The sequence below is a fragment of the Embiotoca jacksoni genome, unplaced genomic scaffold, assembly GCF_022577435.1.
Source record: "Embiotoca jacksoni isolate LCO1_2020_lvr unplaced genomic scaffold, fEmbJac1.0.p SCAF_5, whole genome shotgun sequence".
Classification (NCBI taxonomy): Eukaryota; Metazoa; Chordata; class Actinopteri; family Embiotocidae; genus Embiotoca; species Embiotoca jacksoni.
Window position 1 is genome coordinate 22,066,574 of NW_027185403.1, and position 144,179 is coordinate 22,210,752.

The window sequence follows — 144,179 nt, forward strand, 5'->3', positions numbered from 1 at the left end:
TCCATCAAAGCAGCCGTTATGAAGTGGAATAAGCGCTTTTAAGTTTTCAGATGTGCCATTTTCCTAAATTCTTGTATTTCCAGGGGAGGAGGGAGAGTCATCGGGAAGTCATTTGGCTGCGACGAAGATTAAATAAGGAGGCTTCAAGAGCTTTTTATTGCTCTTTGATTCTCGATCACTGTTGATCTCTCACTCGTCGATCTTCTCACATCCTCTCTGTATTCTCAAACACACATCGTCACCTATATTCAGTGGCCAGATTGTCTTTCTTCTGCAAAATTCAACTCATAGTCTTTTAAATTGGACAATGTGCTGCATATTTTGATGATATTTGTATTTATCTTTTAAGTTTATTTCACTAACAAACTGTATCTTTCATTTTTATTACACAGAAACTGCTTAAAAAAAATTCAAAAACACAACACGCTGTTCCACCACAGAAAGACCATCGAAGGTACGAAAGTCTTTGGAATTTAATTTGTAATGACTTGAATATTGTTTTTCTTCCTTGCTGTGAGACAATAACATGAGTCATATGTTTTGTTTCGGGGGGTTTTCTATATGGTTGTAAACTGTCCAAAGACACTAAAACACCTCTAAACTTAAAGTGAGATTGAATGTTTAACCTGCTAGTTATTAAAGAAACATGTTTCTGCTTTAGAAACAACAGAAACAGGAGGATTATGGTGAATACATCGTTTAAAGAGTTTATGTCAGGAAACTCACAAGAAACAGCTCATGTTGAATTTCTGCTTATCTCACAGCAAAAATAAGCTCAGTTTGAACTCAATGTTGAGGAAGCTTTTACTCTGGAAAAGTAAATTAAAACTTTAAACAGACTATGAACAGATAATGAATCATCTATTCATATTGTCTAGTTTTAATTGTTTCTCTCTCAGAGTGTCTTTCACCCTTTCTGTGAGGTTTCAGCCGGCACCAGATCTACTATAGCTGAATATTGTCATTACTAAAGTTTTATCAAAAACTTTTAATTCATATATCGATCCAGTTAATTCTAACTGATAAATTATATAAATAGGAATTATTGCTAAATAAAGTTGGGAAGTTCGGACAAAAATCAGGTACTTGATAAATGAATCACACCAAATCATCTCCAGTGGTTTTCTAACATTTTCTTGGACTGTTACGAGAACAAGCTAACAAACTTTCTAAAGTGTCTTTAGATTCAGGAGTTAGTTGCACTTCCATCATTACAGCTAAATGAATAGATATAGTCATTGAAGTAATATTTGTGTTTTTGTGGTTTTGAGCTGTTGTTCCTGCAGAGCTCTGACTGGACAGAGAAGCATCTCCAGCTCTTTATTGGCAAGACTATTTCTATGAATATATACATCTTCTGCTTCCACACACACAGCGATAACTCTGACATTACAGGTGTTGAGGTCGGTTATGACATTATGTCCCTGATTTGTGAACAGACGTGTAATTCTGCAGCTTATCTGTTCTTTCCCAAAGAGCTTTTCTCCTTTTGATTCACTCCCTCTCAGCTGCACTTCTTCTTTCTCCGGCAATCTTCTTGTTTTGTCCACACAGCTCAACGTTGTGTTTCTCCATTTCTACACTCTAATAAATCTCTCTCAAGTGACAAGTCTTCGGTTCATAGTCACAGTTTTAAGCGTGCGCTGATAATAAGAACGATGATTAAATTCCCTTCGTACCTCTGCAATTAAACAGATCACAACAGCATAGAACAGAAACCTTTTTCTGCTTCAATTCACCACTGATGTTGATATAAATTATTAAACACTTCATTTTACAGCTGAAATCATCTCCTCACTTTGCATTATAATAAGAGTTGCAAAGGTTAATCTTAGCATTTTAACTTCAGTCAGACAACAACTGAGCTTTTAAACAGGCAGTGAGGATTTGGGCTGTTCAATCTGTGCAGTATGAGCCTTGATTGTCTTTCTAATGTACGTAAGATGCTCATTGAGTCGTTGTCTGTTGTATAATGATCCTCATCCACATGTCAGCTGTCTGAAAACATGCAGCAGGGTTAGTGTCTAAGTGCTGTAACACACAGCCTCACGGGGAGGCTGGGAAACCTGCTGGAGATCAGACAGTACATTTGGTGGGCGGTAATGAGCACAGGAAGGGAAACAAAAATCATCTTTACCGGCTGGACTGTACATTTCCTCCTTTGTGGAAGTGTAATCGGAAGATTCAGAAAGTTATAATAGCTTCACCTAGACTGCTAAAAAAAAAAAAAAAAAAAAAAAAAAAAAATAGCTGCAGTAATACCTCCAGAAAATAGAAAACATTAATGTAGTTCTCCACATTCAGTCTGAATAGTTTTCACCAGTATATTTTCACACTTTTTGTTCATATCATCATTTTCTTATTTTGATTGCATTATATTTTTATTAAGTACTGATTATCAACTCCATCCCTCCATAACATTTTTATTATTTGACAAATCATGACTCCTCCTCCTCATTCCTGCCTTGTAATGTAACTTCTCATTTAGTTTGAGTTTTTGACAAAACTTTGTCACAATTTTTGTTGACAAAATGAATACTGCACCTGAAAAATCATCCCCAAACAATAAGAGCAGTGAATCTGTCAGACCAACGTGAACAACTTTGGGCTCATTGGGAAAACTCTGAAATGCAGTAAGTCTCTTTGTCCTCATCAGTGAGTGAGACTTGGAAAAACTCAAATGGTCACTTTAGCTTTTGTCGAATCAAAACTGAAAATGAGAGTAAATAACAGCCTCATGATCCTAAATCTGTTTTAAAAAATATGTTCCCAATGTGATGCAACAGAACTACAGCACAACAATGCAACATTCATTCAGTCCAAGATATACGAGATGGCCTGTTCAGTCATGGCGCCACGCCCTGCAATCTTTGAAATGGCAGCTGGTTGCTGCCTGGTCTCGGCACAGGAACCTCCAGGGTGGTCAAGGTTTCAGGCTCCAGGGTTTCTCACGCAGTTAAAGCACAACACGAGTCTCACCAACAGAATAATATTCAAATGTAAATGTGTATGAGCAGCCAAGCTAGTCCACACAATTCAAACCTCCCTCTTTAAAAAGAGTCCCTGAACAGTTTCAGTGATCAAGGATGTGATCCCTCCTAATGGCTGAAATAAAAGAACTCAAATTCAACAAGTAGGATCTTATTCAGAATCGCTCACTGCAAACTGCAAAATATCTGATAATTACCCAAACTGTGCACAGACTGTCCGCCCACCTCCATCTCTTCTGTGTGTATGTGAACATGCTTCGACTCACACCTACACAGGCTACAAGTGTGTGTGACGGTGTGAATGCGACTGCATGTGTGTGTGTGTGCATGTTTGAGCAGGAAGAGAACATTTGTGCAGATGGTGTGTTGGTGTTTGGATGGAGTTTGCTGCTGCTGCTGCTGATCAGCATTAATAATCCATCAAACAGTCACTAACATATCTTTATGGGGAAAAACTGTAGTTAGAGGACCTGACTGATGGGATGATAGAAGTGTGTAACAACTGCGGGGAGAATCAGTACATATAACGTGATGTGAGTAGTTGTGAAGTTCTGAAGCATTTGCAGGAAATATTTACATCAATATCCAAAAGGATATTTTGGCAAAAGGACCACTTGGTAAAGTTCAGATTTAAAGTGGATCGAATGCTTTCCTCCAAGTCAGCCTCCCAAGTTGTCCCCTGTACCTGTGTGTATGAGAGAGCCCCTCCCCTCACTGCTCCCTCAATGGGCACAGATCACCATGGCGACCAGTCACTCACACCTGTTCTTTAAGCTGGAGCCTCTGACTGAACTCGTGCTGGTCAAACACACCTGAGACTGATTTATACCCATTAAACGTCTGTGCTCTGTTGTATTGCTGTCACACTGCTGCTGCCGTTTTGTTTCAATACTTCACACAATTCATGCTCTTAGCAGGTCAAATGAAACTCCGGCAGCTACGTTGGCACACTCAAACTTTCTGCAGGAATTTTCTAGTTATCTTTATTGTTAAGTGTTCACAGTTTAAGATCAAGTGGTTTCTACACTTCAACTAAAAATGCAAAAATATATTACCCATAAAAACAAATTACAGAAGAACTTAATTTTTTGTGAAAAATGAACGTGTTGTACAAACACAGTAAAACGTGGTCAAAAGAGGTGCAGTGCTTTGGACCTGTAATTAGTTTAGAAGCTACAAAATGTACCATAAACAAACAATAAGGTTAGCTAGAAGACAGTGTAGCATGATAAACAAAAATGAATAGTATAAAATAACATTAATATGAGGTTACTTACTTGAGAACATTGCAATGCCAGCCTCCAGCCGGCTGTCGGAGATCTAGGGAGACCTCTTCTTATCATCTTTCTTGGGCCCCTCCAACATTTGACGGTGGAGACTATTTAAGATTTTATTTAAGATGGTGGAGACTATTTATATAAATTTCCCCTTTGGCGTTCTAATTAGTTTGACAGCCCTGATGATCTGGCTTTTTCCTGATGTCTCAGAAGTCTGGTTAATGTGGTACCCCATGCTGCAACACTGAATGCTGATAACGCTCTTTAACGCACACAGGGACTTTTTGAAATTCAGATGGGTTCTCTAATTCATGCAGCATGTTGAGATTCATACCGTTTCTGTATTTTCCTTCGCGCTGACATGTGGAAGCTTAAAGCTTTGCCCCCCTCGGTTTGATGTGAGGAATATTCATACTGCAGAAAAAGCCAAGGGACCTTGACCAAGCTCAACATTTTATGTTAGATTTATGAATCTATGGATGAAGATTTTCATGTGTTAATATACTTTATATGTCGAGCAGATATTGCTGCAGTATGTAAATGAGTTATTTGAAGACATCTGCAGATACATCTGTTTGTAGTAGTTAAGAGCCTGATATACAGTCAAACACTGAAAACGCATCGTAGAAGAGAAGAAAACATGAAATGAAAGCAGAGTTAATACATTATTTAGCATTCAATGAGAGGAGGTCAGGACTGTTGTGAGCACGGTCATGTTTCGAGTAGAGAAACTTCAGAACCATCTTCTCGACCTCCTTCCCCCGGGAGTTTGTTTTCAATTAAAACCAGATATGAATCAACTTTCTTCAGCTTACGTGACTATACATACCGACACGAACACAGACGAGTTTTACCAATCATTCATCATTTCACTCTCCCTTATTCTTTCTGTGAAGGAAGTAACAGTGAAAGGGAGATACAAAACGGAGAAGTAAAAGTCAATAAAAATATAACAAGTAGAGGTCTTGAGACAAAAAAACATGAAGTGTTTATCCCACAGGCAGCAAACACAACCCAAGAATTTTAAAGACACCCAGGAAATGAAAAGGATCCAACACAAGAATGAGGTAGAAAGCTGCAGCACAGCATCATTACATGTAGAGAACCTGCAGGTTACTGAGACAGGATCCCTTTATATTCAGTAACGTTATCTGAAGGTTAATATTTCTTGGAGGAAATGGATTCATGAACTAAACTCACCTACAAATTACAATGAGTAACAATGAGTGGTAACTGAGGAAACACTACTAGTACTTATTAAAAAATGTTTACTTATTTAAAGTCATGTCTTTTAGTTTACTGTCAAAAAGTATAAATCATTTCCAGGATTCCTGATTGCGCTCCATCTCCATTGGTCTCCAGATATTCACTTACTAAATATCACTGTTCAAATGTTCTCCAACGATTCAGCATTGCTTCTCAAGCTCAACCCAGACTACTATGTTTTAACTGTTCAAAGATCTAAATATTAGGAAAAAAAAAACATTTCTGACAAAAACAGAGGTTTGTGTGGCCGTCTGGACATTATATTGACCTTTTCTTTATTGTGGACCGCCCGGTCTGACTCACTGGATCCAAAGTGTTGGTCGTCTAGTTCAGGCGACTTTCTCCTTCTTTCCTGCATTCTGTGTGTCACTTTTCAGAGTCTCTGTCCCAACAGGAAACAAAAGTGCAAAATGTGGACCATGCAATAAGCCGAGCCTGTTCGGTTCTCCCTAATCTTTTGCGGGAATTCAACTATTTTGCTGCCAAGGTTCACCTCCCCAACACAAGTTCCTCCACCGCTGCATGCTGGGCTGAGCGCCTCCCAAGACCATTGTGATGCAGCTTTTTCACAGCACACATTTTAAATTGTCCTTGTAGGGAAATACAGGTGTAATAATGGCTGCATCCCACTGAAGGGCAGTTCTGCTTTGTGCATGTTGTTTCACTGTTAGAATTACTGGGAAGCTTAATTGAACTAAGCTGTCATCAATACACCTGTGCTGAAGCATGTGAACCTAAACCAGAGTGATATGAAGGTGCTGCCAGACCATTCTTCACAGGTCTGGATCTATGAGGACGGACAGCCTTATCCAAACCTCAACCATAGCCAGGTCATGCCAGGACCACAATTTACACCCGTAACCTTCACCTTCATTTTTAAAAAAAAAAAAAGGTAGATCATTCAAAAGTTGAATTATCTAACTTTAACAGCTGTATAGGTAAACTTGACCTGAGCCCAGTATTAAGTAGGATGAGTCTCAACTAGAGGTGATGGGATGAACTCAAGGGGAATAAACACCTTTTATACAAACTTTAAGATACATAATAAGTTCTGCTTCCATCTATCAATGAGTCCAATGTAGCTAAAGTGGAGACCTTATCGACCCAGGTCACATGTGGCCGGGCAGCGAGAGAGACAGATAACCGGTACGCATGAGGTCAGTGACATTTCGCTGCAGAGGAGATGCAGCAGCATCAGTAGCACTTATTGACTGCCTTTGATGTATGAAACACCCAGGGAATTTGTTCTCCGGTTGTCCCCTGAGGAGGAAAGTCACTGACACGTTAGCAATGATTGCATCCTCCTAGATGACCCGCAAAGAGAGAAAGACCTGCGGCACATGGAGAGGGAGAGAAATTTATCACACACACACACACACACACACACACGCACACGCACACACACACACACACGCACACACACACACGCACACGCACACACACACACACGCACACGCACACACACACACACACACGCACACACACACACACACACACACACACACACACACGCACACACACACACGCGCACACACACACACACACACACACACACACACACACACACACACACACACAGCGAGGACTGCCACTACAGTCCATATATTACTTGTTATGTCTGCGGTCGGCTCCAGAGCTGCTCCTGAGGTCTGGAATCAATAGAAGGAGCAGTAATTATTAAAGGTCACTGTTGAATGATCAGCCCTGAATCAAGTACTTTTTTCTTATTGCTGTACTTTTTGACTTTTCTCCCAAAAAATGTGATCAGTGGTTGGATTTGAGGTGTTTATTAAGCACATTACAGAGATCTGTGTTTGAACCCCCCCCCCCCCCTCACACACACACACACACACACACACACACACACACACACACACACACACACACACAATCAAATGCATGTAAGAGATGCAATTAGACTTTGTGAGCAAATATGACCTTTCGAAGAAACATGTTTTGGCCTAATCAGCAACTACTGTTTGCTTTGTTAAGCCAATTAAAGTAGTAATCAATATGACCTTTATTGTATATATTACATTATTAAGTCCAAAACACTAAATGATCTAAATCAATTCATGAAACTATAAACCTATGAAGTATTTTCAGCATGGTAGGAGTTGCTCCTGGTTCATTTGCCTTTTTTCAGAGTAAAATCAAGTCCTTTCCTCTGGACCAAAACAAATCTGTGGAATTACTTTCAATGCCCGCAAAGTACAAAGTCCGTCTTAATCCACTGCCATCTATCAGCAGTATGTGAGAGTCTGGAGAAGGAATTCATGAAGACACTGTGAGATCAGAGGTGTTCAACCCAGAGGAGGAAAAATAGTAGTATTGGTGGTTTTAGGCAGTAGAAGTATTGCTTGGTGTGAATAGCTTCCCTCCATAGAGTCGTCTGCCGTTGTTCCATCCTGATGGCCGTAGACTTTGGGTTCATTTTAACCAATCGGCCTGCGCTGAAACCGTCCGACACTCTGCCACCGCTGCAACTTGTTCCTTGGAAGTTTGAATTAATATAAAGTGTCTTAAACCTTTGCAAAGAACAGAACATTATTCTGAAATGGGACATTACGCACAATAAGTAATTTCAGGAATATTCTGGAGGCATGATTTTTACTTGTGACAAATTGTACTGTCATAATGCTACTTATACTTATGTTAAAGAGTGCTTCATCTGTCACAGTCTTCTTCTCTCACTGTCCAAAAGCCTAAAGGTGGGAGACCCAGGGGGTTGTCATGGCTCTCCAAGTTGCTCAGCTACAATAATGTGACACTCGAGTTACATCCTAAGTGTATGGATCTAACTCCTGCTGTTATGCACGCTGTCCACATTAAGGAACAGTGATGTTAATCAGCAAAGTGATTCTGCCTCTTATTGTTAAGCGACCTGTCAATCCACAGGAGTGCGCCGTGCAATCGCACAAAACCTCGGTGTGAACATGAGGGCTCACCGAAGCTCAGCTCTGTGACTGGCAGAGCGTTCTGGCTCTGTTGTAGCTACAGGAGACAAACCACTGTCATGCCAGCTCTTCTCCCCGCCGGATTCAGCCTCTTCTGCTTCCTGTCATCACATGTACCGGGCTGCAAATTAGCAATATACTGCACCCACTGTCGTTTCCACGTTTCTGTTGTTAGTATTGTGAAATGAGATCCCGGATCATGAATACCACCGTAACCAGTACTGAGCACCAAGCTGCCGACTGCAGATGGAATTATTTCATGGTCACTACACTGTTGACAGAATAACCGAAAAAAATAGGTGAAAGACGTTGACCCTAATATGATGGAACTTGTCAGGATGCTCTGCTGTTTTTATTCCCAGCAAAGTCTCCAGAAAAAAATACATACATTCATCAAATTGCTCCCTGGTGGAGCACCTCCCAGCCACCCTGACGACCACTCACCTTTGTGTCAGTTGATTCACTTCCATGGCGCCCTGTTTCCGTCCAGTGTGGCTTGTTGAACTGCCCGATTCATTTTCTACTGTTTACCTCTTTAACTCAGTCTTCTCTATTTCTTCTATTCTGTCCAGTTGCATTTCATACTTTTTCTTTTGTAGTTTATTCTCCATCATTTGTTGTCCTTCAGCCCACTCTGTTGAACTTGATGGAATAAGGAAGCATAATGGAAGACAAGGTGGGATAAAGTCTTTGACTGGACTAATAATCCTTGTGCACAAGTTTACAGCAGACATGACCAAGTCTTCAGAGTTACTAGATCCTGTGTCTTTAATATCTTTAATATTAGTCTGCATATGCGGGATCAGGTTTCACTCCTTAAAAATCACATCTGCTGTTAATGGTTGCCAGAGAAACAGCCAATACGACAATTCAAAAAGTATTAAAAGCTGGTCATATTGTCTGTCAGACTTGGTCTCTGTAGCCGTGAGCACACTGCGTTCCCGACTGGATTCACAGTGTATGCAGGCTTGACTTCTCCTCGCTGGGTCAGCTCACTCACTCGAAAAGTCTGTTAACGGCATTCATTTTCCAAACACAACTTTTTTGCGAGTTTTTTCAGTACATGGAGCATGCATGAGCTTGGCTTTGGACAGCTCCATCTGTGCTCACTGCTGTTTGAGCTCAGAGATAGAGAAGACAAATAGCAACGTTCAGAGTTTCTTCCAACGCGCTGGTTTGGGATTCATGTGCATCACAGGTTTTTGAGCCAGCGGAGGCACTTTGCCGGCATGGGGGCGCAAAAAGCTTTTTGCTCACCTTTGGGCATTTATGGTTTTGTTGACTCTTTGTGAACTTTTTCATGCAGAAGACCCTCTTTAGTTCCAGACATTAGAGTCAAAGGTTACGACTTGAACGTCAGTCACCCACCTGCACACAGAAGTGAAAGAAACAAGCTTTTTTTTTTCTACCTAATAAAACAAATATCACCAGATTCTATTTAAAAAGTTCCACCATGACCTCAGAAATGATGAGATCTGTAAGAAGGAGCGTTCTCCTTCCTGCTGTCACATATTATCACGGATCCAAGTGGGAGAAAACTACATGAAGTATCTCAGCCATGCTTTTCCCCAGCAACATCCTCCAGATCCTCCAAGGCTTTGTTCAGACTGCAGGCAAATCTGATTTTTTTCTCAAATCAGATCTTGAGGACAGACTGTCTGCAATGTTTACAAGTGAACAGATCAGACTAGTATCCAGACAGATCCAGATATCACCAACTTATCTGCATGGGTTGCTGTGGTAACGACATACGTGCAGCTTCACTGGTGACACGACCTTCCAACACAAAAGCTGCAGTAGACAGTTTATTTTCAGCTTCTGTCCGTGAAGTGTTGATATTGTTGTCCCCTGATAGCTCTGCTAGCAGTAGCATCGATTCTGTCACTCTGTCTCTCTGGTAATGACATTGTCACCGCGTGTCGCGTCGTGAGTGACGCAAGAAATCCGGTCTGAGCCAGCGGAGCATCAGACTGAGACGCATCTGTAGAAAACCACCTCTGAATGTGGTTTGGATCTGGACTGCAACATTTTAAATGTGTTTTTTTGCTGTTCAGACTCTCAAAAATCAATCTGGATTTGACAGAAATCAGATTTGAGCTGGTAGTCTGAACACAGTTGAAGTGAATCCCAAAATGTTCTCAGACCACATGGGATATAAGACAATGTCCACCTCAACTGGCCTCTTTCAGTGCAATGGTGCTCACCTGGTATTACCACACCCTAATTCACCACATGAATATACGGGTCCTTTGAGGATTGTGTCCAGTCGTTAACTGTAATGGCTGTAGACCGCAGGTTCATTTTCAAAACCTTGGAGCAGCTTTAAAACGCTCGACACTGACCTCCATATACCTTATATAGTACAGAGAAACGTTACCTTCGCCGCCATTAAGGGACCTATTTAAATGTCATCGCACTTAGCCCCTTCCACTGGTTGCGGATTGGTCTGCCCTTCGAACAGAGTCTACATCGTAATCACAGTGAAGACTGAAGCTGAGAGCAGCAGTTGGGCTTCACAGGATCAGCAGTTTAACTTCTTTATTAATATTTCTCATGAGGTCAGACACCCTCTAAAGGAAAACTAGTGTGGAGAAATCCATCCAGCCTTCATTGACACACAAACTGAAAGCTAAAAGACATCTCTTATCTCAGTATTCATCCCCAGAAAGTCACTTAGACACAAATACCAACACACAAAAACACAGATGTGTTTTGTTTATGTAAGTCCAAGTGCTTTATCACTTAATTTTTTATTGTAAAGATGAATCAGGGGCACCCCCATTAACTTGGGTCTCACATTGCCACTTCACAAGTGGTTAATGAGGGAAGACACTCAACAAGAGCTCCCCAGCATCTCCTGGAGTGCAGTGGAAATGTGTTTGAAAGGCTTAATTCAAGGTGGATGACCCCGTTGGAGAGGAGTGACTTCCACTTTACTCCAGATGGTGTTGGCGTGCTGTGCTTTTCCACAACTTTTGGGAACAAAAGTTTGTAATTGAATTCCATCTGGATGGAGGTAACAGCTGGCTCAGAGAGCTCTGCCCCGGACAGAAGCACAAGCACAGGCTCACACTGCCGGCCAAGAACAGCAGCAGGAGACACGATGTGATGCTGTCAGCTGATTCACGGAAACCTGTTCAGCTCAGCTGTGGTCTGTTTATCTGTCGTACCCTTTACAAATACCTGCTCACACTTCTGCCCTTATTGTAAAAATCTTGGTCAGTGATATAATCTCAGCTATATGACGGTTATTTCAAGTTAAAATAATCACTTTTATTTTTTTATTGTTGTATTTTCAAACACTAGTAACTCAACTTGAACCAAAAACAATTGCTGCTTCCCATTTAGAATCAATGTATGCATGCATGTTTGTGGAAATAGTCATCATCTAAATAAAACCGATACAGCAGCTTTCTGCCAGTATACATGAGAGTCTGAGTTTGTGGTTAAGCCAAACTTTGAAGGAAAAATGATAAGGGGTCAAGTCTCTATTAAGATAGCTTAGTAAAAATGTAAATGCTAACACAAGTCTGAGCGTTGTGGCTGTGTTCAAGTTCATCCTCTTCTTTGTAGCCACCAGCAGCTTTTTTATTGTCTTTACACTCAACTAAATAAAATAAATATCTCCAAATTGAAAAGAAAGTGTGATTAGGAAAATGTTGTGGCGCTGTTATTCCCAGGTGGAGCAAATTATTGTGATTAAAAGTTTACCATTTTCCAGAGATGCAAAATAACCATACTTTTTTCACAACCACAGACTGTATATGAAAGTGGATGTAGTTTCCGGCTCCAAAATATGAGGCTGATACAGAGTGCCACTAAAGGTCGCCTCCAAAAAGCCTCCAGCTCCATAGACTCCCATTCAACTTCTCTCATTAAATTCAGAGTCAATAAAATTTGCTGTATGTCATTCTCTAAATTCACTCTTCCAGATTAGTTTTCTGGAGGTCCATCTGAAAAGTCAAATTTGGACAAAACTCAGTGGAAAGAGTTAAGTGAACCGAGAGCTTTTACTTGTTATGATTCAAGGCCAAGTATACTGAGAACAGGGAAACATGAGATGTCGGGCGGACAGCCTGGGAGCAGGACAACGGTGTCGGACCTCAGGGAGACGGCTGATGGAGGCAAAACCACACACACACTGGAACACAGAGCAGGATGGAAGGCAGGCAGAAGACTGAAGGCTGGGCACCGCCGTGGAGCGGGACAGGGAGCAGCGCCTGAGCATGGAGCCGGTCGGGTCAACCCAGCAGGAGACAGGAGGCGTGGCAGCGTCAACCAAGCAGCCTTATTGTGGAACAATAGTGTTCATTAACAGCCCACGTCGACATTTAGTATTTAGTATGCACGATATGGAAGCATCCTTCATTTTGTCACTTTTGTGATGTGTATATAGCCCGACTCCACCAGAATGTGGCTCGCAGCTTACGACGACTCACATTAACGTTCCTACAGACAGAGGGCGGGACTCTCCCAACTTTGTGTACGGATACCGATTGGTTAAAGCTGCTCCAATAGTTTAAAGAAAAGATTTCCTTTGGAGCGTACATATATTCACACAGTGAATTTGGGTCTGGCAACACCAGGCTAATGTGTACACACAACATGTTCTCACCTGTAGAATCAGTGTGAAGCGTGGCTCTGAAACATGCCAGTTAATGGTGCCTGAACTGTTGAGAGGCTTTTAAAAGGAAACCTACAAAACCAAAAGATGACAGGGGGAGTTTTTTCTCCAATAATAATAATAACAGCAAATAACAAATGTGAGACCAATGAACAGATTTTCACAAAAATATGTGTAATACATACAAAATGTTCAAATATATAATAAAAACAAACTCAGCTGAAGTAAATAAATACCATGAATTGAAAGTGAAGTGCAAACAAAAATCTAAACACTGTACTTTTCTGTCACTTTTCTGACTGTTTTTTTTGTAAAACCACGTCTTTTCTGGCCACTGGGCAAAAAAGTCATGTCCTATTTATCTGCGCTTAAATCTGAGTTAAAGATGAGCAGCTTGTGCTTCCGGCTCCCTCTTAAACTACTGTTGTTCTCTTGCTTAAATACAGAAGCAATTTGTTGTCGCAGACGATTTACATCAACATTTTCTCTTTTCTGCCTTTTTCTCTTTGTGTCTTTTGGATTTTTAAGCAACGTCATCCATTTTTAAAATACATGATGCAATACATACTCTCATCAGTGTTACTGTATATGTGGTTATGTATGCTTTACAGCTGGGAAGGGTTGATGTAAGGTAACAGACTGTTCTTCCAAAGGATGGCTGAATAAAGAACATGTATGTTTTTAAGCATTCAAACCAGTTAAACAATGAAACATGAACATTTCGTATCTACATTTTATTGTGTATCTGTCCCTTTTAATCTTTTTTCTCTTTTTCTCTTCTCTTTTTCCCTCTCATAGGCTAAAATATCTAGAAAATGAGACTATCTTACAAGAACAAGTCTTCATTTTTTTTTCCTTCTCTGGCTCTTAAGAAGCTTTGGTCTCCCAGCAAGCTGCTTTATCTGAATGTGTGCAGAAGCCTGTGATGTCAGAAGAGAAAACAGGAAGTTAATGATCACAATTCTGCTCTGTCTCATTATCTTCTGTGGAGAAAATCTTCTGGGGATCACTTTGTAATTTTCTAAAGTTGATGTCTCTTACATTAATCTTTCACTAGGAGAGGGGAAGTTAAAAGTAACTTCTTAAATTTAATCCCAATAATGTCCTACAAAATCCTTGTCTGAAAGCATTCATGGGACTGTAGAATAAAGGAGATTTGTGGGATATAAACCTAATCTTACACATGTGAGTGTAACTGCTCTCTTAATCATTATAAGGAAGTTTTAAGAGGGAGTTGTGCACACCATAGAGCCTTAGTCGGGAGAATTTAGACTTGAAGAGGCTGGTTTGATCTGTCCTCTTCTGGGTTTTGGGCCCAGCATGATTCACACTTCCAAGAAGGAAATACAGAAACTCACTAAAAGAATTAGCAACCCAGATTTTCATCCACTCAGGGTCCTTCCTGGTCTCTGATTTCATGCCAGCACAAAACTGTGGCGACGTTTGCCATTATCCTCAGGTGTTGGGCCATTATTTTACACCTGCACGAGGAGCCCAATGAAATCTGCAATACGAACTGAACTCCGCATGAATGCTGGACTCGAGAATGTTGTCACTCTGGATTTGTTGAGAGGAGTCTTCTCTGGGTTGTTTCGCTCAGCATCCTGTTTCACAAATCATTCTCAGTTCCCATTACAGATAAATGATGGAACTCTGGAGCACCAACTCACAGTCAAGTCCAGTTTTCCTTTGAACAATAAACACAAGTTCAACAGAACTGTGAGCAAATGTGACATGTTCGGATGCAGTGGAGCTGTTGGCTCTGGGGTTCATTATCCATAATGAGCCTCAGGTGTGTTTCACATTAGATGTGTCTAATCACAGCTGTTGAGTACAGAACACATTGTCATGGTTTAAGTTGCAAACTGCTTCTCTGCACACGAACGTGGAGTTTTCTTTAAAAAGGTGCACTGACGTAATTGTAGTTAACTTCTTACTTTGTGTTTTTATTCATGCACTCTTGTATCTTTGACTGTAAATTGGGATTTTACTTTACCGCTCCTAATATTTTCTATGTAAACACTGGCAGCGGTGAAGCGAGTGCATGGACGCACCCCAAGCAACACTTCACACCACTGTCCTATTTATTGCATCACTACACCTGAAAAAATATTTCCCCCCAGAGAATAAGCCTTTTAATTATCTGCGGCTCCCGTAGCAGCTCATCTTCTACTCTGGTCCTGTTGCAACTCCACTTCCTCAACTCTTCCTGTCGCAGTGTTCTGTTATTTTTTTGGACAATGAAAATAGTGTGCCGCACAAATTTACAGTTTTTCTATGTAAGCACCCTATTTCCAATTGGTTCATCTTTACAATAAAAAATGAAGTGTTAAAACACTTGGACTCACATAAACAAAACGCGTGTGCTTTTGTGCGTTGGTATTTGTGTCTCACTGACTTTCTGGGGATGTGGTGTCTTAAGTAAAGAGTAAATAAGTAAAAATATTCAAACTATAGCAGCACAGTTTATGGTCATATCACTGCATTAAATTTAAATTATTTTAACGACCTCTAAACTGTCCTTAAGTTGGACTTAAGTTGGTGTTAGGTTGGTATATCCAAGACAATATCCAATTCTCAGCTTGGTTTGAAACACCCAGCATGCTGCTAAATAAATATATCTGGTCTTTAACATAAAGCAGAGCATAACTCAGCCAATGATTGGTGGTTAGTTATCCAGAGGAGAAAGGCTTGGTTTGAACCTTTCTGTGCGTAGTTTGCATGTTCTCCGTGTGTCTGCGTAGGTTCTGCAGGTACTCCGGCTACCTCCCACTGTCCTAATACACGCATGTCAGCTTAGATGATGGATGGACGGATAAATATATATTGTAAAATAATAATGAAGTAAAAATTGTTCAGTAGTTCTATCCAACTGACAGGGTTCCCAAACAGGTGACCTGACGCTGCTTTTTGATTGGTTGTTTCACCATCGCCAGCTACTTTAATTGGTAGTCTATTGCTAATGTTTTCATTTTTTCACCTTATGGGACTGAACAGCGTCCAACACTGTCTCTCTGCTGTGAGCACCCTCCATTACCTTTGTGTCCGACTCCCACTGCTAAGCAGCTTGTTAGTGGACCGGTGCTGCAGGAGACCGGCTCCACTGGCACCACTGGGTTTTAGGTAGGTGCCTAAATGAAATATAATTTGGTTTTATCTTTATAAAAGCTAATATTGTTGATCATTAACCCACACCAACTCACTGATTGGTGGTACTTTATAGCTTTAACAGTATTTCACTAGCTCGGACCCCGCCTCGGCTGGGGGCGAACCTTCATTGATTGGGGGAGATTAAGCCGGGGTGAGAGTTTCGCGGTTTGGGGAAGGCTTAGTCGAGGATCCACTGCGGCTCCCGGGTCTTGCAGATCCCCGAAAGAAGCCATCCTCAGACTGTAAGGCCGCCTGCCCTTTGCGCAGATCGTTGAAGCTGTGGCGGGTGTAAAGTTGGTAGGCTTGGGAACGCCGGCGGCCCGTGACCTTGATGAGGTGGTCTGGGACTCCTCCGCTTGACGCGGTGGTGGCTGCCCCTATGCGAAAGGAGTAGCCGGAGAAGGAGTCAGGATTAATCCCCGAGGTGATTAGAACTGCTCTGAATTGTAAAAGGAACCAGGATCGATTGGCAACTTGGCCTGTTTCAGTGATGAACAGCGGTTCAGGGGAAGAAGTTTGCTGCGTTTTCCTGAGCTGTCTCTGAGGCGACAACCATCAGCAGTCTGGATATTTCTGACGGCAGTAAGTTAAACCACGTTACACAGTTAGGTAATGCAATACTTTACGAGATGATAAGATACGATACAATACGTTGTGATACGTTGCGCGTTATGATGCGTTACGATATGATACAATACTTTACGAGATGATAAGATGCAGTACGTTACGATACGTTACAATGCGATACTTTACGAGATGGTAAGATACGATACGTTACGATGCGATACTTTACAAGGTGGTAAGATACGATACATTATGATGCGTTACAATACTTTACAAGATGATAAGATATGATACGTTGCGATACGTTATGAGATGATAACATACAATACGTTACGTTGTGATACGATACGATTCGATACTTTATGAAATGATAAGATACGATGCGTTGCGATACGTTGCGATGTGATGCGATACGTTGTGATACGTTGCGATACTTTACAAGATGATGCGATACGTTGCGATACGTTGCGATATGTGCGATACGTTGCGAGACGTTGCGATGCTTTAAGAGATGATAAGATACGATACGTTGCGATACGTTGATGTGATGCGATACATTAATATACGTTGCGATACTTTACAAGATGATGAGATACGATGCGTTGCGATGCGTTGCTTTGCGATGCATTGCGATGCGTTGCGATGCGATACTTTACGAGATGATGAGATATAATACGTTACGATGTGATACGATACGTTACAATGCTTTACAAGATGATGGGATACGATACTTTAGGATACGATACGTTACGTACAATACCTTACAATATGTTGATGTGATACGTTACGATACGTTGCGATGCGATACTTTACGAGATGATGAGATATAATACGTTACGATGTGATACGATACGTTACAATGCTTTACAAGATGATGGGATACGATACGTTATGGTGCGTTACAATACTTTACAAGGTGATGAGATACGATACTTTAGGATACGATACGTTACGTACAATACCTTACAATATGTTGATGTGATACGTTACGATACGTTGCGATGCGATACTTTACGAGATGATAAGCTACAATACGTTATGCTATGATACGTTACGATACAATACGTGCCCGAAAAGAGAGCATGGGATGGTTGGAGGGTAGGGAAAGAAGAAGTAGGGACTGGCATCCTGGTGCCAGGAATCTGCATGGTAGGAGGGTAAACTATGGCCCTCGTTGTGCTGGGGAAGGTCGCTGGAGGTGCCTGAGGAAAGGGGGCAGAAGGGTTGTAAGTTGGCCGCCTGGTGGTGATGATGGGCGCTGTGGATGGATGAGAGAGGGGGAAAGAGGAAAGAAGACCTGGCAACCCGGTGCCGGGGTAGAGTGCGGAAAAAGGGGGTGTTGAACAACAGCAGTAGTACAGACTGATGAATCCAGCCAGAAGGTGGGATGGAGTGCTGTGGAAATTGAAGAGAGGAAAAGAGATTTGGCATCCCGGTGCCGCTGTGCAAAGGTGAGTTTGCCTGGGGAGGTGGAGGGGGATGGGAGGTGACGTGCTGCCGACCTGGCAACCCGGAACTTTGTGAGTGGGAGGGCGGGGCTTGGAGGTGCGTGGTGACGTCACTGTTGTTGACGTTACGCCGGTGAGTTTTGCGTGGAGGTACGTTTGTGTTTTGTGGCTTCCGGAAAGTTGTGAGGAGTTGGAACAGTCTCGCTTTGTTGTCGGAGCGGTGGTGAGGTATCCCCTTCTCTTTTAACGCTTTTAACAGACGTGCTACGGTCCAGTCGGAGATCTTGGCCGGTGCATCTTCGACGGGGGACCTGGCTGGACCGCGGGAGCGGTGGCGGCGGCTTTGAGCGCGGCGCGCTGGGCCGGAGTTGTCGGAGGCTCGTTCCCGAGCGCTGGGTCAGGAGCGAGCGGAGGAAGAGAGAGGAGACTTACGTTTCCGTTGACTACGTCTGGGGGTGGCAGGTCTCCCTCCGTCACCGGTGAATGAGTTATTGGAGGACGGAATCTTCGTACGGAAGGACCGAGCGGAGAGAGGGACTCTGGTGGATGCAGCCGGTCGGCTTGTTGGAGATCGGCGGGTCCGACTCCGATGTGCTGCCTGGGTGCTCCCGGTGGCGGCCGGCGGCGTCTCGTGGGTATCCCCGGGGCCTTGGAGAGGGCGGCTGTATGGGTGTCCTCTGGGGAGGCAAGACAATCGTCGTCGTCGGACGGGCTGAGGAACAGTAGATCCATGCTTGGGCCAAGGTAAGGTCGTATACTCTTTTCTCTGCGTAGTGTCTGGTTCCGGATGCAGGAAACGTGAACGGGCCGAGGTTTAGAGTGGGTGGACATTTATAGGAGTGTGGCCGGAAATGGGGGAGTGGTTGAGGCGTGGTCCTGCTCCTGAAATTCAGCTAAAACTTTATCTCCAATAAAGTGAACGGATCGGAGGTGCCTCTGTACAACCTGATGAAAAGAAAAGAGGAGGATGTGGGGACGCATTAATACGTTGTAGAAATAAAAGATTTCCAAAGTTTCTTTTTAGCAAACACTGACTTTGATCAATGAACCGATTAATGGCCGTGACCCGAAACCTTCGAGTGTGTTAATCCCATCTTTTATTTTTACCACTTTCATTTCTTTTATTTGAATACAGAGTAGGTGCTCCTCACAATCTCCCCTCACCTGCACCGTTTCCACCTGCCAATTCCCTCCTAATTTATAATATTCAGAAACCTGCAAAAGGTCAAAGTCAGTATGTCATGCATTCAGTGTGTCCATCCATCACATCAAACACATGGTGCCTGACCTTCATTTGCTCTACTGTTTCTATAATTCACCACACGTTTCCATGGCGCCGTGCCAGCGTTAACGGATGGAATTCCATACGATAGAAAAATGTTCCAACATTTCACCGAGCAGTCACAAAGAAATACCACATGGAGACAGATTTATTAGTGCTTACCTGGTTATAAAAATGTGGTTGTTGAGATTTGGCTTCAGGTGAAGAGTCGACGTGAACACACACCTTGTCACGAGTGTTTTTCCGGCAGGATTTTTTAAATATTTACATTTTATTTCTGAAAAACTGCAGCCAGTTTGTGACTTTATCTCCAGAAGTAACACAGAATCTAACAAGTAAGACATCATTTTATTAAAATTAGCCTTCTTACACTGAAACACTAAAATGATGTCATGTAATGTGTCACATGTTGGAAAGTGACGGCAGCTCAGAATCCGTGTTGCCTTTCCAGATAAAATCCTAAGAAAACACTCGTGCAGCTCCCTTCACACAACACGTCCATAATCTCTCAGTCAGTTGCTGTTTGCAGAGATAACAGTGATGAATGTGTGTTTGAGTGTCCTCTGAAATATGTCTCCAATTGTGTTAATATCAACTGAGAAGTGCTGAGGGCACCGCTGCGGTTACGACCTCTCTAACGCCCTGCTTTGTTTTATGGCCGATCCGCCATGACATAGCATTAATGGAGGGAGAGGAGGGAGGGTTGATGGTGGGGAAGTGGGGTACGGGGGGGTTTAATCACCATACTCCTGCAGAACTAATGGCTTTTCCATCAGCCTCAACAACATTGTGTTTGGTGATAATTAGCAAATATTGAAATGCTAATATATTAAATCAATATGAGATTCCATGGTACACTATACCTGCTACACATGAGCATTTACTAAAAGGTCGTAGAGCTAGATACCCAATTACAAGAGGGCATCTCATTCATTTAAATAAGAGCTGCTCAGTGGCACATACGCTCCAAAAAAAAGTCTCCAGTCCTCCTCCATGTCGTACCTGGATTTTCCAAATGCCAGCAGAGCGTGCTCATCAATGTTCCTCTGAGTAACGCCAGTAAAGCACATGCAGCACCGACAGTCCTGAGCTGGCTGACTTCCTGTTGGCGCCCCGCACACAGAAGTGGGATCAAATAACATGAGCATATGGCTCGTCTGGACATTCCAAATGTTATTGGACCAACTGGAGCAAATTCTGACAGGAAAGAGGAATTTCACAGACTCTCCCCTTCCAATGATTGTGTATGCGAAAAATAATTTTTGTGCATCATGTCATTAACACAGAAGTTGCAGTTTTGGCACCAAAATCAAGAAACCCAAGCACAGCCCCAGGGGGCCTGATCACAGTTTTCAAATGATGATATTTAAGTAAATAAACTACAAAACTATCACACATGCTAACCCGCTTTGTGGTTTGTGCTCTGCATTCTTTGTTTTTCAATCGTTGCAGTTAAATGTATAAATGTGGCCAATCTAAACTTATAACTTGGTTCCAGTTGTTTCATTTTGTAAACGTTTATTTTCTCAGTGGGGTTTGTGAGTGTTCACACTTATGAAACAGTCTATCACACTTACACAAGATAGAAGGCCAAATATTTTTCCCACATTAGCCGAAGGTTGGCAACAGTGCTGTTAGCAGATATGTTTCAAACACACAAACCAGTCAAAGAGGAAAACAGTCGATTCTCTCAGAACACTTTGTCACTCTAGAAAAACACTCAAAAAAAGGACAAAAGCAGCTATGACAGAGGATAAGTAGAGTGAAAGGACAAAGAGAAAGGACAGTGAGGACCCAGGAAGAAAGGCCAGAAGAAGAAAACGTCTCAGTGAATATAATGACAGGACAGCAAAGAGTCACGGATGCTGGATGGGGAGAAGAAGAATGGAGGGAGGGTAGTGACAGGGAGAAGAAGAGGTGAGAGGGTTTGGGTCAGACTGGGATTGGATGACAGTGATGCTGGCTGGAGGGAAGATGCATTGAGCACAGCGGTACTTCCCTGCAGTCGTTCCTGTTCACTGACTCAGTGGAAAACAGGATGAACGACGGGTCAGGACAAAGCAGGAGGGAAGGCGTGGGGGGGAACAGGAGGGGGGCAAACACTGGCTGGGATCGGACTGTAAGTGCATCAAAACTTCGTCCTCCAATTAAAGGTGGATCAGACTGTTCAGAATAGTCTCCTACTGCTGGACATCAACAATAACATGAGCCACCTTTGTAGAAGGGTCTTTTTGTTGTGTAACAGAAGCTGGTGTGAATGACGTGGTCACAGTCACCAGATCAAAACCCAGGTACACACCAGTGAGAGCTTTTTGGAGCGTTGTAATAAAACACCATCAGACTGTACAACAACAACCACACAACTCTATTACATGCTACGCTGTGCGAGATGTCTCCAATGAAAACACTGCGTCAGATTGACGATATCGATGTGAAGTTGTCAGACTGCGACGAACGCCTGGTCAGTTGGAGTTCGTCTGTTTTGAGTCACAAACACACAACAAACTTCACAACAACTTGTACTTTAAACTCACACACAACTTGTGCAATTCTATATTTATGACAATTATTTTTTTCAGAGGTTAACAATAGAAACTCCTATGACGAGGACAATATTTTCATCTCCCAATTTAATACCATCATGATATTCAGGTGCTGATTCAAAATGTATTGGGATATTTAAGTATCGCAATCTTACAGGTACTGTGATTTAATATTGACCTGAGGTCTGATGAATCAAAACTTGAGATTATTTTCGGAAATCATGGACGCTGCGTCCTCTGGGCTAAATAGGAGAGGGACCATCCAGCTTGTTAGCAGCACTCAGTTACAAAGCCAGCATCTGTGATGGTACAGGGATGCATTAGTGCACATGGCATAGGCAGCTTGAACATCTGGAAGGAAGCATCAATGCTGAATGATATATTCAGGTTTTGGAGCAACATATGCTGCCATCAAGACAACGTCTCTTTCAGGGAAGGTCTTGTTTATTTCAGCAGAACAACATCCAACCACATTCTGCACATATTCCAACAGCATGGTTCTCTAGTAGAAGAGTCCGCTGATAAACTGGCCTCCTGCAGTCCAGACCTGTCAATCATTGAAAACATCTGGAGCATCAGGACATGAACAATACAACAAAGGAGACCCTGAACTGTTGAGCAGCTGGAATCCTCTATCAGGCAAGAATGGGACCACATTTCACTTTCAAAACTCCAGAAACTGGTCCCCTCAGTTCCCAAACATTTACAGAGTATTGTTAAAAGAAGAGGTGATGCAGCTCAGTGGTGAACATGATCCTGTCCTAATTGTTTTGAGGCATGTTGCTTTGCATCAATTTAAAAATCAGCCTATATTTTTCATGAAACAATAAAATGTCTCCATTTCAACATTTGATATGTTGTCTTTGGTCTATTTGCAAAACAATATGGGTTTACAGAATTTGCAAATCATTGCATTTGGTTTTCATGTACATTTTACACAGTGGTCCAAGTTTTGGCGAAGCGGGCTTGTAAAATAATACACAATGATTTTTCATTGTATTGCAGCAAAAGTTGAGCTGGTTCAGCTTTCCTGCTGGACAACCCTAGTGTCCTCTTGTGTAAACACCTTTGAATTACAGGTGGACGGGCTCCAATCAAAAGCATGAAAAGGCTGTTTTCTATTTAATTTCTAGAGATTATACCCCAGTGGTGTATTCTTCTTCTTTGGTGTGTTATTAGTTTTCCATGGGGGGGGTGAGCACTTGAAATCTGATCAAACTGTGTTGCATTTTCAGATACACAACCATAATCACATTTCAAACCGCCTACAAACGTGGTTCAAATCTAATCTGGGACTCCACAAGGTGTGAAGCAACTCGTAATCTAATAACTGCACATAATGCGATAAGAGATGCAATAAAACTGCAATTTAATGTTTATGATGTAATAAAAAAAATTTAAGACATAATCAATACACAGGCTAGTGCCAGATGTACAAAAACTCTAATGAATGTAACACCTGTGTGTGTGTGTGTGTGTGTGTGTGTGTGTGTGTGTGTGTGTGTGTGTGTGTGTGTGTGTGTGTGTGTGTGTGTGTGTGTGTGTGCCTATAAGCATCATTAAAGCCAGTTAATGGCCACGTTTTGTTGACAGACAAAAGTGCTGCTCAGCCTGCTGGAAAGGACAGTCAGATCTGTCTCCATCACTCCATCTCTCTGATCTCCTTCTTGCTCTCTCGCACTTTTTCTTCCTCAGTCTCCTCATCTACATCTCAAAACTTGGTTGGCGTTAAACGGAGATTCAACTTTTCTTTTATTTCATTCTCTTTTCACCTTTATTCCCTCCCTCCCATCCTCCCCACCCCGCCACAACATTTTAACTTCCTGTTTCTTTCTTTTCATGAATATCGGTGTGTTGTTTATTCATGCCTTCAGTGGTAAAATCATATCCAAGGAGTCTTGTTCCAAAATATAGTGACATTTTTCAGGAAATGTTTTGTTTTTGTATGAAAAAAGAATTATGTAACAAAGGACATATTTTGCAGTGATGTAATTTTTCAGTGTCCTCAGTTCACCTCCCACCCTTTATAGATTTTCTTTCACTTTTTTTTTTCAGACTCACATAAACACAGACACACACACCACTCTTTCAGCTAAACTCCCAGAGACATGATAGATAGAAAAACAAATAGGTACGTTGAGCAAAATATGACTCGAAAGTACTTGTGCACTTCCCTGGACAACAAACAGGGAGGAATGAAAGAAACAGAACAAAACAACATTAAAGACAGTATTTCACAACAGACACACTCCCACGGGCTTCTTAACAGGAGCTTTCAGATGATGCGATAGGCTGTTGATTACAACTAAACACACAATCTTCAAATAAGTATATTAGACAGGATTTCATTTCTGTTCTGCTTTTACAACAAATACTGTATATTTATTCTAGAATTTTTTTTTTTTTAATTATTTTGTATGCATTCTCTGCCAGATATTGTTCAATTATTTTACAGAAAGCTACAAATGTGTGTGTGTGTGTGTGTGTGTGTGTGTGTGTGTGTGTGTGTGTGTGTGTGTGTGTGTGTGTGTGTGTGTGTTATGGATGTGTGTGTATGTGTTAATGCATGTGTGTGTGTGTGTGTGTGTGTGTGTGTGTGTGTGTGTGTGTGTGTGTGTGTGTGTGTGTGTGTGTGTGTGTGTGTGTGTGCGCGTGTGTGTGTTCAGAAAAAAAGATTGTGTTCCACTTCCCTTCAGACAACTTTGACAAAATGGCATCCCGCTCCACTGGGCTTCAGGTGTGGACTATTACACACATTTCTCTCACTCTCTGTTTCTTTCTGTCTTTACATCTGAATCTTTTTCTCCATCTGCCCTTCGCTCTGGATCGCTCTCCTTTCTTCTCTCATTCCTCTCTAAATTCATCTCCCTCTCCTCTGACTTTATTCGACCTCCTCTTTGCTCTGTCTCGGAGTTTGTCAGAAAAAGGTCCACCATTACTCTCTTTTCCCTCCCTAAACATCTCCCCATGCTACACCATCAGCCAGGATGTCAGGACGGGTGGAGGCGGGAGGAGAGAGGAGACGGTGAGCTAATGGGAGAGGAAGGGAGGCTCAGACATTTCAATGCAAACTAAACACATGAATCTACAGAGAGCGAGCAGCTTTCCAGATGATCTATGCTGAGTTTACAGGAACATGCTTGAAAGCTGTCTCCAACACGCTGACAAACACACACACACTCACATGTTATTTCTAGGGAGCGTGTTGTCCATCATACGGTAAATGACAAACATATTTCAGGACATCACCTCAGGGAGATGAGTAAACAGGATGATCCTGCAGTCACACAGGACATGTTTAGTCATGAAGATTTTACATGACATGTTATCACGAGAGCTAAACCAATCTGTTACACTTCTTAAAGGCCTTGCACTGGTACCATATTTTATGTCTTGTATGACATGAATATAAACAACATGTTTCTGTCCTGAATGGGCCGAGACACCTTGAGGTTTGGCTGGAAACTGCGATGTAAATATTTTCAAATGGAAGTTAACAGCACTACTTTTAGCTTTTATAGGTTTTTTTTAGCACCCACATGTAATGACGCAAGAGGGAAGTGCTTTTATTTTCATTCATTTGCCCCTTAGGAACAGCGAGTCAAAATTGGAGCACTTCTCCAGCCCAGACTGGTATGAAACTGTCGACTCAAATGAATATATTACGAAAATAAAGTGGAGTGGACTTAAAAATCTTTAAGGGGGAAGTTATCTTCGACCTTTACAGTCCATTTGGTGAGAATGATCTTCAACAAGAATGTTTCTTCACCTGAGTACCCGATCTACTATTCAGTTTTCAAACATCCAACTTCCTGTGACTTCCTGTTTATATAATTCATTGCTGTTGATTGGACAGCACAACACTTTTACATAACTAAAACAATAATGGTGTACCCTGATTTAATAAAGAAATGGTTTGAAACTCGCTACCGTTACTAAGAGCTTCGGTATGAATTTACAATCAAACTTAACAAAAGATTAATGAATAGTGGTGCAAAAACAATGCTGATTCCTTCCTTATGTAGAACATGGGGATCAAAATCCATAGTCCTCGTTCGTTGTTTAAACAATATATAAAAATTAAGCCAAAGCAAATATGTTTTAAATTTAAATCGAAGGGACTCCTTAAAAGTTAATCTTTTTCGTCCCGAGATACATTTTCCTTAAATTCACAACGTTCGTCGTGCATGTTGTAGTATGCTGTTAGCTTAGCTCCGCCTACCTGTTCCTCACAGTTGCATTAAGCTTCATTCAGCCCCTCTGAAGGGTGGACCAATCAATGATCAGTGGGGGGTACCAGTACTATGATGTTGAAGTAGTTCCAACAATGGCTGTTCCACTGGTTTCAGATTTAATACAAGGCTTACACCCATTTCAATGAGTGTTTTGTACAACAACAACAACAACAACCAATGCATTTTGGAAGATATCCTCTTAGTGTGAAGTTAACTGGACCTCTTTAAAGGGTCCAACTCAACTTTATAATGGATTTTAACTCAGAATGAGGTCTATAGAGGAGACTACTGTGGCCAGTAATACACATGTATGTACATACGGTCACGACAGTGTTGTCATAAGACTTAAGTCAAAACAATCTATAACTATTCTACAATCTATAACTATTCTTTAGGTACAGTTCTCTTAATGTCCATTTCTGTTACTGTAGTAAAACAACCCTGCAGGTAAACTGGAGAGATTCCCAACTTCTCCGTGTGCAGATGGAGTCAATTAATGTTTTCTCATCCGAGCTCAGAATCTTCAAGTTAAATTGTGTCTTTGTGATGATTTTGAACGTTTCCGTTGTCTATATCTTGTATTGACAGGTGTTTATGGACCAGTGTTGCAATCTGTAACAAGTGGTAGCTTCATCCCACCTGGGCTGAACCTAGGCAACATATCATTGTCCAAACATTGATTTCTTGGCTGCAAAACAATAGCGGATGAAAATAGAAAAAAAAAAGGCTTCAAAACAGCAAGATATTCATTGGTTTCTGTATTCCTGTCTTGGTTGTTCTGCCAAACACACATTTGTGGATGGCTCCACGCAGACAGGCAGCAGGGGGACACAGAATTTACAACAGCATTAGATTGTTGGTAAAAAGAGTAAAAAAACAAAAAGAGTACATTCCCAGTGTTGAAGAAAATGTGTCCCGACTCAAAGAGCTCTCCTCGCCGGGGCCAGAATGAGAACGTCTAAGTTTATTGGCCCCCATTAAGAGCAGACTTGACATGAGGTGAACTGCAGATAAAGGGAAAATTGTAACTCTTGATGGCTGGCTAAGTCTTGGTCAGCAAAATGTTTTGCCTGAGGGAGAAAAGGGGTGAGGGAGGTTATGGGGAGAAATTCTGCTTAGAATGAAGTTTCTACTGATGCTGATCATTCCTTTAAAAGTTGTGAAGTTATTGTTCTTGTAGGCTGGGCCGAGAGCTAATAAGAGCTGGAAGATGTAAGCGTGTCTCAAAGTGAATGTGTGGACAGCTGGGAGTACCAGGTACGTCGAGGGGAAGCAGCAGGATGCAAACCATGTTTTGTTGATGAAAAAAAATAGTTTTTTTGTCTTTAATATGATGATAAACAAGAGGAGAAATATTTGATGGGACCCAGACTGAATTTCATCTGGTTCCAGACCTCTGAATCACATCTTTTTCAGTCAACAGGTCTGATGTTTAGCTCATTATGCTCAACCAAGTTAAACACAGCTATGTACGTTCAAGGCACAGGTGGGTTTAAAAATGGGGATTTTATCTGCCAGAGACAGAGTGTACTCCAAACAAACATGGTGCCAGGTGAGGAAGAGACCGAAGCAGCCGTACCGGTTGGTGTAAGTGTACAAAGAGAAATAAGTCTTTTACTGGTTGTTTAGACAGAACATGAGGGGAATTTTAGAGGTTTGGCAAAGTGGAGTTTAGAAATCCTGTTCACATTAAAGCTGCATTGCACTTTCTTTTTACTTTTAGTACGTACTGCAGCTACCTTTAAAAAGTATGTACTGTTGCATGTAGTGTGTATACATTTGGGACATACATTATAGAAGTGTGCCTTGAACTTTGACCCTCTTGATCGTATCCATCATGATCCACATGACTTTTAAAGTAAAAAGAAAAAGGATACGATTTGAAACGAGTACGCTTCTTTTTATTGCCTCTCCTTCTTCCTTTTGTGGGCGGAGCATCAGCGCCACCAACTCTCTCACCAGCTCAGTCCATGTGATGTATCTTCCGCTGCAAAGGATTGTGGGTCAGAACAGCCAGAGTAGCATGCTGACCTGCAGACTGAAAAATACGACCGGATGTAGTCGGACATCCTGGTACTTTTAGCATCCTACGTTTAACATAGTAAGTACTGGGACATACAAAATATTTTTCTGGCATACTAAATAGTAAAGTAGTATGGACACTGGAACGCACAGTAAGGTTCACTCATCCACTCTGAAGGGCGGACCAATCAGCGACCAGTGGGAGTGCGGTGACATCGAAGTAGTTCCAACAGTGATGGTGGTGAAGGAGTTTCAATGCACAACATACAGTATATGGTGGACGTAGACTCAAGGCAGCTCCAATAGTTTTAATTCTGCAGTTAACGCTCATTAGGACACATCGATTGGAAACAATTGTAAATGGAGACTGCTGGATTCACAAAGTGAATTTGGGTCTCATGGTTTGTGGAAGAAGGACAGAAAATTATTTCTGTATCTTTTGGTCCGGTGGAAGTTCTGTCGTGTCGTCATGGCAGCAGTGAAGATGTGTTTTCATTGGTTGAGTTAGTTACTGTGTGGAGCATTTGAGTCTTGCAGAACCTCGAAAGCAGTTTCATCTTGTCTTTCAAGGCTCACCTTATTTTAGAGAAAAAAAAGCAATCAATCCATGACTTCAACAAAGGTGGAGCGTTTTCTGTTTTTGTGGTACCTCCATAACCATCACTGCAGCTGTATTTACACAACCTTAACATGTGAGGTGTTACATCTGCTTCAGCAACTCTCCATTGCTGTGTTCCAGATCACACACTTCCCTCAGTACACTAACAAATAGTGCTCTTACATGTTAGGACTCTTACTTGTGTAGTGCAGGAGTTTTGACTGTGTTCAATAGGACCTCAGCATGTGAAACATCACCCGCCAAAATATCAAGAGCTTCAATTATTTTACCCAGAAATTAACTTTCTTTTTTGTTGTTGTTGTTGTTGTTGTTTTTCTGTCTTGTCCAGAGTTTCACACTTGTTTTTGTGGACCGTTCTTAGTGCATCATCCTGCTACTTGTCATGTACTGCATGTTTCTGTAGTTGAAAGTGTCTAAAACAGAGAGTTAGTACACAAGTACAACATTTTGGAACACAGCACATGACTTTCCCTCCACTTCTGACTCGTCTGCTGTCACTTCCTCGGTGACCCTGTCCCTCCCCGTGTCTGTGATTACCTGAATGAAAGCAGGTGTGCTGGAGCCCAGAGCAGATCCACACCAGCTGCACCTCATCACCATCATCAACCTTCTACAAACACTGAGCGATGCCACGACCGCGCTGCCAGATTATCAGCGCTGCTCCGTGAGTCTGCATGTTCCAGACGCTCTGCAACTCAAGGTTTTTTTCCTCCTGTTTGCCTGCTGCCCCCAGCATGACTCTCGCCTCCCTTTCTCTCCCCGCTCTCTAACTGCAGCCTCTCTAACCACACCCAGAACCACCTCCTCCAGGAAACCCTCCAACAAATACCAAAATGTAAACATGGCTTCTTCAGTTTTTTTTGTGTGTTTTTTTTAAAGAAATAAATGAGTGTAACTGCTCCTGGTACATTTGTTCTCTGGTTTCAGCCTGTGGGAGGTTATATAAGGTATATTTAAGTCATCCTTGCTTTGCTAAACTCGTGGACACGGATTTAATGGGCCGAGCTGCTGGAGGTGAAACGCACACCGCTCGGTTTCGAGGGCTTCGCCTGTCTCCAGTCAGCGCCGCTCATTTAATCACTGGTTAATATTACATGAACTTGTGAAGATGTAGCGCTCACACCTTTGTTTCTCTGCCCTCCACTGTCATTAATACCTCCTCTTATTGAATTCCTTTGGAACTTTGCTGGAAAAATCCCTGTGCAAGACAATATTTTTATACGCATTAAAAACACTACAAAAGCAGAAAAGTTAAAGTAATTTGCAGCTCGTTTCTTTCTGGACTCATCTGCCAAGTAGATGAATCAATTGCACTCTGAATCCAACTTTGATCACTTCATTTTAGCTTAGATGTGCTTTTTTGTTCCACTTTATTTGTTGTGTGTTTGTACATTAAGTCATGAGCACACAATTTAAACCTCACATTTCCAAACAGCAAACAGATTTGGATAGTTTTTATAAGCTGTGGAGTGTGAAGGTTACAATCCTTAGGTTGCAAATGGAAAATAAATCAAACAAATTATCAGTGAAAAGTGTTTCTTTCAATACTGTGAAGATGTGATGCAGTTTAGAAGACATCTTTTTAAGACAAACTCTTCTTGTTTGGTCGATAAATGTGTCATCGATTTTTCATTGTTGTGACTAATCGATATTTTAAAGTGTTGGTGTTCAATCTCGATCATTGAGGCTCAGAGTAAATCCTCACCAGCTGCACAATTACTTCTAATTATGTGGATAGAATGAACTGAATCTGATGATGTAATAAACAACATATTGATGGAAGGTAATCTGCACTTTTGTCGTCAGAATTTGTCTTCAGTTCTTGTACCTGATCCAGAGCAGCCTTCAACCCTCTGCTTTCGTCAGAAACACACACACACACGCACACACACACACACACACACACACACACACACACACACACACACACACACACACACACACACTCCTCATGTGATGTATGCTATACCGAGAACATGTTGCAGCGTTGCGTAAACGCTCAACAGCAGAACTGTGAAGTTCTGAGAGCAACGATTGGAACTTCTACTTTTAAGAAGATCAACAGTCAAACATCTTCTTCTCTAACTCAGTCACTGCTTTTCCTCCCCTGAACTTCTGCCTCCCAAATAAACTCACCTGTCACCTTTTTTTTTTTAAGTCAAAGTATTTGACCCAACATGTAGCTCCTGACCCGACAATGTCCATCTGTTGGTGGAAAGAGACGGTGTTGTCTCTCACCTGAACAAAGTTATACATGTTATGTATAGAAATCTTGCTTCAGTTTGAATACATTTCCTTTGATTAAATCTGTACAAAGAAATTACTCTAAAAAACATGTCATCACTTCAGTGGAACTTTGTAGAATATTTATTTCACCATATCAGCTCAAACACTCCTAAAAAACATTTTGTTTTCCGTTCATATTAAAAGACTGAAACACACATTCACTAAAAATAAACCACAAACAAAAGATGAGAGATTATTTTCACACATATGCTTCATCACACACACTCTGGATGTGGGTTCATTATGTCTGTCTATAATTAGTAGTGGGCTGGAGAGGAAGCCATCATGCCTCTGTCTGTCATATTATCAGATGACTGAGCACCCGACAGTCACTATGATTTATCAGCCGGATATTACATTTCCATAATCCCACTCTGACTCTGTCTGTCTCTCTATCTTTGTGTCTTCACAGATGGGAGGTTGAACAGCTGGTCCTCTGGTGCAGTCACAACCACCTGGATCTGAACCCTCAAGGCTCAACACCGTGGAGGTGACAGTGGACTTCAGGAGGAGCCCCCCAACCTTGCCCCCCATCACCATCCTCAACAACACCGTGTCTGCTATGGAAACCTTCAGGTTTCTGGATCCACAACCTCCCAGAACCTGAAGTGGGAGTCCAACATCAACTCCATCATCAAGAAGGCCCAGCAACGGATGTCCTTCATGCGGAAGCTCAGGAAGCTCAACCTGCCTCAGGAGCTTCTGATCCGGTTCTATTCAGCCATATTCCAGTTTGTTCTCTGCACCTCCGTCACCGTCTGGTTCGGATCGGCCACCAAACAAGAACCGACGACAACGGACAGTCAGGACTGCAGAGAACATCATCGGTGCTGACCTGCCCTCCATTCAGGATTCATACACATCGATTCAGGAAATGGGCCGGTAGCATCTCTGCAGACCAGCCCACCCTGGACTCCCGCTGTTCCCTCTGGGAGGCGCTACAGAGCACTGAGCGCCAAAACAACCAGGAACAAGAACAGTTTCTGTCCACAGGATGTCACTCTGCTAAACACTTATTGTTTTTTTGTGCCTCCATATCTGACTCTTCATGACAGTGTGTGTGTGTCACTTTAATGCTGCAGTCAGATTAATGAAGTGTGCAGCTTGAAAGAGGCTAAATGAACACGTACACCTATCTACGGCGAAGCACTGCTGCACGGTGCTTTATTAGGCAACACGGCAACTTCAGACTTCACAACTATCTCACAATAACTGTCAGTTCAACAATGAAGGAAGAAAGAGACGGAGGACTCGTGAAGCTACATCCATGATGCTTTTTAGTAGCTGACTCTGAAGTTTCTGCTTATTTAGAAATATCTTCACAATCTGTTGGTGGAAATGTGGCTTCACCAGTGAGTCTTAAAATCCGGGCTACTACAATAAATGTTATAATGTTACAACATAATTAATAAGCCGATCCAAATTGGGACAGTTTCACAAAATGAATTAGCCAAACTTTACATATATTTACCAGCTCTCCAAACAACAGCAGATGTTGCTCATTGTTTCCACAAAACTGTATGACAGATATCCATCTGTACTTTGACATGACTTCACTTTGGACATTTTGATAAATTATTTTTGGCCCAGTTGATGTCAACAGAGACATCTTCATCATCATCTGTAAATAAGCAACATCAACACTCGTTTTGGAGGCCAATATTCAGTCTGTATCAACGATACAGGAGAACTGCTTTCCTTGACCCGGGATGGAGCGTGTTGATCCCTGCATACCTAGTTTACATATTGAGATCAGATCACACTGACGGCACAATCGACATAACAAGGACGCATTTTAACTCATGGATTGAATGTCAGCATCCAGATAATGTGTCCAGATAGACATCTGGTGTTGACGCCAGGTGTAAACGGGGCCTCCAGCTACATTCAGCAGATATGTGAAGTGTGAAGGAGCCACTGTCGCAGTAATACTGAGTTTTCCTAAGATTCAGAAATCCATTAAGCATCCAAGTTTAACAATCATCAGAAGCGGCAGTCATGAAACAGGAAATACAACATGAACAGCAGGTATTTCTACCCAAGCAATTATTTGGTACGCATGTAGCAAATACAATAATGAAAAATTGATAGAGAGAAAAGGCTCCATTTGAGCCCATTAGGCGACTTCTGTAGAACTGTAATTCATTTAACTGCAGGCGAAACGAGTCGGGCCTGTTGGATCGGGAGAGTTCGTGAGTTAGTGAGAGGGAGCTGCTTCCTCAGAGATGCAGAGGCTCATCGCTGCCTCGACACTCTGCAGCCCATAATCATCTCTGCAACCCTCAGGGCAGAGGCAACCTTTAGGCTCTGAGGTGGATGCTGCATGCTGATGTGTGTGTGTGTGTGTGTGTGTGTGTGTGTGTGTGTGTGTGTGTGTGTGTGTGTGTGTGTGTGTGTGTGTGTGTGTAGACAACCAACAGTGTGTATATGTGAGCTTTCTTGTGCTTCAGTGCTTCAGAGAGTTTACTTGGACGGAGAACATCTTCTTCGTGAGGAGGTTTCACATCTACCAGGAAACACTTCCGCGTTAAAAACTTGAATTTTACATAATTTGAGGATCAGACTGGAGAAGTCCTGTGAATCAGAATATTAAAACACATTTATTCGAAAACTATTTACCAAAAAGTATTTTTGTTTTTGTGGTGAAAATGTCTTGCTCCTTTTGAAGTGGTTAAACTTTTAGCTATTCGTGAACTATATTGATTTCAGAGTTGAAACTATCCCATGGACCAGAATACATTGCACTTGCCACATGATATATTGAAAAGGTTCTTTAGATGTCTTGTTTTGTTCAACCAACACTCCATAGCTCTAATTTATTACATTTATTGTAACCTAAAGGAAGAAAAAAATCTGTAAACTTGGCAAACTGAGATTTGAGAAGCTGAAACAAACATTTGGCAGTTCTCAGAGTCAAGCATCTATTTCATCTTGATGTCATCTTTGGACACAATTGTCTGTTTTACATCCCGCTCAGGAGAAGCTGGGGATCAAAGTGTCCTTGAACCAGACAGTGTAACCAGCGATGGGACAGGATAACCGATGGTTGGCTCCATGCCTTCCTTGTATGTGTGTGAATAAATGAAGAAGCAGCAACCTCATCCATGTTCTGTTGAGACTGACTGGTGCATTTAGTTATTATGGTGCAACCCCGGCAGTAGTTATCAAGTTATATCTTACAAAGGAGCACAGATGAGTTTAGCAGCACCACTGATGTGACCGAGACTAATGTTCCAGTGTGGACTTCAGCAGAGAGAAGACATCAAACTTTCTGTTAAATTTGGTAAACTGGCATCAGAGACCCTTCCAATGCTTCAGAAAGCCTTCAGCAGTGAAGCAGCGTGCTGGGCGAGGTAAAACATCCACCATCCCAGACCGAAGAAGGCTCGTCTGCTCGGGAGTAACCAGGCGGGTTTGGGGACATTTGCAGGTTTGGGGACATTTGCAGGTTTGTGCACTGTGAATTCATCCTGAGGATCAGACTGAACTCAAAGTTTTCACCAGACGTCTCAGGAGATCACAGGAGTGCTCGTTGTTGGCGAAGAGCTTGAACTGTGGCGTGATCACACGTCGCTTCTCCAACATGACAACGTGCCAGTTTCTCGCTCACAGTAACACTAATTATCAAGCTCAACCAGCCTCACTCTTCTGTTCCCAAAACATTTGATATCAAATTTGACCTTTGCTCTCTGCTATTTCACATTGGACCTGAAATTGGAGCAATAGATAAATAAAGCATGTGTAACAGGTGCTGATGTTGATCAAGTGACCGAACTTGGAAGGTTTTACTCAGGAAAGTTATTTCTTCCACCTCCCCCATGCACATTACTGTGCTGTGCTTCATTCATGCACAACATGATCAGTCTCTGAACATGTGTGTGTGTGTGTGTGTGTGTGTGTGTGTGTGTGTGCGCGTGTGTGTGTGTGCGTGTGTGTGTGTGTGTGTGCGTGTGTGTGCGTGCGTGTGCGTTTGTGTGTGTGTGTGTGTGCGTGTGTGTGTGTGTGTGCGTGTGTGTGTGTGCGTGTGTGTGTGTGCGTTTGTGTGTGCGTGTGTGTGTGTGCGTTTGTGTGTGTGTGTGTGTGCGTTTGTGTGTGCGAGACACCTTCGACCGTGTGTTACATGTGTGTTTGCAGTACCTCCTTTTCCGTTCCTGTACAGAACATCCTGACATCACTATTTCTTCCTGTGAGCTCCTGATCAGAGCTGTTTGGACCAGTACTCCTACGGCACAACCAAAGTGACTAATCTATAATTGTGGTATTGATTTCCCATCTCAGAGCTCATATATCGAACCGTTGTGAAAGCTTTAATTTGGCCAATTGCACTCTGTGATGACAAAATGACTCTCTCTCCTGTTGGATTCCACCATTACAGAAAGAGATGAATGGTGCAAGATTTCACCTCAGTCTCCAACTTAAAGGGTAATAACACTCCCATTTAATTACTTATATGCTACAGAGACCCAAATCAATAACTGTGAACCTGTAAAACTCTGAACCTAAAAAACCAAGAGACAAAAATCGAATGTGATGTCATCTAGAGAAGCCCACTGCTACGGCAAAACAATGTTGTGTTTTATCTCACCTGTTGATACTGATACTGTGGCGATATCCTGCTCAAATTTCAACAAAAGTGTTATAGATGTTTATGTCAGCACAAACGCAACATTCTGCCTTTATACATTCATTACAAACTAAACAAAAATCATCTCTTAGTTCTTTGGTTTGTAAACAACAGCATCTCAAAGTGCTGTTGAGATCCTGTGAAGAGCCCTGAGGAGGATGTGGAGGTGCAGCGTGAAGGAGAGCTGCTGTCTGCCAGGACGACCAACGTGATCACTTGCAGAGCTTTATGGTTCCTCACAGCTGTCAGCAGATTCAGCCATGTTTTGTCCTGGTTTTCTGAAGTTTATGCTTGATGTTTCCACATTAATAACGTAGTTTTGGGCTTTTATTGTACTTTTATTTCATAATAAATGGAGTAATTTGCCTGAGCGTCTGCTGTGCTTCCTGTGTGTGAAGGTGGCGGAGCTTCTCGGTGTGAAACACAGAGAGGACAGAGGAGGAGAAATAGTGCGTCTGTCAACTAAACTCGCACTCAGCTGGCGCGACGTAACTGCATGACGTCATGACGTCACAGGTTGGAAAAAAGTCTTCATCTCGATATACATTTCTTTACATTGTCTGAAATATGACACCGGTATTATCATGAGCGATATAGTGTCACATCCCTAACGGCCACCATTGCACTGTATGCTGTGTGTGTGTGTGTGTGTGTGTGTGTGTGTGTGTGTGTGTGTGTGTGTGTGTGTGTGTGTGTGTGTGTGTGTGTGTGTGTGTGTGTGTGTGTTGACCTCATGATGCACTAATGCAAAAAATGTTAAACAAAAATGTACATAGAAAATTCACACGTGCATGTATTTGCAAGTGCAGGTGGTTGTGTCTTATGTGAAATATTTGTCTGAAGTCACGAGTCTATGAAAGTACATTTTTAATTCAACGACCAAACATCAAGTTTGTACTGCTGTTCCACTGGAACACACACACACACACACACACACACACACACACACACACACACACACACACACACACACACACACACACACACACACACACTGTTCAGACTGTTTCTACTCTGCTTCTGGAAGATATCGGGGGGGAAAAAAATTAGTTGTCCAAAAAGGGCTGCAGCTCTGCTCATCATAGTTAATAGTCATCAGTATGGAAGCTGGAGGGTTAATTATGAATGTAGCTCCATGTGCCAGTGTGTATGTGTGTGTGTGTGTGTGTGTGTGTGTGTGTGTGTGTGTGTGTGTGTGTGTGTGTGTGTGTGTGTGTGTGAGACTTTGATGGAACCATACATCTGATAAGTTTACAACCAGGCCCCATTTTCAAAATGGAGAGGCAGGTTAAATATCATTAGAACCAGTGAGTCAGATTAGAGGGAAGCTTTCAGAGTAATGGACACACACACACACACACACACACACACACACACACACACACACACACACACACACAAGGCCTGCCAGGAAGGGAGCAATATGTTGTTTAACCCTGACTGGTGTGTTTGTGTGTGTTGGGTGTTGTTTAATGGAAGTCTAAAGGACGTATATGTTAGGATTTGGAGCCGGAGCGCCACTGAACTCTTCATCAATATGGAAGGAGAACAGACATATGCTCCACTACATGAGTATTAAGAGGAGACATCAAATAAAGTGTGTGTGTGTGTGTGTGTGTGTGTGTGTGTGTGTGTGTGTGTGTGTGTGTGTGTGTGTGTGTGTGTGTGTGTGTGGTAAGAAAGGGCAAAAGAAGGGTGAGAGAGGTTCCAACACGACAGAGACCGAACGAAGCCTCACGCAGCAGCACATGAATCCAGAACCATTCAGAGCTGTGATATGGATATACAAGCAGACACCAAACAGTCGTTACGACCATGGGACAAAATGTTAACGGGATTCATTGGAGCACCTGAAAAATCCAGTGAGGCCCTCCTTCTACGGCAGAATAGAAAAATAGAAATCTGCAGTCAAAATCTTGCAAGCCAGCATTTTTAACCTGATGGGAAAACATCTCTAATTCATGTCCTCCCTGAAAAAGGCATTTGATTCCTTTATTAAGTAAAACAATCTCTTATCAAATCACTTTCTTGCAGTTTTTTATTTTCAAAATGAATGAATGAAACATTCACACTGCTGGCAAGTTTGTCGTTTCTTTAGTAGCTCAACAGAATATTGATAGAAATGAAGCTCCAAATTTAGATAATACGTTCAACAACTTTAAGGCTGAACGTAAGAAACCCTTACTAAAGACCTTCACACACAGGACACATGATGAGGAAATGAACCCATCTAAACTATTTGTACTGCCACTGATGTGAACTTGTAACAGTTTTGATTTAGTAAAACAAAAGATTCATTTCAGCTTTTTCTTCAGAAAAATGATGGATTGAACATCCTCCAGTGATGAAGGTCTGCTCCTCCTCACATGTTGGTACAACAAGCAAACCTGCTGAGACGGTTGCCTGCTCACTCTCAACTCTACTACATCCATAAATGAACCACACAAACTGTCAGTGTCCCGACAGCCGGCTTGTTCAGCGCTGCTGCTCCATACGGGATCTTTAGAAAGATGTGTTGGGAGGTGTTTTTGTGGGCTTTGTTTGTGTCTCCAGCTAACTGGACCACATGACATCTGTTCCTCCTCCACACGATGTGATTGGTTGTTGCCTTTACTCCGAAAGCTCCACCTCCTGGTGAAGAACAGGAGGAGCCGTTCCGCTGCATAATACTCCCAATTTGTGTGAAAGTACTCGAGACAGAAATCACAGTTATTTTTAATAAATTGCACAAAATAAATGGCCGCTGGTGTCGAAACCCTTGAGGTGTATTTGACCCCATCACCAGGTCAGAGTGGGATTTCTTCAGCAAAAATAGACATTTTTATTTCCACCAGATCCAAACTGTCATTTAAATGATTTACATAAATGCCTCATAAAACTGAGTCAGTAAAAACACATTTGATGCAACAGAAATGGAGCTCAAATAATACATCCATTTGATTTGATTTGATTTGTTTGAAACCTTGTCCACGGCCTGGACCCGGTGCAGTGAGCTCCAGGGTGGAAAGAGTTAAAGGTCAAACTTCATTCCTTTAACTTCACACATTCTCTGTAATAAATCACATATTGGCCTGAAAGTCTGAAAACTTTGACACAAATGAACACAAACATGACAATTATAACTATTTTGCTTTGTGAGATTACATTTTCTGTGTCTTTACCCTGAAAACAACTGGTTGCATATTGGTGGAAGATGTTTTCCCGTCGACTCTTTATGTCTGGAGCTCTGAGCAGACGGTTACTGACACGTTAACAGCAGCACCTGACAACCCATCAGCCTGCAGCCTGTGATTTGAGCAATCATTTCCTAATCCTCTCCTTTTGTTTTCTCCTCTCCGTCTGTCTGTCAGTCCTCCTCAGTTTGTTTTACTCCTGCCTCTTTCCTCTCTCGTTGCTCCTTGACTGCTTTCCTCCTCATATTCATGCAAACCGCGTGCACACACGAACGCCGGCTAGCGCTCACACACACGCTCACGCCTCACTCTGTTTTCCGGCCGGCTCTCTCCTGACTGACAGAGTATTAGAGGGAAGAGTGTGATGAAAGGAGTGAGGAGGCGGAGAGGGTCACCTTGGGAGAGCCGGAGGGAAAAACAGAAGTATTTTACTCTTTTTGTTGCTGTGAGGTAACTCGACAAATACGTCACCCTGCTGTCTGAGCGTGCTGTTACTGCTCGTTCCTGATACTATTACCGCTATTAGCATTACCACTTAGGTTAACTGCTACTATTTCTACTGATAGTGGTGCTTCAAATAGTCATGAAGACAACAGAAGAACACAAGAATAAAGGGAGTAGCTGCTAACATGTTGTCAGGACTGTTCCTTAAAATGGTCATTGAAAAAGGGAAAATACTTTTTTCCTTCCTTTAATCTTTAAAGGCAGAAAAACAAAGCTACAATATATGAATTCCAGCCAAACTGAATATTACTCCGAAGGAAAAGAGGCAAAAAAGACTTTAGATTTTCTTTAAAAAAAAAGAGCGATTCCCATTTCAGCAAACAAGCTGCCAGTTACTATGCTCCGTGTTGGTGCTACTGGAACCATGTCTCAGTCCCTCAAGCATTTCAACCCATGGGATTACTGCACATTACAAATAGGAAGTGAGAAAAACAGTCATTTCAGTAATTACATATTTGCTACTGTTTTGCCACTTGGTGGTAAAAAGTTTGCTCACTGTCCATTTAAAACTTGAGTTTGATTGACAGACTGAACGGTTCATTATGACTTTATTTTTGCTGTATTTGCAAAAACACTAAAAAGCATTCCCACTCAATATGTGTAACCAATTCGCAGGAAAACAGTAAACAAAATCACAAAATGAACACCGTCATCGGTTTTGGAGTCCTCGAAATAGGGAACGTGCCGAGTTTGGTGAAGATTGGATGAAATGTGTACGATAGGAAGCTAAAAGTATGTTCAGCAGAAAATTCTAAATGGTGGAAAGAACGTCGTGGTTGAAGCGGGCGTGGCCTTTATCAATCTCTTCAGCATCATCATGGTACCTCATGGTACCTCATCTTACCACATGGTGGTAGTATGTGAGGTATCTTCAGGCATCTCTGAACTAAGTTTCACTTACTTAGCTTTTATAGTCCTCGGCCACCTTTCAAGAATATAAATATTCAAAAATTAATTTAAAAAAATATAAATTATATGTTAAAAATTCTGGATAGCAGGAAGCACCGCAGTCGCACCCATCATGAGGTGAAGCTGAAGAGTGACTGAGAGGTGAAGGAGTTCCTCAGGAGTTCCTCAGAAGTTCCTCAGGAGTTCCTCAGGAGTTCCTCAGAAGTTCCTCAGGAGTTCCTCAGGAGTTCTCATTGTTCTGTTGTCTGCCAACATGATGTTTAACCAGTGAGCCTGAAATGTTTTCTCATCCAAGATCACTCCAACCAATGGAAATTAAATTGGCATTAAAACCAAAAGGACAAAAACTCTCTAAAACAACATTAATCATCACTGTTCAGTTTAGTTCTACAGCCACACACATTAGCATGAAACAAACTGAATTTAAATGCAGTGAGGTTTTGAGGAGAAATGACTTTGATAACAGGTTGAAAACATGGAAAATGATCAATCTTATTCAATACTGTCCGTTTGATTTCTCCATCAGTGTGTTCAGTGTTGAGGAGCTGCTGCAGGTAGCTGATGACAGGCAGCAGGGGAACCCTTCTCTGAGGACTTGAACCAGCGTTTGGATCCACTGGTGGAGAATCAGCGTGTGAACAGTGTACATGGTGGTGGTGTTACGGTACGGGTGCTCGGAGCGACCAAAAAGGACCAAAAGAGACCCGATTTAATAATTTAACAAGTAGAAACATCATATTACATATCATATGAAATTCAATTCCAATTCTATATTCCCACTGAGGAGGTGGAGTAATATTTCTAGTGATGAGCAGGGTGTGTTGTCATGGTGATTTGTTTATGATGTACAATTGACAGATCTCTGGGTCTGAACTACTTGGATAATCCTCTTTAATATTTTAAATCACATTAAAAGAATTATAGGTTTGGCCCAACAATTGATGACTGACAGATGAAAATGCCTGTTGAAGAAAGAGCAGACAGAAAAAACGGATGCTTTTGTTTGTTAAAGAAAACAAATCCAACTTTTGAAACCTTCCTCGGCAGCCGAGCAGGTCCGGGCGGCTCCGCTGGACGTCGGGTTGTGGAGTTCACTGCTCAGAGCCTGTTGAACGCACCTGAAGACATCTGGGGCGACGTAGCACATCTCGTTTCCTGGCTGTGAAAGGCCAGGATTAGCTTTGTGCTGCAGAACGTGAAGGCTACAGAGGAGAGATGGAGGCCCACGAGGTGCGGACGTCTGGATTAAGTTGTTCTGCAGGTCCTCACGGGTCATTCTGTCGCCTTCTTATGGGTGAATGAATCACCTTCTGACAGGCAGCCGGGAAGGTAATAGAACCAAACAGTTCATACACTGAACCTGTGGAGATCACTGCTTAATGCACACACACACACACACACACACACACACACACACACACACACACACACACACACACACACACAGTAATCATCAATGCATTTTCCATATAAGAATCCGAATGATGGTCAACAGCTGGCCGCTTATTTTTTAAGTGATGCAAAGTGAAGATGGATCATAAACTGACCAAATGTTTAGGAAACAAAAGCATTTGATTTACTGCATGTGCTTCAAAGAAGTTTGATTTTGCTGTAGTTGCTGAGAGTAATGTTGCACTGCGAGATCGGATATGTTGGCGGTAAACGTTATTGAACATTTCACAGAAACATTTTTATACCTTCTAGATAGTTATGTAAAAAAATAACTTCTTATTAGGTTGATAAAATGTATTTATGATGTTGCAAATTTGCAAATAATAATAATTTCTTGGGGGCAGGGTTGAGAAATAATCACAACAAAATGAAAGTTGCATCCACCTTAATGGCAGCTGAATTCTTCCTGTACTGATGAGCTAACCACAGCCGTTCTAGCAGCTCTGCTCTAAATGAATCCGGCTGCCTGGTTTGTGCACGAAGACGATCAAGCAGGGCAGGAATTCAGACGCAGGAACAAAACATCAGGTACATTTTCAAATTAAAACAGGTGTGCAGACACCTGATTGTAATTGCATCAACGTCGACACCCCTCTGTTGTCTTTCAAGGAGGAGCAGCTACTGTATATGAGATATAGATACAGAATAATTATGAGGATTAATGTATTTATAACAAAACAGAGCAAACTCTGTTTGTCTGTAGGACTCAGCACAACAAAGCAGGAAATAACAACAATACATTTGAAAAGGGCTCGTCTATCCTAGAAACACCAAATATTAGCAAAAATGACCAAATCAACAAAACCAAGCAAACAAAAAACTCCTCATCTGGAAAGTTTCCAGTTTGGAGGACAGAACGAAACAACATCTTCGAAGTGTGACTGGTGACATCCAGGCTGAGGAACGTAACGCTGAGGTGTAAATAGACAACAAAGTGGAGATTAGCTTTTATCTGTGCGTGTGTGTGTGTGTGTGTGTGTGTGTGTGTGTGTGTGTGTGTGTGTGTGTGTGTGTGTGTGTGTGTGTGTGTGTGTGTGTGTGTGTGTGTGTGTGATCATTATGTCCTGTCTGTGTAGATCTGTGTGTTTGAGGGCCGAGCTGCCAACTCACTGAATTCATCACGATGATCTGGAACAACTATGCAGCCCAAAAATGAACGAGGTAGGTAAACTATTTTGATCTTGTATCCAGACTTCATCCAGTCACGCTGCTTCTGAGAGAATTAAATTCAAATGATCTTTCTCTGCTGGCAGATCAACTCACTCATTTCATTACTAAGTCGGTTTATCAAGGTAGAAGTGACATGAGATGAGATGAAAACCAGAATGTAGGCAAAGTAACTGCAAAACCTGGACAGAACACATTCAGGAAATACCCTTCAAAAACTGGACTTTAAGACAAAACCCTTCAGCAGTGGGACGACAACATAAATCACAAGGACAGACAAAATGTAGCTGCATGTATTTACATTTCTGTACGAGATCCCATCTGACATGTAACTTCTGTTCAGTAGTTATAAACAGCACCAGTCGGGGGTTTGGACACACCCTCACATTCAGCTGTTGACACACATGGAATTACACAAAAATATAAACACAACAGATGTTTTTGCATGTATATTTTTTTAATTAAAAAGCTAAGACTTCTTTTATGCACACAAAATGTTTATTTCTCTTAAATTTTGTTAACAAATTTGTTAAAATCCAATTTAAGAAACCATTTCATGTTGACCAAGATAATCTGACAGGTGTGCCTTCGACCCGTTATAATAACATGCCACTCTAAAATGTGAAGTTATGTCTTAAGTTTTATTCTTATTTATTTGCAGTAAAAGGCACCATCAGCCTGGTATGTGGAGTGTTGGTTAACTCCTCCGTCACAATGACAACGTGATGTCAGGATGTGAAGAAGGTTATGTTTCCTACGGCAACCATCTTAGCTTGTTGTGTTAGCATGCCAACACGTGTTAGTCATGCAGAATTACAGCTAAAGCTGAGAGAACCTCATTAGTTTGTACAATAAAAAAAACATCTCCACCCAATGTTAGTTCAATTATTTCAGTCTGGGCTGAACTGACTGTACTGTAGGCTGCATCTTCTGCTTTTCATCTGTTAACCAAACAACACATTAAATGGCAGGTACGGAGACACAAACATGTGAACACGCATCTTTTTAACTAAACACTCTGCAATAAGTTGTGACAATGACATCAGACCGGAGAGAGAAGAAGTCTTTCAAAGTCATCTCAGACTCACCCAGGGGTGCAGTGAAGTACCCCCTCCCCTATTACATAAAACTCCCAGCATGCAATGGCCATTTTGCCTGACGGTCTGTTTCACTATAGGCTAGGGGGGAATAATTAACACACATGTATACACACACACACACACACACACACACACACACACACACACACACACACACAAAAGGCTAATGATTGGGAAATTAAGTGTACGTCTGGATTCATTTTACAGAAGCAGAGAAATTATAATGACAGGCAAGTGCGGAAACAGGAAATAAGGAGAGACATGATGGATAGACACTCGGCTTTCATTTCTATCTTTCATTTCTTTAATCTGCTCTGCCCTCTGGGCACAAATACATTTTAACTTCTGAATACACTGAAAGTGCCACGAGTCGAGCAGGACGACAGTAATGCTACTGCATTCTGGGGAGTTTTTTTGAAGGTATTACAAGATCAAATTCAGTCATTACATTGCAGTTGCTTATTCCAGAAACGTAGATGTTTTAATATCCAGAGGTGGCTTTATGTCAGCTCTCTCTGTGTGCCTGCATGAAGCAGTCACCTGGTGTTATTTACATTTGAAGGGTGCCTGAACTGTACAGCAGAGGTCAGGACTGTGTGCAGTCTAAACTAAACTAGCTGCATTATCAGTAAATCCCTCCCAATGCTTGTTACACCACAGTGTCTTGTTTTCTGTACATATTAAATACAAGCTGTATGGGATGGAGGATCAGGGGCCTCGTGTAAAAGATTGCAAAGCATTGCGAAGATGGCTTCCTCAAAAAAAACTTGAAAAGTACTTTCGCACAGACATTTCCACTGGTCCTGCTCACCGTTCCTTCATACATCCCAATCAAAGAGAAACTGATCGCATGTTAACGAGCTGCTAAGCACGCCCTGACTCCTCCCACAAATAGCTATGCAAATGACTATGGCTCCACCTACTTTTGGAATCACAAAGGCAGAACCTGCCAGAAGTAAAATGTCACTGAGGGTGGGACCGAGGTGCTGGTCAGGGAGGTGGAGGTCAGACAAAATGTTTTATTATTTGGTGGTTTATCCGACTCAGACGTGTGAGTTGCTGAATTTATAACCCAGTCACATCAGTCTGTCAACATCCATGAACACAAAACAGGAGATGGGACTCACTGAGTTACACAATTTAAGGCCATTTATTGTCACAGATTGTAATGTGGTGCAAGGGACACATCGGCCTAACCAAGCTGACCGGAGTCGGTGTTATTGTGAATAAAAGACCAGAGGAGAAAGGTTTGTTGGGAGGACGGGGACACAGATCTCACACCTGGGACGGACATGCTGACGGGCTTCCTGTCAACAAACACAACATGGGATGTAACTCGCCACTTCAGAGGTTGGTTTGTCACCAGGTGACGTGATGAAGACCCTGACGCTGGTGAGGAGAACGAAGTGTACAACTGAATGAAACCACTGACTGCTTGCTGGGATTAAGGGTTTTGGGCAACAAGTGGAGCTGAACATCCCCAGCATGTGTCTTCACTAGTCAGATCAGCAGCAGATGGACTGAAGGATCCCAGATCGGAAGCTTACCGGCAGGATTGATTGCTGAGTGACTCAGATCCCATTGTGATCAGCCGTCGCCAGTGAAGCAATGATGTTGATGACAGCAACAGTTAACACGCTACGAATCCAGTGTGTCGAAGCCCTAATCCTTGTTGGTTTCTGTCGCTACAATTACCAGAACACCCTGAACGCCTCACATACAACTAACTGCGAGACATTATAATTTACATTACAATTTACAAATGTCTGTGGCTCGGTGACACTGATGAAATTTACTGCTGCGTAAATGGAGCAGCAGGTGTGGATGTAGCGCAGGTATCAAAACCCGGTACTGAATGACAGGATAGAAGATTTTATACTATATAGTACTGCTGTAAATTGGTCAGCGCCATAAAAGATCAAAGCTGTAATTACCGTAGATTGTATTTGATTAATCTCGACAAAAACCAAACTGTAAAAAACACTAAATGATACAAAAATATATTATTAATGAGCTCTTGAAGTGCTGTTAGGAGTTATTTTCAGAAAGCAGCAGTCTTCCTGTTAAACTACGCTGAGATAATTATTGTAGCTTCATATTTACCACGTCGGTGTGCCATCAGTCTTTTAACTCAGCATGAAAATGAACAATCAGAATGTGAAACTGTGGAGATGATATACAGATCCGTGTTGATAAAATAGGAATGTGTGAAAGATGTAAACAGTGTCCACACAAACACTCACATCCAGTGTGACCTACTGCTAGCTGTCGGCGGTGTTATTGGTGTTTCTCTCTCTCTGTTGTCAGGGCTCAAGGCGTTCATTTCCACTTAGGACATCCTGTCAGTTGAGCCTGTAAACGCCACGGTAGCCTTAAGAAATAAGAGCCTTAATGGTGGGATGCCAAGCTGAATGACCAGCAGGACAGATGATGCTGCGGTACAGTGGACTGTTACCATGTTTCACATCGCTGTTATAAAGCTGTTCAGTGGTTTCCAATAACTCAGACGTTTGAGGTGTTGAGGCGCTAATTCACCAGCTGCATTTGGTAATAAGCAGGACTGACATTTGGAGGTTGTTGGCTTTGCCTGCAAGCAAAGTCATTTTCAGTAAACTGAAGCTATGCTTGTATTAAACAAATCTAACATTTCCCTGCTGAACTCAACAAAGCTAGAAAAATGAATATAGCTTCTTACTTTATGGAAGTATAACAATACATATCATTGAAAGTCATACAAAGCAGAGTTTTCAACAATGGTTGAACTTATTCTTGTATGTTTTAACATAATATTTAATGTTAATAGGATAAAACAAAGAAGGAAAATATTCACCAACTCTTGTTTCTTGTTCTGTTGGAAAGCCAAGTGTAAACAGTTAAAATCTCTTTACTGCTTCCAGGAGTGAAAAGATCAGTACAACAGACATTATGATGAATCAACAAGGCCAATGTGTATTCAGTGCAAATGAAAGAAGAAAAATGGGAAATGTGCAAAATAAAATCCAACATAAACTACAACTAAAAGACAGTTGTTCCAATTTGCAACACAACATCTAATATGTCCTCGAGTCCATTTGATGTGGTAAAAAACTTTTCAGGAGGTACATCTGGCTAAAGTGGTTATTTAAAAAAATGACAGTTGTTTGGGTTTTTAAAGAAGCAAGTTGTTTGTAACACCTGTGACCCCGTAAAGAGGCTGGCCATCTGGACCCAGAGCAGCAAACCAAGGTTGGGCTGGTCCGTGTTCAGACTGCAGGGCTCAATTAGTCTCAGCTGCTGTTGTATTTTGGTGCATTGAGTCATTTCGCTTCAAAGATTTGGGTTCACCCATTATTTTGTAGATTAATTAATGATTGAGAAAGAAAATTCCAATCCAACTACTTGTGTTTTACTTTATAGCCTCGGAAAAATGTAATAGAGAAATGGATATATAATGATTATAAGCTCATGTCATGAACCATTTGTGTACGACAGATGATGAACTGAGAAACTGCATGAAGGGCAAATATCAGATGAATTAGTTTTTGAACTTTTAATTGTCCCAAACTGTAACTCGAGCCATGCCAGTAGAGCAAAACAGCAATTTGCACAATAGTCATGCTGCAATAAGCTTGATCACATGACTGTGATTAGTGATCATGACATTGGATTTGGTTGCTGCAGCCGGCTTTATGCAAGATACAGTATAAACAGGAGTAACGTCAATCTACCAGGACTATAAAGTGAAATCTGAAAAGGTTACAAGCAATTTGTGGCATAATCTGTTGGGTTGAGAGTGAAATGATGTAATGTTGGAAAAACAACACAAGCATTTGACGATTAAATTTAAGAAAACTAACTATGTTCTTTGTGTGGGCGAACAGAAAGTTTATTAGTTAAGTTTGTTGGTATATTTGATACAACTGTCTCAAAGTTTCAGTACTTTCTTTTACCCATTTAATAACATTGACTGTAAAATAACTAATAATATTTGCTCTCGGAGGTTTGAGTTATTCTGTTCTACCATGTATTAAAATATGTAAAAAAAAAAATGCATATATGAAGATATGTTTGTGGTTGGTACTCAGTTCATGTGAACATTAAATGCACATTGAGCCACTGAGAACATCTGATACCATTTCTGTGTTGTTTCCATATATTTGACTAAACTTGGCTTCAACTGAAATGTTTTCCACGATATTCTTTGTAAAACACTGAGTGTTGCTCTTTCCTCGGTTTTATTCGCCCATGTTACAGATGAAGACCTTCTTTTGATGCATCAGCATTACGTTTCATTATTTTGGCTTGTTTTCTTGTCAACACTTGAAGATTTACAACTCCTCAACTCTCCGTCTGGCCAGAATATGGATTCTCAATATTTCTCCAACTCTGTCACAAGTCCAATAGCTGGAAGGGAGAGAGAGAGAGAAGTGATGGGGGACGGCGGGGCATCACATTTGTTTTACGAGCAAGAGAACAGGCGAGAGATGAGGAGTGGCTCGGGAGGAAGAGAGACACCTTTAAAAAGAGAGAAGCAGAAGGGATGAGAGGAAATAGATGGTGTGTGTTGAACACAAATCAAAGGTTGTCTTGACACAGCACTTTGTTTGTAGGGCTCATAAAACTGCATCTACTCGCTTTGGCCAAATATTCCCCTGAAGGACACACACACATGCAGAAAAACGTCTGCTTCAGTCCGACTCCTTCACACCCGTCACCATAAATCCTGTCGCCCTGTTGGAGGTCAGGCTCAGGGTTTAATTGGCTGGAGTCGCCACATGCACACGCTGGCTCCAGACAGGTGGAATATGCTGATGCAGTGTAACACTGGCAAACGCTGATATTGTTAGCAGAGAAAAAGCAGATATAAATGCTTAGCATCAGCTTCCATGTCAAAATACTTTGATCAGAGTTTGTCCGATGATGCTTTTCCCTCCAAGGAGTCTTCCTGCCCTGAAGCTGTTTGTCAGTACAACTTAATGTCTGCGTCTCAGCTGCTGCAGGTTTCTGTCTCAGAGCTGCCTGTGTGTGTGTGTGTGTGTGTGTGTGTGTGTGTGTGTGTGTGTGTGTGTGTGTGTCCATGGTTTTCACTGCTGTTACTGTGTTTGTTGTAGTTAACATCATAATTGCTTAAATTTGTAATTATACTCTCTATTGAGTATTGTAAGTTCACCAAGGTGCATTAACATCCATGTATGGTTGTACATGCTGCTTTAAGGTGAATGCTAACATCCGTATGCTAACATACTCACAGAGACATTGTTGATGTTTTGCATGTATAATGTTTGCCATGTTCACCATCTGAGTTTAGCATCTTACTCTCTACTATCGAATGAAGCACACATTTTAAACTGATAACCAAAAATTGCAACTCTACTTCCTGGAATTCCTCTTGATCTGAACCCGTTTTCATGATCATCTATTAAATAGATGTCAAAACATATCACTGAAAATATAAAGTGGATTAATCCATCAGTAATCTGCCAGCACTGCTCACTCATGTGTTACTGGTAATTTGGGAATTACCCAAATGGGCTGTATGAGGTGACAACACCAACCCACGGTAGATGTTGTTGTAAGCTCCAAAAAAAAAATCTAGTGATGAGGTCTTTTATTGAGACATATGATTCTACTAAAAACTCTGTTGTTTCTGTTCAATTTAAAAGAAATATCTTTCATTTCATGTTTTCAGCACCAAATTTTATTCGGTTGCAGTTTTGTCCGTGTCATCTACATGGCTGTATGAGCCATTAACATCCAACCTTACATTTCCCCAGTTTCAGTCAAAGAGATTTGATGCTCCGTTCCCAGAATGCTTGTCCAGAATTTCATGGGTTTTGGCGCGTCAGGCCTGCGTGGCTACATTAATCTGATCAGGAGTTAGTTCAGGAGTTAGTTCCGGAGTTAGCTCATGAATTACTTTAGGAATTAGTTCGGTAGTTAGTTCATGATTTAGTTTGTGAGCTGGTTCTGGAGTTAGTTCATGGGTTAGTACATAAGTTAGTTAATGTATTAGCTCATGAGTTAGTTTAGGAGTTAGTTCAATCCTGAAGCAGTGGCTCAACTGACATGTAGATGACACAGACAAAACTGGAACCGAATAAAATTTGGTGCCGAAAACATGAAATGAAAAAGATTTATTTTACATTGAACAGAAACAACAGAGTTTTTAGTACAATCATCTGTCTCAATAAAATACCTCATCACTAGATTTTTTTTTTGGAGCTTACAGCGACATCTACCGTGGGTTGGTGTTGTCACCTATGGCCACAGGCCACCTGAGAAAAAGTAAGAACATTATGTGCTTCCGTAATCTGGGTGAACTCCCCCTTTAAAAGGATAATTTTGTGTTGCACGTCATAAAATCCTAACATCCACTTAAACCCTCGAATTGCTGCAGATCCACCTCACACGTTCTGCTAAATATAAGATGCACTTTTACTTCCAGAACCCAAAATAACTCCTCCTGCGTCACTGCTTGGATTTCCCAGCCTCACATTCAGCTTCTTGGTGGAAGATGGAAAATACTAAAATTTACATGTGGTGTACCTCCTTCCTGTCAGTCAGCCTGTTTCTCTTCTTCCTCATCTTCCTCTCGTCCCGTGTCATCACGATAATCTCTTTTATGATCTTCATCCACCAGGAGTTGAGACATCACTTCTGCTCTTCTGTTCTCTTCTCAGCACCTCGTCTGTCTTTGTCATCCTCTTGTTTTCCGTCATGACTTGTCTTCCCCTCTCTGCCCTGATCTATTGTTTACCTCCTGTTTTACTCTCCTCTTATTTCTCTCCCTCTCCTCTGCCTTTGTTTGTGGCCATCTAACTGTCTCTTCCCTCGGTCCTCTCCTTTACTCTTCTCCTCTACCTCTACTGACAGCTTTTATGAACACCCACTAAAAGCCTCTGTCACAGGCTGCTGTTAGCGCCACACTGTTCAGCCTAATTCACCTTCAATGGAAAGAGGCTTTTACTGGCTGCCATTTTAGTTGTGTGTGTGTGTGTGTGTGTGTGTGTGTGTGTGTGTGTGTGTGTGTGTGTGTGTGTGTGTGTGTGTGTGTGTGTGTGTGTGTGTGCAGTCCAGGGAAAACCTGGAAAAGTTATAAGATCAGTGATGTGAAAAATAAGTAGATCGTATTTAATTTGTTGATTTTTACATCATATTTGAACATGCTCGATCCTACCAGATGCACTGATATGGATAAAGGTGGAATACTTGAACAAAACCACAAACAAAATGAGCTTATTCAATCATTTTAATAAAATTATTTCATAAGTCTGCTCATGGGTTAAATTTGCTGGCAGCCAATCTTTGACACATTTCCAGTCCCCTAAAATCTGCACCACTTGTAGGTGATTGTCTTTATATTTGGAATATTTCATATGTGGAATTATTTGGAATACTTATTTCATAATTCATTTCACATATTTTGAATGATTGAAGAGTTTGGAAATATTTGAAAACTCTTGCCACAACAGTTTTTTAAAGGCCTTCAGATATTGCCTTGTCTGAATTCAAATAATGTAATTATATCGATTGTTTGAACAAAAAAAAATATAAAATTAGTTAAATTAATACTAAATTAGAATATATTTTTAGTTGAGTACTAATTAGAATAACTATGTATCCCACTTCATTGTATGTATAAAGACGTATGTCTTGTGTCTATAAATAAAACTTAAGATTTTGATTTTGTAGCATCAACTCAACTGGCTTTTATTCTATTTACATCTACACTTGGCTATCTTAAGTGAAACCATCCAAATGCAGCTTGGACTATTTTGAAGGTCTAATTGCATCTTTTGTAAACAATGTAAAGCACAAATACAACTGTGATTATATTATAAATGGGTTTTCTTACATTGAGGTCAAGAAACATTTAACAGCACGTTTACCACTTAAAACCTGTGGGCCAGTAAATTTTGTGCGTAACAGCCGGTCATTCAAACAACTGTAGTTTCCTCGGTCTTTATCATCCTCTGTGGAGTCTGAGTGCAAAGTGGCTTCCCGTTCATCCATTAGTCCGCTGACTCGTCTGCTCTGTTCAGTCCTCCTCAGAACTACTTTACAAAACGTACTGAATGAACGCAGCATTCTGGGAGAGCACGTCGTGGCTCGAGTCGAGCAGCTGAGCAAACATAGGAAACTCAAACACCTCGGAGAGCTTCAGCCTTGAGTCCACATCTTCAGTGGAGAACCGGGTTCTTGTACGGATTAGTGGGGAACAACTCAAACTAGTGTCACATTAGTGTGGTGGATTACTAAAACAACACGTTTACTCAACCTTTATCATAATTAGCATTTTAAAAGGTTCTTTAAGTGTAATCACACAACTTTTATTACTGAGAAGTACAAACACAATAGTGGATTGTTTCAAAGTCGTGGGCTGAAACTGAAATATTCTTTTTGGATAAGTGTGTGTGGCGGCTGAACGGAGGATGGATGAGATGGAAAGAATACCTGGCTGACTAACAATGGATAAACTTAGGCTTCAATAAACAAGGCTTCAATCCCCCGGCTTCCTGTGTGGACCATGTGTTGGATGGAGCTGGATGCTTGGGCTCCATTGTCCTGCTGCTTTAAGGAAGGAGGGTGTGTGTGTGTGTGTGTGTGTGTGTGTGTGTGTGTGTGTAAAAGCCCCTCAGGACCAAATGAGAGTGCCTGCCACTGGAAGGCAGCCATAACTAGCACACAGGACACACACACACACACACACACACACACACACACACACACACACACACACACACACACACACACACACACGCATGCATGCATACACACTCCTGTTTCTTCAGCTATGTTTTTATTTCCCTGCTCAAACACAAACTTACAATCCCTCGGTCCCCCTGCATGCGTGTGTGTGTGTGTGTGTTTTGGGGTTTAATTACTTGATTTTTATGGCATAATCACTTGGCCCTAATAAAGCCAAGAGAGTCCTCGGGGAGATTTGCACACACACACACACACACACACACACACACACACACACACACACACACACACACACACACACACACACCTCCTTTTCTCTCTGAAGCTTCACACACAAACACAAACAGCATCTTTAAATCCACCCAGTTTATAATTCATCATTCGACGCTTTGTAACTTCTAGCTTCTCGCTCGGTAAATAAATGTCTTATTTACAAATTACTGGAAAAATATTGCACCATTTTGCTTTGATTACATTTTTTGACTATCAATTTAAATTCTGTCACTGTTTGTTAGCTGTGCAGGATTCTATCATCTTGTATGATTGGTTGATTGCTTTTTTTTTTGCATGATATCACTTTGCCTTCCTTTGACCCTGGAAAGTGAATTAGTTTTCAGTGCTGTTCCTGCTTACTTATTGTGTGACCATGCTACATAATACAATCAGGTTTTATCCTGCACCTCCACCAGTTTATTGGACTGGTTTAGAGTCTGTGCAGCAGACACTGAGATATCCAGACTTTTAGGGTGTGTTCAACAAAATGAGGAGCAATTTTTTTTTTATCTGGATCAACTGCACATTAATTCAATGCAAAAACACAACTACAACAAATTTTGAAGTTGAAAATGTTTCAAAAAAGTCTGCTCTTATCGATCCTAAGGGTTTCTGAATATTCTTTACCAGGGGGGCAGAAAAGGTAGAGGGAAAAGAGTTCACCTGGAAGATGGTTGACCTCTAGACCACAGACTGTAAAAAAGTGTTTGTAGCTTCAGGTCTGTAAAATGGTTCTGATCCAGAAGTGTCTTCAGCTGCAATACCAGCGAGTGCCACTAGAGGTCGGCTCCAAAAAGCCTCCGGCTCCATAGACTCCCATTCAACTTCTCTCATCAAATCCAAAGTGAATAAAATGTGTCCATCAGTTATCTCGGTGTTGTTAGCTAAAGTCACTCCTTCTTATTAGTTTTCTGGAGGTCCATCTGAAAATAATCCCTCATTCATTAGAAAAGAAGATTCAAGAAGACCTGTTTTTGGGGTTGTGTCTGTTTGATTGACAGGCCTGCGGTGCAGTCAGGTTACAGCTATCGGTGGGCGGGACGTAGTATCGTCAGGTTTCCAATCAGAAATCAGTCAGTGGGCGAGTAAAGCAGGGAAGCATCAACAGCAACCCAGGAGACCTTTCAGTGGAAACACAACAGGTGGACTACTGGGGTCCGGGTCCGACAGCTGGGAACTAGGAACATCAGCGGAGGAGGTCCAGGTTTGACGGAGGGTGGCAGAAGACGAGGGGTGAAACAGTCGAAACAAAACAGGACATAACAGAAAGAAGTGGAGTTCATAATGAGTTCTGAGCTCAGTCTGAGCTGACATCCACACACACACACACACACACACACACACACACACACACACACACACACACACAGGCTTCCTCCAGGTACACACACACACACACACACACACACACACACACACACACACACACACACACACACAGGCTTCCTCCAGGTACACACACACAGGTTTAAATGTGTAATAATTAGAGAAGCTACAGAAACTCTGGATCCAAATACAACCTGACTTCTGTCAGATGCTCTCTGTCTGGTAAAAGTCAGCCCGAGACATCGTCCACTATTTACAGTTGTGTGGTCACACACATATAAAGGTTTCCTCTAAAGTATGTTTGAATATGTAGTATATTTGGAGTGCATTTTCAGTAGTTGAAAACATTTTGAACCTCAGTCTGGAAACACATTGTTTACAATAAACTTGATAGCGAGCTGATATTATTTTTCCCTGTGAGATGTGAGAAGATGGACTGTGGTTTTATTATCATTTTGTTTCCTTAATAGAGGAACTAACTTCAAAGTTTCATTCTACATTTTCTGTAGCGCTCTTTTGTCTTCCAGGACCGAGACTCCTGGGTTTATGACTCACGTCTGTCTGTGGCAACCAAACCCAATGCACTCAATTTCAAATTCACAGCCAGAAAAAGCTGACAGAACCTCTGTTTGTGAACTGAGATTACGTCTTATCTGAGAAGGAATAATTGTGTGGGATAGATGAGTGTGCCGTGTCACAGTGTGGGTTAGTGTGTGTGTGCATGTGTCAACACGCCAGAGTAGTTTTGAAGTTTCTTGGTTGAAATTTCCAAACTTCCAGAGCTTTTCCCCAGATGTCAGAAATTCAAAGAGAAGCTCTTTGAAACCTCTTTGAGAAAGAACCAAAGTCTTTAGAAATGTCTTCAGGGAATGATTGTGAACTGTGTGTGAGACACAGAGAGAGAGAGGGGGGAAATAAAATGAGAAGTCTCCCTTGATATTAAACACTCAGGCGAGTGGCATAGTTCAGAGCTACGATCAGGGATTCATTTGATAAAGATACCTGTTGAAAGCAGATCCAGAAGTGGGAATGTAGACTTCTGTATTTGTGTATTGGCCGTAGATCGGGACGCAAAAAGGATGGAAGAGCAGCACCGGGCACCAAGTAATCAGATGAAAGAAGAGTGACAGCATGCTGGCCATGTGAACACATGCTCTGATATGTCATCCACAACGTTTATACCATTAAAGATCACAAGAAACATGCATGTTCTGAGTGCTCTAAGTGGAAATAAGGTAATTAGCTGAACTCCCTTAACATGTTGGCATCTGTATCAGCTGGTGTCAGAAAAAAAGGAAGTGACAAAGTGAAACTTCTCAAGTTCGCAACATTTATTAATATAATCAAAGAGACAACTATTTTAAGTATTAGTGTAACAAGACTGGATCATATGTCTATGCAGCAACAGACCACCGACTGACAACCCATGATGCAGTAGGCAGGATCCGTGTTGCAGACAAGTAAATCAAATAATCAGGTATTGTCATAGTAGGAGTGACGCATCAGCTATTTTTTTTTTTTTTTTTTATTTACACCAATCAGGTCGCTCTGCATGTTGCCCTCTCAGTAACACCCCCTCCATCTCGGAGCATCATAGAGTTATGAGGTGTGTAGCGAATATGCCGGGAAAGCGATGTTTTTTTTCTCTGCATGTGTCACTTCACATCCTGGAACTGTATTTTGTTTTCTGCAGAATAAAAGCTATGTGCCACACAAGTGAAGTCTTTCTTCGTCTCTACACATGTTTTAGTTCCTATAAACTGAGAAGTGGATCATTTGGTAAAGTTATTAAAAACTGAAAAAGGGATCAGAAAATCCACAACAATAATTATAGCTTCGATCTCGACACTTTTAGAAGTTTAGCCAGACTGATTCATTAAAAAGTTTTGTTGAGTTTCCTCTCACTGACCAGAAATCATCTAGAGGTTCTGAGTTGATGCAGATGTGAACATCCAGGGTGACTGCATCAAGAGCCCTTTCCTGATCCTGACCTTTGACCTTTCCAGTAAAGAGAACAAAAACAAACTTCACATTTTTTGGTACATTATATTTTAATACTGAGAGATTGTTTGTCTCTGCCTAACTTTTAGGAGGGTCCAGATAAGAGTTTATGGAAATCACAGCATCAGTTTGAGAAGAAATTTAAATCTCCCAAAATTATCTTTTTCCACTGATGACAATAATATTTCTGCTTGTGTCCCCACTCTGCCCCCGCCTTCAGTCCGTGCCAAGAAAAACTGTTTTATTAATGTGATTCTCATTTCAGCTCAGTCCCAACGATGAACCCCGGCGCTGACAGAAGCTGTGAGGACAGGCCGTGACAGAGCAGAGATGGAATAAAGACTAAAGCACCCGACTGCTAAATGAACAAGGCAGGGTTGAAAATGAAACACACCGCCTCTCCTCTGTCTGCCATCGCTGATGTTTCTGTCCAGCTGTCAGGGGAGTTTTCAGCAAACTCGTTTAATGCCACAAAAGGTAAAATGCAAATAACGTAAACGTGTTTCCCTCAGCTGAAGCGAATAAAAAGGTTTCCGGACTGAAGGCTGGAGCTGCATCAATGAAGGTGATTGATTTCAATTATAATTTGTTATTCTTTATAAATGTCATCTCATGTTGGCCAATTGTCTTTGACTACTCTTACACACCAGTTCATGAAAGAACATGAGTTTGGCATTTGGGGAAGTTGTTATTGAGCCAATATTATTTGTAAGTGTTTCCATCACAGGTTTGACATAATTTAAAGATTCCCAAAGTTGTTTACGATCATCAAATATTAAACAGCCTTTACTATTTGCAGTGTGTAATTCAGTAAAGGGATTTGATGAGTAAACATCAAAAAGTTTGAAACAGCAAATATGTAAAATTAAAATCCCGTAATCCAATGTGTACCTCAAGAGGCGGTAGTGAATCATTGTAGAGTCCAATCTGCTCTTTGGTTAAATGTATGCCCTGCCGTTGGTGAGTAATTGGCTTTTTTTTTTTTTTTTTTATAACTGATGATTGTGAAGTTGGATTGTATGAATCCAGCAGTGGATCAACAAAAAAAAGGCATTCAGTGAAGTCATTCATATGGACTCCTCTTGTGTACACAGTAAATATGACCCCATTTGAACACAGCAGAAGTTGAGGTCTGGATTAGTGTGATGAGGTGCAGCTGGTGGCTCCGCCCCCGACTCCAACACACCTGCAGACAGTCACACTAACACATGTCCTAAAAAAGACTCGTGGTCACTCAGCTTCTGCAGTGATTTGTAGTATCTGCTCAGTGTTACATGGCAGATCTCATGTTCCTTCAAAGCTGATCTGACTGACTTTCTCTTCTTGGTGACTATCAGATGATTTGTATAGACATTGGCAGGCACTACTCTGTTAGTCTTTCTTTTCCACTGATATTCTGTAAAATGATTAAGATAGAGACAATAGTTGTGTGAAAGGGGACAATTGTAACACTTTATTTTTTTTAAATGTGTTACAACTCACCCCACCCGTCAGACATTGTTTAACTAGCTGTATTAACATAGTGGTTTAATATTAACAGGGGGAAAAGCATTACATTTTTCCATAGAAACTAGAATTCAAACTTATATGAGCCATGCGTGGAACTGCAATACTTAACACAAAATAATCTCGGTCACAAAACTTAGTTTATTGCCTTCAAATCTTTTTGTTTTCTCTTTAAAATCTCCATGTGCCTATTATTGCCTTGACAATCACCACGTGGGATCAGGAAGGCGGTGAGTAAACACTGACTTGATCAGTAACTCTTATCTAATACCTGATTGGAGGGAGTAGTGGTGCTGCAACTCTCCCCGTGTTCAATCATACCCGGCCTCCCTACCTCTAAATAGTTATTTTAAAGCCCTTTGACCTCATTGTAGTGTTGCTTTTTACAGTCTTTGTTCTTATGTTCAAGTAGCAGCGTGAGAGAGTGCACAAGACAACAACCCTTGTTTACTCGGGCAAAACCTCTCTTTTGTCGATTAACGTGCCTAGCACTAGGACCGTTAGCTTTAGATAACAGTGTGAGCAGAGATCTGGACTACAAAGCAGGTTCAACATAACTAGGATATCTTTCCATTATCCGGTTTCACTAAACCTAACAAACAAGTAGTCAAATGAAGCTGGGGAACAACTTGCTAAGTCAAGGCAGACCTTTCCAATCCAGCTATGAGCTTGTTCACATAAAAAGGGAGGTGTTTACAGCCTATGACCAATCACAAACAAGAGCTGTGACAGTCTCTTTCCATGAAGTGGGTTTGTATTTATTTTATTTATATAAATAATATAAGTCACAGTCTAGCTGCTTTCGCTCTCCCTTCTCCCTCTTTCATTTTCCTCTTCTTCAGCCTGAGGCCGACAATTAGAGGAAGTCTAGACTCGATGGACAAAAAAACTTCAAACAAGGTTGATGCTGTAGCTGTGTCACACGAGAACAAAAGACAACTCCCACAGTCACTGCTGGCCTCCACCTGCTTCTGATATCAGTTGTTCCCAACACACTTCCACACAATGTTTCACCATTTATTTATACAGTCGTGGAAAAACTATAGTAAAGTCAAATTTAGGCATAGTTCCCTTTTATTTCTTTGCTGTTACCTGTTTTCCTGAATGCAACTCAAACATTGTAAGGTTGGGTGCGTGTGTGTGTGTGTGTGTGTGTGTGTGTGTGTGTGTGTGTGTGTGTGTGTGTGGACAGAAACATTATTAAAGTGGAACCAGGATCTCACTTAAACCGTTTTTTATCTCTCAATACCTCTGTCTGTTCATTTGGAATCTGCAGCCTCCTTTAATCCACACACACACACACACACACACACACACACACACACTTGAGAGCCTGGCAGCATTGATTTGCTCTGTTGCTCTGGTCCTGTTTGCAATTCAGCACCTTGATTTGTGCTTGTGGGGACACCAAGTCAGAAGAGATGTTAATTTGATTTAGCCACTAGCTTTGGTTGCATCAGCCTTTTATTTCTTTCTTTTCTTTTTTCTGTTGAAACTTTTCAAAGCTGCAGGCTGAATTACACACACACACACACACACACACACACACACACACACACACAAGCCGATCAACGAAGAACGCTGCAGAGTGAACATTTCATCTTCCTCCTGGTTTCATACACAGACCCTGCAGTTTAGGGCACCATATCCTTCTGTGTAAACTCTTGTTCTTAACCTGTGACTCACTTTCTTTGACTCTCTCTAACACACACACACACACACACACAGCTGTTGAATGGCCTCATTTGGAGATGCTGTGTAATTCCACCTTTGGCTCAGCTTGTTCTCTGCCTTCATTCACATCTCTCACTGCTCTACTGTTTTCTGCCTGTTTGAGACGGTCTTCTGTAGCGTGAGACGGTCCTCTGTCGAGTGAGATGTTCCTCTGTAGAGTAAGATGGTAGAGTGAGACGGTCCTCTGTGGAGTGAGACGGTCCTCTGTGGAGGTTAGAGTAATCAGAGACCGACAAACATCTGTGGCTTTCCCTGCAAATATGATATCAAATATAGATTAATGTCACTTTGTTTTTTACTGATATCAGAGACTGATTGAAACCCAAAAGCTTTGCACTTGTCGTACTTTTAAGATCTGACGGTAAACTTATCTCCCGCTTTGAATTATATTTTCATATTTTTTTCTTATTTGCACCTCCAGGCCAATTTCAGTACAAACATCTGGACTAAAGCAGGAAGCAGGTCTGAGCTCAGAGGAGACCGTTTGTCCCTCCAAAGTTAAATAAAGCCTTTTAATGTCTGTTTGGTATGAATCACTTCCAAAGTACGAACATTTACATGCCTGTTATAAAAATGCAGTTTTAATATGAAAAAGTAAAGCTCAGTCTGCAATCCTTCAACTTTGTGGAAGTTTGAGTCTCTGCCTCTGTGGTTGATTGAACCCTTATTACCATGTAAAAGGCACCAGTTCAGGTATGTCCCTGCCATCTGCAGCACCTCATCCAATTTGGGTAAAGTGATTAAATCTTACACAACCAGCACCAGCCTGCACCAAAGTATGTACCGGGACATCTGTGCTTCTGTGCCCACCAAGCTGCTGGTTATAATCTGCTATTCCACACAAGTTCCAGAGGTCCAGTCATTACAATGATATTAAGAGGACACAGTGACCTTCACACACTCGTTTCAGCTTTTCTTTGTTCTCTGTGTCACTGAACGTTCCCTTGAAGCATCAATTTTCAACAGATTTCCAAAAAGTGCTGCCCTCAGTATTCTTGATGATGGTCACAGATGACCACTGAAACCACTGAAACCTTTGAAGCTTACCTTTGAACAAATAATCATGTAAAAATGAAAGTTTTTTGAACAGCTTTAAGGAGCTCATGCTGTCCTCATGTCCCTGAGTGTCCTGAGCCATAACAGACATATCAATGGGAAATATGGAAGTTCGAAATGATCCGTGTCTTGTCTCGCTTAGCCGGATGTCCGTCCAGCGTGCTGCAGTGCCAGAGCTGGAGAACGCCGGGCTGCACCCTTCATCATTCTGGTACGGGGAAAATAAATGATTGTCTTGTTTGAACCAATCGTCTTGGGCGGCGTTGAACTCATAATGCAGTGACAGAACCTCTGGAAAATAATGTCTGGGGAACTCACCAGGCGGGCCTTGGTTAAAATGGACTAGCTCCACACAGAAGAGCGAACAGAATCAAGCTGGTCTGCCTCAAGATCCAAACCTTCATCTGAAATTGCCATCTTCGCCGTTTCCTGTTTCGATGGCGATTCCGAGAACGGTAACACAGATATCTGAAGGGAAGCAGAGTTTATTTTTAGCTTACAGCTCTGGGTCTTTCTCAGTCATTCCCTCCTTCAGAGGCTGAAAAACATTCAGGCAGAAGTTCCATAATGATGACACCAGATAATGTTCTGGTCATTTACTTCTAAGTTTGCTGGCAAACACACCCTCTGAACAGCTCTCAGGAGCCGACTATTAATCTAAGAGTGTGTGTGTGTGTGGGGGGGGGGGGGGGGGGGTAGGTAAGTGGTCCTATCAATCTTCATTCAGCTCTTTTGGGGGGCAGGAGTGAGCCTACCTTCCTTTATCAGCCACACACATGTCCATCTGTCCCTGTCAGAGAGAGAGAGAGGTGGAGAGACACAGTGTGTTTCTGTTCGAGAGAGGATGTGTGTGTGTGTATGTGTGTGTGTGTGTGTGTGTGTGTGTGTGTGTGTGTGTGTGTGTGTGTGTGTGAGAGAGAGAGAGAGAGAGAGCATAGTTAAGGCCAAAAGAGACTGCCAGCTTAATTGGCCTTGCCCGGGCAGGGGATGTGATGGGGGAAGTGGAGCTGTGTGTGTGTGTGTGTGTGTGTGTGTGTGTGTGTGTGTGTAGAGTAATTATGAGAGCTGGCATCGGTCCTCTGTGGGAACCATGGTGAAGAAGACCCCATTTACACCCCTTCATCCTTCTTTTTCATCTGGGTTTCATGCCACTTTCCTGTCTATGAGGAGGTGATTACAGCACTGTGACTGGAAAAACAGGGGAAACAGCTTGTGTGGTTTTCACTGCAGTTCAAATCTCGACTCACCAGCAACCTCTAAATCACACCATTTAATTTATTAGTTTTGGAAATCAACCAGTTCATCCTTCAGTCTTTTAGATGAAGGAAAATATCGACTTTGCATCCGGGTTTGTTTGTAAGCGTAACGTTGGCTCATTTTTGCCCCACATGCTTGTTGGAGTGCTTTTCCACGCTTCGGCCGCAGGGGGCAGTGATGAGCACGGCCTTGAAAACTCACCTGTTTGATGGTCACAAAGTTTACGTGAAAGCAGACATGTTATTATTGTCCATTATCCATTTCCCCTTCATAAAGATGTGGCTCGACTCTATGAGCTCGCACCGTTACAACTCAGAGTAGTAATTTATTAAATATTAGTTGTTACCGTACAACAAAAGTCAGCTAATTCTAGTTCCTGATGTTACACAGGATTACTGTATTAACAAACTCAGTGAGGACTTACGTTAGCCATCCTTCCTGAAACGAAGTTCATTATGATGGAATTCGTACAAATACGTGACTGATTTAAAAACCAATTGTGTTGGTATGTTTTAGGTTTCTACTCTTGTTTGATTGGTGTTGTTGTTGTTTTATATGTTCTGGAGTGTGAGTATATCTGTTGACATGAAAAGCAGTAAATGTGCAAAGAAAACTGCAGTATCATCATGTTTCTGTGACTAAAAGCCAAACAGACACATTTCTTTATCATTTTCTGGGTAGATACATAACAACATTGCCCTTCATAATTTTCATCCTGCATAATGATACTACAAAAGCTGACGTTAATACAGACATTCATGTTTAAATAAAAATGATGCTGTTAATCACTTTTGACAGCAGTGCATTACTAAAGACAAATATGGTTTAAAGATAAATTAATATGAAAAAAAATAAAAAAAATTGCACATGGTGTTATGTTAGGCTGCTAACATCCAAGGTGTGTATTTGAAGGTTAAATTGATCTCCCTGGAATTCAGTCAAATATGATGGTGTAAAAATTCTTCTTTAAATGGAAAGTTTGGTTAACGTAATGCATCAATTGATTCATTAATAATAAATTGGTGGGTTTTATAATGAAATAGTACCCGATTCAAAGACTTTGAGGAGTTCATGTTCTTGCGCTCCACACGGCTGTCTTTGCCTTTTTCTGAGTGCCATCGGCACATCATTATTTTATTAGGGGACTCTGAAATGAAAGGCAGAGAGAGCAGCGATTCTCCAGCCGCCGGTGCTGTGATCTTTCTGTCCAAATGGGCTGTTTTCGTCAGCAGGCCGTGAGAGGGGATTTTCAGCCGTGTTGGGAGGCAGTGTGCTGTGACTGATTCAAACACACAGCGGACATCTGCACCGCCGACACAAACACACACAGCGGGAGAGGATGCTGGTGTGTGCCGAGTGACCGGACTGCACAGGGAGGAAGAAAAAATATATGTGGCCTGCTCATCTGTGCTACCACACACACACACACACACACACACACACACACACACACACACACACACACACACACACACACACACACACACACACACACACACACACACACATATGTGCAGCAGTGGCTATTTATATGATCCCACATGTGATGTTCAGAGGCAAAGTTCAGTTGCACCCCATGAACAGTTCACTTTCACATTCCAATGAGCACCATCACACACTACTACATACAGTACATACATGTACATACATGTACATACAGTATATGTACATACATGTACTACATACATACATATCGTTCGAACCCCTCGTGAGCTACAGGTTGGAGACTCCCGCTATAGGCAAAGATCAGCAAGCAAGTTTCCCCGCTGACTCTGTTTTACTTGTTACTATAATTATTGTTTTATTGTTGTTGTATTAATAAGTATTTTTTCTGTTGCTTTGGGTAAAAAGTCATGTTTGGAACTATATAACATTTTTGAAAATATGTCAGTCTAACTCGATATGTATCGGCAGACTGAGGCAGACAATGACTAGAGGTGGAATTACTTTACTCTCAGTTGAGGGAATTAGTTCTCTGGAGCACCAACCTAGAGGCGAGGGTAGTTATGTTTCCTTCCTGTGTGAATTCAATACATACAGTAGACATATTGGACTTTTCTGTTTAATTTTTAATGGTCAGTTTAACCGCTCTAAACCTTAGAGTGCCTGTGGGTGTTCAGTGCAGTCATGCTTCATCTGCTGAATCAGTTGTTCTTACACTATCATGTGCAAAGTTCACATATATATATTTATATATAATACAACTTCTCAGCTCCTGCATCCATGATCAGTTTATGGTTTGTTGATATGATGAATTATCTGAGGTTCATGAGGAAGGAAAGCACAAGCGTGTGTCACTTTTATTTCTTCATAAAAACATTAAAGCACAAAAAAAATAATGTTACATTTAATTTCAATTTCTCGATTCTTAACATGTATCGTGCTGCCTGGGTCATTTTTCAACCTCTTCCAACGTTTCCCTCATCATCCTGGAAACAAACAAGTCCAGCGGTAGTAGAGGGACAACTGGATGAGTCACAGTTGGCATCCCTTCCTCACACACCAACTTCAGTCTATCAGAGTCACTACAAACACAACCGGGGGGGTTACTGCAAGGTACACAGAGAGAAGACACACCTGCCCCGCGTGTCGGCTGCCAGATCGAAGCAGCCTTTCCACCTGGCAGAAACCTGCTTCTCGCATTCATGTGAAGTCCAACGATGACACACACACACGATCCAGCACAAACACACCTTAACAGCTGAATAAAATCAACGTAGAGAAAAAAAAAAACGCTTAAATATTCAGTCTGTTTCCACGTTAAATCCGAACCTGATGCAGGTCTGCACCTTCTTCCGGATACAATCATGTAAGTTCCTCATTCAAAAAATGGAGACATATTGTGTTTACACTTTGTATTTGTTGTTGCATCCATGGCCGCCCCCTCAACTGGTGTGAGGGATGAAGTGCGTCTCACGCTGCATTTATGTACTTTGTGCAGTGAAAGCAGCTGATTAGCAGCACAACGGTGTCAGCTCTCCGTCTGTCTCCACAGGATGAGTTCAGGCGCAGTATTGACCGTAGGTTACCTGGGTTTTGGCAGCATTCACACGCTCATATGTGAACGCTTTAGTTGCAGGCAGTGAAAATAGACCTGAAGTGTAAATATACAAATCTAAACTAAGTTGAGTCGAAATACTTCTGTGTCCGAAACCACTTATGAACCTAAAACAATATGAAGGGATGTCCTGACACACCTCTTCAGACTTTTATGAGAACTTTCATTTCCATGCAGTGCTGTGAACTCTTCCTTTACCAGGATCCTGATCTCAGGAGCATAATGTAAACAGGTTGATGTATTTTTATTGTGTTTACTGACTCATTGTAATATGAAATGATGAAGTTATAATAAAAAACGGTCTGCAGTCTCTTTTTGGGCACTTTGCATTGAATTTGTTGTCTTTGTACATTTGTGCACTCGGTGGATGGACCTACCTCCAGTCACACCAAAACACCCCGTGGTTGTCATCTTATCAAAGGAAGATGAATTTGAAGTGTTTCAGGTAATAGCCTCCTGAAGGGAGCCAACATCATCATCATCATCATCATCATCACCTCTTAAGAAGTCCATCCGATATTTGAATATATTCTCATATTTCAATGGTGCAGAGGTATCATTAAATCCTCAGCATCTCTTTAAGTAGAAAGAAGGTCAGATTGAAGTTTTAAGTGACAGATACGATCTCCGGTGGAGCCCTGCCAACCTCCGCAATCACAGTCATTTAAAACCTTCTTAAGCTGAATGAAAACCTGGATCGGAGGCCAAGAGACAAAAAGCAAAAGAGAAATGTCATTAAAATAAAAAGGAAGTGTGAGGGGAGGGAGAGAGAAGAGAAAAGGATGCTGAGCCTTCACAGAGTGAGAAACAGAAAGCTAAAAATGAGAATAAGAAATGAGAGGAAACACTCAGATGATGCAGAAACAAAGACAGAACGAGGAGCGAGAGAAACAGTGTGGTGAAAGTAACAAAGACAAAGTGAGACGGAGAGCTTGTGCAGAAACTAAAGTCTCTCTAAAGTCGCGTTATTGTGAAAGAGAGAGGAACAGTGATAGAAAGCAGATCCAGCCTGACTGACCGGTGGGGGGGGGGGGGGGTACATTCATACATTCAACAGATATATTCTTGTAAATTAATAACGCGATGAGCCGTCTGTTCATTTGTTGACCTCTTGTCCCGGTCTGAGACAGTTTTCAGTCCCGCCTGCCTTGTGATTGAAATCCATTTTACTTCCCTTCATATTTGCTGTCTGAGCTTTTGATTCGAGGTTATGTTTAATAAGTCCACCATTAAATATAATAAGATTATTACTGTAGGTTTGTTATGGGATTCCATAGTGACTCAATAAAGACTTTTACAATGAGATTATCTCACCAACGCTCTCTAACATGAAGTCTAGTAAAGTACATTAAGGACTCAAATGGTGGTGTATTGTTGGTAATAAAAAATACAAACAGTAACAAAAAGTAGAAAACAAAGATTCATGATTAATAATATTCATTTCTATTGTTTTAATTTTTGTTTTGGGACTCCTCTAGAGTAGTTCCACAGTTCAAAAAAGAAATCCTAATTGATCTTGTATGTGTCTTTTATGCAGCGCGTCATCCTTTTACTGGTGGGAAAACAAAACTCTAAACTTTGTAACTAAGATAGTTTCTTGTTAAAGATTGGAAGTGTTGACTAATTAAATCCATTCGTAGGTTTGAGTCCAAAAACATTGTAAATATGAGAGTGGAATAATTTCAGCAAACCTTTGGTAAATATCCTGCTCAGTTTCTGTTCAGTTCTTTATATAAATAAAATCTATTTCCATAGATTCCAAAATATTTCCATTTTCATAGGTATAAAGTCTCAGCTCTCATATTCAATATACTAAATGCTTTTTGACTCTCTTTTGGTCAACATTGAGGACATACAGTAGTTATCCTGTCTGATTAAACTTTATTGCAAATATCACAAAAACCAACCAGAGTTCCAACATTTCTGTTCTGAGAATGTGCAAAGACATAACTTCTGACAGTAGTTGTTTGGATTACAGAACCAAAGGAAGTCAGACACGTCCTGTTCAGATGTTTGGTTTCAGACCATCCTCCTGACGCGACCTGTCAGTGCTGTAACAACACTACTTCTACCATGAGAGGACAATCATGAGCTGCATGAGCAGAAAAGGTCACTTCTAAGAAACGTAGATCCTCGAACCTTTTGAACAAATGAGACCGAACGATGTTTCTCTGGTCTGAACAGGCTCGTTATTTGTAAGCCAGACGTTCGAACCTCCAACTCTTCAATCACATCCCGCTTCTCTGCTTGAACCGTCATGATTACCTCCCTTTAATCAGCTTCTTTATGAAGAACAATCAGTTTTTAAAGGAGGAAGACGTCTGTCTGTGCTTTACAGTCGTACGTGAGAGTGTAAGAGTATGTAGCCAAAGAGAGTTTTTAATATAATGAGTTTAAAATCTCCTCAGAAAACATCTGAAATGAAAATGTGCTGCAGACTGCAGGTTTGTTGAGGAGGAGGATGATACGAGTCCACAGATCAGATCAGATCAGATCCCCAGATCATCTCATCTGTCCGTCCTTCCCTTCTCATCTTTCCCTCCTACAATCAAGCTGTGGATTTGCAATCAGCTGCTCTTAGCAATGATCATTGTGTAATTATCACGATACTTTCCCAGATGCCGTCTGCGTTCCTGTGTGTGTCTGTTGTTGTGTTTTTGTTTGCTCGTACCTCATGCGAACACGATGCCTCTCGCATCCTCTCGTCCTTTTGGTTTGATTCCGACTCACATTTGCCACCTGTACTGACCATTTTACATCCCAGCCAGCATGTTCGGGGGTTAATTAAAAAGGGGATGCCAGATGGTGCGAGTGACAGAAATCCATCGTTTGTGGTGGAAACAGGTGGTTGTTGGAGTGATAACGGCTCCTGGATGAAAACAGACATTTTGCCATGAAAACAAACAAAACATTTGGGGGACCCGACAGTTGTAGGAATACTCACATTGATTTGTAGCCAAACTATATTTTCTCACTTTGAAACAGGTTTAACTATTAAAGGGTGAGTCAGTGGGAAGTGAGATATTGGAAATACACTATGATGCATCACATATTGATAAAGTCGTAATGATCTGAAGGAATTCAGAAGCTTAATGTGTGTGTGGAATGTAAATGCATGTTTTAAACAGACTGATGAGAGCTCTTCGTTATAGATTTTATCCAGTGAGACCAGTTTGATCTGCAGCAGAGGTGGATGACAGAGGAGCAGGAACACACATTTTTACTTTCAAGGTTGGAGATCAGGCTGAAGAGAGTCACTACTGAGCTCTCCAAAATCCTTTTTATGTTTTTTTTAAAAGAACAGTCACGCCTATTTGGTGCTCATGGTGGAAAAGCAGGACTACAGCAAAAGCCCTCAGAAAAACTTCAACAAAGGAAAATAACAAATGTCCCTGAAGGTTTTGCTTTGCAGAAAGCAGCATGGCTGATGCATGTAACACCATTTATTGGAAGAAATAAATGTCACCTTTTATATGCTTCCAACTGTTTATTTAATGTGGCGTTTCTATCAAAAAATAATATACAGTTTTATATATATATATATATATATATATATACACACACTCACCGACCACTTTATTAGATGCACTTGCACGCAAATATCTAATCAGCCAATCACATGGCAGCAGCTCAATGCATTGAGGCATGTAGATACGGTGAAGATGAGCTGATGAAGGTCAAACGGAGCATCAGAATGAGGAAGAAAGGTGATTTCAGTGATTTGAACGTGGCAGGTTGTTGGAGCCAGACGGGCTGGTCTGAGTATTTCATTAACTGATGATCTACTGGGATTTTCACCTACAACCATCTCTAGGTTTACAGAGAACGGTCCGACAAAGAGAAAATATCCAGTGAGCCGTAGTTCTCTGGGCAAAAATGCCTCGTTGATGCCAGAGGTCAGAGGAGAACGGTCAGACTGGTTGGAGATGATAGAAAGGAAACAGTAACTCCAATAAGCACTCGTTCCAACCGAGAAGATCTGAACAACACCTGGAAGCTTGAAGCAGACGGACTCCAGCAGCAGAAGACCACCGGGTCCTCCTGTCAGCTAACAACAGCAAACTGAGGCTGGATTCACACCGGCTCATTGGACAGGAGAAGATCAGAGTAACGTCTCCGTCTGATGAGTCTGGATTTCTGCTGCCACATTCAGATGGTCGTCAGAGTTTGGTGTCAACGACATGAAAGTGTGGATCCATCCTGCCTCGTATCAGTGGTACAGGCTGGTGGTGGTGATGTGGTGTGATGGTGGTGGGGGGATGGTGGTGTGGTGATGGTGGTGTGATGGTGTGGTGGTGTGATGGTGATGGTGTGGTGTTGTGTGGTGATGGTGTGGTGATGGTGGTGGTGTGATGGTGGTGTGGTGGTGATGTGATGGTGTGGTGGTGATGGTGGTGTGATGGTGGTGGTGGTGGTGGTGATGGTGGTGTGGTGGTGGTAGTGTGATGGTGAGGTGTGATGGTGGTGATGGTGGTGGTGGTGGCGGGTTTGATATTTTCTTGTCCCACTTTGGGTCCTTCGTACCAGCTGGGCATCATGTAAACACCACAGCCTACCTGAGTATTGCTGCTGACCGTGTCCGTCCCTTTATGTCCTCAGTGGACCGTCTCCTGATGGCTGCTTCCAGCAGGATAACGCACCACGTCACAAAGATCAAATCATCTCAAACTGGTTTCTGGAACATGACGATGAGTTCACTGGACTCCAACGGCCTCCACGGTCACCACATCTCCATCTAATAGAAGCTTTGGGATGTGGTGCAACGGGAGATTCACATCACGGATGTGCAGCTGATAAATCTGCAGCACCTGTGATGTCATCATGTGAATATGGAGCGAAACCTCTGAGGAATGTTTCTGTAACCGGTGCCAGACCTAGGGGTATCTGGACCGGTAACATGTGATCCACAGGCTGAACAGCACTGTGGATCTGTGGTTCACTGTGGATCAATGAAGAAACATACGATGAGGTAACGTCTTCATCAAGCCAGCACCATTTTATTCTGACTCTATATCAAAATATTTTCCTATACTACACTCGTACATTAGTTTCAAAACAATAGGAAAATACAGAAAAGTGCAAATAAAATATCAATCATTCGAAAAATAAATAATATTCTTTCTGTTACTCAAATAAAATGTATGACCATCAAAAATATCAGATTCACAACAACTCAGTCCGTTGGCAAAATGCACGACATGGCGGTTGGTGGCAGCTGAACAGCAATATAAAAGAAACTAAACAACATTTTATGGTGAAACTCATTTCTAAACACTGAAAGCTGTAACATTTTAAATAACATGAAAATACGTATATACTGTATGCATGTAAAATCATTTACACAAAATTACATTCACAACCCAGCTTTACTACATGTAACGGCTAACTGGCATCTGAACCGCGGCCGTTACTCTCGGCAAATTCACTCAGTTTAACTACACACTGCGACATCACATATCTATCACATTCATCTCAAAACACAGCAAAGTTGTTCCTGAAATTTTCACCTTAGTGTGACAATAAACTTAAAGAGTCGTAAACATATTTTACAGTACCTGTGGATCAATGAAGAAACATACGATGAGGTAATGTCTATCAAGCCAGCACCATTTTATTCTGACTCGTGCTACATTGGGCTTGAAGGGAAACTTCAAGATGCGTTCAAGTACACTCGGTTACCGTAGTTTCTTCAGTGGTATCTCCAAAAAATAAGAGGGGTGTCTGTTTCATAATAAAAAAAACTTTGCCACAGCATTTTCAACCTATTACATTTCCAGCAGCTTGTTGAATCTACGACACCAAGAATTAAGAATTAAGGCAGTTCTGAAGGTAAAAAGTGTCCAACCGGTACTAGCAAGGTGTACCTAATAAAGTGGCTGGTGAGTATATATGAGCTCCACTACTAGTTCAGTAACTCCTGAACCTGCTCACTTCTTTGGGACTGCAAGAAATCTGACTTTAAGAGTCTTCAAGCTGGCAGATGTTACTTTTTCTAGTCCCCAAAAGGAGCGAGCTGAAAATCCAAATCTGCCATATTGACCTGCTGGAAGAAGACTGACTCCACACTCGAATATTCATCATGTTCTCTATCTTTAGCATTTTAGCGTTTTCACATTTTCTAATCAGTGCAAAGCACAATTGCAGCTGTCCTTCCTCAGGTTTTGCATGTGTTTAGGCAGACATGGTTGGTTGTTGGACATGGACGTCCCCGGACAACAAATGTCCCCAGTGCAGATTTAATAACTACCGAACGTCTTCACAATCCATCTAACAGTTGTTGTGACATTTCACAAGAACACATGAGAGTCCAGATGTAAAGTCAGCTGAAAACATTGTCTGGAGGTCGTGAATGTCCAGTCTATGAAGGCTTGAAGCTATTTCTATCTGGACCACAGTGATGAACCAGCTAACTGCCACTGGGGGAGCCATGGCAACAGGTTTTGGTCTCTTTTGGACTCAAGAAACTGCTCAATTATGAAGCTTCCTCGTTTAACAGCAAGTTCGAAATCATCTCTAATGACTTGAACTGATATTCAAGATGCTGATCAGATTTACAGCTGCATGCAGGCGTGTTCTTTAACCCCGACAGAGCCACGCTGTTTCCCTCTTCTTCCTCTTGTGATCCTGAGCAGCTAACGATGGCAAAGCGTGACAGTGATCTTGATCCTCTCTGCTCAGTCTCAGAAAGTTGTTGCATTACATATTTTGCTTGATTAAGGACGTCTAAAGGAACATTTTATAATTACTGCAGTCAATATAGTGACAGACAGGAGACTTGAAAATAGAAAGGAAGGGAAGATATGAACAAAAAGGTCCCAGCCTGAATCAAGTCAGATTAGTCAAATCAAACATTAGTCCACCAGTATTTTCCAAAAGTTTATTAAACTCACATTTTTCCTCCTTCTCATGCTATCGTATTTTGTTCTCCCTTCCTGCCTCCTCCTCCCCTCTCTGGTTTCTCCTCTTGAGTGGAGTCGTGAACGTTCAGTAGAGTCACAGGTTTAAGCTCCCTCTAAACCCTGGGAACAGGAGATAAGTAGGTGGAGGAGGAAGATCTCTCCTCGGGCTCTTTTCTTCCACATTCGCTCAATCCCAAACTTTATGATCCCTCTTGTTCAGGTGCTGAGTTTCTCTCTCGTTGCCCCGCAACCTTTTTTCTCCCCGTCTAATTTTTTTACTCATTTTCAACTTCTCAGGCACCATTTCTCCAACTTTACCCCTTGTGTCTTCATACCTATGTTTATAAGTGATGTTGTCTCCCCTTCCTTCCTCACATCAAACTGCTTCCTCTTGCTTTCTGTTCATCTTCTCTCCATTTTCCTCTCTGATCATATCAGTGCCCTCGCGCTGTAAGCCGTGTGATGCTTCAAAGGAGCAACAGTAACTGTACTTTTCTCCCGATGGCGACGTCTTTCTTACCGAGGATGTTGCAGCAAAAGACGGAGTTAAGACAGAGGGTGGGGTACGAGACATGGGAGAGCAGAGAGATGAGAAAACAAGATGGAAGATGGAGGGACAGAAAGACAAAGCTCTGAGAAACCAAAAGGAAAAGAGGAAAAGCAGAATGAGAGAATGTGAAATTCTCTCCTGCGACGCCTTGTTTGAGGATCGCAGCACGAGTGGTGAGAGTCGTCTGTCTTTCTGAATGTAACTGAATAAATCATAAAGAGCTGTTTTTAATGAGGGCTAACTGGAGTGCAACGTGATGCAATCGCAACACTTCATATCATTTCACAAATATGTTTTGTCATGTTATAATAAAGTCAGACTTCACCTTCCTGAAACAGCCGAATGGTACACTGAATTCATGGTCTGGTTTGTTGTCCAGAGAAAACAACAGCAATGCGTGACCAGTCCATTCGTTTTCCATCTGTAGGACACGTTACAGCATGTTGCAACATATGAGAACATGTGAAACTATGTGCAACAGTTTTTGACATTGTAATATGTGGTAGGACGGGGAGCACATGCAGAAAACAAACTCTCAACAAGTGCAGTAATGTGGGAACTGACAAACACAAAGGTTCAGCAATATTAATAAAAGATATTCCTACATACAGAAGCTGTGTAGACACAGAATAAACATCAGCTCACCATCACAGGAACAAGAGGAGAGAAGACGCAGGCAAAGTGAAGCTGGTGAATTTTGTATCCATTAAATTTGTGTTTTGGGGCATTTGATCCTTTTTTTAGACAATTTTGTCAAAATGTTTGGATAAAATGTTTAAAAATAAGAACTTGATTTCTATCACATTTGTTTTTATCTCTTTTGTGTCAGTTTTTCATGGATTTCACATGACAGTGTACGTGTTTCACAGGTAAATATCTGCTTTAGTATGCAAACATACATGTAATCACGTGTTTCCATATAATCTTGTGTTCATGTCATCTGAACATCATGTGACCTGCAGTAAACCTCAGGTCTCCCTCAGCATGGGTTCACTAATGAACTGTGTTTCATATGGGCTTCACATGTGCTCTAAATGTTTCATGTTTTCAATTTGTTTTCACATTTTAAGTCGCACGTGTGTATGTGGTCACATGATATTTTTGCACATTTGAGAGTCTTGAGGTTTTTCTGTAACGGAAATCACATTTTCGTGATTTGATTTGAAAGACAATAATGTTTAAAAGTGTCTCAATACTTATTAACAGTTAAGATACTTTAATGCACTGCGTCACATCCACAGTCAGTAACTGCTATATTAAATTGCATCACAAACCATCTGATTTCAAACGTGTGCATCATCACCAAACAAAGCCTTTAAATATTTTGAAGAGAACTCATTATTTTCATATTTTTTTTAGATAAATAAAGTGAGACCAAAACTGTGGCGCCAGGAAGAAGTCGAGAAAATCTATTAAACTTGTGTAGCCTCTCACACTCACTTCTTTTGTCACCAAGCCCAGGAGTTTGATCTAAGCACAGGAAATTCAAATCAAGTCCCCGTAATCTCTTTGAGTTCCTCTATTTGTGCCGGGTGTTTAGAATCGAATATGTCCCCTGCCTCTCCGGGACTCGGGCTCTTCAGCAGCACCAAACTCTGACATTGTGAGGTTTAAACATGACTGAGGTGTTGGCAGAGTTATGGAGTTCTTTCCGTAAGCCTCGGTGCTGCAAGGTGAGCGACAGATTCAGAAATGTTCATTAGTAAGAGAGTCAGTGGCTACGTACGACGACCTGGATTATGGTGAGAGACTGGAGGGAGTCATGGCAACAGCATCATGGTAAATATCTGGGCCAAAACTATGAAAACAAAACCTAAAACAAGGAATCCATAATTACCCTTAAATATACACTCTTTTTCTTTTACATTCTCATTTGTACTGAGAGAAAAATCCCCCTCTTGTGTGCCAAAGCAGCACATTGTGCGACAGCAGGTCCAGTGGGGAGGAGGTCTGGGTGGATGGATGGCCCAACAACACGTTGGTTCATACTTAATTTCCTTTGACACTCAAAGGTGACTCTTTAAACAATGACTATAGTCATCCCCTAAACCAGCCCAAGTGATTTTTATTGTAACCATGACAACAGTCAGAAAATATTAATGCTGCGCTGGTTACTCTCACCAGCCGTCCAGTGAAGGACGGGCAGGATGAACGTGGTTAACGCTGATTGGTCTGCCCCTCAGAGTAGCAGTGAAAACTAATATGAGCCGAGTCACCAGACTGTATTCACAGAGAAGAAAACTGATGCTGTGAGACACAGTTGCTGCAGACAGGCTTCAAATTCTCCACTTAAAAGCATTGAATCTTTGTAATAAACCACAAGGACCAAAAATGTCACGTTTGAACATCAGCTCTGTTTCCCATATCATCCGAATAACTCTACAACTAACTCAATCATATTTACTAATCATTTTGGTAACCCTGATCTTTTGGTTTGTTCATCTGTGTCATTCATTGATCAGATTAGGAACAGAAATTAAAAAAAGCAAAAGTCAGAGTAAAATATTCTTGTGTTAGATTTAATATCCAAAGCAGCTCCTCTTCACTTGATTCATTACCTCCCACTGAGATTCATCATGTAAACCATTGTTTCCTCCGGGCCGTTCAAATGTACCGTTTGGTGTCTCAGGCCGAACGCTACAGGCAGCAGCACACTTGAGGTTATCTTCTAAATGGACTCTTATATGCATCCACAGACTCCATGAGAGAGAATCATAATGAATATAAGAGCTGACAAAGAAAGTGGAGGTGGGAAGAGAGAAGCCAGGAAAGGCACTTTTCTCTTTCCTCTTTGATGATACATAAGGTCAATAAAAACGAATTGTTACCAGGGTTTGGAGCAAACATCCTCCACTCTGTCTGTGGCCCTGTGTGGAATGTTGATAGCTACTTTTGCTTGGCCAAGAAGGAAATTGGCAAGAGTGCTCTTATCTTTGCCTCCCCAGGAAACGCAAACCACAAAAAGACAATTGATTAAACATGAGGCCAAAGTTTCCAGCTGAAGTACTCAGTAAATCTAACAATGGGACCACTCAATGAAGCAATGAAAAACACTGTTATTGGCAGAACAAGTTGGAAAGTGAAGCTGGAAGGAAAAAGAAGAAGCAATAAAAAGTTATGAGAGGAGATGATGTCTATGGACTCCCAAAGTGTTCAGTATTAAACAAAAGCTGCCAACTGCAACTTGGTCAGTCAGTTGCTGTTGGCGAGAGCAACAACAATATCATAGAGATCATTAGAGGCTCTTAAAACACAGAAGTCTACACTCACACATTAAACCTAAGGGGGGCTTTTTTCATTTTATTTGGGGGAAATATTCCACGATAACCTTCTGACAAATTGTGACTCAATTTGGTGAAATTCTTTCTTCTTTCCAGGCTTTGGAAAATAAATCACCAGACGGAGACGTGAGGCCAGTTGAGCTCTTTTTAGATGGAAGGTGTTCCTTTTGGTATCAGGCAGTCAGGTGTGATTGTTATGATCAAAAATGCTTGATTTTGTGGTGGATTTTCTTAAAAATTACGTTGCTTTTTAAGTGAGTTTTTTTCATAATATTTTTAAATAAAGCAAAATTGCAGGAATATTTTAGTTGTAATCTTTTTTTATGAATTGATTCAAATTGATTTATTGAAAAACCATTGTTAAACATTACAATGCAACTCATAGGCTGTCTGTTCTAGAAAGATACGACACATTCGTGACTATAATGTAGAAACAACAACATGGACCTACTGTATGCACACAAACAATGTGACGTCTCTGACAACTTGACATGTTTATACAAATAATTTAACAGACAGTACTATGTCATCACATCATTTAAATCAAAGCTTTTATTACAAATACCACATTTCCCACAAATCCTATCCGCTTGTTCTGGTTTCCTCCGGTGAACAGAGTTTGATTTGGTGATAAGAAAACAGGAGCAGAGACTTTCTAATTGGAAATGAGGAGTTATTTGTTGTTAATAAAGCCGTAATACTTTTAGCACAGCTTCAAATTTGAAAGATTGATAGCTCCTGCAAATGTTATGGAGTTCTTTGATTTGTGTTAATTATTACAATCGCAATATCACGATTTCCTGGAGGGACTGATTAATTCCTCAGAAGCAGAAGCAAACTGACAGAATATCGGGAGACAGCAAGATCCCAAATTGGTAGCTGGTACGTCACTTTGTGGAAAACGTTACGTACCGTTTCCTAGTGGTATGGCACTTTGACTTTTGGTATGCCCCGCCTTCTCTAAGGTGCCTTGTACCGACTTCTGGTGGTATACCAACTCCTTCAGGGGTATGTACCGATCCCTGGAGGCATGCTGCTCCTTTACCACCGGTACAAACTGTCTGCACTAAAGTAGTAGGCCGTACCACAGACACACATCTCTGATAGTTACACCGTTTATTACTTATGCTTGTGTTTCATCAGGGGCCGAGTTTATACCGATCATAAACCGCAGCATTTTACCAGAGGAGAAATGCGCCTCATATAGGAGACATACCGGTGGTGTACCATTGGAAAAGGAGCCATACGAGGAGACATGTCACCTCCTATGTCTCCTTTTAAACTGCCATACCACTTGTTAGACCTGCTTTTGTGCTCACATGCCACCATTTAATAGCCTGTTTATGCTTCTGTTTTGTCGGGGACCCGTTTGAGGCCGTGTTGTTCACTGATTCAGCTGTTAATGTCGTCTATACCGATCATAAACCGCAAACTTGATACTGGAGGAGAAACCGTGTACTATATATACTGTACTATATTTTGATCAAATATATCAAGTATCATGTACAGGTGTAAATTATACCTGTATAGCCTGAATATTTCTGATGTTTAATGATTTGTTTGCAACTGTTTTTCTTTCATAAAGTTCAAACATGTCAAAAAACTCTTTGTATTCACTGTTATTTTTTGAAAAACAATGTGAAAGTAAAAACACAAGTGAGAGAAAAGGTCCTGGAATCTTGTATTCCCTCTATATATGTAAACTCTCTCCTTCATCACCTGATGACTCTATAATGGTACTGAGACAGTGGTCCTGAGAGGAGACCTCTCGTCTGATGTCACGGTGAGCGTATTGCATCACTTCCTGTCTACAAACATTGTGACTAGTGTTACTTCTCTCTGCTATTTCAGCTTCTCTTCCTGAATTATACGTATCTTAAGTCTCTCTACACTTCTTCTAATCTCATGTTAAAACTCACGCTTGCTCTTCTTGAACAATTCTACTGTTAAATCTTTGACCAACGTTCACTAACTTGGTGTTTTGGTACTGCTGGCTTAGCAGTTAGCAATGTCTTCCCTCTCTCCCTCCACCTCTTCTGGTTTTTCCTGCTGTGTGACATGTTTAGTTACAACCCTGCTTCCCTTAATGATAATGTTACCTGTAATAAATGTAGTGGAGTTAGGGCTCTGGAGGCCAGGGTCACCGAGGAGGAGGAGGAGGAGGAGCAGGAGGAGGAGGGGGAGGAGGAGGAGTAGTGTAGTTAGGGCTCTGGAGGCCAGGGTCAACGAGGAGGAGGAGGAGTAGTGTAGTTAGGGCTCTGGAGGCCAGGGTCACCGAGGAGGAGGAGGAGGAGAAGGAGGAGGAGGAGGAGGAGTAGTGTAGTGTAGTTAGGGCTCTGGAGGCCAGGGTCAACGAGGAGGAGGAGGGGGAGGAGGAGGAGTAGTGTAGTTAGGGCTCTGGAGGCCAGGGTCAACGAGGAGGAGGAGGAGTAGTGTAGTTAGGGCTCTGGAGGCCAGGGTCACCGAGGAGGAAGAGGAGGAGGAGGAGTAGTGTAGTTAGGGCTCTGGAGGCCAGGGTCACCGAGGAGGAGGAGGAGGAGGGGGAGGAGGAGAAGGAGAAGGAGGAGGGGGAGGAGGAGTAGTGTAGTTAGGGCTCTGGAGGCCAGGGTCACCGAATTAGAATCGCCGCTGTGCACCATGCTAAATAACCAGCCAATGGTTGTAGGAGCTAATCAGGGAGGGGGTGCGGAGCTGCCCGGGGCAGCAGGCTTAGTTAGCCGGTCCTCCGCAGCACCCGAACAGCCGGGTGACAGTACGAAGGAGACATAGTCCCAAGAAGAAGCCCACGGTTCACCACCGACCTTCACGTCTCCAACCGATTTTACCCACTCGGCGAAACACTCACTGAGAAACCAACCCTGGTTATTGGAAACTCTGTTTAACATGAAGTTTGTGAAACCAGGGGACAGAGACAGATGTCTTCCTGGGGACAGAGACAGATGTCTTCCCGGGGCCAGAGTCAGATGTCTCCCCGGGGCCAGACGGGCGACATTGAATCAAACCTGAAACTGCTGACTAAGGCTAATCATAAATCCAGTCAGATTGTTATTAACGTCGGCAGTAACGACACCCGGTTACACCAATCAGAGGTCACTAAAGTTAATCTTGAATCGGTGTGCAACTTTTCAAAAACAATGTCTGACTCCATAGTTTTCTCTGGACCCCTTCCTAACCGGACCAGTGATGATATGTTCAGCTGTACGTCTTCACTTCACCGCTGGTTGTCGAGGTGGTGTCCCGCTAACAATGTGGGCTTCATTAACAATTGGAATACTTTCTGGGGAAAACCTGGTCTGATCCGGAGAGACGGCATTCATCCTACTTTGGATGGTGCAGCTCTTCTTTCTAGAAATATGGCCGTGTCTCTTAACAGCCCTAAAACCTGACATCCAGGGTTGAGGCCAGGACGCAGAGCTGCAGTCTTACAGCTCCTCTGCAGCTTCTTTATAAATAAAGTTGAATTGAATTGAATAATGATGAAACATCCTCAGCCTGGTCACTGTTGACCGTTTTCAGTCGGGCCAAATGCACAAGCTCCCACTGAACCAATACATGTCTGTTGCACCACGTTGTAATGAATACAGCACGCACAGAAGGATTTAGTAGTTATAAATAAATGACATGAACACACTAAGTCAGTAAATATGCAGTTTGCAGGTGGACTGTGTTACATAGCAACCATTGAAGCAGGTGTGACTGCACATGGTTTTATAAATCTGTATGCTCACACCCTTTTAGTGTGGAGCCTCACACAATTGAATTAAAGTGAAAGCAGTTATTGCTGAATGCTTCAGAGTCTATTCTTCAATGACCTTTATTCAAATATCAACACCGGTGAGAGAATGTTGCCTTTTGAACTGAGTGGAACCATCAGTTGTGACATCAGAGCGCTCCGGAACTATGATGTCACAGAAGTCATCAGTCCTGTGAAGAATCTGCTCACTGCTGTGTACAAATTTGGATAGAGAACAATATTTTAACATTGTTCTTCTCTTTTCTTTTTCAGAAACAGAAACAAACATGACCGCCAGCAAATACAAGTCACTCTCGTTCTCCGACGATGAAGAGACCCCCCTCGGACTTCCCCCCGAATACGAGTTGCTGCAGACTGTGTATGAAGGAGACTTTGGAAAGGTGATGAAGTGTTGGAACAAGATCACTGAACGCAACGAGGACCTGAAGGTCCCCAGCTGGGAGGACGACAACACCAGAGGAGAGGTAGGACTCTGTTCATTTTGATGTCAGGGTGTGAAAGATATTGTTTAGTCAGAGGGGCAGTAAGTGGCGAGAATGGAGTTAGTTATATATAATAACACGAGTGCAAAAAGGCAAATCTCATTAGTTAGCTATTAGATAAAACATTCATATTTTTTTTTAACTATTATATATATGTGTGTATATATATATATATATATATATATATATATATATATATATATAATTAGAAATGTAAAGATTTCTGTAGTGAGTCTTAAGCACAGTGTAACAGTCTTTCTTTCAATACTGTCCGACCCTGACCATTTGAATTATCAGTAAAAACCTAATTCTGTCAAACTTACCATGTCTCCAGATTTCTATGATGAAAGTATTGAAGCGCCACAACCTCGACCAGCATAATATAGTCAAGTTTTATGGTGTTTTAAACTTGACTTGTGGGATAGTGCTGGTGTTCGAGGCGCTGGATATGAGCCTCCACGAGTTCCTGGCGATGCCCAACGGTGGCCCTCTGCTCCTGGGTGACATCAGGACCATCGTCCAGCAGGTATGAATACAGCACCATCCGACAGAAAGCCGAGCAACGAACACTTTTAAACCACTCTGCAGTCTCTGAGTTGTATTTACGATCTGGTTCTTGCAGATGGCCACAGCATTAGAGGCACTGAAGAGCATCGACGTGATCCACACCGATGTAAATACGGAAAACATCATGCTGGTGCGTCATCAAAGACGGCCCTTCAAAGTGAAACTCACAAACTTTGGCAAGGCCATTCCCACATCTAAAGCTACCAAGGGCAGGACTCTGCAAACACTTGGTTTTAGGTAAGGTCGACAGGAACACTGATGCACTTTGAATCCTTAAAATATGACAATGTCCCTCACTCTGTGATGTTTTCTTTCACAATCAGATCTCCAGAAATCCTCCTGGGCCTGCCCTTTTCTGAGGCCATTGATATGTTTTCACTGGGCTGTGTCATGGCCGCCATGATCCTTGGCTGTCTACTCTTTCAAGAAGATGACCATGAATATCTTGCAGTAAGTCATTTACTCCAGTTGGACTCTTTGTCCACTTTGTTGTCTTCCACATGATGTTTACAGGCTTCAATAACTTTGTATGTTGGCAGCAACAGGACCGATTGGCATTATCAGACAGACAAAAAGGTTAAAGTTGTATGGCTTTGTTTCATCTGCAGCTACGAGAGATCGTTGAACTCCTGGGGCAGCCAGCCGACCACGTTCTGGACAAAGGGAAGCACACAAAGAATTATTTCAACAGGATTAAGTCCAAAACCTGGAGGCTCATGGTACGGCACAATAAACCTCTATCTTTTCTTCTTTACCAGTGTCTTTAATAATGGAGACGCCACTCCCCAACATTTAACAGTTGATCATTCATGTATATAAAGAGGAACTTGAATCTTGTTTTAGACCCATGTGGATTATTGGGGATTTACAAATGTAGAGGAGAGAAGCCGCTTTCAAACTCTGGATGATCTGAAAAAGGTAAGCACGCAGGTTTCTTCCTCTCACTTTCATTATTATTATTTATGACTGTTTTCTCAGGACTCATAAGGGTGACTTGACCGATGGTGATTTCTTCCTAAACTAGGTGTGTCTGGAGAAGGAAGAAGACGTCGTGTCTGAAGATGCCGAACGATGCATCGAGCTCCTGAAGGCCACGCTGAGAGTAGACGTGACCGAGAGGATCAGTCCCAGTCAAGTCCTCACTCACCCGTTCATCACGGAGGACTTTCACCGCTCTCAGTAAGTACAGGTGGAAGAAGTGTTCAATCAAATCACCACAAACACTTTTCAAAAAGGATGCAATAAATAGTATTAGTTAAGGGAGTAATAAGTATTAATTAGCAATGAATTCATGTTTAGTAATCATTTACTAATGGTGTTCATGTTACAGTAACTAAGGTTTTAATTCATACTTTATTTCATGTGTATGAATATGCTCTTAAATAACAGTTAATTAATAGAGTAATAATAATTAAGTAACCGTTAACATGCATCTTGTTAACATGCATTAAGGGTCTTCATGTTGATTTGGGTAAGAACTGATATTAGTACATGGTTGTTAAAGATGTTCAATAACATGGATGCTTTGATGTTCATAACTGTGTCATTTCATGTAGAGAAAACTTTGTTGTTTTCTTATGAATGTTTGTTTGAGGATGATGATTGTAGCGGTCCATCCTCCAAATCAGGAGTTCAGTTTGGCTTCAAGTTTTAAATCAGTGGTCACACTCCGTTAGGTTTGCTTGTTTCTTTAACTTCACGCAGACGTTCCTTCACTTATATTCTTTGAAATGTTGTGGATATCATGTAAGCACTATTTAACCATAATTGGAGCTTTTATTAATGCTCTTTGCGACCCTTATTATAAAGTTGACCACATGTATCCCATAAAAACTCCCTGAAGTGAAAATCGAGTTTTAATCTTAATCAGATAGTTTTGTTTTGTCTTAAATCTCATTCGCCGGGTAGTTCTGTTATCCACCGTGTCCAATCGTTTTTCAATCTTTCAAATAAAGGTAATAGTGTTTAATGTACAATAAGACCCTCTGAAATGTATTTAAATACAAATATGAAGTAGCACAAAAAAGAAATACTCCTTGAAAATGCTCTTCAGTGAAGAACTTACTCGGGGTCGACCAATATGGCTTTTTCAGGGCCGATTATTGGTGATCAAGATCACCGATAAACAGATATGTGAAACTGATACACTTACAGTAATAATACAAATCTTTGTCAAAATTTGGAATAACAAATCCAAACACAAAACTTAATTCAAAGGACTTTAAATAAATAAATGCCGCCACTGTAATCTTATTATGAACGCATGTTTCAATTTGGGGTATTTATTGTAAAAACAAAGAAATCCTTTATTGAATCACCAGCAGAATGTTTGATACATTATTTTAAGATGTTCTTGTGGTTTCTCCATTGATATCTTAACTTTGGGCTTTTATTGCACTTTTCTTTACAGTCATGTAACGAGTGTAGTTGTTTTCAACTCAAATAAGGTAAAAATGCTAAATATCGTCTCCGGTGATCGGTCGACTACTGGAACTTACTAGTTACTTCCCTCCGTTGTCAGAAAGTACGCTTCGAGCACAAGTTATCAGACAACAGTCAGGATCAATTTAGAATTTGATCAGCGATTGATTTTCATACTTTGCTTGATGCGTTAGTGACTGGTGTTTCCTGGCCATCAGTGTAACCGTAAGATTTTCTCTTTCAGTAGCAACAACAAGGAGGACAAGAAAAAGAAGAAGTTTAAAAAGAAGAAGACAGTTCGAGAGACAAATGGAAGCGTCAGTCCAACTTCCACCCAGCTGCTCTCCAGTGTGATCATACTGGATCCTGTATCGGACGTCGACAGCCCGCAGACATACAACGTGGAAAGTGACGTCAGGAACACGGTGCTGCTGGAAGACGAGGAACCAGTCGGGTAAGATGATGTTCTCATCATGACTCGTTTCTCAGACAGATGAAGCAACGGTTGAGTTCAGCTGCAGTGAGAGCAGCTTTGGGAGGATGTGTTCCTCTCTGGGTCACAATTACAGGATTCTTTGAAGATTTCATGACAACAACAGTCATAATACACCAACTATATGTGTGTATGTGTGTGTTTAGTTTTCAGCCCACTGCTTGGATGAAAGGTGACACCACCAACATCCACCAGGAACAACATATTCCAACTCCAACCATCCAAAGAGGTGTTTTCATGGTAGCACCTACTGCTCCTACGAACACGCCGTGGTTGGAAAATAACAGGAAACCAGTCCGGTAAGATGACCTACTCAGTCATGACCTCTCTCTCAAACAGATGAGGAAATGGTTGAGTTTGGCAGCAATGGAAGGAGGGAGGGAGGATGTGTTCCTGTCTGGGTCACAATTACAGGACTCTTTTAAGATGTCATGACAACAACACTCATAATACACAAACTATGTATGTGTGTGTGTTTAGTTTTCATCACAAGACCACTGCTTGGATAAAAGGTGACACCACCAACATCCACCAGGAACAACATATTCCAACTCCAACCATCCAAAGAGGTGTTTTCATGGTGGCACCTGCTGCTCCTACGAACACGCTGTGGTTGGAAAATAAGAGGAAACCAGTCCGGTAAGATGACGTTGTCATGACTTGTTCCTCAGACCGATGAGGAGATAGTTTAGTTCTGCTGCAGTGAGAGCAGCTTTGAGAGGATGTGTTCCTCTCTGTGTCACGTTTACTGGATTATTTAAGACGCCATGACAACAGTCATAATTCATCAACAATGTGTGTGTGTGTATTTAGTGTTCAGTGTCGACCCAGTGTTCAGATGAAAGTCAAATCCACCAACATCCACCAAGAACAACGTGGTCCATCTCCAACAATCCCACCAAAGAAGATTGTTATTGAGCTTTCTGATCCCGAGGACGTGATGGAAGATGAGACACCAGTACGGTAAGATGACGTTCTCGGTCATGACTCCTCTCTCAGACGGAGGAAGAAATAGTTCAGTTCAGCTGCAATGGGCCCAACTTTGGGAAGATGTGTTCCTCTGTGTCATATTTACAGGATTATTTTAAGATTTCATGACCACAACAGTCATAATACACCAACTATGTATGTGTGTGTGTGTTTAGTTTTCAGCCGACGGCCTCTACTAAAAAGGAAGATGACATCAGCAGCATCCAACCAGAACACCGTTGTCCATCTCCACTCGATGTGATCTATCTTGACAATCCTGCTCTCATGAAAACACTGTCAGAAAATGAGAAGAGACCAGTCAGGTAAGACGACGTTCTCACGACTTGTTCCTCAGACAGATGAGGATATAGTTGAGTTCTGCTGCAGTACAAGCAGCTTTGAGAGGATGTGTTCCTCTCTGTGTGAAGTTCACATAATCCTTTTAAGATTTCATGGCAACAAAAGTCTTAATACACCGACCGTGTGTTTCTGTGTTCAGATTTCAAAATAGAGGCAGTGCTTGGATGGAGGTCATCCCACAAAAACCTCATAGACCATCTCCAACAATCCCACCAAAGACGATTGTTATTGAGCTTTCTGATCCCAAGGACGTAATGGAAGATGAGACACCAGTACGGTAAGATGACGTTCTCGGTCATAACTCCTCTCTCAGACAGATGAGGATATAGTTGAGTTCTGCTGCAGTACAAGCAGCTTTGAGAGGATGTGTTCCTCTCTGTGTGAAGTTCACAGAATCCTTTAAAGATTTCATGGCAACAAAAGTCTTAATACACCGACTATGTGTTTCTGCGTTCAGATTTCAAAATGGAGGAAGTGCTTGGATGGAGGTCATCCCACAAAAACCTCATAGACCATCTCCAACAATCCCACCAAAGGAGATCATTATTGAGCTTTCTGATCCCGAGGACGTGATGGAAGATGAGGAGACGGCATTCAGGTAAGATGACGTTCTCATGACTTGTTCCTCAGACCGATGAGGAGATAGTTGAGTTCTGCTGCAGTAGAAGCAGCTTTGAGAGGATATGTTCCTCTCTGTCATGTTTACAGGATTATTTAAGACGCCATGACAACAACAGTCATAATTCATCAACAATGTGTGTGTGTGTGTGTGTGTGTGTGTGTATATAGTGTTCAGTGTCGACCCAGTGTTCAGATGAAAGTCAAATCCACCAACATCCACCAAGAACAACGTGGTCCATCTCCAACAATCCCACCAAAGAAGATTGTTATTGAGCTTTCTGATCCCGAGTACGTGATGGAAGATGAGGAGACGGCATTCAGGTAAGATGACGTTGTCATGACTTGTTCCTCAGACCGATGAGGAGATAGTTTAGTTCTGCTGCAGTAGAAGCAGCTTTGGGAGGATGTGTTCCTCTCTGTCATGTTTACAGGATTATCTTAAGATTTCATGACAACAACAGTCATAATACGTAACCATGTGCGTTTGTATTTTAGTTTTCATCCAACAGCTGCTGCTGAGGAGGAGGTTGACACCACCAACATCCACCCAGAACACCATACTCCATCTCCCACAATCCCACCAGTGATCCCACCAGAGCCTCCTGCTCCGGAGAACACAACACTGCTGGAAGATGAGGAGACGGCAGTCAGGTAAGATGACGTTCTTGATCATGACTCGTTTCTCAGACAGATGAAGAGATAGTTGAGTTTTGCTGCAGTAGAACAGCTTTAGGATTATGTGTTCCTCTCTGTGTGAAGTTTACAGGATTGTTTTTAGTTTTCATGGCAACAACAGTCTTAATAAACAAACATGTTTGTGTGTTTAGTTTACAGGCTGAGCTGATCAACAAGTCCTCAGTGGAAGTCACTGAAAACGACTACGGAGATTTGATTTCTGATGAGTCCAGCACAAAAGGTAAGAAACCGAAAGTCCACTTTTATTGTTCATTTCTTTATGTCTTTTGTTGTTCTTTGAAAGATGCTTTATGTTTTAATGTATTTTTATTCTCAGGCAAAAAGGGGACCAAGAAGATGGAGAAAGGGAAGGAAAAAGAAAAGGTAAGGAAGGGTAAGGAGGTGAAGGGGCAGAAGAAGAAGAAGGTACAGCAAGAGGAGGAGGAGAAGAAGGTAAAGGAGGAGGAGGAGAAGGAGAAGAAGGTAAAAGAGAAGGAGGAGGAGAAGAAGAAGGTACAGGAGGAGGAGGAGGAACAGGAGGAAGAGGAGAAGAAGGTACAGGAGGAGACTGAGAAGGTGGAGAAGAAGAGGAAGAAGAACTACTTCAAACGCTTCTTCTCTTGGATGAAGAAAACCTTCAGCTGTCCCTCGACCCGCGACAACTAGACGGGTCACAAAATGTAGAATTAGGTTGATATATTTTTAGGGTTATATATTTTAGTTTAGTTTAGTAGGCGTGCTCTCCTAGTTTTCTCCGGTTTTCTCCGGGTGCTCCGGTTTTCCCAGTACAAAAAAACAAAACATTAGGTTAATTGGCAACACTATATTGTAAAAAGTGTACAGTCCACTTGCACTTTTTAGGTTTGTATCTTGGTTTTCGGGCCACGTATTTCAGTTTGGTTCTGTACATTATTGGTATGTAGGGTAAGTAAGAAGTATAAGGCATCCAAGGCATTTTGTCTTTAGGGTGTGGTAGGTCAGGGTACAGCGAGAAGGTATCTGGTATGGACCTGCTGGTCGACTGGGGCCTTTCTGTGTCCAGTTTCAATGTTCATCTCTGGGTTTTCTCCGGGCACTCCGGTTTTTCCCACAGTCCAAAAAAAACCCCTCCCCACTAGGTTAATTGTCAATTCTAAATTGTAAAAAAATCAACAGTCAAATGGTACTGAAGAGAGGGGTGTGAATGAGGCCCAGTGGGGTAGTGAGAGGAGTTGTGATTGTACACCTGGAGTTAGGTGGCCCAAAGCAGATAGGAGTAAGGTGTGGCAGTCAGTGAATACAGATTTAGTAGGATTGTTAGAGATTGAAAGGAACAGCAGAGGCTAAATTAGAGAAACTAGGAGATGTTATCCACCAGTATGGTGTTGATAGATTTGGAGTATTGATGAAAAGGTAAGCAGAGGGTAAAGAGGTAGTCAAACCAGAAGAAAGCAAGAAACAGAGGTTAGTAAAGGAAAGGAGGCAGCTAAAGAAGCAACGGAGGAAGGCAACTAAAAAAGAAAGACAGGTAACCTAGTGAAGGAGTAATCTCTGCATATCAGGATCAGGTGTTTCACCAGAGCAGTCTTTGGATTTGGCAGAACAGGAATGGTGCTGGTGGCCGTGTACAGCATGGAAGTACTTTGTGTTCTGTAAAACTAGCAATTACAACATTTCTATCAAGATAAATATGAGGTAGAATGACCCAAAAATCTCAGGAGTTTGAAATTCTGTTCTTATCTTTGTCCAATTTGAGCTTTTGTCTGTTGTCTCTCCATTCAGTTCCCTCGCTTGCGTAGTTTCTGTTCTTCTTTTCCAGATGTCCCGTCATGGAGCTGCATGTCTCTGCTCTGTGACTGTCGGCTCCACCAACAGTTCATGTTTTGGATCTCTATGCTGTTCTTGTCTGTCTCTGCTCTCCTCTCACTTCCAACCGGTCGAGGCAGACGGCCGCCCACCTCTGAGTCTGGTTCTGTCGGAGGTTTCTTCCAGTTCAAAGGGAGTTTTTCCTTTCCATTGTCGCCAAGAGCTTGCTCATGTGGGATTTGTTGGGTTCTTCTCACTAATGTTGCACAGAATTGAATTGAATAAAAGCTTTAATAGGTATTCTGCAGGCTTTGCTTTTTTTATTTATTTGTCAGTTTAGAGGAACAGGATGTTCTAAATGATCACCAATCTGCTCATTTAAAATTGAGTCAATAAACACTGAAACTGAACTTGGTCTTGACTTGCTAGTTGCTAATCATGAAAAACTCACTGTACACTATCCGCTCAGCAGCAAACAGCTGACAGACTGCTGGTGAACATGATGCCCAGAAGCTATTGGGTCAGATATTTATATCATGAGCTGGTGCAGATCCAAAAGGGAGAGCGAATATTGGATTCATCAAGTGAACACAAAGATGACTCCAAATGGTTATTAATGTTGTGGTGTCTGCTGGTTATATCAATCATACCTTCTGTCTGAGGAGATAATAATATGCCAATTTATACAGCCGGTCGCAATCTTGTGATCACAATAATTCACCCAAATTCAAGCAATCCCTGCAATATTTGCGGGTGCTCGCAATTTTGCAGAGTTCCTGCTGTTTTTCTGAAAAAAAAAAAAAAAAAAGAAAAAAGAATCCCCAGTAGAAGTTCTGCTGTGTCACACCACAAAGTAAACCTTCAATCTCTCCTGTCATCGACTCGTTTAACGGGAGTGTTGAAGGTTATATCCTGATCATGAATGCTGGAGGCCAAGGCAATGTCTTCTGGAGGAACTATATGATTGAATATGCAGTTTCTCAGGTGTTTAAGGCCAGGTACAAAAACTTTGGGTTCGTCTGAATTTAGAAGTAAACAATTACTCCTCATCCAGGCCTTTATTTATGTCTCTCCTCCACGCCTCCACCCTCACTCACTTGCGGCGACAGTCACCGGCCAAGAGCGGCAACCCTCAGGTGGTGAATGCGTCGCCCGGGGTGGATGCTGAAGGTGTTCTGTCTTCTCCTGGCAGAGCCCAGCCTGCAGCCCCTCGGCCGCTCTTCTCCCCTTCGAAGGTGATTGTCGGGGACTCTATCATCAGAGACGTGCACCTTTTCATTACGGTCACCCGCTGTTTCCCCGGTGCCACAGCCTCAGATGTTTTTAATGAGCTGCAGGTCTTACTCCCATCGCTCCCGTCCACCATTAGCAGAATAATCGTCCACGTAGGTTTTCAATTCAAGCCTACAAAATGGAACCCTGGGGGACTCCATATTTTACAGGGGCAAAAGACAACCTAAAATGATGAACTAACACAGAACCTCCTGTCAGATTTGAGGAGAACCACTTCAGTGCTGGGCCAGATATTCCAAACCAATGCTTCAGTCTGTCTAAAAGAAGACGGTAGTCGACTTTGTCGAGAGCTGAACTAAGGTCTGAAAGAACAAGGGTTGAGCACATTCCATTGTCTGCGGCCATTAAGAGGTTGTTGGTGACCCTAAGAAGGTCAGTTCCGATGCTGTGGTGTTTTCTGAACCTGGACTGGAACTTTTCTAAAATGTTATTGTTTTCCACTGCTAAAACCAGAAACTTGGATACATATTTTTCAAAAGATTTTGAGATAAAAGAAAGCTTGGAGATTGGCCTGTAATTCTGTGGGAGGTTGGTATCTTGTTCCGTTTTTTTTAAAAAGTGGTTGCACACAAGCAGATTTAAAATAGTCTGGGACACATCCGGTGGATAGGGAACTGTTAAAAATTGACAATAACCAGGGCCCAATGGATTCAATGACTTCAACTAAAAATTTGGTTGGGACAACGTCCATTGGACTGGAAGATGCTTTCATGTGAGCAACTAATTCTAAAAACTCTGGTCGGGAAATGGGAGGAAATTGACTTATTGTGCTGTGTAGTGAGTGATTATCATGAGAGTGTGGTAGTAGGGATGATAGTGGCTCTGATTGACTCTACTTTATCAATAAAATAAGATAAAAACTTGTTTTGTGTATTCTGTCATCCCCGTTTGTTGTCTGTATCCACGTGCTTGTTTTGGTCTGTGTCTGGGAGGCGTGGTCTTCATGACTACCGTTCCCAGACACATCACACTAATCACCACCACCTTCAGGTTGACACACCGGTTCCTGATCCCACTAATCACCTCCCGACAGTCTACTCACCCTCGTACCCCGTTACCTCCGTCAGTAAGTTTTCCGTCCTGACGTTCCCGATCTGACCTCTCTCCTCTCTGCCACCTGTCTAGTTCTCTCCTCTGCCGTGCGGTTCGGTCTGAACCCGCGCAAACCGGTGTGGAGGAGGCGACGCGTACACCTACTGGCTTGGACGAGCCTGCTTCGGACTCATCCGCTGTAGATATAGTCTGTTCAGTACCTGATCTCTGTCTTGTGGTTGCTCTTGGATCCTGTCTCCCGTGACAGTTTTCTTCCAGTCATATCCATTAATTCCACAGTGGGAACACTCACAACTAGTTGTAAACACCAGGTCCAAGGTATGACCACAATTTGGGTTTGTCCATAGACATACTGTTCAAGGTTAGAAGATGCTGTTATATTTATAAAATCTCTAGCATGATTATCTGCAGGACTGTCAATGTGAATGTTAAAATCCCCACAAAGAATAATCCGATCATACTCTAAAATGAGTAGATAAAAAAATCAGGTAGTTCAGCTAAAAAAGTGCTTATTGATTTTGGAGGACGGTAAATTAAGGCAAATAAAATTGGCTCAGAACCAAAAGTTTAAAAAGGATGATTTCAAAGGAAGGAAATTCATAACAAGGCAGCTGAACACATTTAGGGCGGGTACTAAAAACACTGCCACAATTCCTAGGTTTGCTAAAACACTTATAGTGAGGGGGGCACCGTTCAACAAGCTGGCAGTGATCCTAAAAGTTTAACCAAGACTCAGTTAAAAGCATAAAATCTAAATTGTTTGAAAAGATAAAATCATTTAGAATAAAGGTTTTGTTATGAAGAGACCTGACAATAAAAAGAGCCATTTTAAGTACAGTGGCTGGATGCAGGAGTTGGAGCAGAGGCAGTGTTTTTTAGTGGGACAGAGGTACACGTTGTGTCGTGGAGATTGCTTGTATTTACTTGCTTAAAAGTGTACAGTGGACGAATTGCTCTGTTGGTTATTATGGTTCGGATGGGAAGCTGAGGGGGTGAAAGTGATGGGGAGATGGCGGGACAGTAGGATGTGGTAGCCCCAAGATTGCTTAATTCAGGTGGAACCAAAGAAGCGGAGGACGTTTCCATTGGACCTGAAAGAGAGGTGGACAGTCAGTCTTGCGGATGAGACCACACGGTGTACTGTATATTGGCAGCCAGCATGCTCCAGGCAAGCTTGTTTAGATGGATCCTGTCTTTTTTAAAAAGTGGACAACGATTCCAGAACAAGTTCAAATTGTCAATAAAAGCCAGGTCGTGAGTTGTGCAGGCAGACTGTAGCCAGGTGTTGTGACTGCGGAGTCTGCTAAAACAACCGTCACCGCGACCTACTGTGGAAATAGGACCGGAAATAAAAACAGACTTTCCACAGTGTTTTAATGAGTTAAAAGATAGTTCAAATCAGCTTTGGCAGGCTCGGACTGATGGAGAGCTGTGTCGTTTGTTCCTACGTGGACGATTATTCTGCTAATGGTGGACGGGAGCGATGGGAGTAAGACCTGCAGCTCATTAAAAACATCTGAGGCTGTGGCACCGGGGAAACAGCGGGTGACCGTAATGAAAAGGTGCACGTCTCTGATGATAGAGTCCCCGACAATCACCTTCGAAGGGGAGAAGAGCGGCCGAGGGGCTGCAGGCTGGGCTCTGCCAGGAGAAGACAGAACACCTTCAGCATCCACCCCGGGCGACGCATTCACCACCTGAGGGTTGCCGCTCTTGGCCGGTGACTGTCGCCGCAAGTGAGTGAGGGTGGAGGCGTGGAGGAGAGACATAAATAAAGGCCTGGATGAGGAGTAATTGTTTACTTCTAAATTCAGACGAACCCAAAGTTTTTGTACCTGGCCTTAAACACCTGAGAAACTGCATATTCAATCATATAGTTCCTCCAGAAGACATTGCCTTGGCCTCCAGCATTCATGATCAGGATATAACCTTCAACACTCCCGTTAAACGAGTCGATGACAGGAGAGATTGAAGGTTTACTTTGTGGTGTGACACAGCAGAACTTCTACTGGGGATTCTTTTTTCTTTTTTTTTTTTTTTTTTTCAGAAAAACAGCAGGAACTCTGCAAAATTGCGAGCACCCGCAAATATTGCAGGGATTGCTTGAATTTGGGTGAATTATTGTGATCACAAGATTGCGACCGGCTGTATAAATTGGCATATTATTATCTCCTCAGACAGAAGGTATGATTGATATAACCAGCAGACACCACAACATTAATAACCATTTGGAGTCATCTTTGTGTTCACTTGATGAATCCAATATTCGCTCTCCCTTTTGGATCTGCACCAGCTCATGATATAAATATCTGACCCAATAGCTTCTGGGCATCATGTTCACCAGCAGTCTGTCAGCTGTTTGCTGCTGAGCCAATAGTGTACAGTGAGTTTTTCATGATTAGCAACTAGCAAGTCAAGACCAAGTTCAGTTTCAGTGTTTATTGACTCAATTTTAAATGAGCAGATTGGTGATCATTTAGAACATCCTGTTCCTCTAAACTGACAAATAAATAAAAAAAGCAAAGCCTGCAGAATACCTATTAAAGCTTTTATTCAATTCAATTCTGTGCAACATTAGTGAGAAGAACCCAACAAATCCCACATGAGCAAGCTCTTGGCGACAATGGAAAGGAAAAACTCCCTTTGAACTGGAAGAAACCTCCGACAAAACCAGACTCAGAGGTGGGCGGCCGTCTGCCTCGACCGGTTGGAAGTGAGAGGAGAGCAGAGACAGACAAGAACAGCATAGAGATCCAAAACATGAACTGTTGGTGGAGCCGACAGTCACAGAGCAGAGACATGCAGCTCCATGACGGGACATCTGGAAAAGAAGAACAGAAACTACGCAAGCGAGGGAACTGAATGGAGAGACAACAGACAAAAGCTCAAATTGGACAAAGATAAGAACAGAATTTCAAACTCCTGAGATTTTTGGGTCATTCTACCTCATATTTATCTTGATAGAAATGTTGTAATTGCTAGTTTTACAGAACACAAAGTACTTCCATGCTGTACACGGCCACCAGCACCATTCCTGTTCTGCCAAATCCAAAGACTGCTCTGGTGAAACACCTGATCCTGATATGCAGAGATTACTCCTTCACTAGGTTACCTGTCTTTCTTTTTTAGTTGCCTTCCTCCGTTGCTTCTTTAGCTGCCTCCTTTCCTTTACTAACCTCTGTTTCTTGCTTTCTTCTGGTTTGACTACCTCTTTACCCTCTGCTTACCTTTTCATCAATACTCCAAATCTATCAACACCATACTGGTGGATAACATCTCCTAGTTTCTCTAATTTAGCCTCTGCTGTTCCTTTCAATCTCTAACAATCCTACTAAATCTGTATTCACTGACTGCCACACCTTACTCCTATCTGCTTTGGGCCACCTAACTCCAGGTGTACAATCACAACTCCTCTCACTACCCCACTGGGCCTCATTCACACCCCTCTCTTCAGTACCATTTGACTGTTGATTTTTTTACAATTTAGAATTGACAATTAACCTAGTGGGGAGGGGTTTTTTTTGGACTGTGGGAAAAACCGGAGTGCCCGGAGAAAACCCAGAGATGAACATTGAAACTGGACACAGAAAGGCCCCAGTCGACCAGCAGGTCCATACCAGATACCTTCTCGCTGTACCCTGACCTACCACACCCTAAAGACAAAATGCCTTGGATGCCTTATACTTCTTACTTACCCTACATACCAATAATGTACAGAACCAAACTGAAATACGTAGCCTGAAAACCAAGATACAAACCTAAAAAGTGCAAGTGGACTGTGCACTTTTTACAATATAGTGTTGCCAATTAACCTAATGTTTTGTTTTTTTGTACTGGGAAAACCGGAGCACCCGGAGAAAACCGGAGAAAACTAGGAGAGCACGCCTACTAAACTAAACTAAAATATATAACCCTAAAAATATATCAACCTAATTCTACATTTTGTGACCCGTCTAGTTGTCGCGGGTCGAGGGACAGCTGAAGGTTTTCTTCATCCAAGAGAAGAAGCGTTTGAAGCAGTTCTTCTTCTTCTTCTTCTTCTTCTCTACCTTCTCAGTCTCCTTCTCATGTACCTTCTCTTCCTCCTCCTGTTCCTCCTCCTCCTCCTTTACTTCCTCCACCTCCTCGTCCTCCTCCTCCTCCTTCACCTTCTTCTTCTCCTCCTGTACCTTCTTATCCTCCTCCTCCTTTACCTTCTTCTCCTTCTCCTCTTGCTGTACCTTCTTCTTCTTCTTCTTCTGCCCCTTCACCTCCTTACCCTTCCTTAACTTTTCTTTTTCCTTCCCTTTCTCCATCTTCTTGGTCCCCTTTTTTCCTGAGAATAAAAACACATTAAAACATAAAGCATATTTCAAAGAACAACAAAAGACATAAAGAAATGAACAATAAAAGTGGACTTTCGGTTTCTTACCTTTTGTGCTGGACTCATCAGAAATCAAATCTCCGTAGTCGTTTTCAGTGACTTCCACTGAGGACTTGTTGATCAGCTCAGCCTGTAAACTAAACACACAAACATGTTTGTTTATTAAGACTGTTGTTGCCATGAAAACTAAAAACAATCCTGTAAACATGAAACAGAGAGGAACACATCCTCTCAAAGCTGCTCTCACTCATCGGTCTGAGGAAGAAGTCATGAGAACATCATCTTACCGGACTGGTTTCCTGTTATTTTCCAACCACGGCGTGTTCGTAGGAGCAGTAGGTGCCACCATGAAAACACCTCTTTGGATGGTTGGAGTTGGAATATGTTGTTCCTGGTGGATGTTGGTGGTGTCACCTTTCATCCAAGCAGTGGGCTGAAAACTAAACACACACATACACACATATAGTTGGTGTATTATGACTGTTGTTGTCATGAAATCTTCAAAGAATCCTGTAATTGTGACCCAGAGAGGAACACATCCTCCCAAAGCTGCTCTTACTGCAGCTGAACTCAACCGTTGCTTCATCTGTCTGAGAAACGAGTCATGATGAGAACATCATCTTACCCGACTGGTTCCTCGTCTTCCAGCAGCACCGTGTTCCTGACGTCACTTTCCACGTTGTATGTCTGCGGGCTGTCGACGGCCAATACAGGATCCAGTATGATCACACTGGAGAGCAGCTGGGTGGAAGTTGGACTGACGCTTCCATTTGTCTCTCGAACTGTCTTCTTCTTTTTAAACTTCTTCTTTTTCTTGTCCTCCTTGTTGTTGCTACTGAAAGAGAAAATCTTACGGTTACACTGATGGCCAGGAAACACCAGTCACTAACGCATCAAGCAAAGTATGAAAATCAATCGCTGATCAAATTCTAAATTGATCCTGACTGTTGTCTGATAACTTGTGCTCGAAGCGTACTTTCTGACAACGGAGGGAAGTAACTAGTAAGTTCCAGTAGTCGACCGATCACCGGAGACGATATTTAGCATTTTTACCTTATTTGAGTTGAAAACAACTACACTCGTTACATGACTGTAAAGAAAAGTGCAATAAAAGCCCAAAGTTAAGATATCAATGGAGAAACCACAAGAACATCTTAAAATAATGTATCAAACATTCTGCTGGTGATTCAATAAAGGATTTCTTTGTTTTTACAATAAATACCCCAAATTGAAACATGCGTTCATAATAAGATTACAGTGGCGGCATTTATTTATTTAAAGTCCTTTGAATTAAGTTTTGTGTTTGGATTTGTTATTCCAAATTTTGACAAAGATTTGTATTATTACTGTAAGTGTATCAGTTTCACATATCTGTTTATCGGTGATCTTGATCACCAATAATCGGCCCTGAAAAAGCCATATCGGTCGACCCCGAGTAAGTTCTTCACTGAAGAGCATTTTCAAGGAGTATTTCTTTTTTGTGCTACTTCATATTTGTATTTAAATACATTTCAGAGGGTCTTATTGTACATTAAACACTATTACCTTTATTTGAAAGATTGAAAAACGATTGGACACGGTGGATAACAGAACTACCCGGCGAATGAGATTTAAGACAAAACAAAACTATCTGATTAAGATTAAAACTCGATTTTCACTTCAGGGAGTTTTTATGGGATACATGTGGTCAACTTTATAATAAGGGTCGCAAAGAGCATTAATAAAAGCTCCAATTATGGTTAAATAGTGCTTACATGATATCCACGACATTTCAAAGAATATAAGTGAAGGAACGTCTGCGTGAAGTTAAAGAAACAAGCAAACCTAACGGAGTGTGACCACTGATTTAAAACTTGAAGCCAAACTGAACTCCTGATTTGGAGGATGGACCGCTACAATCATCATCCTCAAACAAACATTCATAAGAAAACAACAAAGTTTTCTCTACATGAAATGACACAGTTATGAACATCAAAGCATCCATGTTATTGAACATCTTTAACAACCATGTACTAATATCAGTTCTTACCCAAATCAACATGAAGACCCTTAATGCATGTTAACAAGATGCATGTTAACGGTTACTTAATTATTATTACTCTATTAATTAACTGTTATTTAAGAGCATATTCATACACATGAAATAAAGTATGAATTAAAACTTTAGTTACTGTAACATGAACACCATTAGTAAATGATTACTAAACATGAATTCATTGCTAATTAATACTTATTACTCCCTTAACTAATACTATTTATTGCATCCTTTTTGAAAAGTGTTTGTGGTGATTTGATTGAACACTTCTTCCACCTGTACTTACTGAGAGCGGTGAAAGTCCTCCGTGATGAACGGGTGAGTGAGGACTTGACTGGGACTGATCCTCTCGGTCACGTCTACTCTCAGCGTGGCCTTCAGGAGCTCGATGCATCGTTCGGCATCTTCAGACACGACGTCTTCTTCCTTCTCCAGACACACCTAGTTTAGGAAGAAATCACCATCGGTCAAGTCACCCTTATGAGTCCTGAGAAAACAGTCATAAATAATAATAATGAAAGTGAGAGGAAGAAACCTGCGTGCTTACCTTTTTCAGATCATCCAGAGTTTGAAAGCGGCTTCTCTCCTCTACATTTGTAAATCCCCAATAATCCACATGGGTCTAAAACAAGATTCAAGTTCCTCTTTATATACATGAATGATCAACTGTTAAATGTTGGGGAGTGGCGTCTCCGTTATTAAAGACACTGGTAAAGAAGAAAAGATAGAGGTTTATCGTGCCGTACCATGAGCCTCCAGGTTTTGGACTTAATCCTGTTGAAATAATTCTTTGTGTGCTTCCCTTTGTCCAGAACGTGGTCGGCTGGCTGCCCCAGGAGTTCAACGATCTCTCGTAGCTGCAGATGAAACAAAGCCATACAACTTTAACCTTTTTGTCTGTCTGATAATGCCAATCGGTCCTGTTGCTGCCAACATACAAAGTTATTTACGCCTGTAAACATCATGTGGAAGACAACAAAGTGGACAAAGAGTCCAACTGGAGTAAATGACTTACTGCAAGATATTCATGGTCATCTTCTTGAAAGAGTAGACAGCCAAGGATCATGGCGGCCATGACACAGCCCAGTGAAAACATATCAATGGCCTCAGAAAAGGGCAGGCCCAGGAGGATTTCTGGAGATCTGATTGTGAAAGAAAACATCACAGAGTGAGGGACATTGTCATATTTTAAGGATTCAAAGTGCATCAGTGTTCCTGTCGACCTTACCTAAAACCAAGTGTTTGCAGAGTCCTGCCCTTGGTAGCTTTAGATGTGGGAATGGCCTTGCCAAAGTTTGTGAGTTTCACTTTGAAGGGCCGTCTTTGATGACGCACCAGCATGATGTTTTCCGTATTTACATCGGTGTGGATCACGTCGATGCTCTTCAGTGCCTCTAATGCTGTGGCCATCTGCAAGAACCAGATCGTAAATACAACTCAGAGACTGCAGAGTGGTTTAAAAGTGTTCGTTGCTCGGCTTTCTGTCGGATGGTGCTGTATTCATACCTGCTGGACGATGGTCCTGATGTCACCCAGGAGCAGAGGGCCACCGTTGGGCATCGCCAGGAACTTGTGGAGGCTGATATCCAGCGCCTCGAACACCAGCACTATCCCACAAGTCAAGTTTAAAACACCATAAAACTTGACTATATTATGCTGGTCGAGGTTGTGGCGCTTCAATACTTTCATCATAGAAATCTGGAGACATGGTAAGTTTGACAGAATTAGGTTTTTACTGATAATTCACATGGTCAGGGTCGGACAGTATTGAAAGAAAGACTGTTACACTGTGCTTAAGACTCACGACAGAAATCTTTACATTTCTAATTATATATATATATATATATATATATACACACATATATATAATAGTTAAAAAAAAAAAATATGAATGTTTTATCTAATAGCTAACTAATGAGATTTGCCTTTTTGCACTCGTGTTATTATATATAACTAACTCCATTCTCGCCACTTACTGCCCCTCTGACTAAACAATATCTTTCACACCCTGACATCAAAATGAACAGAGTCCTACCTCTCCTCTGGTGTTGTCGTCCTCCCAGCTGGGGACCTTCAGGTCCTCGTTGCGTTCAGTGATCTTGTTCCAACATTTCATCACCTTTCCAAAGTCTCCTTCATACACAGTCTGCAGCAACTCGTATTCGGGGGGGAGTCCGAGGGGGGTCTCTTCTTCGTCGGAGAACGAGCGTGACTTGTATTTGCTGGCGGTCATGTTTGTTTCTGTTTCTGAAAAAGAAAAGAGAAGAACAGTGTTAAAATATTGTTCTCTATCCAAATTTGTACACAGCAGTGAGCAGATTCTTCACAGGACTGATGACTTCTGTGACATCATAGTTCCGGAGCGCTCTGATGTCACAACTGATGGTTCCACTCAGTTCAAAAGGCAACATTCTCTCACCGGTGTTGATATTTGAATAAAGGTCATTGAAGAATAGACTCTGAAGCATTCAGCAATAACTGCTTTCACTTTAATTCAATTGTGTGAGGCTCCACACTAAAAGGGTGTGAGCATACAGATTTATAAAACCATGTGCAGTCACACCTGCTTCAATGGTTGCTATGTAACACAGTCCACCTGCAAACTGCATATTTACTGACTTAGTGTGTTCATGTCATTTATTTATAACTACTAAATCCTTCTGTGCGTGCTGTATTCATTACAACGTGGTGCAACAGACATGTATTGGTTCAGTGGGAGCTTGTGCATTTGGCCCGACTGAAAACGGTCAACAGTGACCAGGCTGAGGATGTTTCATCATTATTCAATTCAATTCAACTTTATTTATAAAGAAGCTGCAGAGGAGCTGTAAGACTGCAGCTCTGCGTCCTGGCCTCAACCCTGGATGTCAGGTTTTAGGGCTGTTAAGAGACACGGCCATATTTCTAGAAAGAAGAGCTGCACCATCCAAAGTAGGATGAATGCCGTCTCTCCGGATCAGACCAGGTTTTCCCCAGAAAGTATTCCAATTGTTAATGAAGCCCACATTGTTAGCGGGACACCACCTCGACAACCAGCGGTGAAGTGAAGACGTACAGCTGAACATATCATCACTGGTCCGGTTAGGAAGGGGTCCAGAGAAAACTATGGAGTCAGACATTGTTTTTGAAAAGTTGCACACCGATTCAAGATTAACTTTAGTGACCTCTGATTGGTGTAACCGGGTGTCGTTACTGCCGACGTTAATAACAATCTGACTGGATTTATGATTAGCCTTAGTCAGCAGTTTCAGGTTTGATTCAATGTCGCCCGTCTGGCCCCGGGGAGACATCTGACTCTGGCCCCGGGAAGACATCTGTCTCTGTCCCCAGGAAGACATCTGTCTCTGTCCCCTGGTTTCACAAACTTCATGTTAAACAGAGTTTCCAATAACCAGGGTTGGTTTCTCAGTGAGTGTTTCGCCGAGTGGGTAAAATCGGTTGGAGACGTGAAGGTCGGTGGTGAACCGTGGGCTTCTTCTTGGGACTATGTCTCCTTCGTACTGTCACCCGGCTGTTCGGGTGCTGCGGAGGACCGGCTAACTAAGCCTGCTGCCCCGGGCAGCTCCGCACCCCCTCCCTGATTAGCTCCTACAACCATTGGCTGGTTATTTAGCATGGTGCACAGCGGCGATTCTAATTCGGTGACCCTGGCCTCCAGAGCCCTAACTACACTACTCCTCCTCCCCCTCCTCCTTCTCCTTCTCCTCCTCCCCCTCCTCCTCCTCCTCCTCGGTGACCCTGGCCTCCAGAGCCCTAACTACACTACTCCTCCTCCTCCTCTTCCTCCTCGGTGACCCTGGCCTCCAGAGCCCTAACTACACTACTCCTCCTCCTCCTCGTTGACCCTGGCCTCCAGAGCCCTAACTACACTACTCCTCCTCCTCCCCCTCCTCCTCCTCGTTGACCCTGGCCTCCAGAGCCCTAACTACACTACACTACTCCTCCTCCTCCTCCTCCTTCTCCTCCTCCTCCTCCTCGGTGACCCTGGCCTCCAGAGCCCTAACTACACTACTCCTCCTCCTCCTCGTTGACCCTGGCCTCCAGAGCCCTAACTACACTACTCCTCCTCCTCCCCCTCCTCCTCCTGCTCCTCCTCCTCCTCCTCCTCGGTGACCCTGGCCTCCAGAGCCCTAACTCCACTACATTTATTACAGGTAACATTATCATTAAGGGAAGCAGGGTTGTAACTAAACATGTCACACAGCAGGAAAAACCAGAAGAGGTGGAGGGAGAGAGGGAAGACATTGCTAACTGCTAAGCCAGCAGTACCAAAACACCAAGTTAGTGAACGTTGGTCAAAGATTTAACAGTAGAATTGTTCAAGAAGAGCAAGCGTGAGTTTTAACATGAGATTAGAAGAAGTGTAGAGAGACTTAAGATACGTATAATTCAGGAAGAGAAGCTGAAATAGCAGAGAGAAGTAACACTAGTCACAATGTTTGTAGACAGGAAGTGATGCAATACGCTCACCGTGACATCAGACGAGAGGTCTCCTCTCAGGACCACTGTCTCAGTACCATTATAGAGTCATCAGGTGATGAAGGAGAGAGTTTACATATATAGAGGGAATACAAGATTCCAGGACCTTTTCTCTCACTTGTGTTTTTACTTTCACATTGTTTTTCAAAAAATAACAGTGAATACAAAGAGTTTTTTGACATGTTTGAACTTTATGAAAGAAAAACAGTTGCAAACAAATCATTAAACATCAGAAATATTCAGGCTATACAGGTATAATTTACACCTGTACATGATACTTGATATATTTGATCAAAATATAGTACAGTATATATAGTACACGGTTTCTCCTCCAGTATCAAGTTTGCGGTTTATGATCGGTATAGACGACATTAACAGCTGAATCAGTGAACAACACGGCCTCAAACGGGTCCCCGACAAAACAGAAGCATAAACAGGCTATTAAATGGTGGCATGTGAGCACAAAAGCAGGTCTAACAAGTGGTATGGCAGTTTAAAAGGAGACATAGGAGGTGACATGTCTCCTCGTATGGCTCCTTTTCCAATGGTACACCACCGGTATGTCTCCTATATGAGGCGCATTTCTCCTCTGGTAAAATGCTGCGGTTTATGATCGGTATAAACTCGGCCCCTGATGAAACACAAGCATAAGTAATAAACGGTGTAACTATCAGAGATGTGTGTCTGTGGTACGGCCTACTACTTTAGTGCAGACAGTTTGTACCGGTGGTAAAGGAGCAGCATGCCTCCAGGGATCGGTACATACCCCTGAAGGAGTTGGTATACCACCAGAAGTCGGTACAAGGCACCTTAGAGAAGGCGGGGCATACCAAAAGTCAAAGTGCCATACCACTAGGAAACGGTACGTAACGTTTTCCACAAAGTGACGTACCAGCTACCAATTTGGGATCTAGGCGCTACTGAGAATATGAACTCAGCAAGGATGACAGGGATGTTATTTGACTAAATTGTCACATGTGCAGACTCTGTATTGTTGCATCCACCTGTGCACTCGGATGTTACCGACTATCTTGTTGAGGGTATGAGTTCATTTACATGTGAACAGCTGAGAAACTCTCCATTGAAGCCCACAGATTGGTGCAGGATCTGTTTACATTCCAACCATAAGGACTAAGATAAGACAATCAGTCACTTCCAAATGAAGTACACGAAGAGCACAAACGAAAAATATCACTTGACATACTTATTTTTTCCAGAGTTAAATTTAGTTCTAAATTGTAAAACAGAAGAAAAAGGTATGTTTTGGTTTTTTTGGTGTCTACCACTGAGATCCCGAAAAGCTATAATCATTTACCTATTTAGCTTTAACCACTTTGGCGCCATAGATATATATCAGGCTACAGGAATCAGATTTCAATTAGTTAAGTGTCACAACAAACAACCAAACTATTCACTTTTAACAGAGTGTAAAGGAACTCCTTGCCAAAACATCCACATCTCTTTTTTTGTGAAGCTAAACAGACATGAAACAGACAGACACGAACGGACAGAATCCGGACAGATGAAACAGAGCAAAGAGAAACAGATGAACCCGGGGAGTAAAAAGAGGAGAAGATCGATGCTTTATCAGTGTTCCCAGACCCTAAAATCCCTTTTGGCTAAACATCAGGATAATTGCACTTGCTGCTGTTTTTTTTTGTTTTTTTCCCAAACAGTGTAACAATTGATTTTATACTTCATTTAATTAATATATTTCCTTGTTGTAATTGCCGACTCATTCCCACACATGCTCTCCGGTTATCTGTACACAGAGACGGGTTGCTTTTATGCAGAGAGAAAGATAAAGACTGAGTAATGAGAGGAAGCAAAGAGGAAGATGGACTTCATTTCTGAACACTTTTCACAGTGTTGTGTTGGGGAGGTGGCAGAAATCTCAGAGGCGATCAAAATAAACTTGAAAGGTTGTGTGTGTGTGTGTGTGTGTGTGTGTGTGTGTGTGTGTGTGTGTGTGTTTGATCATGTTGATGAAATGACCTTTTCAAGATGAACAGTTGTATTAATTTGAATATTTGTGCGTATTAACAGTTAATGATCCTTAGAGAAATAAGATATAATAATAGAAACCACATCACAAGACAATAAACCTGTCCCACAGCTGGCAGTTTTATTTGGTACACACAGGTGTAATTAATGAATTAATCACGACTGCGTTTTATTTTGGTGTATCTGTTCCAGGGTCCTGGTACTGTGTATGGTGACTCCCTGTCATGGCTTGTTGGTGCATCTAAATGGACCTGAGCCCTCATTGACTCTTTCCACCGAAGCAGCCGTGGTTATAAAAACCTGGTGCTGCCAGTTTTACAAGGTTACTGAACATGTTCTGTCACTTTGAAAAGGTTCAACCAAATCTGTGATTATTCAGTCAATCATACTTTAAATCAGTGCCCTACTTCCCTCTGTCCTTGTGCTGCCTGTTGATGAATGTTCCCATCCATCCACCACTTAGAGGAAACTGATTTGTAAGTTGAGGATGAAAAGTTTAATGCCGTCTGCCTCCATGTTAAACAAGCATCAAATTTAAGTCCTTTCTTCTTTTCCGAGTAAAAGTTATATGCAGACGACATTACACTGAGCACATGCAAAAACAACATAAAATGCATCCAATAATCTGTAGTATGGTTTCATTAGATACAAATTCCCATCACTTTAAAAATCCATTAATTTTTATTTTATCGACAAATTCATTGACTTTGAAAACTGCAACTTTTGCACCTGTAATTTGGTTGAACGTTAACAGTTGATGGTATATTCGGCTCCAACTGCTGCCAAAAGTAAGTTATGCAAGTAAAACAAAAGAAAATGAACTTTTTGGGGTTCTTTTATGTAAATGATTCACCAAAAGACCATTTTTATGTTGTGTCCACATTTCAGCATTACTCCATGAAGCTCTACACTTTAATACAACAGCATCTGGCAGGCTTGGGCATTTCTTTAAATTAAACATGTTTTTTTATTTACTAAATACTCCCCCTAGTGGCAAATGGAGGAACAACTTAAACCTCACATACAACACTTTTTAATTCCAAATAAAAAACAAGCATGACCATACATCTGTAAGTGTTCCTCTCGATGAAGGGAGGCAGACTAACAGCTGCTCTGTGCACACATGAAGACACTGAGACAGAACCGCTGGTTGTGAACGCTGTAACTGATGTTTACTCTCTACAACTACCCTGGGACTAACGCGCAAGAACAAACAATAAAGGTGAGACCAGCGTTATATAAAAGTGGAATTTCCCATTAAGACAACGCGTGTAGGAGCTTCCATTCCAGCCGAAGATGTGTGATCACCCGTGGATGATGTCACCGCTCAGGCCTTTATAGCCAATAAGCCGAGGGACTCCCACATCCTTCATAGACAGCCGAGGTGCACCTCCACTCTCCCTCCTCCTCATCTCATGTCCCCCCCCCCCCCCGTATTCATCTTTTCATCCCTCTCAAAGCCCTCCCCTCCACCCACCTCCTCTCTTCTCTCTCTGTAGCTGCTCTGGCTGGACATTGAAACCCACCTCCCCTCCCACACACACATGCACCTTCCTCAGAGTCCACGCACAGACGTTCAGTGTGCAACTTTCTTTCAAGTCTTTTTTAAAGTAACCCTGGTGCATTAATATGAATACGTGTCTCATTATGCCACATTCAAGGTATATATTCAAAGTTATCTGTCTGCTACTCAGAAGTATAACATGAGAAACTGGTGCTTAAGTAGAAAAGATCTTCTGTCGGCAGAAACTGGAATAAAGACAGAGGAAAGACAGAATGCAGTCTTTCAATCTTTGAGGTCAAAATCATATTTTTGAGGAATAAGTACCTTCCACTTCATAATGCAAACCAGGCTGCACGTATTAAAGATATTTATAGCTTGATATTATGGAGTCAAGTGCCTCTTCTTCCTTTATTGAGACTCCTGAAAAGAAGCTCAGTTGTTTTTAAAACAAATTGAATTATTTCACTCCGATGGTAGAAACTTTCTCCTGCTTTCAAGAACATAAACTTTCAGATTATTGAATAAGATATTCAATACTTTGTCAGGGAGGATATTCTTTGGGAAATAGATGCAGCTGTTTGCAGATTCCCATCAGTGTGCAGAACTATTTTTATAAGAAGTGTTAGTTTGTAGGTTTTTGTGCTAAGTTAGTTATACACAAGATTTGTCTCCGTACAACTGCAGGGAAGTAACGCTGTTTCCACTTCTGGTACCAGAACATGTGACGACACTCAGCTGATTTACATCTTTTATGTGATTGCCAGCAGCTGATTGCTCGGTGACTTCGTTTGTTAACATTAACACATGAACTGTCGTGAAATACGAATATGACTATTGAGAGGGCAGAAAAACAGCCGTAACTCACTGCTCATTACTCCAAACATTCATCCCCTTTCAGTCCAAAAACAACCAATCACCTTTTATGTGGGATTGTGTTGACTGTATTTCTTCATGAGTTACTGCTCATCATCTTTCCTGTTCACCTTTGTAACACACTGCCTTTCTCCACGGTTCATGGAAAGATCCACCACAATGGATAATGAAAGGCACATCGATGTCTGTTTCATAACATGTTCTGCAATTTTGTTTTGAGATGATGAAATAAATGGTTTCTTTATATGTTTTGTCTCCCTCATATGCTTTTAGATCATCTGGTCTTCTAACCTGTAAGAGTGTATACAGATGCAGAGGAATTTGTTGATACTCTTAACAGCTCATTACAAAAATGTGTATCTCCTCCTAAAAAGGGCTGAAATTAAAAGCAATTTTCTCACATGTACCTGCATTACTTTGATATGTCATGGAGTAAAGTAAATATAAGATAAATGATTGCTTCTTCTACAAGGATATTGTAAAATGGCATCGACTGATTTTGTTGGTACCTCTAGAAAAATATGATATATTGGATTATAGTGATATTTTCAAACAAGTAATTTCTTTAACTACGTATATCACGTCTTCACGTGTGTTTACATGGAAAAAAGTGGTCACTGTTGTTTGGTGTCATCATGTGTACCACACTGAACATACTTCAATTACCACGTTTTAAATTCTAGAAAATAACACTGATTTGGATTTATGAAGTATCCTGAGACACTATGTGTAATTCCCATGAATTACCTTACCTCCAAACTACTTATAGTTGAGGCTTTGTCTCATCTGTTGAAGGATTTTCTAAAGTTCCATGATAAAACATGACATTTAGAAGTCGATTCAAAAGCTAAATGAATTAACAAAGCAGTCCTTAAAAACTCAGAAATTTAATGATCAACTGTTTCCTGTTTTTAAATAATTCCATTGCATTTTATTTATATAGCGACAAATCACAACACAGGTTATTTCATGACACTTAACACATTAAAGTCCTTACAGCAAGACTTTACAATATTATACAGAGAAACACAACAATTCAACAATTCCCACATAAACTAGGAGGGAAAAACTCCTCTTTAATGGAAAAAAAACCTCCAACAGAACCAGGATCAGAGGTTGGCGGAGCATCTGTTAACAGAACCAGGCTCAGAGGTGGGCGGAGCATCTGTTAACAGAACCAGGATCGGAGGTGGGCGGAGCATCTGTTAACAGAACCAGGATCAGAGGTGGGCGGAGCATCTGTTAACAGAACCAGGATCAGAGGTGGGCGGAGCATCTGCCTCGACCGGTTGGGGTGAGAGGAGAGCAGAGAGAGAAAAGGACAGCATAGAGATAGAACAGAAGAACTGTTGGTGGAGACGACGATCGCAGAGCAGAGACATGCAGCTCCATGACGGGACATCTGGAAAAGAAAGAACAGAAACTACACGAGTGAAGGAACTGAATGGAGACAACAGATAATAAGAAGAAACTATGGGAGAGAAGAAGCATGAAGTTAAAGAGATGTGATAATGGAAGCTTCCTCACACCACCACAGTCAACCACTTCCTCTGCGCCGGTGGCACCTGGACAATATGCTGCCTGTTAAACATCGTGGTGAAACGGTGAAGAGGATCTGGGATAATCGCTCCGCTTGGAGGCGCTCTGTGTCATTAATTATAAGTTGAGGAATGATCAGACCATTGCTTCCAATTTGTCTTCCTGGTTTTGAGGTAATGAGCCTCTTTCTTTATGTTCCTCCATTCACTAAACAGACATAGATGCACACACACACACACACACACACTGTACACATACTCAGATGCTCACTCACGCCATATATACACACACACGCTATTAAGTTAATTAACTAATGCATCTTTTCAGGGCCTGGCTGTATCTATCAGTGTGGATATAAAGTTACAGGAGACGACACACAATGGCCTGCAACAACAAAGAGTTTTCAACAAACTTATCTTGTTTCTGAGGAGGAGAGCGAGGGAAGGGGGGAAGATGGTGGGGTGTGGGGGGGGGGGGGGGGGGACTCTACCGGTCGTGCACTCGTCTGTACCGGCAGTTTCATTTCACAACCACTTTATTGTAGGAGACTGAGATACCTTGACTGTACAGATGGTGCCCGTGTGGGAAAGAGATAGAAATAGTTTTTTATGGAGTGGGGAAGGAGCGTCAGCTGGGGATGTTTTGGATCGATACATGCACAGCAACTGAAGAGGAGACTGCCAAACACAATCAATGACTGAATGAAAAAACGTTGGGCGTAGAGTTGAGGAAAGAAAGAAGGGAGCAAGAGGCTCATATGGAGGAAGAGACAGAGGATGATGGTGGAAACAGGAAGTTAAGGGGTAAAAGCACGGGTTTAAAGCTTTGTTGAACCATCTGTTACGCCTCCTGACTTCATTATGCCTCTTTTTAGAAGAGAGCTGTGTGTTTGTGTTTCAGGTCTGCCACGCCCCTTCCTGATTGCTGAAACAGGCACACCTGAGAGTCCTCAGTTCATCAGTGGAGCTGCACATCAACTCCAGTTCCTGTGCTACTCTTTCCTCTTCTGATTTTCTCCTGGCACGTTGCTGCTGCCGCTGAGAGTTGGTACCGCCGTACCTGGGGCATCAACAACAGAACTGTTGTTTTTGGTGAAACTTGTTTTTGGTGAAACTGTTGTTTTTGGGTTTTGTTTTTGTTTACTTTTACTTTGTGAATAAATGTCATTGATTGCAGCTGCCTTATCTTGTTCATTTCTGTCAAACCTTTTGCCAGTTGTTTTATCACCAGTTATGTTACTTCCTGTGCACTCCTAGGCACACTAAATAGGCCGTAACACCATCCATCCACCCGCACCATCTCCTAATGCAGATCTTTGGGTTGTGTAACTACATCACCTCACTTGGTCCTTTACTGCCATCATAAAAAGTAAATAATTACAATTAGTAAATCACCTTATTTAACATGAACTCAACTGCACTGCAAATAAGAGCTGCACATTATTGTGACTAGCTTTGCAGGTTTAGACAGGCAGTCTGTGGGTCACAAACATAGACTGTGTATAATAATATGCAGTTTCTGAATCTGAAGTGAAGCCAGTGCTGAAGTGCCTTAAAGTGCTATAATACTGAGGGCAGAAGAAACTCAGGCTCCAATAGACTCCAATTCAACTTCTCTCTTGAAAATAAAGTGAATACATGTTTTCCATGAGTATTTATGGTGTCATTTCTAAATGTACTCCCTGTGATCAGTGTTTAAATGGTCCTTCTGAAAATAATTCTATTAATGATTAAATAAGGCCTTAAAGGCCTTGGGGTGCAGCCAGGTTTCCAGTGTAGGTGGGTAGGCATCCTGTCCTCGGTTTCTCAGCACAGACTGGATAGAAAAGTGTTCATAGCTTCAGGTCTGTAAAATGGTTCTGATCCAGAAGTGTCTTCAGCTGCAATACCAGCGAGTGCCACTAGAGGTCGGCTCCAAAAAGCCTCCGGCTCCATAGACTCCCATTCAACTTCTCTCATCAAATCCAAAGTGAATAAAATGTGTCCATCAGTTATCTCGGTGTTGTTAGCTAAAGTCACTCCTTCTTATTAGTTTTCTGGAGGTCCATTTGAAAAATATGTTCCGTCATTAATTATAAAATAGGCCTCAAAAAGACCTGTTTTTGGGGGCGTGTCTGTTTGCTTGAGTGCTCGTTCCCTCCCAGCTCATCCAAATATGGTTACTTCTGGCTAAAGGGAAAATATAACAATAACAGTGACTAGAAACTTAACCTAAGTGGTAAGAAAGTAATTCCTGCTCTAAAAATAGTTTTCAGTCAAATTGGTGTCTGAAAAGAAGCTTTCCAGTTCATAACATTAATCGTAGCAGATAAACAGAGCTATTGCTATAAGTTGTATAGTTAGCAAGCAAATATTGGGAAGTGCTTATAACAAAGTTGTTTTAAAATAATACTAATTTAGCTAATACCATCAGCTGACTATCAGCATCTTGGCCCATGGTTAATGGAAAAAGTTTGTTCAGGTGTTAAATATAAAAGAATCAGTTTCATTGAGATTGTCAATGGAGAAAACATTAATGTGACTTTCATCTCCAAAAAATGCAATTTGCCATCCACACAGTAATGTTATGGTCAATAATATGTCTGTTTATTTTATCTATCGGCATAAAATGAAAATGTTTTCTCAAGAGTTTTGCCAATAAAGATCCATTATAGTGCAACGATTCCACTTTCAGATAAGCTAACGGTCCAAATATTTCCACTTTAAAAATGATTTGAGCATCTGTGAAAAGGTGCAGCCGACGCCTGATGACCTTTATTTCTGCTACTCTGTTTTCGCTCTTTCTCTCTGTTAAATCAACTTTTAAATCCTGAGCCAGATATTATGGGCAGAGTGAGTGAGGCTTTTCAAACGCACACAAACAAAGGAAAGTCTTGTAAAGACTCATAATCCACAGTGATACCCTTTCAACGGAGGTCAGCCTGCAGTAAATGTGATTGGATTAGATTCAGTATCTTATCTTGCCATGAAGATGTAATTCGAAAGTAAACTCACATGACACAAAAGCCTTCCATTTATTCACTGCACGCAGATATGAAATGTGTCTGTGCTTCACTGCAGCAAGCAGCAGATGATTTCCTTTAAATATGCATCATATTATAAGAACCCTTCCACACTAGCAACCATTCAATCCAGAGAGCTCGAGGATATGAAATTAGGATGTGATATGATTAGGAAAGGATGTAATACAACATGATTAATTTGACAGAGTGGGCTGTAGCCAAAGAGAGACGAGAGAGAGAGAGGGAAGGCAAGCTCTCTATTCTTCTCCCTTCTTTTCTATGCTATGATGAGATCAGGTTTTTCTATTAACGCTATAGCGATGACAGCTTTACAATGCCGTCTGCTGGAGCTCAAACTCAGCTGAAGGCAGGAGATAAGAGCTTCAGCCTGCTACCTACTGCTCCATCCCTGCCTGGATCTCTCTCGTGCTCCCTCTTTCTCTCTGCTCCCCGATTTGAAAGTGGATTTGTAGGCGAGAGATAAGATGATGAGCAAGTGCACCCTCTTTTCTCTCCTTCTCCTCCCGCTCCCGGCGTCTTTCTCTCTGTGCATCATCCCTCTTTTTACGTGCTGAGGTTCTTATATACTCCTGCAATCTTAAACTCTCATTCAGTCAGCAACCTGCTGCTCTATCCTCCGCTCTAAGTCCTCTACTTTCACTCTCCCTCGTCCTGGTTTCTGATCCGTCACTGGACTGGAAGCCAGGAGATAAGGGGGACAGGCTTGATGCTTGCTGCTTGATCCCAGATCATTCACTCCACTGGATTTCTCCCTCTTTGCTTTTCATACAAAATTGGCTTTGAAGCTGACAATACAATGGCCACGGTGTCTCTTTACTCTTGGGCTACGACTAAAAACATGCTTAGGTGAAGTTTGACAAATAAAACATGCAGATGAAAAAGTTGGTACTTGGACATGGAAGTGGATAATTAACAAGCTTTTTGCAGAGCTTTCACAGTTTTCATCACTGGATGTTGTTTGCTCGGTTGTTATGGAGATGGATTTCTTGAATTCCATCATCACTGTTCATTCTTGACAAAACCGAAATTTTGAACAACGATATTTAAGATCAGTTCAGTTAAGCTCCTCTGCTGGTGAAGACCTTGTAATATGGTGGAAAGCTGTGGAATCACTCCAGAAATGAACATTAGATTTGGATTATTTGTCCAAAGCTGCTCTTAGCTTTGTTTTGCAGAGACTGAACTCAGACATTTGACTACAACCTCTCAACACAATTCAGTTGATGTAAACAGATTTCTGTGTTTTTTATATCATAAAACAATTATCATTTAGCAGTCAAAAAAGTTTTTGTATGAACGCAACAAAAACAGAAATGCAACACTTGTGTTTTTGCTCACATTTTTCACACATTCAAGTAAAAGATTTATTTCATGCAAAATTTCTCTCAAATTCTGTTTACAAATCTGTTAAAATCTGTGTTAGTGAGCACTTAACTGAATCCCAGACATCCATCCACCTGACAGATGCTGATTAAACAGCATAATTATTGGACAGGTGTGCTTTGGACTGGTCACACTAAATAGCCAATCTAAAATGTGCAGTTTTATTACGTAACACGATGCCACAGATGTCATAAGTATTGATAACTGCAGGAATGTTCACCAAAGCTGTTGCTGGTGAATTTAGTTTCTATTTCACGTTCATAAACTATCTTCAAGGTAGTTTCTGAGAATTTGCCGGCACATCCAACAGCAGAGCAGATGAAACCACGCCAGGCTGGGACGGCCACATCCAGCAGCCTCACCTGCCACATCCAGGAACCAGCCACCCAGATAACTGAGCAGCAGTGGGTTTGCACAAGCCACTGCAAGTTACAACAGTTTGTGGTCAGAACCTACACGATAGGTCAAACGTTCACCTTTGATGGCGTCAGGCACTTTGAAGAAGTGTTCTCTACATGGATGAATCTTGGTTTAAACAGATGGCGTGTACAGTGCCATGTGGGCAAGCAGTTTCTGAGGTGATTGTTGTGAGTGGTTCATGGTGGGATGCTCACCATGGAGCCTGTTAGGTTGGTGTTCCAATTCACCTCAACATCCGGACACTTTAACTTCTGCCATAACCTGCCCAGCTGGTACGTTATTGTAACTATGACAACGTAGGTTATCTATTTCAACCTAATCCCTGATCTTCTCCTGAACTTAATTTCTAATTCAAGAAACAATTCTGAGTTTTATCCAGTGGTTAAGGACAAACAACAGATACCGTGGGGTTGCAGCAGTATACCAGTATACTTATTACTGGTATTGAAAAACTAAAAGCAATGAATAGATTTTTGCCTGCATGCATCACTCTCCACCTCCGCTGCCTGTCAGACTCAACAATGGGCGCCACACACACGTATAGCAGAACAAGCCTAACGTATAATATAGCCAATGTTTCACATTAAAGTGTTTCTTTAATCAATAAGAAACTCTGGTTTCATCGCTTTAGTTGTCATTTTATCTGATAATAATAATAATAATAATAACTGAAATACAGGAATAGTGTGATATACTGTGTAAATATCATACCGTTGCAACGTTGATATACAGTATGTTACATGTTTTGTGTAAGTAAATACAGAACAACACCATACTGCTCATTTCCAATGTTGTTTCCACACAAACACAAATTCCATTTCTCTTTATTTATAGTTTTGTAAACTTTCTAAACCTTCATAAAGAAATCACATTTAGTATATTAAAGAAGTTAAAACATTAAAATCACTTGTTTGTGTTTGTCCCTTTCCATTAATTCATTAAGTCCTATATGAGCTGTACCTGCGGAGCTCCAAAGAGTTGGTATGCAGACCCATAAAGGTTTCTTTATGTAAGCTTCTTGTTTGTTCGTGTGTATGTTGGTTCAAGGCTGAAGCACACGGACATTTATGCCCTTTATACCAGAATGAGTCACTGGCCGCTTCTTCTACAGACTTTTCCAAGTACAGCATTTCTATTGTGCATACAGTCTGTGTAACGCTTTGCATTCAGTATCTACTCTGTTAAACAACAGCTTTCTAATGCCGACAAGCCTGGAACCAAGCTGCAATGATAAACAAGTATACAGAGTAGGAGAGACGTCTTCTTCCGCAGGCTACAACAACCTGTTTAAAGCTGGCTGCGTAGTTTCTGAACATGCTGCCGAGGACATTTGCTCGAGGACACTGGGCTGTTTGTGTCCCTCATACAATATGCGCACATCTAAAACTACTCACAATATGTCGCTATACATGAACAATTTCTTATAACGTAACCCATGATCCTGATTTGAGAAAACTTGGATAATTCTCTACTAAAAATAAAGTCCAGTGGAGAAGAAATTTACTCAGACAGGCTTCAAACTAACACACCAGCGATACACTGAACCGGAGGCTTTATTACTGAACCCAAAACTGCTCCTAATGTATATGTATGTGAAAAACGATAATATAATTCCTCCCCGAAGGTGACTACTTTATCACATACTCTACGGAAACCCCCAGTTCATCTGCTTCAGTTCTGATCCAGTGCCTCCATTTATCCGCCACTTCAGAGATGATTAATGGTGACACTGACAGACGACTGTATCAAAAACAACCCAGGCTTTTCTAGGAACAGGACATAAATTAAAAGAGAAATCATTTTGGATATATAACATACATGCAACAGTAACTATAAACCTGGCTTGAACAGGTATTGTTTTATTTCACAAACAAAAAGATGAATATCTCTCTCATGAAAATGTTTTTGATAATCTACATAAAATGAACCACAGATAGAAAGAATATTAATCCAATTATGAATATGTGTGCAGCAGAGGTACAAATAAAGTGGCTGAAGTGACAGAGAGCGGATGGAGAGAGTGTTTTCTGGTGAGAGGGAACCCACAGCGTCGGCAGGTAGGCGGTTTGTGGTCAAGGTAACAAACAACCACACTCCACTGCTGCAGCAATCACTGCTCATCTGCCTGAATGAACGGACGCTCCGTGGACCGGAGACGAAGGGCCCATGTCCCCTGGGGTGTCCTGAATTGCTTTGGTGATTTGAGTGGCCCCAAGCACGCTCACTGCTGGAATTCACAAGCTTTGGCTTTTCCTCTGAAAATCTGCTTTTGTGTAAGTGGACAAGCCCCGAGGAGTGACTGATGAGCGTGAGGAAGATTAGAGATGTGGATCAGTGGACTTTTCTACCTGAGAACCAGTCAGACGTTCAGATCACAGAGGGAACGGCTCCACTTCTCCATCACTTGTTTTCAGCAACAAACAGCTGTTTTTTAAGTCAGAGTGGATCTTAAAGCAAAAATCCTCTGAAGATTCCTCCTCCAACAGATGAAAAGTTAGATTTGGGAATAATAAAGCTCACTATTGCTTAGTTCAGTACACTCAGGTGGTTTTGCTGGTCCAGTATGTCCAATATCCGGTCTCAGTCCAACCCGTTTCCGGTTTAAGCCCCGCCCGAGTACGGATACAGATCATTTAGTTGGTTTAACAGATACAGATACAGATAATGCTGTATTCATTCGTCCCTATTATATATCCTTTAAAAAAAAAACATATTTGGCAGTGTGACATGTATTTACTTGTAATTGACCCCATTTTCTTGTAATCATCAGTTCAGTTGCTCAAAATTTGTGAATGGGATGCATGAATGGTGAAACCTGGGCATGTGTGATGACGTCACTACTGTAAGTACGCAGACCTCAAAAACTTTAAAGGTCAGAAGAGGAGTTAGAGAGGAGAGGAAGAGGAGGTTAAGGAATAAAGAGGAGGGAGGAAAAACTGGTTTAGATCAACCCACCCATTATCACTTAAACATCAGCGTGCAGTGTTCAGCAGGGCTGCATATGGCGGCCAAACTTCAGCGTACCGTTAACCTTTTTTTTACCCTCTTTTCCAACAGGTCAACTTGCTCACAGCTTTTGGCTTTTCACTGCTCAGCGTTGTGTCAGGTAGAAAATCACAGAAAAAGCGTTCCCTCTGGTCTGGTAAGGGTGGCAGAGAGACGGGCCATCTTTTAAACTATGAAGAAACTCTCACACAATGACGATGTCTGTAAGTAGTGAGGAGATTTAACACCAGAGCTCGGCATGCTACAGAGAAATACACTGCTCCAAAAAATAAAGGGAACACTTAAACAACACATCCTAGATCTCAATGAATGAAATATTCCAGTTCAAATCTTGATTCATTACATAGTGGAATGTGTTGAGAACAAAATAACATCAGAATGATCAATGGAAATCAGAATCATTATCCATGGAGGTCTGGATTTAGAATCATACTCCAAACAAAAGTGTAAAAATCAGATCACAGGCTGATCCAACTTCTGTGGAGATTCCTGAAGACAAGTCCAAATGAGTCTCAGTAGTGTGTGTGTCCTCCACGTGCCTGTATCACTCCCTACAATGCCTGGGCATGCTCCTGATGAGACCACGGATGTTCTCCTGAGGGATCTCCTCCCAGACCTGGATCAAAGCATCGGTCCACTCCCGGACAGTCTGCGGTGGACGTGGCGTCGGAGGACGGAACGAGACGCGATGTCCCGGATGTGCTGGATTGGATTCAGGTCTGGGGGACGGGCGGGCCGGTCTGTAGCATCGATGCCTTCATCGTGCAGGAACTGCTGACACACTCCAGCCACACGAGGCCGAGCATTGTCCTGCATCAGAAGAACCCAGGACCCGCTGCACCAGCAGATGGTCTTCAACGGGTCTGAGGATCTCATCCCGGGACCTGATGGCAGTCAGGGTACCTCTGGCTAGCACACGGAGGGCTGCGCTGCCCTCCGAAGAAACGCCTCCCCAGACCGTCGCTGACCCGCCGCCGAACCGGTCCCGCTGGAGGATGTTGCAGGCAGCAGAACGTTCTCCACGGCGTCTCCAGACTCCGTCACGTCTGTCACATGTGCTCAGTGTGAACCTGCTCTCATCCGTGAAGACCGCAGGGCGCCGACGGAGAAGCTGCCGATCTCGGTGTTCTCCGGTAAAGTCCGATCGCCCCGCACGGTGTTGGGCTGTGAGCACAGACCCCACTTGTGGACGTCGGGCCCTCGTACCGCCCTCATGGAGTCTGTTTCTGACAGTTTGAGCAGAAACATGCACATTAGTGGCCTGCTGGAGGTCATTTTGTAGGGCTCTGGCAGCGCTCCTCCTGTTCCTCCTTGCACAAAGGAGCAGATAGCGGTCCCGCTGCCGGGTTGTTGTCCTCCTACGTCTCCCTCCACGTCTCCCGGTGGACCGGCCCGTCTCCCGGTATGTCCTCCGTCCTCTTGACACTGTGCTGACAGACACAGCAAACCTTCTTGCCACAGCGTGCATTGATGTGCCATCCTGGATGAGCTGCACTACCTGAACAACGTCTGTGGGTTGGAGACACCTCATGCTCCCTCTAGTGGTGAGGACACTGGCAAAATGCAAAAGCGACCAATGATCATCCAGAAAGGACGAGGACAGAGAAACGGCCTGTGGTCACCACCTGCAGAACCGTTCCTTTATAGGGTTGTCTTGATAATTGCCTCATTTCCACCTGTTTGTTCCATTTGTACAACAGCAGGTGAAACTGATCCTCAATCAGTGTTGATCCAAACTGGACAGGTTGATTTCACAGAAGTGGGATTGATTGGAGTTACATTGAGGTGTTTAAGTGGTCCCTTTATTTTTTTGGAGCAGTGTACTTGCTTGCATAGACAACTTTTGTACTATTAAAATATGTTATTATAAATTAATTATATCTCCACAATTGCTAGCGGCTCTTGTTGTTCTTGTTCTAAATTAATACTTCAAAATGTTTTTTTCTGGGACTGTATATAAAAGTGAACGTAGCTTCCAGGTCCTAAACATGAGGCCAATGTGTCAGTATCTTAAACTGCAATACCACTGAGACCCTCTTGGGGTTGGCACCAAAAATACTCTGGCTTTCCACAAGTCATAATGGTGTCACTTCATATTAGCTTTTGGCGTTTCATCTGAAAAAAGTTACATCCTTAATTTGATTTTAGGATGTTTGTGGGTTTATTTGTGGCTATTTGACTGACAGTGCCGTCAGGTTTCTGCTTTACATAGACAGCGTAGTGTCCTAGGGACGAGGAACAGACAGGTATCCTGACACCCACTAATTAAACACACAACCTTTTTTGTTTAATCTGTACAAAAACAAGATGAAAAAAACAATAAGTTGTTATTTCAAAATGAGCTAAATAAGAGCTAATAATATTATTATCTATTGCTTCCTGTATGCTGCTGTAGCGAAAAAATTTCCCCTTGGGGATTAATAAAGTAACTACCTAACCTAACCTAAAGTTATGAGCCAGGTTTACTTTAACTTAGCAAGACTTGTTTTGTTTTTTGTCATTTTTAAAAATCTTGCAGCATTATATTACATCACAAATATGCAAATTAGTGTAACACGAGGTGGACTGAGTGGCTTGCTGACACAACTAACAGATCAGCATTCTCCCCGTGGCTAGAAATTGTTGGTCAATAATTTAAATTCTACCGAATTCACGCATTTAGAGAAATGGATAATAAAGCTAAATATAAAACATGTTTTTATAATTCTAGTATTTAGTCAAATGTAGAGAGGAATTGTTCATAGCCCACACATTAAGGTAAAACAGATTTAATCAATGCAGAAAGATCGAGAAAGTGGTGAGAGCCAGAAAGAGACAGAGAAACATAGAGAGAATAAAAGACAGAGCCTTGAGAGACGGAATGACAAAGAGGATAAGGAAAGCCCACTTTGACGCAGGTCTCTCTCCTATGAGTCACTGTCAAGCTGCGTCGGCCCACTGCTGATGGAAAATCCTGTTTCATGAGGCGCCAGTGCCTCACTAATCCGAGCCCTTTGGCATTGGAGGTCAGTGGAATCAAACTGGTATTAAAAAGAGAAACAAAGGGAGCTTTTCCTTCCTTTCAATAACCTAAACCTTCACCTGACCTCCTATTTAGCTTATATCCTGGAAAGAAAGGCCGTCATTCATTTTTTTTTTAATATTGCAAATTAAAAGACTGTTATTAGACTTTATCAGCAGCCACTTTCCTGACTCTTAATAACACCAGAACAAAATTGTACACAGTCTCAAAAGGAAAGTTGGATTTTTGACATTAGGTGTGAAGAGTTACTGATAGTTGGATACTGGTGGAGGGATATCACCTGAATCTCATTTCATAACTCATTTCATAAGTAAAGGACCTGAGCTCTGAAAGCCATTTATTCTGTCACTCCGTGGTTAAACAGAAAGAGTTCACTGCATTTGAACTATGACACTTAGATGGTTTTGGCTCTGTATAGCGAAACAATGGACAAAAGGTTTCAGAGCTGAGCATCAGTTTCAGGAAGGTTTGAGGGTGTTTTAAAAGTGTTCAGACCAAAAGTTTTGCACTCTACTGTAATATTCAAGTTTTACAATTCCACACGTCACCATTCAGTTCATCTTTTATGTGGTGACAGGTGAGGAGACTATAACCACAACCTTTTACTTACTTATTTACCATTTATTTGCCGTATACAAGATCTTTCCACGACCTTAACCTCACCACCCAAATCCTCTACTTACGGATAATGTGAAAAAGCAGAATGTCAAGTCCTAAATGAGCCGACAGGAACGGGTGACGGGAAGTTCAAGCAACCAGAAAGTTAACTAAGAGGAAGCTGGTGTTCTGTTTCACAAACAGGCAACAAGGTCAAAAAACATATGATGGATTAGCCACATTGGGCAAACTAAATAATAACTTACACAGGACCAGAAATGATGAAGTGGGAAACTTCCTGGAGACCAGACACCATGAACAGATCCGGGAACAGACTCACTGAGAGACTGCATACACTTGGGAGAAGAAATAATCAGGGTGGAGTCGATAATCACCGGCAGGAAGTGAAGGATCTGAGAACAAGAAGACTTGAGTATCTCAAAGTAAAACAGGAAACATGAAAACCAGACGAGGAGAAAGAAAGGAGCAGAAAACAGAGAATTTTTAAAAATGTGAGCACTGAACATCAAAAACATTGTGAATTGTGTGAAGTTGCTCTTTTCTATTATTGTGTTATACTAATAAAATGTAAAGTTATTTTATATTATTGTCAATGCAGGAGAACCTTATAGTTTTGGATTATGTAATGTCAGTTAAAACGCTGATGAAAAAAAATGTTGCTTTAAAGGTTTTCAAATAACGGTAGTTTTGTATTTCTGCAGTTTATGTTGAATAATTTAGCAGTTTAGAGACTTTAGTTCAAAATGAAATGAAGATAAGTAAATATGCTTTATAGTTTAGTTTAAGTGACATGCACTGACTGTATTTTCAGGATTTTCTTTTTCTGTTGCAGCATTGTTATTCTGCTGATTATATTGTGTAAATAAACTGCCTCGTTGGGTCCATATATTCTCACACATCATGAATACTTAATGTTTTTAAAGAATAAGCTTCATCAATCCAAAACAGTCCTGCAAACAACATCGTGATTCATGACAATTCGTGAGGAGACGGAGCAGCAGGTCGGTGGCCTTTTCTTACTAAAAACAAAGTGTGTGTGTGTGTGTGTGAGAGTCAGTAATAAAATGCCATGTTTGTCCTCTGTGGGGTCATAAAGTTAACAGCCATAACCAGCATCATAAAGACTGATCACAGGAAATCAGACTTCCCCAAGGCTGACACACACACACAGACATACACACACACACACTGCACAGCCATCCCTCATCGTAGTGCCCACATCATACTGCATGCAGCAGGTAACAACTAACACTCTCCGTCTGTTCCTCTGGAAGAAAACGTAAAACCTAAAATATTGTTTATAATTTGACTCATTGAATGAGAGGTGAATTTGCTGTAAATATCTATTAAAGGTCAACTTTAGAAGTATGCAGATATTTACTTCAGTTGAAGGACAAATCAGCAGTGACGTCACCGCCGGTTACAAAGCCTGGACTTCGGATGTTGTCTGTCGCCATCTTGCATCAAATTCAAAATAAGACTACATTTTTCATAAAACAATAAAATTTCACAGTTTCAACATTTGAAAGGTTTTCTTGGGTCTGTTTGCAATTAAATGTGTTTAATATGGGCAAATCTTTGCATTCAGTTTTTATCTACATTTTACGCAGAGTGCCATTTTTTTGGAAACAGGGATTTAGTTTGAACTATAATTCATATCCATTTTCTTTTCACTGATTCTCAATCAACTACGATTTTGAGTGACAGCCCACTTAGTAACAATGAGGCACAAATGCAGAACAACAAATAAAATGAAAGTACAGAAAGAAAGAAGTTTGGAGAAATAATTTGGGTAAAAGAAAAATAAATACATAAACTAAATAAATAGAATTACACAGATATATGAACACAGAAGCCATTTTATCTATTATTTAATACCAAAATTTGTATTCAGTATTATTTTCAGTGCATTTAATGACATACAATCTATTTATTTGAGTCGTTTATTAGTTTCTTTACTTGCTTTTTGTTGCTTCTTGCAGTTCTTCGTAGCATTGGGTCTGTAGTTCACCAAAGATGTCCTTCCTTTTTGCACTAACTCTTGGTCCACTGCAGTATTTCTGTCTCTAAACAAACTTCTCAAACATCAGGTAAACAAATTCATCATTATCAGTGATGTAGTCTAACTCTATAAAACAATTCTTGCTTTTTTTCTTGGTGAACCTTCCCTCCACTCGTCCAGACGCTTGTTTTCCTCCAGCAGCTACAATCTGAACTCTACCTGCAAAATGTCATTGAAACGCAGACGAAGCAAATAACAACAACCCTGTTCTCTGTTTTTCTGTCACTGTGGCCTCATTAGAGCGACCGGCTACTCTTCTTCTGTATTCACATGAAACACGGCAGGTAAACAAGCCAACAGGAAACTCAGGTGCTGCTTTACGTCTGACGAGTCCAGCCGGTGGCGGGTGTGGAGGTGGTGACCCGTCATGTCTCTGTCTTGCAGAAACTATTTTGGCTCTGTTGTTTTTTTCTTTTTTTCTTGGCCCACTCTACCTCCACCTGTGAGTTTAAGGTCTTAACTTTGGATATTGTCCCTCAAACTCAGGAGAGCATGGAGAGAAAAGTTCCTCTCCATGACTGTGCAGGTTTGTGTTTTATGGAGGAGAGACTGACACACAGAAGCTCAGACAGCGAGGGAGTGATTGGCGTGAAAGCCTCTTAAAGGATTCTGCAAGAATGAGATGCAGATGACAACTGAGAGATGGAAACTCTGCAGGCAACAATACACAGAGGCAAACACACACACACACACAAATCTCATCTCTCTCACCTTCACGCTGACTTAAACTTCAGCAACTAATGAAAATAGCTTCTTCAGCTTTACTGATCAATATGAAGACGTGTGTGCGTATGTATGTGTGTAACTTCATGTGTTTATCTGTGTGGGTTTGTGTTCTTAAGCTTGAACAGATCTGTGAGAAAGTGTTTTTTCCACCTTCCCTTCGTAGCTTCTCTGTTCCGGTAGCTACGATAACAACTCATTCTGCACAAGACACATTTAGAAGGATGAGACTCACACTTTGTGCGTGATTTGTGTGGACGCAGGTACAGTGGGTACGGAAAGTATTCAGACCCCTTTACATTTTTCACTCTTTGTTTCATTGCAGCCATTTGCTAAAATCAAAAAAGTTCATTTTATTTCTCATTAATGTACACTCAGCACCCCATCTTGACAGAAAAAAACAGAAATGTAGAAATTTGTGCAAATTTATTAAAAAAGAAAAACTGAAATATCACATGGTCATAAGTATTCAGACCCTTTGCTCAGTATTGAGTAGAAGCACCCTTTTGAGCTAGTACAGCCATAAGTCTTCTTGGGAATGATGCAACAAGCTTTTCACACCTGGATTTGGGGATCCTCTGCCATTCTTCCTTACAGATCCTCTCCAGTTCCGTCAGGTTGGATGGTGAACGTTGGTGGACAGCCATTTTCAGGTCTCTCCAGAGATGCTCAATTGGGTTTAGGTCAGGGCTCTGGCTGGGCCAGTCAAGAATGGTCACAGAGTTGTTCCGAAGCCACTCCTTTGTTATTTTAGCTGTGTGCTTCGGGTCATTGTCTTGTTGGAAGGTGAACCTTCGGCCCAGTCTGAGGTCCAGAGCACTCTGGAAGAGGTTTTCTTCCAGGATATCTCTGTACTTGGCCGCATTCATCTTTCCTTCAATTGCAACCGGTCGTCCTGTCCCTGCAGCTGAAAAACACCCCCATAGCATGATGCTGCCACCACCATGTTTCACTGTTGGGATTGTATTGGGCAGGTGATGAGCAGTGCCTGGTTTTCTCCACACATACCGCTTAGAATTAACACCAAAAAGTTCAATCTTGGTCTCATCAGACCAGAGAATCTTATTTCTCATAGTCTGGGAGTCCTTCATGTGTTTTTTGGCAAACTCTATGCGGGCTTTCATATGTCTTGCACTGAGGAGAGGCTTCCGTCGGGCCACTCTGCCATAAAGCCCCGACTGGTGGAGGGCTGCAGTGATAGTTGACTTTGTGGAACTTTCTCCCATCTCCCTACTGCATCTCTGGAGCTCAGCCACAGTGATCTTTGGGTTCTTCTTTACCTCTCTCACCAAGGCTCTTCTCCCACGATTGCTCAGTTTGGCTGGACGGCCAGGTCTAGGAAGAGTTCTGGTCGTCCCAAACTTCTTCCATTTAAGGATTATGGAGGCCACTGTGCTCTTAGGAGCCTTGAGTGCTGCAGAAATTATTTTGTAACCTTGGCCAGATCTGTGCCTTGCCACAATTCTGTCTCTGAGCTCCTTGGACAGTTCCTTCGACCTCATGATTCTCATTTGCTCTGACATGCACTGTGAGCTGTAAGGTCTTATATAGACAGGTGTGTGCCTTTCCTAATCAAGTCCAATCAGTTTAATTAAACACAGCTGGACTCCAATGAAGGAGTAGAACCATCTCAAGGAGGATCAGAAGAAATGGACAGCATGTGAGTTAAATATGAGTGTCACAGCAAAGGGTCTGAATACTTATGACCATGTGATATTTCAGTTTTTCTTTTTTAATAAATTTCCACAAATTTCTACATTTCTGTTTTTTTCTGTCAAGATGGGGTGCTGAGTGTACATTAATGAGAAATAAAATGAACTTTTTTGATTTTAGCAAATGGCTGCAATGAAACAAAGAGTGAAAAATGTAAAGGGGTCTGAATACTTTCCGTACCCACTGTATATTTTGAAAATTGGACACTATTCTTTTAAAGCCGTCCAGCGACATCGTTCACTTTCTCGTCTGTTCTATCGACACTTGTCGAGTCCCTGTAGAGTTCAACACATGTTGAGAGCTCCGTTTACAGACCTGCACACCTCTCCACCCCTCCGCCCTCTACCAGCTTCCCTCTCTGGGCTGCAGTGTAAACCTCCCCTCAGCCTGTTCTCCAAGCAACCTGCTATGTCTGTAATGAACTCCTTCCCTGACTCCACAGCGTGTCTGCGTTTGGTTTCACTTGCATTTAACAGGGTTTCACAAATTACACCATGAAAATGTTAGAAAAACACAAAAAAATGTCACGCGTGCAAACTCATGTGTTTGGTCACGTGATCAGATTGAGTTTTTGCAGATGAAATTCATTGTTGTGTTAACCCAGTTATCAAGTATCTAGATATTAGTTTGATCATCCACTGATCCCATGAAGCGCACAGATCAGGATCAACTGATTAACCTTTCCCTGAGTTGGTCACTAAGGCAGCATTTCTCCCCAGACATGCTGCTGTCTTACAGGGATCCTTATGTTGCCCAGGAGGAGGCACAGCCTTGAAAGGCTCAAGTCAGACAGCTAAAGTCTCCTGTGCGCAGTAAACACTGCCGATGACATGACGGGCAGCAGCTTTGTTCCTGCAGGATGTCAGTCCAGGCAGTTCCTTTTTTTCATAATGTGCTGTTTTGAATTCTTCTTCCTTTATCACAATCTCTGTGTATTAATTGCAATATTGATTCATCTACAGAGGGAACACTCTTACTGGCATTAACTACACATTGCACATATAGTTTGAATCTTTGATCCACTTTGTTCCCGATAAGACCTTCCTCTCTTTCTCCCCGGAGACTTTCTATGAGCCAATTTTAATTTCACTATCACCTCCCATCTGTCTGTATTTTGTCCTGCTCACTTACTTCTGTCCTCTCGAGACCTGCTTCTGCTTCCAAGTCTCCCTCAGGGTGTCACAAGTGTTTACAGGTGTAAGAAGTGAAGCTTAAAATATCAAACAAGGTTTTAAATGTCATAAAAAGGAATAAATTCCACTTTACACCGGTTGTTAGCCATCCCAAAGCAGCACGGCACTTCACCAAAAGGACCACATTGGTACCAGAATGAAGAGATTCAGCCATTTAAAAGTAAGAAAATAAGCAATTTATGAACAATGGCCCATTAATCATATCACTGTGCCATCCTGCATAGATCAGGGAATCAATACAGAACTCACAAGGATTGATAAAGCAGTAAGTAAATGATAAAACACCTGACATTTTGCTGCTGGATGTTCATTATTTCCAGTTGTTCACAGCCAGTGTTGCTCCATTCACACACTTCACATTTCATTGGTCTCATACTGGTTTGCTTTTCTTTGTTTACATTTCATGACAAAGTCCCAGTCCTGTGATGGACTGGTGACCCGTTCTGGTTGAACACCCCCTTCATCCAAAGTGAGCTGGGATAGATCCCTATACAGACATGAGGCATAAAAACAATATTCTGCTTTAAATAACATGTTTGTGTCAGAGGTAATATTGGTCCAAAAACTTTGATTGGTGAGCTAAAAGTTCTTAAAAGTACGTTGACTCATTCCAAAAATCCAGAATATGCTAATTGCTAAATTTTTGTCCTTAATGGACATTTGATATCCAGCCACTACTGAAAGGTTGATTGTTGCACAGTGTGATGTGGTGATGTTTTGTTTTCTTTATATCCAAATATTGTACGTAATATTTTCATGCTCCACATATCTGGAGACTTTTCTGTTTGCTGCCTTTCACTGAACCAGATTTGATGATCTTGATTAATTTCTTTCATTTCTGTATTTTACTAATGTATTTTATGTCTTAAACTGCACTGTAACTTTTATCCTATTTTTTTTTTTTAGCTTGCTTAATGTTTTAATCACTTTAAATGTTATTTTCTTTTGCCTGATGTTTTGATGCTTTTAATGGTTTTGTGAAGCACTTTGAAATGTGCTCTCCAAATAAACGTCCCTTGCTTTGTCTTCCAGCTATATTTGTTTGCATTTACAAAAGTGTCCCTAATATTTTGTTCTTTCACTGTTCTTGCAGTAAAATATATAAAAGGGCTGACACCGGCATAAACCATCATGTATATATTTCATTGGCAGCTGAGGCAATATAATACGATTATGGTGCTAAATTTGACTGATTCAGTGGATTATATGACTGATTCTAAATACAGTAATAAAACAGAAATTAGGCCTGGAAGGTTTCTGCAGCATACTGACAAAATGCTCACAACTTAGAAAGAAATGAGTGTAGGATGAAGCGGGGATAAAAGTGAGGCGAGAAAGGACCAGATTTCTGCTATCAGCCCACAGCTAGAAAGTCTTATCCATCTCTTCATGTGGGCTATTTTTACCTTCCCCGTAATCCCTGGTTCTTTAATGAGACGGGATAGATTCAAGATAAAAAAAAAAAAATTTAAAAAATGTTTTCTTTAGAGGTGACAGATGAAGAAAAACCACTTGTTCGGAAAGTTCAACCTCATTAACACACATGTTAGTCACATGCAAACACACACACACACACACACACGGGTGTGAAATCATGTGCACATAAAATCAAAGAAACGCACACAGAGTCCATTTTGCGTCCAATCGTATAAATACATGCACATTGTGGATATTTGTGTGCGTGTCTGCATTAGTATCTGAATGTCCTAGCTTTCATCTTTGTGTTGTCATGTACAGTATATTTCTGTCTGTGTTTGATCAAGGCGAGCAGAGTTAGCACTAAGCTTTTTCTTGTCTGTCACAAAGGCTAATCACAGGCTTAATGTAGCAAGTGGGGATATATTTGATTTAATATATAGAAAGACACACACACACACACACACACACACACACACACACAGCCACGTATTACATTATGGATTACAAGTTCTCTTGGTTTATATAACGTGAGGAACAAGGGAAACAACAGGCTCACTTCTGTAATCTGTATATTGCATTCCTGGGAGCTCAGACACGTCTTTGGTCAACAATGACAGCCGAGCGCTCGTTGCTTTACTTTATGTGAAACGACGAAACAGAATTCACGTTTGCAGAGTTTTTAATGTTGTAGGTCCGAGTCAAAAGGGGTTAAAAAAAAAAAAAAAAATGTGAGGGCAGCAGCAGGGTAGGAAGGCAATTTAAAAAAGTAAAAGAAATAACATTAAAGGATTTTTGCATGCTCAGATCTATGGTAGCAATTCCACAGCGTGTGCTCTGATTAAAGTCAGCTGAGTCGAGAAAATTAATCTTTGATGGACCTCTGCATAGAGAGTTCGCTGCAAGTTATTTGAACTACCGTACTGTTAGTCAACTGGTGGAAGTTCTGATTGTGTTCCTAAAATAAACTGCAAGACCAATGCAAACAGTGACCGTCTGGAAGAATCTTGTAAATCATGCTTGCAAAGAAGCATGCAAATGTTGTGGTAGGCGAATAAAGACTCAGGTCAGAGCTTCTGTTGCATCATGTCATTACAAAGCATGATTAGGAAACAACACATACACGCTTTTATTGCCGGATCGAGTCCAAACTAGGAATGTGGTCACTTCCTGCTCCACACCGCGCTGAACTAGCAAGATGGTGACTGCCAAATTCCGAACTCAAGGCTTCATAACAGCCGTTCACAAACCAACGGGTGACGTCACTGCTGGTTGTCACTCGGTCTAAAACGGCATCTAAAACATTGGATTTGCCATCACATCCATCACATCACTGTAAGTTAAGCACACTTGATCTGTTATGCATAGTACCATCACCCTAACCCAGGTTTGACCATGGTGTCAGTGGTCAGCACCACCCCATATTAACCTTCCCACTTCAGCTTGACTAGACACTGTGCCAGTGTCAGCTGAATCATCACCTGTGATTCTCTCCTAGTTGTTCACCATGGACACCTTTATAATCATTCTATTGGGCTGCCCAGATCACTGAGAGCATATTTAAGGATCAAGACTGTAACTACTGCTGGCTGTGACTTTGGCAGTTGTAACATTTCCTTATATTGGTTTTCTTGTGAGACACTAGTTGTTCATTTCAGTGATGGCTATCATGGTCCATGCCGGAGGCTTCATACATACATATACCTGTGCTGCGGTGGTATGGTCTTGGATAGACAGGGCCTTTCTCTTTGGCCTGTCACCTCCTCAATGTTGCTACTGCTGTGGTGAGTAAGAGATCCTTGTTGGGGAGATTTACTGTGGAGGAGATCCTTGTTGGGGAGATTTACTGTGGAGGAGATCCTTGTTGGGGAGGGTTACTGTGGAGGAGATCCTTGTTGGGGAGATTTACCGTGGAGGAGATCCTTGTTGGGGAGGGTTACTGTGGAGGAGATCCTTGTTGGGGAGATTTACTGTGGAGGAGATCCTTGCTGGGGAGGAGATCCTTGTTGGGGAGGGTTACTGTGGAGGAGATCCTTGTTGGGGAGGGTTACTGTGGAGGAGATCCTTGTTGGGGAGGGTTACTGTGGAGGAGATCCTTGTTGGGGAGATTTACCATGGAGGAGATCCTTGTTAGGGAGGGTTACTGTGGAGGAGATCCTTGTAGGGGAGGGTTACCATGGAGGAGATCCTTGTAGGGGCGGGTTACCGTGGAGGAGATCCTTGTTGGGGAGGGTTACTGTGGAGGAGATCCTTGTTGGGGAGATTTACTGTGGAGGAGATCCTTGTAGGGGCGGGTTACCATGGAGGAGATCCTTGTAGGGGAGGGTTACCGTGGAGGAGATCCTTGTTGGGGAGGGTTACTGTGGAGGAGATCCTTGTTGGGGAGATTTACTGTGGAGGAGATCCTTGTTGGGGAGGGTTACCATGGAGGAGATCCTTGTTGGGGAGGGTTACCGTGGAGGAGATCCTTGTTGGGGAGGGTTACCGTGGAGGAGATCCTTGTTGGGGAGATTTACCATGGAGGAGATCCTTGTTAGGGAGGGTTACTGTGGAGGAGATCCTTGTTGGGGAGGGTTACTGTGGAGGAGATCCTTGTAGGGGAGGGTTACCGTGGAGGAGATCCTTGTTAGGGAGGGTTACTGTGGAGGAGATCCTTGTTGGGGAGGGTTACCGTGGAGGAGATCCTTGTAGGGGAGGGTTACCGTGGAGGAGATCCTGTCCTGAGGCAGTTTTCCCACATCCTGGACATTAGATAGTTTGAAAACACTTTTAGCATCACTTGCCAGTCGGTCCAGCTGCAATCTCGGTAGTAACTGTGGGAGTGCTGAAGGAATGGACCCCATCTGTCCCTTCAATGATCTTTTTTAAGGGTCCCTAATGGGTCTGCATGTCCCGTCACAGGACGCAATGGTTCTCAGTGAGGCACTCTTTAAAGAGGCACAGGAAGAGCTTGTACTGTAGCTTGTATGTGTAGTCTATGTAACACACTAGATTTCCTGTGTTAAGTTTAGGACTGTCTTTAGGTCGCTCTGGGAGTGAATGAAACACAGCAAATGTTTGCAGTTTAAAACAAGGAACTGAACTGCAATTTATTATAGTTATTAACACATAGAAAATCAAGGGAACAACATAAAAGAAAAATAACAAATTCAAGTAATAAACCCATTTCCAGTATTTCTCTCACAGTCAGTCAGTTTCAGTCTCTTGTTTTTCAGTCTACTACCCAGGTAGTGTATATCTGGAGGCTCTCAGACTAACTCTGATCTGAATCTTTTGCTCGTCGGTGCTCCGGCAGGAGAATCCAAGAAGCCCAAATGCAGCTTCACTCACGGCAAAGATGATCAGGGATCACAGGGTCACTCAGCTCCAGCGCTCTGCGGAGGTTTCTGGGGATCGCTGTCTCCATCACAGGTCCAAACAGAAAAAACAATCTGCATGCAGCAGAATAGAATATGATGTCAGTACTGTAATTTATAAACTCTATTGTTGGTGTAACAGTAAATGGCCAGTAATATAGTATTACACACATATATATAATATTCACTGTGGTCAATATTAACTTACCAACATATTTCACACACACATGTACTGATGTCTCAGTGGAATCTATCACTTATACCTAACAGGCATTATTTAAAGAAAATGACGTCATCGTTCCCGCTTGGATCAACAGGTCCCGACGCATTAACCCCTAGTGCTTAGCTAGCCCCGTCACGTACATGTACAGTGCATCCGGAAAGTATTAACAGCGCTTCACTTTTTACACATTTTGTTATATTACAGCTTTATTCAAAAATGGATTAAATTCATTTTTTTCCTCAAATTTCTACACGCAATACCCCATAATGACAAAGTGAAAATAGTTTGTTTAAAATTTTTGCAAATCTATTAAAAATAAAGAACGGAAATATAACACGTACATAAGTATTCACAGCCTTTGCTCAATACTTTGTTGAAGCACCTTCAGCAGAAATTACAGCCTCAAGTCTTTTTGAGTATGATGCTACAAGCTTGGCTCCTATTCTTGGGCAGTTTCTCCCATTCTTCTTTGCAGGACCTCTCTAGCTCCATCAGGTTGGATGGGAGCGTCGGTGCACAGACATCTTCAGATCTCTCCAGAGATGTTCAATCAGGTTCAAGTCTGGGCTCTGGCTGGGCCTCTCAAAGACATTCACAGAGTTGTCCTGAAGACATTCCTTTGTTATCTTGGCTTTGTGCTTCGGGTCGTTGTCCTGTTGGAAGATGAACCTTCGCCCCAGAGCGCTCTGGAGCAGGTTTTCATCAAGGATGTCTCTGTACATTGCTGCATTCATCTTTCCCTCCATCCTGACTAGTCTCCCAGTTCCTGCTGCTGAAAAACATCCCCACAGCATGATGCTGCCACCACCATGCTTCACCGTAGAGATGGTATTGGTCAGGAGATGAGCGGTGCCTGGTTTCCTCCAAACATGACGCTCGGCATTCAGACCAAAGAGTTCAATCTTTGTTTCATCAGACCAGAGAATTTAGTTTCTCATGGTCTGAGAGTCCTTCAGGTGCCTTTTGGTAAACTCCAGGTGGGCTGTCATGTACCTTTTACTGAGGAGTGTCTTCCGTCTGGCCACTCTACCATACAGACCTGCTTGGTGGAGTGCTGCAGAGATGGTTGTCCTTCTGGAAGGTTCTCCTCTCTTCACAGAGCAACGCTGGAGCTCTGTCAGAGTGACCGTCGGGTTCTTGGTCACCTCCCTGACTAAGGCCCTTCTCTCCCGATCGCTCAGTTTGGCCGGGCGGCCGACTCTAGGAAGAGTCCTGGTGGTTCCAAACTTCTTCCATTTACAGATGATGGAGGCCACTGTGCTCATTGGGACCTTCAATGCTGCAGAAATGTTTCTGTACCCTTCCCCAGATCTGAGCCTCCATACAACCCTGTCTCGGAGGTCTACAGACGATTCTTTGGACTTCATGTCTTGGTTTGTGCTCTGACATGCACTGTCAACTGTGGGACCTTATATAGATGGTGTGTGTCTTTCCAAATCATGTCCAATCAACTGAATTTACCAGGTGGACTCCAATCAAGTTGTAGAAACATCTCAGGGATGATCAGTGGAAACAGGATTCACCTGAGCTCAATTTTGAGTGTAATGGCAAAGGCTGTGAATACTGATGTACATGTGATTTTTTTGGTTTTTGATTTGTAATAGATTTGCAAAAATTGCAAAAAAAATTATTTCACATTGTCATTATGGGATATTGTGTGTAGAATTTTGAGGGAAAAAATTAATTTAATCCATTTTGGAATAAGGCTGTAATATAACAAAATGTGGAAAAAGTGAAGCGATGTGAATACTTTCCGGATGCACTGTAACTCCACAATCACAGATATCAACCACGTAAAATAATATTCAACAACAAATTAATATTTATCTCTGAGTGTTTGTTTTTTCCTGTTCTCTCCTGATCGGTATCTTTAGCCCAACTAAACAACTGTTACAACTGTCCTCCTTTGTAGCTCTACAGCAACGGTTAACTGTGAGCAACGCATTCGTCACTCACCGGAGATTCTTCTCAGACTTAAAATAACTTTTTCCTTCGGAGTCAGTCTGGTTAACGACCAAATAAATAAAGCTCCTCAAAAGCAGTGAGCAAAAATCAACCAAATGAGATCCTTCAGTGGTGTAGATCATGAGGCTGCTGTTTCATTGGAGGCATAAAGGGTAGTCTCCCGGGGAGAAGGCTTGATCTCCCGACGTGCACAAGAGAGCTTCTCTGGTAAACGTCAGTATTGCATGTGTGAGTTAACCCTTTAGTTGCTGGTAAAACTAACGTGGGTTACACAAACAAATCATTAAACATCAGAAATATTCAGGCTATACAGGTATAATTTTCACCTGTACATGATACTTAATATATTTGATCAAAATATCAAAATATAGTACAGTATATAGTACATGGTTTCTTCTCCGGTATCAAGTTTGCGGTTTATGATCGGTATAAACTCGGCCCCTGATGAAACACAAGCATAAGTAATAAACGGTGTAACTATCAGAGATGTGTGTCTGTGGTACGGCCTACTACTTTAGTGCAGACAGTTTGTACCGGTGGTAAAGGAGCAGCATGCCTCCAGGGATCGGTACATACCCCTGAAGGAGTTGGTATACCACCAGAAGTCGGTACAAGGCACCTTAGAGAAGGCGGGGCATACCAAAAGTCAAAGTGCCATACCACTAGGAAACGGTACGTAACGTTTTCCACAAAGTGACGTACCAGCTACCAATTTGGGATCTTGCTGTCTCCCGATATTCTGTCAGTTTGCTTCTGCTTCTGAGGAATTAATCAGTCCCTCCAGGAAATCGTGATATTGCGATTGTAATAATTAACACAAATCAAAGAACTCCATAACATTTGCAGGAGCTATCAATCTTTCAAATTTGAAGCTGTGCTAAAAGTATTACGGCTTTATTAACAACAAATAACTCCTCATTTCCAATTAGAAAGTCTCTGCTCCTGTTTTCTTATCACCAAATCAAACTCTGTTCACCGGAGGAAACCAGAACAAGCGGATAGGATTTGTGGGAAATGTGGTATTTGTAATAAAAGCTTTGATTTAAAGGATGTGATGACATAGTACTGTCTGTTAAATTATTTGTATAAACATGTCAAGTTGTCAGAAACGTTACTTTGTTTGTGTGCATACAGTAGGTCCATGTTGTTGTTTCTACATCATAGTCACGAATGTGTCGTATCTTTCTAGAACAGACAGCCTATGAGCTGCATTGTAATGTTTAACAATGTTTTTTCAATAAATCAATTTGAATCAATTCATAAAAAAAAGATTACAACTAAAATATTCCGACAATTTTTTTTATTTAGATAGATAGATAGATAGATACTTTATTAATCCCCAAGGGGAAATTTTTTCGCGACAGCAGCATTATAGGTAAAGAAAAGCAATAAAACAACAGTAAAAAGTATTAAATATAAAAATGCACAGTATATACAATAAATAGAATAAAAAAAAATAGAATAATTAAATTAAAACTAACTCAACAAAAGTGCAAAGTTGTTTTTTTATATTTAAACAAACAAGAAAAACAGACAATGGTGTTATTGTTGTGTGATGGATTTTGCCAGAGGTGAGTTATTGGACATTCTTATTGCAGTGGGCAGGAATGATCTCCTGTATCTGTCCTTGTGACAGCAGCTGAAGGAGTCTATTGGAGAACGTCCTCCTCTGTCCCTGCAGCAGGTGGAGACGGTGGACAGGATTATCCAATATGGACAATAGTTTGTTCAGCGTCCTCCTCTCCACCACCTTTTCCAGACTGTCCAGTTTGTAGCCGATGATGGAGCCGGCCTTCTTAACCAGTTTGTTAAGTCTGTTGGTGTCACCGGCTCCAATGCTGCTCCCCCAACAGACCCCAACGAAGTACAATGCACTGGCCACAACAGATGGTAGAACATCTCCAACATCTCGCTGCACACATTGAAGGATCGAAGTTTCCTCAAGAAAAAGAGTCGACTCATCACCTTCTTGTAGACAGCGTTGATGTTGGTCTTCCAGTTCAGTCAGTTGTCATGGAGACATCAGGTACTTGTACTCCTCAACCATGTTCACCTCCTCTCCCAGAACTCTCAGCGGTTGTGGAGCCGTCGTCTTCCTCCTGAAGTCGACCACCATCTCTCTGGTCTTGGCCACGTTCAGGAGCAGGTGATTTCTCCGAAGCGCTGAGTAGACCTCTACTGCTGCTGCCCGGAGCGAGGTCTGAAATCCCGGACGAACTTCGGAGAAGACATCGGGGTTGCAGAGCTGGAGCTAAGCTGAAGGCGAAAAGGAGGAGATTTAAACCATTGGTACTGGCGATTTTGATGGGGAACGTGAGGTCGTTGGCCAATAAGACGGACGAGCTCGGCGCGCTGGTAAAGACCCAGAGAGAATACCGGGAGTGCAGCATCATGTGTTTCACCGAGACATGGCTGCACTCACATTTCCCGGACCACAGCGCGGCCGTACCCGGCTTCAGGACTGTTCAGGGGGACGGAGACGTTGTTCGGAGCGGTAAGAAGAAAGGTGGAGGGATTGCAGTCTATGTGAATGAGAGGTGGTGCAATCCCGACCATGTGTGTGTGAAGGAACGTTTCTGTAGCCCGGACATTGAACTGCTAGCCGTGGGGATGCGCCCGTATTATTTGCCGAGGGAGTTCACGTCCGCCATTGTTATCACTGTGTACATTCCTCCATCAGCTGACGTAGAGGCAGCAGTGGACACCATCCACTCCACTGTGGCTAAACTTCAGACGAAGCATCCCGGTGCATTTTTGGCAGTTACTGGAGACTTTAACCAGTCTGGATAAAATACTGCCAACTTTGCACCAGTATGTGAACTGCCCCACACGGAACAATAAAACTCTGGACCTACTGGATGCTAATGCCATGGATGCATACAGTACTACTGCCCTTCCCCCCCTTGGTAGATCAGACCACAACCTGGTCCTGCTGACTCCCAGGTATGTTCCCCTGGTGCAGAGGCAGCCTGTGACCACCAGGACTGTGAGGAGGTGGACACAGGAGGCTAAAGACGCCCTGCAGAACTGCTTTGAGTCCACGGACTGGGATGTGCTGTGTGGACCACATGGGGAGGACATCAACAGCGTGACGGACTGTATCACAGAATACATTAAATTCTGTGAACACACCACCGTACCATCCCGGACTGTACACTGCTTCCCCAACAACAAGCCGTGGATCACCAGTGACCTGAAGGTGCTTCTTAATCAGAAGAAAGCAGCCTTCAGGTCTGGGGACAGGGAGGAGCTCAGGAGAGTGCAGCGCCACCTGAAGGAGAAGATGAGAGAGTGCAAGGACTCCTACAGGAGGAAGCTGGAGGCACAACTCCAGCAGAACAACGTGAGGGAGGTGTGGACCGGTATGAAGGAGATTACTGGGTTCAAGGGGATAGAGAGACAACCAGGGGGAACCTGGAGAGGAACAGCCAGGGGGATCCTGGAGAGGAACAACCAGGGTGAACCTGGACAGGAACAATGAGCTAAACTGTTTCTTCAACAGGTTTAGTTCACCACCCTCATCTGTCTCCTTCACATCTTACACCTCACAAACACATCTGCTGCCTCCCCCTCCCCCCTCTGTCCCCCCTGGTGAGCTGCATAGACACAGAGTCCTCAACTCCAAAGGGCTCTTCCACCATCGACGCCATGACCCCCCCTCTGTGATGACTGGCCAGGTTAGGAGACAGCTGGAGAGACTCCACCAGCACAAGGCTGCAGGACCTGACGGCATCAGCCCCGGGGTCCTGAAGACCTGACGCCGTCTAGCTGGCTGAGGTCCTACAACACCTCTTCAACCTGAGCCTGAAGCAGGAGGAAGTCCCGGTGCTGTGGAAGACGTCCTGCCTGGTTCCAGTCCTTAAGAACACGACTCCATCCGGCCTCAATGACTACCGACCGGTTGCCCTCACATCTCATGTGATGAAGGTGCTGGAGAGGCTGGTCTTGGCCCACCTCAGGCCGCTGGTGAAATCTTCTCTGGACCCTCTGCAATTTGCGTACCAGCCTCATGTGGGAGTGGACGATGCCATCATCTACCTGCTGCAACGAGCTCAGTCTCACCTGGACAGAACCGGTGACTCTGTGAGAATCACTTTCTTTGATTTCTCCAGTGCATTTAACACCATCCAACCACTGCTACTGAGTGAGAAGCTGCGGGTGGTGGGGGTGGACGCGTCCACCGTCTCCTGGATCACTGACTACCTGACAGACCACAGTGTGTGTGTCTGGGCAGTGTGCTGTCTGATGTACTGGAGCTCCACAGGGAACTGTTCTGTCTCCTTCCTGTTCACCTTCTACACCACTGACTTCCAGAACAACTCAGAGTCAAGACATCTGCAGAAGTTCTCTGATGACTTTGCAGTGGTCGGGTGCATCAGGGATGGACGGGAGGATGAGTACAGGGCAGTAGTGGAGGACTTTGTGGAGTGGGCGGGAAGGAATCACCTGCTCCTGAACGTGGCCAAGACCAGAGAGATGGTGGTCGACTTCAGGAGGAAGACGACGGCTCCACAACCGCTGAGAGTTCTGGGAGAGGAGGTGGACATGGTGGAGGAGTACAAGTACCTGGTGTCTCCATGACAACTGACTGAACTGGAAGACCAACATCAATGCTGTCTACAAGAAGGTGATGAGTCGACTCTTTTTCTTGAGGAAACTTCGATCCTTCAATGTGTGCAGCGAGATGTTGGAGATGTTCTACCATCTGTTGTGTCCAGTGCATTTTACTTCGCTGTGGTCTGCTGGGGGAGCAGCATTGGAGCCGGTGACACCAACAGACTTAACAAACTGGTTAAGAAGGCCGGCTCCATCATCGGCTACAAACTGGATAGTCTGGAAAAGGTGGTGGAGAGGAGGACGCTGAACAAACTATTATCCATATTGGATAATCCTGACCACCCTCTCCACCTGCTGCAGGGACAGAGGAGGACGTTCTCCAATAGACTCCTTCAGCTCCGCTGTCACAAGGACAGATACAGGAGATCATTCCTGCCCACTGCAATAAGAATGTCCAATAACTCACCTCTGGCAAAATCCATCACACAACAATAACACTGTTATCTGTGTTTCTTGTTTGTTTAAATATAAACAAATATATATATACTGTACTGTATATACTGTATATACTGTGCATTTTTATATTTAATAATTTTTATTGTTATTTTATTGCTTTCCTGTATCTATAAATGCTGCTGTAGCGAAACAAAATTCCCCTTGGGATTAATAAAGTAACTACCTACCTACCTACTGTTAGGAAAAATAGTAACTCATTGTCAGTGTGTAAATTAAGTTACTGTTATGTGTGAAAAGCTTCCGTTAGTCTATGTAGATAACTGTAGTTGAAAGGTCACTACTACATACACAAACCACGAGTTCCTCTCTTGCAACAAAGGAACTGGCTCATCTAGTTTAGCACACACATTGATTAAAAGCAAACATACTCATATAGGGTGCAAAGGGCATTGAACCCCTATACACTCACGGTACACAACATGTGACCTTATCTATAGTAATGTAATCACGTGATGTTTTGTAACCACATACATACAATAAAAGGAGCAAAGAGGGAAGTCTGATTCGGAGTTGGCTGATGCCAGGTGAAGAGCTTACAACTCTAAGACCCTGCACGGACTTCCCTTGCTGCAAGTAAAACTCAGATTTGGGTCCAAGCCTTGTTTTTGTCTGACTGTGGGTTTGATTCTTATCCTATCAGCGCTATGTTATAGTTCTGAACCTAACATCTACCTACCTAAATTGGCATATTATTATCTCCTCAGACAGAAGATATGATTGATATAACCAGCAGACACCACAACATTAACAACCATTTGGAGCCATCTTTGTGTTCACTTGATGAATCCAATATTCACTCTCCCTTTTGGATCTGCACCAGCTCATGATATACAGTGGGTACGGAAAGTATTCAGACCCCTTTAAATTTTTCACTCTTCGTTTCATTGCAGCCATTTGCTATAATCAAAAAAGTTCATTTTATTTCTCATTAATGTACACTCAGCACCCCATATTGACAGAAAAAAACAGAAATGTAGAAATTTGTGGAAATTTATTAAAAAAGAAAAACTGAAATATCACATGGTCATAAGTATTCAGACCCTTTGCTGTGACACTCATATTTAACTCACATGCTGTCCATTTCTTCTGATCCTCCTTGAGATGGTTCTACTCCTTCATTGGAGTCCAGCTGTGTTTAATTAAACTGATTGGACTTGATTAGGAAAGGCACACACCTGTCTATATAAGACCTTACAGCTCACAGTGCATGTCAGAGCAAATGAGAATCATGAGGTCGAAGGAACTGTCCAAGGAGCTCAGAGACAGAATTGTGGCAAGGCACAGATCTGGCCAAGGTTACAAAATAATTTCTGCAGCACTCAAGGCTCCTAAGAGCACAGTGGCCTCCATAATCCTTAAATGGAAGAAGTTTGGGACGACCAGAACTCTTCCTAGACCTGGCCGTCCAGCCAAACTGAGCAATCGTGGGAGAAGAGCCTTGGTGAGAGAGGTAAAGAAGAACCCAAAGATCACTGTGGCTGAGCTCCAGAGATGCAGTAGGGAGATGGGAGAAAGTTCCACAAAGTCAACTATCACTGCAGCCCTCCACCAGTCGGGGCTTTATGGCAGAGTGGCCCGACAGAAGCCTCTCCTCAGTGCAAGACATATGAAAGCCCGCATAGAGTTTGCCAAAAAACACATGAAGGACTCCCAGACTATGAGAAATAAGATTCTCTGGTCTGATGAGACCAAGATTGAACTTTTTGGCGTTAATTCTAAGCGGTATGTGTGGAGAAAACCAGGCACTGCTCATCACCTGCCCAATACAATCCCAACAGTGAAACATGGTGGTGGCAGCATCATGCTATGGGGGTGTTTTTCAGCTGCAGGGACAGGACGACTGGTTGCAATTGAAGGAAAGATGAATGCAGCCAAGTATAGAGATATCCTGGAAGAAAACCTCTTCCAGAGTGCTCTGGACCTCAGACTGGGCCGAAGGTTCACCTTCCAACAAGACAATGACCCTAAGCACACAGCTAAAATAACAAAGGAGTGGCTTCGGAACAACTCTGTGACCATTCTTGACTGGCCCAGCCAGAGCCCTGACCTAAACCCAATTGAGCATCTCTGGAGAGACCTGAAAATGGCTGTCCACCAACGTTCACCATCCAACCTGACGGAACTGGAGAGGATCTGCAAGGAAGAATGGCAGAGGATCCCCAAATCCAGGTGTGAAAAGCTTGTTGCATCATTCCCAAGAAGACTCATGGCTGTACTAGCTCAAAAGGGTGCTTCTACTCAATACTGAGCAAACGGTCTGAATACTTATGACCATGTGATATTTCAGTTTTTCTTTTTTAATAAATTTGCACAAATTTCTACATTTCTGTTGTTTTCTGTCCAGATGGGGTGCTGAGTGTACATTAATGAGAAATAAAATGAACTTTTTTGATTTTAGCAAATGCCTGTAATGAAACAAAGAGTGAAAAATGTAAAGGGGTCTGAATACTTTCCGTACCCACTGTAAATATCTGACCCATTAGCTTCTGGGCATCATGTTCACCAGCAGTCTGTCAGCTGTTTGCTGCTGAGCCAATAGTGTACAGTGAGTTTTTCATGATTAGCAACTAGCAAGTCAAGACCAAGTTCAGTTTCAGTGTTTATTGACTCAATTTTAAATGAGCAGATTGGTGATCATTTAGAACATCCTGTTCCTCTAAACTGACAAATAAAAAAAAAAAGCAAAGCCTGCAGAATACCTATTAAAGCTTTTATTCAATTCAATTCTGTGCAACATTATTGAGAAGAACCCAACAAATCCCACATGAGCAAGCTCTTGGCGACAATGGGAAGGAAAAACTCCCTTTGAACTGGAAGAAACCTCCGACAGAACCAGACTCAGAGGTGGGCGGCCGTCTGCCTCGACCGGTTGGAAGTGAGAGGAGAGCAGAAAGAGACAAGAACAGCATAGAGATCCAAAACATGAACTGTTGGTGGAGCCGACAGTCACAGAGCAGAGACATGCAGCTCCATGACGGGACATCTGGAAAAGAAGAACAGAAACTACGCAAGCGAGGGAACTGAATGGAGAGACAACAGACAAAAGCTCAAATTGGACAAAGATAAGAACAGAATTTCAAACTCCTGAGATTTTTGGGTCATTCTACCTCATATTTACCTTGATAGAAATGTTGTAATTGCTAGTTTTACAGAACACAAAGTACTTCCATGCTGTACACGGCCACCAGCACCATTCCTGTTCTGCCAAATCCAAAGACTGCTCTGGTGAAACACCTGATCCTGATATGCAGAGATTACTCCTTCACTAGGTTACCTGTCTTTATTTTTTAGTTGCCTTCCTCCGTTGCTTCTTTAGCTGCCTCCTTTCCTTTACTAACCTCTGTTTCTTGCTTTCTTCTGGTTTAACTACCTCTTTACCCTCTGCTTACCTTTTCATCAATACTCCAAATCTATCAACACCATACTGGTGGATAACGTCTCCTAGTTTCTCTAATTTAGCCTAAGCTGTTACTTTCAATCTCTAACAATCCTACTAAATCTGTATTCACTGACTGCCACACCTTACTCCTATCTGCTTTGGGCCACCTAACTCCAGGTGTACAATCACAACTCCTCTCACTACCCCACTGGGCCTCATTCACACCCCTCTCTTCAGTACCATTTGACTGTTGAATTTTTTACAATTTAGAATTGACAATTAACCTAGTGGGGAGGGTTTTTTTTTTGGACTGTGGGAAAAACCGGAGTGCCCGGAGAAAACCCAGAGATGAACATTGAAACTGGACACAGAAAGGCCCCAGTCGACCAGCAGGTCCATACCAGATACCTTCTCGCTGTACCCTGACCTACCACACCCTAAAGACAAAATGCCTTGGATGCCTTATACTTCTTACTTACCCTACATACCAATAATGTACAGAACCAAACTGAAATACGTGGCCCGAAAACCAAGATACAAACCTAAAAAGTGCAAGTGGACTGTACACTTTTTACAATATAGTGTTGCCAATTAACCTAATGTTTTGTTTTTTTGTACTGGGAAAACCGGAGCACCCGGAGAAAACCGGAGAAAACTAGGAGAGCACGCCTACTAAACTAAACTAAAATATATAACCCTAAAAATATATCAACCTAATTCTACATTTTGTGACCCGTCTAGTTGTCGCGGGTCGAGGGACAGCTGAAGGTTTTCTTCATCCAAGAGAAGAAGCGTTTGAAGCAGTTCTTCTTCTTCTTCTCCACCTTCTCAGTCTCCTTCTCATGTATCTTCTCCTCCTCCTCCTCCTGTACCTTCTTCTTCTCCTTCTCCTTCTCTTTTACCTTCTTCTCCTTCTCCTCCTCCTCCTTCACCTTCTTCTTCTCCTCCTGTACCTTCTTCTCCTCCTCCTCCTTTACCTTCTTCTCCTTCTCCTCTTGCTGTACCTTCTTCTTCTTCTTCTGCCCCTTCACCTCCTTACCCTTCCTTAACTTTTCTTTTTCCTTCCCTTTCTCCATCTTCTTGGTCCCCTTTTTGCCTGAGAATAAAAAGACATTAAAACATAAAGCATCTTTCAAAGAACAACAAAAGACATAAAGAAATGAACAATAAAAGTGGACTTTTGGTTTCTTACCTTTTGTGCTGGACTCATCAGAAATCAAATCTCCGTAGTCGTTTTCAGTGACTTCCACTGAGGACTTGTTGATCAGCTCAGCCTGTAAACTAAACACGCAAACATGTTTGTTTATTAAGACTGTTGTTGCCATGAAAACTAAAAACAATCCTGTAAACTTCACACAGAGAGGAACACATAATCCCAAAGCTGTTCTACTGCAGCAAAACTCAACTATCTCTTCATCTGTCTGAGAAACGAGTCATGACCAAGAACGTCATCTTACCTGACTGCCGTCTCCTCATCTTCCAGCAGTGTTGTGTTCTCCGGAGCAGGAGGCTCTGGTGGGATTGTGGGAGATGGAGTATGGTGTTCTGGGTGGATGTTGGTGGTGTCAACCTCCTCCCCAGCAGCAGCTGTTGGATGAAAACTAAAATACAAACGCACATGGTTACGTATTATGACTGTTGTTGTCATGAAATCTTAAGATAATCCTGTAAACATGACAGAGAGGAACACATCCTCCCAAAGCTGCTTCTACTGCAGCAGAACTAAACTATCTCCTCATCTGTCTGAGGAACAAGTCATGAGAACGTCATCTTACCTGAATGCCGTCTCCTCATCTTCCATCACGTCCTTGGGATCAGAAAGCTCAATAACAATCGTCTTTGGTGGGATTGTTGGAGATGGTCTATGAGGTTTTTGTGGGATGACCTCCATCCAAGCATAGCTTATATTTTGAAATCTGAACACAGAAACACACGGTCGGTGTATTAAGACTTTTGTTGCCATGAAATCTTAAAAGGATTCTGTGAACGTCACACAGAGAGGAACACATCCTCTCAAAGCTGCTTGTACTGCAGCAGAACTCAACTATATCCTCATCTGTCTGAGGAACAAGTCATGAGAACTTCGTCTTACCTGACTGGTCTCTTCTCATTTTCTGACAGTGTTTTCATGAGAGCAGGATTGTCAAGATAGATCACATCGAGTGGAGATGGACAACGGTGTTCTGGTTGGATGCTGATGATGTCATCTTCCTTTTTAGTAGAGGCCGTCGGCTGAAAACTAAACACACACACACATACATAGTTGGTGTATTATGACTGTTGTGGTCATGAAATCTTAAAATAATCCTGTAAATATGACACAGAGGAACACATCTTCCCAAAGTTGGGCCCATTGCAGCTGAACTGAACTATTTCTTCCTCCGTCTGAGAGAGGAGTCATGACCAAGAACGTCATCTTACCGTACTGGTGTCTCATCTTCCATCACGTCCTCGGGATCAGAAAGCTCAATAACAATCTTCTTTGGTGGGATTGTTGGAGATGGACCACGTTGTTCTTGGTGGATGTTGGTGGATTTGACTTTCATCTGAACACTGGGTCGACACTGATCACTAAATACACACACACACATTGTTGATGAATTATGACTGTTGTCATGGCGTCTTAAATAATCCAGTAAACGTGACACAGAGAGGAACACATCCTCTCAAAGCTGCTCTCACTGCAGCAGAACTAAACTATCTCCTCATCAGTCTGAGGAACAAGTCATGACAACGTCATCTTACCGGACTGGTTTCCTCTTATTTTCCAACCACAGCGTGTTCGTAGGAGCAGCAGGTGCCACCATGAAAACACCTCTTTGGATGGTTGGAGTTGGAATATGTTGTTCCTGGTGGATGTTGGTGGTGTCACCTTTCATCCAAGCAGTGGTCTTGTGATGAAAACTAAACACACACACATACATAGTTTGTGTATTATGAGTGTTGTTGTCATGACATCTTAAAAGAGTCCTGTAATTGTGACCCAGACAGGAACACATCCTCCCTCCCTCCTTCCATTGCTGCCAAACTCAACCATTTCCTCATCTGTCTGAGAGAGAAGTCATGACTGAGTAGGTCATCTTACCGGACTGGTTTCCTGTTATTTTCCAACCACGGCGTGTTCGTAGGAGCAGCAGGTGCAACCATGAAAACACCTCTTTGGATGGTTGGAGTTGGAATATGTTGTTCCTGGTGGATGTTGGTGGTGTCACCTTTCATCCAAGCATTGGTCTTGTGATGAAAACTAAACACACACACATACATAGTTTGTGTATTTTGAGTGTTGTTGCCATGAAATCTTAAAAGGATTCTGTGAACTTCACACAGGGAGGAACATATCCTCTCAAAGCTGCTTCTACTGCAGCAGAACTCAACTATCCCCTCATCTGTCTGAGGAACAAGTCATGAGAACGTCATCTTACCTGAATGCCGTCTCCTCATCTTCCATCAAGTCCTCGGGATCAGAAAGCTCAATAACGATCTCCTTTGGTGGGATTGTTGGAGATGGTCTATGAGGTTTTTGTGGGATGACCTCCATCCAAGCACTGCCTCCATTTTGAAATCTGAACACAGAAACACACGGTCGGTGTATTAAGATTTTTGTTGCCATGAAATCTTAAAAGGATTCTGTGAACGTCACACAGAGAGGAACACATCCTCTCAAAGCTGCTTCTACTGCAGCAGAACTCAACTATATCCTCATCTGTCTGAGAGAGGAGTTATGACCGAGAACGTCATCTTACCGTACTGGTGTCTCATCTTCCATCACGTCCTTGGGATCAGAAAGCTCAATAACAATCGTCTTTGATGGGATTGTTGGAGATGGTCTATGAGGTTTTTGTGGGATGACCTCCATCCAAGCACTGCCTCTATTTTGAAATCTGAACACAGAAACACACGGTCGGTGTATTAAGACTTTTGTTGCCATGAAATCTTAAAAGGATTCTGTGAACTTAAAACAGAGAAGAACACATCCTCTCAAAGCTGCTTCTACTGCAGCAGAACTCAACTATATCCTCATCTGTCTGAGGAACAAGTCATGAGAACGTCGTCTTACCTGACTGGTCTCTTCTCATTTTCTGACAGTGTTTTCATGAGAGCAGGATTGTCAAGATAGATCACATCGAGTGGAGATGGACAACGGTGTTCTGGTTGGATGCTGCTGATGTCATCTTCCTTTTTAGTAGAGGCCGTCGGCTGAAAACTAAACACACACACACACATACATAGTTGGTGTATTATGACTGTTGTGGTCATGAAATCTTAAAATAATCCTGTAAATATGACACAGAGGAACACATCTTCCCAAAGTTGGGCCCATTGCAGCTGAACTGAACTATTTCTTCCTCCGTCTGAGAGAGGAGTCATGACCGAGAACGTCATCTTACCGTACTGGTGTCTCATCTTCCATCACGTCCTCGGGATCAGAAAGCTCAATAACAATCTTCTTTGGTGGGATTGTTGGAGATGGACCACGTTGTTCTTGGTGGATGTTGGTGGATTTGACTTTCATC

General features: G+C 42.1%; 1 protein-coding gene across 1 annotated transcript; it reads left to right on the forward strand.

Moving 5' to 3' along the window:
• Positions 1-29,518: 29,518 nt before the first annotated feature.
• Positions 29,519-79,174, forward strand: LOC138210999 (uncharacterized; the record flags this gene model as incomplete). The annotated part of the gene is given in 6 exon segments (XM_069170483.1): positions 29,519-29,641; positions 31,840-32,090; positions 78,564-78,623; positions 78,625-78,713; positions 78,757-78,801; positions 78,804-79,174. Coding segments are annotated over 6 exon segments (939 nt in total), but the record flags the coding sequence as incomplete, so codon positions are not given.
• Between the last annotated feature and the right edge of the window lie 65,005 nt (positions 79,175-144,179).